The following is a 144,179-nucleotide window of genomic DNA, read 5'->3' on the forward strand; positions in this document are numbered from 1 at the left end:
ATGAATTAATGTTATCAATCAATCTATCTGCTTCCATAACATAATTTTCTAGAGCCTGCATTTTGCTATGTTGTAATGAAAAGGAAGTTGATGCCTTATTTGGCTAAAGGATGGTGGAGATGTTTTTCATTTATGTTTTGGCTACTTTTCCATTTCTTGTGGTTCAAATTGGTTATAAAAGGTCCTACAAATGTTTCTTTAATTTTTTCCCATCAACTTTTCAAGCTACATGCCTCATAGTCTCAATGTTACATAATTAAATCAGATCTTTAATTTATTTAACTTTTAACAGATATGTTTAACATATTAATTTTAGAAAATCTTAAAGATACTATCTCTTACTGAAGAATCAGAATTTTGGGAGGAATTTTGGAGGGTGTTGGTTTTGGTTGTTAGGATGTTCATGGTTTTGTGGGAGGTTTTTGTTCAGTTTGTGGTTTTGTTCGTTTTGTTTTGAGGACAAACACCAACACTTCTTTTGTTTAGTGAACAAACCTTTTTCTGTAGAGAAAAACTGTAAATGTATATAGTTGAACTACACTTAGAAATGCTGGTTGAATTGTATTTAATTTTTTCAACTATCTGGATCCACTCTCAGAAAAAAAAAAAAGAGAATGTTCAAGAGTTCCTTATTCCATTCACATTCAAGAGTAACTATCTAGAAGCCCAGAGAGAAACACATTCCCATGAAACCACGTCTCAATAGCAAGGTTTCAAACGTTTCAAAAGCAAACAAGCAATTATTTAAATAATAAAACCAACACCTGCTTCTTAAAAGCCAAAAGCAAAGAAAAAATACAACGCCCCCCTGCAAAAAAGCCAAAGCCAGACACACACTCTTGGGAAGACATGAGTCACTGCCTCGGGAGTTTGCTGATGTAAGAGACAGTTCCAAGCTCTCCAGCTGAACAATACACAGTCATGCTCACAGAGTTCCCTTTAAATAAACGTGCTTTGGCGAGTGCCTCTTTACTGGACGTGCTTTTTGTTGTTTTCAGTTTTTCTGTAGCATCCTCCTCCTTTCATCTTTTAGATTTTTGAATAGATTTTTGAGAGTGTGATGTATTTAAAAAAAAAAAAAGGAAAGAAAAAAGCTTTATGCATCCTGTGTGACTTTTTTTTTTTTTTAAACCTAAGGAAATTGTAAAGGATCTTGTCAAAGTTGAGTTCTTTGTGTTGATCTAAAGAGCTTCAGTTAAAAGCTTTTTGAAGTGTGTGGCAACTGCAGCAGCAATTTATATGGATGGGAGATCAGCTATACAATAAATAACTAGCTGCATATATATAACTTCTGAAAGCCTGCTATCTTGTCTATTAAATAACTCTCTTTTTTAATTAAAAAAACCCTCTAATTAACCACGTGGTAATGTTGAGGTATGATTAAGGGAAGTTTCATTTGAACTAGAGTTCATTTATTTTCCAATGTGAACACAGTTTGACAACGTACAATTTAACTCCATCTCTGAGTCGAGCTTTCTGCATGGCAGTAATATTATTACAGCGTAATGATAGAGCTGCTGACTTACAATTCACCTACCATGCAATTACAGAGCTTCCTGAGTGGCCTGTTCTCCTCCCTGCTCCACTGGCAGACTCCTGGGGGTGATGCCCCAGATAGGGCTGCCACTCCATAGTCGTGCTTCCCTTCAGCATCCGGGGTAAAACATTTTAGGGAACAGAGGTCTGAGTTCCTAAATGAGCTCTGGAGGGAAGGATTGAGTGCTCTACTTTTACAGTACCAGGTTTTAACAGGGAATGCTGGAGTTGTAAAACTAACAGTGAAATCTCCCTCCACACCCTCCACCATCACCTCCTGTGACCGTGTCCTCAAGCTTTGCTTTGCTTTCTTTCCCCCATAGAAGAAAAGTTGCTGTTTCTAGAGAAGTGTAAGCAGTTGAAATGCATGCAGTTCAGCACTGTGAAATCTTAATACCAGGCAACTCCTATTTTAGATAGAAACCTGTTGATCTTTCAAAGGAAAAGAGCTCTTGGCCTGTCCAGTTTCGTGTACTGGCTGCTCTTCCTGGTGTCACCAAGTGAGGTATGTGACAGAATTCCTCTCCAGCAAGCGGTTCTGCTGTTAAAATCTTTGGATCATGGCATCGAGGAAGAAATTAATTAGAACTGAATGGCTTGTAAGCAGGAATGCTGTGTTGCAGGCTCTGTGTTGATCCAAGTAACTGGAGGGAGGAAGAAAATTAGAGTTTACAAAGTCCTTGTTTAACTTCCAGAGCAGAAAAATGTTAATTTTTCCACTCTCGCTCTCCACAGTTTCCATTAAATGTCCTCTCCTCTCCATGAATTCAAGGAAACTCAAGCTGTTAACTGGCTTGTAGGATGTTTTTGTAGTACACAAAACATTAGTTTGTCTCAAGCTAAATGAAGAGTAAAATTTGGGAAGCAGACTCACCTTAGAAACAAAACAGACAGTAGCATAACCTAAGAAAATCAGGTTGCTATAATGAAAATTCTGCCTGGCTCTTAGCTACATCCATATGAACAGGAGCATTTGATTGATTACTTAATGTGTAACTCCAAAGGTGAAAAAACAAAGCATATCTCTGACTGCACAGGCACTTAATTTTAATTTTTGAGGTTTAAGGCTCTGCTGTGATAGAGATACAAAAGAAATCCTGGTTCTCAAGGTGACTCTATATTAGTCCTGAATAGTTTCTCCTTCTTTTCCTAAATAAGTTAATGTAGTTTGGTTTCATTTCTGTTTCACATCTTTAAAATTCCCTTGTGCTGATATGGTAGTGACACATTTCTAAATTTGTTCATCTTGATCTCATTCAAAATTTGCATGCTTCCTGAATAACAGCTCTCCTCACTTCACTCCTCATCCTTATTCTTCCATGACCTGCTGTCCTTGTGTCATGGCTTAACCCCAGCTGGGGAATGAGCCCCAGGCAGCCTCTTGCTCATCCCCCACCAGCCAGAAGGAGGTAAAGCAGAAGAGTAAAAATGACAAAATTTGTGGGCTGAGATGCAGACAGTTCAACAGGTAAAGCAAAAGCCACACGTGCAAGCAAAGCACAACAAGGAATTCATTCCCCACTTCCCATGGGCAGGCAGGTGTTCAGCCATCCCCAGGACAGCAGGGCTCCTTGGGACAACAACACCATCGCTCTCAATGTTCCCCCCTTCCTTCTTCCCCCCAGCTTTTTTGGGGTCACTGTCCCGGCTGTGTCCCCTCCCAATCCTTGTGCACCCCCAGCCCACTCTCTGGTGGGAGCACAAGCCCTGACTCTGTGTAATTGCTGCTCTGCAGTAACAAAACCATCTCTGCGTTCTCAACACTGTTTCCAGCACAAATCCCAATCATAGCCCCATATCAGCTACTATGAAGAAAATTAACTCTATCCCAGCCAAAACCAGCACAACTTGTTGGAGCAGCTGTTACTACAATACCACCTTTTCCCCCATCTGGCAGACAGATGGGCTAATCCACAAAGAGCCACTATTTGTTCGTGGATCAATTTTCAGAGTCTAAAGTGAACAACTGACAACCTTCCCAAAGATGCTGAACATGTCCATGCCTGGGCAACGTTCCACAAAACAAGAAAAGTCTTTGAAGAGTCTCAAATATTCCTCTCTTTCTCTCAGAATAGGAAGAAAGACAGACCACAGTAATTTTTTTTAAATTAGGAGGTTGTTTTGTGCATCCACTTATGCAAGTGCATCTGCATTTTTTAATTTCATTATATTTTTTAAGAGAGAGAATATTACAAAAGGAAAAAGGAAGGACTTACTCTTCCCTCAGAGACAGCAGCAACTGCAGTAGTTTAAATATTTTACAGTTTCAGCAAGAATTGTGCCATATCAAAAGACTGATAAGCTTCTTTGTATTGACCTATGATCTCTTTGATTTTTCAGTTTTCCTGCTGGCGTTTCTGTTCTTAATTTAAATATCTGGGCTTTGTTGCCTGTTGAGTCACTATATGCTTGCTGTATAAATATGATGTAAAAGATTTTATCCTTTTTTTTTTTTTTTAATTTTAGAAAAGTACAATTTGGGCTAGAAGTACCCTTAGTCTTTCAGAGTTTAGTTAGCAGTGGGATGTATGCTCTAGTATATCTGACATGGTGTAAACTGCATATAAATCACTATAAGAAAAAGCTCTATTGGAGGGCAGCTCATTACTTTATGAACCCTATTTTTAAATCAGTTGTAACAGAGTGAAATATAAGTGAATAATGGTTTTCAGGTGTATATTTTGAGTGAGCTAAATAATGAGATTGCTTTCTTTGTCTCCTCAGACCTTGAGTTTCTCTTCCAAAAGAGAGTCAGTGGGATTGGTTGTCCTTGGCAAACAATAAGCCAGAGCAGTATCTGGGCTGCAGTCCCTGCTGTTTTCCTCCACAGAGATGGTATCTCTCTTGTGAGCCCCGTGCATCGTCCCAGGTAGGGCAGGCAGTGCTTCACAGAGGGCATTAACAGAGGGCCTGCCTAGACTGTAAATTGCTGGAAAATGGTCCTGTAGGGCCACACTTTCACTTCACAGCATAGGATGTCACAAGGGCTGTAAGGGGTTTTGAGGGAGGAGTGGAACTGCTCTCCTGGCCCACGCGCTTTGTGTGCTTTTCACCTTTGTTCACCATCTGTCCTTGCTGGAGCTGACGTCTGCCATCTGAGCGCTGCCTCCCTCATGCTTAATTCTCTGAATAGATGCTTATGGCTCCCTCAAAAAAAAAAAAAAAAAAAAAAGCCCTCAGCAAAGCAAAGACAATCGGGTGTCTTTGTGAGGCACACACTTCCCTGTCCCCATGGTGCTTTTGAGCGCACACCCTTCCGAACAGCCTTTTGTGTGCTCAGACCCCAGATGGCTGCCTGCAGTCACAGCCTTTAGCAGAAGAATCATATTCAAATTGTCTAATGGATAATAAACTGTACTGACTTTGCTTTTGATGTGAATGGATGTTTTCAAGTTGGAGAAACAAAAGATCTCCTGGGGAAAATTGCTGGAGATATGTATCGTTGTAAATCTTGATTGGGGTGTGGGGTGAAACTGAATAAATTACAATTACTTATTGGGTTTGCTGAGGAAACAAGCACTGCAGAAGTTGAAGATTAAACCACAGAAAATATCATAGAATATTTCTTAAATCCTGTTTGCTAGGTTATTGCAGCTAAGCAACTAATACAGACTTGGTTTTGTATGTTCTGAATTCACATGGACCATATTTGACACCTAGAATTCTTAGCAGTTTAATTTTATTGAAACAAAGTGCTTTCAATAAGACTTTGCAGTTGCTAGAATATTCACAGAAGTTTCCAATGGCAATAACTTAAAACCTTTGAGGTTCTCTTCCCTCTCCTCTGCCCTTCAAATCAGGGAACAGAAAAACGTGATTCATCCTGAGAGTTTCAGATGGAGTTTCCTGGAGTTTCAGATGTTGGTACTCAGTCTGAACAAAAAAAAAAGGAGTCCACACTGATATTAGTCAGACTTAAATGTTATCTTTGAGTAAGTTTTCCAGGGTTGGAAAACAAAGTTGTGGGGTTTTTTGTTTGGTTATTTCTTTTGTTTGGTTCGTTTTTAACATGATGAAAAAAGTGCCAATGTAAAATTTTTTTAGCCCTCTGAGGCATGTTGCTAAGACATGTTTTTCTAACATCTAAACAGTTTTGTAATCTTTTTAGAAGTAGTAATTTTTACCAGATTTTTAACACAGAAGGTAAGATTATGAAGTAGTAAAACTCTTAGGTGTATATAATATTCCTAGAATATTTTATACATATATATATTATATGAAAACCTATAAAATAAAGGATAAAACAAAGGTGAATGTCTGGAATGTGCTGAGTAACAGTAGTAACGTATTTTTATTGGGAGGATGTGAATAAATCTGTCTTTGATACAGCTTCCAAAACTTTTGGAAAATGCAGGGTTTCTCTGCCAGTAGCAAAGCAGAATGCAGGACAAATTCTGGCTTTTCAAAGAGATCTTTTTTTGGACCTACCTCCCTTTGTGTGACAGCTACATTTTGAAATCTCATGCAAGTTATCCACTAAGCATTTTAGGAAAGCAGTTTTGAAACAGAAGCAGTCTGTTTCAGTTAAAATTTTTCTGGGTGCTATGTGTGAGAAACAAATTATTATTACTTACATTTCCAGAAATGCATCGTGGGGAAGTCTGGGTGACAGACCTACCCACGTCAGCTCATGACAGGATTTGAAAGGACAGCTGCTGTGCTATGGTTTTGCACACTCAAATTGCCTGTGGTCCAAAGTATGCACCTCTTGGCTTTCCACGAGTAATTACTTTGGGATGTATTTGCATTAAAAGAAAAAGATAGGAGAGAAGATCATTGCAGTCACCTCTTGCTGACTATAGAGTCAAACCTTTTCCTGTGGGAGGCCACAAAGGCCTATTCTCTCACAGTCCCAGTGAACAAGTACCAATATTATCAGAAGCATCAATAACATCTAATCTGAATTTCCTTCACATGTGTTGCAGCTGAGGTGACCAAATGATCCGGGGGGGGGGGTTGGGTCAGTCATGATTTACCCTAAACCAAGCTGAGATGGTATCGATACACTGAAGAGACTTAAGTGAGCTAATGAGGATCCACTTGCACCCCAAACTCATTGTGTCACTGTCCTTCTGCAACACAAACACATCATGTCCAGCATCAGCAGTCCTGGATACTGACTTGGTTTGAGGTGTTCCTGTGACAGCCATCATCCCAGACTCTATATCCATCTCTTTCAACTGGAAAATGTGTGTTTGAAATTACCTTCCTAGAGTTGATTGTGCAATGTACTCCAGGCAGTGCAGCTTAGTAATACCACTTGAAAATTAAAGCCAGTGCTAAAGATGATTACAATCATTACTGGAGTTCAAAGCGGAGACCACAGACTCTCATGATGTCAGCCAGCCACCAGTCAGGTTCTGATGGGGTTTGTGGCATTGTAATGACTTAAAGGCTCTAATGTAGTTTTGAAGCAAGTTCTGAGAAAACTCCTGTATGTCCTAAACTGCAGCAGCCAGTGGAGGTACAGACTGTCTGGGCTTCCCAAACAGGAACTGCCTCCTCAGAGATCAGACTCAGACAGAGGTTTCTGTGTTACAATTTAACCACTGGAATTTGTCCTTTAGGTTTTGCAGAACCCTAAATAAGTAAGTAGAATGAGTTTTGGATTGTTTTGGTACGGTAACAACTATTGCCATTGTTTATGAATTGATTCTGTTGCATCTTCTGAGATGTCCCTACCTTGCTCACTGTTGGCACAGGCCAAGGAGTCATAACAGTGTTTAAGAAAAAACCCTTCCCTAAAAACCTTGGACTGTCTTGTTTCTCTGTTGGTGGAAACTTATGGTTGTCTATGTCCCACTAAACTTTGCATGAGGGAAAGACTCTGCTCCACAGAGCAATCAGCTACTTGAGGTCCTTGAGCATGAGCTCTGGTGAAGATAACACACAAGGAAAGGAACGGGAACTTGAGCTGCTTCTTACCTGAGAGCATTGTGTTTGTGTACTCTGACTTTTTTTCCTTTATCTGATGTGTTTGGGGAAGAGACTTGGCTGTGTTATAGGACATGAAGTATGCACTAAGCTTCAGAAATACATCTGAGACTGTGGGTAGCTCTGGTTTTAGATAGGTGCACTTTTGACATTTTAAAATAGGCTGCTTTTGCATTGTTAAGTATTTCTGAATGTCATCCTTATTTCTCAGATGGGGTATGCAGGATCTTCATCCTCTGTTTAGAATCTTTGAACTGATGAAACATTTATGCAAGTGCTGACTTCCTAATCTCCGTGGGGTTTTGTCGTCGTGGTTGTAAGGGGATGAACTCCACAAAGGTAAATTCTAACTTCTGCCCACCGGCCTAGGGAAGCACATCTCGGTCTCAGTAGCAATTTGTCAGTTCATTAGGAGATGCATGTACCCTAGGTTCCAGGTTAATGGTTTTGGGAGCCTCCAAGGAGTGGTAAAATCCAGATTCATGGCTTCTAGTGTATGGTCAGGTCAGAATAAAAAGACCCATGTAGAGAAGTTCCTGTTCAAACAGTGGTTTGAGTGGCCAGAGCAAGGCATGTGCTTCTGTGTTTCTCTGGATACTTTCATGCAAATGTCCAGCATTCATAGAAGCAGAGTTTTAGGGCTGTAATACTCTTAAGGTTTAAACACCTTGAGTGGGAATTTTGTGGACTTTGGACAACTATAGCCAAAGTCTCATTTTCTCATGTGGATATTTAAAATATCCAAACTATGTAAAATATCCAAAAATATAAACCACAGATTTTCATCATAATTCTCAATGTTGGCTCCTCTGTAGGCCTGATGATTGTAGTATTGCTATACCTGAGAGGGCTGTTAGAAATAATATGGGTCCCTGAGGCATGATAAATGAAAATATGATGCAATGGAGCATAGTTCTTTACAGTATATAAATCTCCATTGTATATTTGTGCTGCCTTATGGACTTCAAGGTGGGCTTTGTCCATACTGTCCATTCAGCTGATAACCTTTTCTTTGTGGCCTTGTTCAATTCTCCCCTCTACCTTTACCTGGAGCTTGCACAAAAAGATTTAGTTGATCTAAACCAACTTTCTTTTTCCTCATCTTTTTTTCTCAACTGCATTTACTGTTTCATGGGCAGCAGTGAACAGCTTTTACTCTCAGTTGTCTGCCCAGCAATTACAAGATGACTGGAGAGGCAGGAGATTTCTCACCTGCCCCTCACCACCTAACCATGGTGTTTCTCAGTCAAGTATAATGTGTATTATTCTTAAGATTTCCTTTTGGACTGTGAATTTTATTTTGTGAGGTTAATTTCAAACCAGTGGAAGACTTTAGAGAATCTGAGTAATGCACAATGCTTATGATACAGCCTGGGTTCTGCCATAGGGGATGTGCAGTTCCAGAAACTGTACCAAATGGTTCATTTTGTTGGTTTTGTGTTACAGAGTTTATCTTGAAAGGTTCACAGTGTTACACAAACATGCACCTCTTCCTCACCTCCCCAGGTCTTGTGTGAGATCAGCTCAAAAGAACTGGCTGTATCTGTACCACACTCAAAGTCTGTTTTAAAATTGTGTTAATATTTTAAAATGTGTTTATTTCCTATTCTTTTACGTTCTCATCTATATACAAATAGCGTGTTGTAGCCCTCATTAATCAAAATGACACTTTCTACACCCTCAAGTGTTTTCACATTTGCACATGAAGTGTGTTCCCAAAACTCTGTGCTCCCTGACTGATCTCTGCATTGTGCACTTTTCAGACCTATGTGTCTAAAGCTGGCTTAAAAGATACAAAGGTTGACTTCCAATGTGATTCCTTTAATCTTCTTTTGTACAATTAGTATTACAAACCACGTAGAAGGTCTTTCCAAGTTTGCTTTTTGCATCAAGCTTGGCTCAGGCACGAAGGACCACATCCCATCTTACCCTGGGAAACACACTGCTTGCTGCCAAAAGAAGTGTTAGGAGACACTGCTGTTTGGGGAAAGTGTGTAAGAGAAACAAGGCTGTTAACAACTGAGGAAAAGAAAGCAAAACATCCTCCAAGGCACAGACTTGGCCCACTGACTCTGTTCAGACATTGCTCTTCTAGGGCTCCTCTCCCCAGGGAGTGCCATGGAACAGATAGTAGCTGATGCTTACATACAAGAGGAGGATTTAAATTCAGTAACTTGTCTGCTAGTAACAGCACAGACGACTACTCATCTCAAGACTTCCATGTATGCATATATAAACCAGACAAAGACTGCCTGAGGGAATGGGAAGCAGTAGAAAGCCTCTTCTAGGCTTAAAGAACTGTTGAGCATATAGAAAACTCCCATTCATCCTTTGTTTTCTATCTACTGTACATCCCAAACGCTGTGGGAATGGCTGTGTATGCAGGGCCTGGAGAGGAATTGGAGTTTAGTGCTCTCTTCTAAAATATTTCATAAGGGTTCAGGAGTGTCTGACCCCCAGGGGCTCCTCTAGGTCTCCACAGAAGGAGTGCTGCGATTATCCGACACTTTGTGCCTACATGGCATGTGTGAAACACACAGCCAGTTTTACTGCAGCTCGTACTGAGGATTTCTTGACTGAAGACTCTCAAAGAATTTGCAGAATTTCCTCTCTATTTTTTTATGATCTAAACATGAGTATTTCTCTTGTCTGGCTCAGTTCTTTGCTAAAAGCCTGTCTGCAAACTTTAGTAAAAGAAATAAAAATAATGTAGAAATAGTATCATCATGAAAGTGCAGGGAACAAAAACTTTGCCCTCTCTACGCCCAGAAGTGTAAAGCATAGGTAGAACAGAATTTGAGGAAAAGTACTTAATAATGTAAGTTCTTCACCTTTGTAAGTTTTTATTGTCTTATCCTGGAAGAGACATTTATTTTATGTCACCTTTATGGACTGGTCTAAGGTCTCTAAGAGTGGATAATCTAGTTCTTGGGGTAGGAATTTCATAACGTGATGAGAACCAGCATCTGACATTTCTTGTCTTGAGTATGGACCCAAGTGCTGTAAGTGTGAGAGGAAAAACAACATCTGTATGAACCTATGCTGGTGTTCCTGGAGGGAGAGGGGGAGGCTGACTTAGGGCCAGAGCTCAATAGGGTTAGAAAACACTGATTTTCATGCTGTTATTTACTGATACTAATGAGCAGTGATGAAGTGTTTGCCTTTTGACTGTTTTGTAACCTGCACCAGTTAGACAGGACTTGCCTTGCCTGCAGCCTTGTCGAAGACTCGAAGCTCACCTACAAGTGTGGGGTGAATTACACCTACAAGTGTAATTAGTGTTTCACCTGCATGTAGGTGGCTTACAAAGCCCAGTAGTGCAAACCTCTCCTCTCCCCCCGCACTCCCCCAAGAACGCACGTGCTTATTTCTCATGTCAGTGCCCGATGCGCGGCACCGAGCCCGTGTGCCATCCCTGCCCGGCTTGCGCTCGGCTCTGCCTCGCAGACCATGAGGCGCCAGCAGGGACTCTCTAGAAGGACTTGGAGCATTTCATCTGCCCGTCGCTTCCCCGTCGGAGCGGCACGCTGGAAGCTGCTGCTGTGCCTTCCTGGAGGTGCGAAGCCGCTGCCCGGTCCGCCCTGGCGATGGTGCTGGGATGCGGGCGGCGCTGGTGCGGGCAGGCGATGGTGCGGGCAGTAGGCGATGAGGCGCTGCTAAGAAAGTTTGCCGGTGCCCGAGGGCGAGTTTCACGCGTGAGCAGCGTCGGGGGCTGTCGGGGTTGCCCGTCCCGGCCGCGCTGCGGGAGCGGGCGGGCGCTGTCGGGCTGCGCTCGGCGGGTGCCGGAGCTGCCGCGTCCGCGGGGGCCGGGCCGGACCGGGCTGGGGCGGAGGGTGGGGGGAAGGGGGAAGGGGCGTCGCCATCTGCTGTTAATTCCGCGGTCATTGGATTAGTAACCCGCGGTGATGAGATCAGCGGGATCGGCTTTCGCGAGGGGGCTCGGCGCTGGCCGCGCTGCCCAGCTGCGCCGGCTCTCGCATGAGGCGGCGGCGGGCGGCCCAGGGGCAGGCAGCGCGCACAAAGCCCGGTAGCCGCCGCAGGCCGCCGCCCCCGGGCTCCGGGCGGGGCTCCCGGGCGGCCCGGCCGAGCCGAGCGCAGCCCAGCCGAGCCCCCCAGCCCCCCGGGCGCGGTCCGGGCCGCGGCGCCTCCCGGCTGCTCCCGCCTCCCTCCCCGGGGCAGCGGCGGCCGCATCAGCCTGTGCCGGGCGCGGGGCACACGCGCTCCGGCGGGCGGGGAGACGGGGGGCTCCCGAGTTTGTTTACTTGCGATCCGCGGCTCTTTTCCCCGGGATTCCTTTTTTTTTTTTTTCTTTTTTTTTTCCTTCTACCGGCGTAGCGGATCGGCGGCGGTGCTGTGCTGGGGATTTATGGTAAGTTTGCGGTGGGTGAATTCTTCGGTTCGTGGGAATTCTGTGTTTTGTTGGACCGTGTGTGGAGACGCGTTTGTGGTTGGTTTATTTATTTATTTATTTTGAAACAGTGCTTGTTTTCAAGCTGATGTTAAGAGAAATACACTTGTGAACCGTTTTCTGGTTTATAACGAAATGGTTTACAGTAGAAATTACTTTCCTGAGCTACATATTAGAATTATTCCTAGATGTTGGATAACTGGCGATTTACGTTTCTTATGAGCTGAATTAATCTGACTTCACGCTGGCGAAAGCAAAACCTTTTGCCTAACGATTGCCACAAGCTAATGTTTTACAGTGGTTACTTGGTGCTTTTTCAGGCAGTAAAAACCAGACCTCAGTTCAACTTAGACGGATCTGAAATACTAAACTGTCCTCTCCGTAAGAGTAAGAGGCAAGCTGAACCTTTGTCAAGACAAGCCTGAATTTGTATGCGAGACTTGTGTTTCAACAAAGGGAGGTATTGACTGAATTTGCCCTCACGTTACTTGTGAGAACTCGGAGCCAGGCAGTGGCGTTTGCTGTCGCTGGTAGGAAGCTGTTCCTGCAGAAGCACCAAGGGCAGGGGAGCTGAGCGCTGCCCTCGCAGCCCCATTCATTGCTGGAGAGGCTTCGGCGCTGATGTGGCAGCGTCCGTGCTGGCAGCGAATCGTTTTTATTTCCTTGTGCCCAGGACTTAAGAGTGTAGGCTGCTACAGGGTGGGAAGTGTCCTATATAGAGAGATGGCCAGCTACCACTTCAGCCGCTGGTTTGATGTAGGCTACAGCCCCTCGGTGTTTAAGTCATACCTGCTATTTTCACAGTGCTCTGTTTGCCTTCCGGTGACAGAAGCAATCCCTGATAAGGTATCTCCACGTTGCAAAAGAACTTATCAGGAGAAAAAATAGCCCCATAGAGTTACTCTTGATGTTTATGTTTGAAACTGGCCTGACTTGTGCAGGGTATCTCAAAGGATGCTACATTTTTAATGTTGTTTCTGTAACTAAAGGAGCCCGTCAGGGACGTGAATATCAAATTGCTGTGAGATTATTTGGTGCTGCTGACAGAGAAATGCCAGATACCGTATGTTCTCTTAACAACCAGAGGAAGTTTTATAACTGACCTTAGTCGTGTAAGTCTGGTTTCCTTGGTAGCTAATGTGCCTCAGTGTCTTGCTGCTGACTCTGGATGTCCTTGGATGACCGTCCTGTGCCTCAGTGTCCCTGCCAGGGCTGAAGGCAGGCTCGGTACTTCTCTGCATCACAAGGATGATAAAACTTCACAGATCTGTGCCTTGCTGAGGCCCTCATGTGGGTGTTGCTCTGGAAGTACATATTGGTGCTGGTAGGCTCGGAGAGCCCTGTGTTCACACCCATACCATCCTGCCAGTGTGTGTTTGTGTTTGCAAATGTCTCCGCAGCCCGATTTCAAACACCGGGCTTCCTGCTCGACAGGCTTTGGGGCTCGGGAATAACAAAGCAGTGCCACCTTTTTGCCAGGAACTTTTCAGAGTTGTGAGACTTTTGTTTGTTTGTTTGTTTGTTTAATAGAAGCATGAAAACTTGCATGAGAATTAATAATCAGATATCTTGTTTCTTGAAACAACCAGAACTTCTGATTTTTGGTTTGACCAAATTACAGTCATCTTTGTGACTCGTGTTTGTGCAGCATAGGAATTCCTGAACGATGGGCCATCTCTCCGGTGACTCCACAAGCAGCAGCTCATTAACTTGTCAGGCTTCATTGTTGCTGTGTAAACTTCTGTAATGGATTTTCCATGTACCAAGAAAAATTCAAGGAAGCTATTCTTGTCTCATTTTTCCTTCACAATCACCGTTTGCTCCTCTTCTGTGTATAGGACACTGACCTCTTCTTGTGGGGAAGGAAGATAATTTTCATAGTGGCACTTGATGTCATATTCCAGGACTCTGTCTGATGGTTACTTTGAGTTGGCTTCTTTTGAGGCAGCTGGAGAGTTTTCCTTCGAGGAGCTGTTTTGCCTACACATTTGAAATACGATGACAGCAATTGAGGAAGAAGGCATTGCATGGTTTTCTAAGATGTTAACTGTTAAAAATACTTGGCTAAACTGAAGAGCAGCATCAAGCTAGATACTCAACTACCCCCATAATTCTGCATGGCCAAGAAGTGGAAGGTGGAAAGAGAGATGCCTTTACCAGACCCAAGTCTGTAAGCTGTGCTGTGTTTTAGCTGTCATCTCTCTTTAGCCTGCTTGGCTGCTCACTGCTGCTGCACTGACAGCCTCTACTCGATTCTTTTTGTGCTGGGGCAGCATCACTTCAGTGCAAATTTGAGGCTCTCAGAGCGGTGAATCTCAGGCTGGTAAATCTCAGGTTGAATAATGGTAATGCAGAGTGTCCTGGATACTCACTTCCGTTTCCACCATCAGTTAGTGAGGATAAATGCACTCTTCTTAATAGAATATCCATGTGAAGGAAACCTAGATGTGTTTTCTTCTTAGCAGGTTTCCCAGGATGGAGGATGGACGTAAATATTACTGGACTTGATAAATCCTGGAGACCAAAGTGAGACTGATGGCAGAGAGGAGTGGAGGCTGGTGCCTGCCTTCCTGATGCCATCCAGGAAGCAAACCTGGACTCCTGGCTCCAGTGATAAAGGACTCCATGCTGGGAAACCTCTGTTTAGATGGACACAGTGGTCTCAGTGTAGTCTCCCTGTGAATGAGTGTGAGATACACACACGTTTTCCTGGGAATTTAAACTATTTATTAAGCCAGTATAGATCCATTTCCTGTGACGAAGGCATTGCTTAAACCTGCCCACTGAACAGTTAACCAGTTTTTGAAATCGAAACTCTACTATGTAAAGTTGCTACGTGTGGCTAAATATTTGCTAATAATTCTAGAAGTTAGTGTTGTTGGACTTACTGTTTGAAAATAAATGTGTGCTGTGGGTTGAAACTTGCCAGACCAGATAGCTACCTCGCCCACACTTATTTTTCATGGGGTTGTGTACGTACGTGGTAGTGAATCTGCGTCACTCCCTGCAGCACACACAGCCTTCAGGCCTGACTTCAAACTGTCTTTGTAATATGTAACTTAGGCAGCAGAGAGCTCTGTTAGCTGACGTGCAGTTGGATAAGATGTTAATGCATCACGCGCTTCCTGCAAGAGCAGTTCATGTCTTCAGACTCCTTTAACTTCAGTCAACTTATGCTCAGGTTGTCTGTGGGGCTTGGTTGTTTGGAGCATTTTACTTACTTTGCTTTGAAAAGGTGCACGTGTATCACTAATACTGGTGCTAGACTGCAAATATCCTAGGGAGCACTCCTCCAGAAGGGCTGAATACAGAGTTTACCGATAAGTTTCTCAAAGAACAACAGTTTGTTTGTTATTTTGTTACAGTGTCCAAGCTTCTGTTGCTTGCAGACAGCGGTGCAGTGTGCTTGACCTGTGCTCTCTCAAGGGTTAAAGTATTTGAAATGGTGGGTACTGTCTGAATCCCATTTTCAGGTGATGTCTGGAATGATGTCAGAAAATGCCTCTCCTGTGCCTCAGCTGCTTGTACAACTCCACAGCCCACAGTCCTTTAGATCGGGTGGTGATAAAATTAAGGTTGGAGGGTTTTTTTTTTGTGTGTTTGGAAAACTGACAGTAGAATCAGTAGCATTCACAACCTATCAAGGAAGAATCCTTGCCTTGAAGAGATTTAATTTTAAAGCAAAGCTTAAAGAAAACAGTGTGCCCCAGTGGCCTTGGTGGCAGTGTGGAAAAATACATCAAAGAGGACAGCAAGAAAATGTGGCTTATGTTTTGGGAGCAGTGCTGGTTAAGAGAGAGCAGTGCCCTCAGAGTGCCACGACTTTGGGTTAAGAACTGCAGTTGCAATTTGACTGTCAATAATTGATTAAAACGTGATGGCTCTATTTTGTCTATTTGGTGGATGTCACCTTTGCCTCAGAGGCCAATGTGGTGCAGCACCTACTTTTCTGTAGCAACTGAAATACAGGAATTTAACACGATTGCTGTGGTTTGGCCATAGCAATGAAGGACGTGAGGAGAGTTCATATCTGTTTCCTTCTTTAGTGAGAGGTGAGGTGCCTGGACTAAAAGACAGGTGTTCTGTGACCTAAATCTGTTCGTACTGAAGCCGTTTGAACTCAGAGCAGTGCTGAGCAGTATTCTCTATAATTTTTTGCTTCTCTATGCTTATTTTACTTATCTTTGGATTGAACATCATGGGCTAATCCTGCTCATGACTGGTGTCAGATGACAGGTTTTATTGTGTTGCACTGCAGAGTGCAGGTGACTTAGCAACTTTATCTTCGAGGATTTGTCAGAGGCTGAAATGACAAGTAAGCTTTGGTGTGCAGCATGAAGCTCAGCAATGTATGAGATCCATCTTAGAGCTGATTGCAAGCTAATTCTTTCAGAGCCATACAGCAGAGACTCCTTAATTGAGTCTGGCTCTCTTGATTTAAACACACATTTCCTAAAACTTGTTCTTATACTGCCTTTCTCGTTCTACCCTTTTTGCCAAAGTCTGGTGTGCATTTGTGCCTCTCTGTGGTAACAACTCCTAAAGAAGATTTTGCAAAGAGATTTTGAGAGAGAAAAAAAGATTTGGTCATATTTCCACTGTCTTGTCAGAAGAGTGAGGGTTTCCTTCCTGCAAAAACAGGTCCATGCTTTGGGACCTAACCATGGTCTGGACTGCAGCAGCTCATCTCCTGAAACCTCCCCTTGCTGGGAAAGGGAGCTGCTGAGTGAACCTCCTGTGGAGTGGCTGGACAGCCTAGGATTCCTTTTGTCTGCAGATAGCATGAGGAACTGGTGGCTGCTGACTTTGCTGTTGTATTTATTTCTTCAGTGTTTTTTTCTGCTTGGTACCTAAATATGGCCCAGGTCTGTGTAAGAAGGGAAACTGAGGCCCGTACCTGGAGACCATTCAAGCTCCTTCTACACTTGGTGGCAGCAGCAGCAACAGCCTCGTGTAACCTTGGCTGGAAAAGGAGGTTCTTGGATGGATGTTTGGTTCTTGGATGGGTGTTTGGTTCTTGGATGGGTGTTTGGTTCTTGGATGGGTGTTTGGTTCTTGGATGGATGTTTGGTTCTTGGATGTCTGTTTGGTTCTTGGATGGATGTTTGGTTCTTGGATGGATGTTTGGTTCTTGGATGGATGTTTGGTTCTTGGATGGATGTTTGGTTCTTGGATGGATGTTTGGTTCTTGGATGTTTAAAAATCAGCCTACTTAGATTTGCTTTTTCATGTGAGAGCACTTGCGTGGCTTTAGGCATGGACAAAGGTGAGATTTTTCAAATCTGCTGAAAGGTTTAGGTGCTCAGTTGTCATTTAATTTTAACTGCTTTTCCTCCATCTCTTCTTCAAATGAATGCAGAAACAAATTGCCTCTAGTAAAAGGAAAGATTTTTTTCATTACATGTTGGAGGTCAAAATTTTAAAAGAAAACCTTGTTGCACAAAGTATTTACATTGCAGCTACATTTTATACTGAGGATGTGCTGTCCACAGAAATCACTAAATGTGGATTGTAGGCATAATCATCATCTATGCACTGGTTTTTTTGTTTTTCTTTAAGAATATTCTAAAAAATAGTTTTGTAAGGGACAGATGAAAATGGTTTGAAAGAAAGTTGGCTGTAGTGTTTGAGAACTAAACTAATTCTCCAAAATTTTGAGCTTATTTTCTAATTGTTTCATGATAGAAGCCACACAAAATTAAACAATAAATGCACTGTTTTGTCAGCAAGGACTGTATTACTTGACAGGAGAGAAAATGCCATGACAGTCAAATTTATGTATAGCCAAGGAAATAGTTGGTTTAAGTGGGGAATAAAAGGAATTTTGAACACTGAGCTTTAAATATTTTCTGAGTTACTAGCGCAATTATAAAAGGTTTCTTGTTTTGAGAATTACTTTAAAGGTAGTTTGGACACAGAAGGGTATTCTGGTACTTTTGAAACTCTTTTTTTCGAATTTAAGTGTTTTAGACTCCATTTCTAAATTAAGCTCTGCTCTTTTCCTCACCAAAGTTTGTCATGTGCTTTTGACTGCAGAACTGTAATGTTATGAAGTGAATAGTTGCTTTAAAATGAAGTTTAATTTATTTGTACTTATGTTCTCTGCTCAGCGATGCCATTACATTTAATTTTGTAGTGTATCCTGTATTTGATTTCATTTCTGTGAATTATTGGCTCAAGTTACAAATGATCCTAAAATTCAGTATAGCTGAAGTGGGGATTTAGGAGTTAAAATTGCAGCCTGGTCTCTATGGTGTTGTTTGTGTTATTTTCAGGCTGAGATACTTCACTGAGGTTAAAAACCCCAAACATTAAAATTAAATTTTAAAGACTCCATTTGTTTGGTTATCTTGAAAGTTTATTTTAATTTAAGTTGTAAAGGTGTACTTGTAGATATTTTTGTCTGATTTGTGTAACGTATTTGCATGGGGAGTTGAATATCTGTTCCTCGTGGGTTATCACTAATCTACTTGGATTTACATTGAGGATCTCAGTGAGTGATACCAGCCCATGCTGAACTCTTTCAAAGACTGAGAATATTTTGAGGTTCCAGCTAATTCACTTGGGCAGGGCCATTATTTCATCCTTTGCCCAGGGAAGAAGGAGCCAGCAGTGAGTGCACCTCTGGGCAGGTGTTAAACCTGAGACTAATGAGAAATTTAATTCTGATCTTTGATGTTTTCATCTCATGCTTGAAGGAAGTCCCTGTCTGTGGATTGCAGGTGGTTATTTTGGGGGTCTGACCCCCTAAGGAGGTTTGGGTGCATTATGTCACCTTTCTTTCAAAAACTGTGATGCAGCAGAAAGAAGTCAAAATGCTGTTTTCCTTGTTGCTGTTGAAAGCTGTTGTCAGGCGTTTCAGAGATGACAGAAGTTGTCTGAAGTAACAAGGATGACACATCAAAGTGTGTAAAAGACAGGAACATTGCCATCCTGACCTTGTTTTGACTGCATTACTGCACATTAGTGTTACATCTGATTTGTGCCAGCACCTGACTGTCCCTGCATTTCAGTACCATCAGTCTCTGATGCTGTGAACATCTGGGTAATACTGTGATATTCTCACTTCTAATTCAGGGTGTACTGATCATTCACTAAATATTTATACAGTCCTTTGGTTTTGATGTTTTCAGATGAAAAGGGTGGGATTTCTATTATCTCATATATTCAAAGGCAAATAATGCATTGAAGCTTTTTGATCATTTAAAATATTATAACATAAAATAAAGAAATGCCTTTGTACTTCAGTCAGTGCTGATGTAACCGTTTCCAGTAGTCTAGAAAACCTTACACACAGTTCATTGATGGCTTGTTTAGACTAAGATGCAGCGTTGTAAGTGCAGTGATTGTCTACCAAAGATGCAAGAATGTGCTCAGGAAGGATTTGTTACAACATGTATGGTATCTTATCCTTTGAGGTTTAAATAGAACGAGATATATTAAACAAGCATGAGCATGAGACCTGGAGTATGTACTCGTTGTTTTTAAGTTTTTTGGTGTTCATTTTAATGGTATTTGAAGCAAAATGTGTAGGTGGAGAGACAGAAGAGAGGCTTGCCTGTGAGATCTCTCTCTTGATAGCCATGTACTGGATGTGGATGAAGCAGGAACAGGGAAAGACAGCAAGCGTTCAGCAGCACGAGTTCTTGAAGGTGCACCTGGAAAAAAGGTGATTAATTTGTCAAAGGGACTAAGCCTAAATATTTTTCAGGATTTAAAAATGAAACAGGGAATGAAAATAGACCTCATAGGCAGGGTGCACCTGTCAGAAACTGTCAAGAGTTTCTGCAAGATCCTTCTGTGATGCTCAAACTCCTGTGAGGAGTCAGCACTGACGTTGTAAAATTCCTTCCCTCAGTAAGCTGCAGTTGGATGGGAGAAAGTGCATGAGGCTGCTGCCTTGAATTCGTGTCTAGGTATATAGTGGTCTTTCAGTTTACAATTATTATTTTTGTTTCAGAGAGCCACCTCCAGCATTGATAATTGGCTTGTATTTCCTGCTCTTAGACCCTGTAACAAGAATTAACAGCCTGTTTTTACTCAAATACACCTCTTTCTAGTAATGCTGAATAACAGTGCAAGGGGAGAAAAAAAATCCATGTGTGCCAGGTCATCACAGTTTGACTGCTGGAAAAAGACACCAAAGGGAAATTCAAGCTGAAATGTATCAACACTCCAGGGACCTGAGAGCGACTGATGAGTTCACTTTTACTGCTGCACTCCACCCACATCCTGCTAATAGAGGACATGGGAGCAGGAAGTCTTCATGAATGCAGAAGCCAACCCTCTCCCTTTACTCCCTTTATTTTTAGATTTTATGTATTCCCTGTGGTAAAATAGTTTGGAACTTGGGGGAGCGATGCCCAGGGTTGGGTAGGAATGTGACTTAGCAGCAACTGCTGCTTGCTGTGCAGTCACTCAGGAGATGAGCAGAGACTGTTTCTCTCACCCTGTAGCTGGAGGTTGGTTTATTGTGTGTGGAGTTCTGACATCATGTTTGCTTCTGCAAATGGATGGAGATAGTGAATTAATGCAGAGATGTTTTTCCTTTTGTTTTGACTGATGGAAAAAGTGGGAAAATCGCTGGCTAAAGCTGGCATCTAAATTTAGACATCTGAATTAACAATGCAGGAAGCAGTAACATGGCAAGCAGCTCAGTTCCTCTGGAGCACTGCTGGCTGGCAGTATGGACACTCTGGGCACTTAAGTTGAACTGTCAGTTTAATATAACTTCCCTCAGAGTTCCCAGTGAAATGGCCTTCACAAGGGATTTTTTGCATGTAATTTTTTTTTTTTGTCTGAATATTTGTATATAGTGGGTTTTGCTTCCACAGCTGTTCCGTGTTTGGTTTCCGGCAGTGGTAAGAAATGTGGTATGCTCAAATCAAAGCTGAGCTTGATAGTCTGTTGTAGAAATAGGATTGTAAGGGAAAATTCAAGCAGTTACTTTATTACAATAAAGATGTGTGGGTTGATGGTCTCGCTGGAATTTAGTTCGTGTGTTTAGGTCTCGTGGTACAAGAAGAAATTTTATTACATGTAATAATTAGCTTTTGAAATAAAGGGCATTATCTTTCATTTTAATCACTCTGCCTTAATAGCAGGGAAGAAAAATCATTGTTTTTAATAAGAGTCCCAGCTCTGTTCTCAGTGATTTCTAGAATGACAATTTAATTTAATTTTATATTTATGGGACTGATACCTAAAACTTGTCATTCTCGTGGGTGCTTGCCTGTTTCCCCACTGTATATTAATCAGTTGTATTTTAAAGAGTGTGAGCTTCTGTCCTGCTTGTCCTGCCAAACAAAAATTCCATAAACAATTCTTTGTGAATAGAATGAGTATTTCTATTGGTAATTTTCAACGTGCAACTCTAATATTCAGGTACATTTCTCTTGTTAACACGAAGCGTTATGTATATGCTTCATATTCAGTATGTGAACAGCTTGTAAATAAATTACAAAAGTAGGTTTAAATTTCATGCCTGTGCTTAGGAAAACTAATGGATGGTAATCAGTGTAATGGCTGATGATAGATTGTGCTGTGCCAGCAGGGGAACTGGTGCCCAGAAAAAGTAACACCAGATCAGGAATGGCTAGAGACTGGTTGGTGAATGTGTTCTCTTCTCCAGATGCTTTTTTAATGCCTTCAATTAACTTGATTAAGCAGCTTAGCTTAAGTAAGCAGAATTTGTGACTTGGAAGTTCTCCCATGTAGTATTTTCCCATTGCCTTAGGAATTAATTCCTTCAGTACTGTGTCCCTGTAAAGCAGGCAGCCTTGGTTGCTCCTGTGTCTTGCACAGACATGAGGTGCTGTATGCTTAGTATGAGAGGCACACACAGGGGTGGTTTTTCTCCTCTCTGCAATTGGTTCTTGGCAGAAGTCATAAATCACAGTGATTTCTGCACGGTGCAATTGAATGGAGCCTGACTACCTTATTTTTTATTGGTATTGAGAGTTCCCCCCTGCTTAGATCGCTCTGAATCCTTTGTCAGCAGAGCAGAACATGCCCTCTCTGCTTCTGAGCCTGGGTTTGTAGTGCAGGGTCAGCTCTGAATGCCATCCTCTGGTACCTGAGCTGGGTAGCTGGAGTATCTATGCAGGGCCTGGCCAAAACAGTGACTGGGGGGATTTTAGGCCTGGGATTCTTTGGTCAAGAGCACCCTGTGCCATGTTCCCATTATAGCTCTTTAAGGTGCATTTTCTCGTTGCTCTGGGGTGTCTGTGTTGGCTGCAGCTGTGGCACAGTTCACCAAAGACTTTCCTTCCAAAGACTCACCAGTCAAGTGGCTGCTCTTGTATTCTTCTGACCACCGTGGTAAGGTAGTGGTTCCCAAGCAAGGGAATTGCTCTCAGGGACCACTTTGGAGTATAATTATATTTCCTAATTGTACCAGCAGTGTCCTTATGAGGTAACCTGGTGCATTCTGTTTCCTACCCAAAGATTTTGTCCTTGCAGCATGTGCCATTAGATAGGGAATAGGAATAGGGATGTTAAATAGGGAATTAGATGGTAACACAGAGTTCTGATGTCCATCTGTTTGCTTTCCTTGTCTCCTCCCTTTCTAGTAAGGATGGTGGTTATGTTATGGTATGCCATATTTTTCAGAGCACAGAAAAGTGGCCTCAGATGGAACCAATTTTTATGTATCCTACAGACTCTGATGGTACTGGGGAACCCATCCATTAGTACTGGCTGCACCACAAAAAGGATTGACTGCTGGGTATTGAGGCAGCCCAGAGCTCTGAGAGGCTCAGCTCTTGTGTTTACAGCTGCTGGCTCAACAAATCATTGACTTCCAAACTGTAGGTCTTTCTGGTTCTGGCTTGCAGTTGTTCATATAAATGTAAATATTTCTGCAGTATCAGAAGTTGCAGTGCCTCGCACAGATTGTCATTAAATCCATTCAGTAGCTTCAGAAATTGGGATCTGTGTTTGTAAGTGTTTTGGTTTTTTATCCTTAAGAGAATTTCAGTGAGGAACCTGACACTACATCTACCTTTTATGCTCTCCCTGATTATACTTTGTTAATCAGAAGTGAGGATGTGCTTTCATACTTACTTTAGTCTAGATTGGGATTAAACCAGGTATCTGCTACCTAATGAGGGGTGAGGATTGATCCTCACCTTCATGATCCTTCTCTTTCTAAAAGTGCTAGGTGGGGACATAAACATCTTAAAAATGTGCTAAAAAATGGGTAAAATTTTAAGCCACGTGTGCCTTCCCAGTGTTAACAAAGCTGACAATGGGATTGTCAGCTGACAGGGAAAAGGGAGGATTGTAACAAAAAGTCCTTTGCTATAAATTTGGGATGAAGATGATATGTAGGGCAATTGAATATATTTTTAATTCCTTTCTTCACTGTGGAGGAAGATCTCTGTTCATGGCAGGGATTATTCAAGTAGTTAGAAGTGTTATTAAACTTCTGGGGTTTAACGCTCCATTAAACTTCCATACTGTGTAAATTACTTCCTTCAAACTTGTCTCTGTTTTTGATCTCTTCACTGTAAACTTGACAGACTTCCTGCTAAATACAGAAATGCACAACTGCTCTTGATCCTGTGATTCTAGTAGCAATTTCTATGTCTCCACAGTGCTTTGGGGAAAAATGTATGTCAGTTTGTCTTTTGAAAGAATGGCTGGAATTTAAACCCCCTCAGATTTCTTTTATCTTTAGATATTCTTTTTCTTTCTTAATCTGTTGGCCAAAAAGCTTGTTTTTCTCCTCTGACACTATTTGTAGTGTTTGTGCAGTACCCCACATGGCTTTACATTCAACAGTGGTGTGGTTTGTATGTGACTTCCAAGTTTCTTCCAGTACTAAATGGTAGTTTGTTTGATAAAGGCAAACTTTCCTTTAGGCTCAGGTGAATGCCTTGGTTAGATGTCAGATGGTTCTGAAATGATCTTTGTATTAGTCCACTTAATTTTAGCCTTCCTGTGATTCGCTTAAGGATGTGATAAGCAAAAACAAGTCTAGCTCTGATGAAGTTGAAAAAGAATAATTTTCCCAGTACTTGTTTGAGTCGTATTGAGTGTATTATGGTTTTTATAACTCAGTGGGAAAATAACTTCCTTTACTGGATGTAGTCCCTAACTTTTAAAGATATTTATAAATGTTACCTTTATTCTTTATTATGCTGGAAATCAAGGTGATCTGTATATCCCAATGCAATCTAGGGTTTTGTTTTTTCCAGAATTAAAAACTCTGAGCATTTTTTAAAATATATATTATACCTACTTGCTGGAGCTTAGCTTGTAATTACTGATATGCTTTCTCTTTGTGTAAAGTACTGCTGATCCAAATTTGGACGGAGCACATTTTTCTCCAGGGCAAAACAGGTCCCTGCCTGAGCTATTGGAGAATCAGAGTATGGGAGATTTAGATGATGTCTCGAAGATTCTTTGCAATAATATCAAATGTGGGAGTTTTGTACAAAGATTAATTGGAACACGCTTATCAGTTGGTGTACTGCCACTGAAATCAGTACTACTATATTTTTATTGCCATCAGACTTGCATGCTGTGCACTTTTCTTCCAAATAACTTTCAACCTTTCTTTTCCCCCCTTTTCACTCAGTACATTAAAGAATGAAGTATAGTTAGTAATTGATTGTTACAAATAAATTAACTGTTACAAATAAAATACCACTTAAAAAAAACCTCCCTGTGGAAGACTGCTTAGCAGGGGGATGGAGTGTGAAGTTATTTTGAGAAGTACAGACCTTGCGTTTGAGCTTATAGATCACAGTCTGTGTTGAGACTCCTGTAGACAGGCACAAAGCCGATTTATTTTTATCCATACCTCTATTAGGAAGTCTAGTGTGGGCTTTTTAAAGTACTTTCCTGTGGGCAAAAATACCTGGAATTGTTGGCACTTGTAACAAGAAATTTTTTGAGGATGTACGTTGTTAGGTCAGCAGTAGGGACTCAGAGTAGCAACTTCTTTCACCGTGGCTTTTCCTGGTTGGAGGCCCTCTCTGACATTGCAATTTGTGATACTTTTCCTCTGTAGAAACAGCAGTTGTTTGAAAAGGCAGCCTTTCCCCTTAATCTGGCTCTAGAACAGTGAAAGATCCAGAAAGAAAATAACATTCCACATAGCTACTGGTGACAGCCAATGTGGCTTCACTAAAGACAGATTGTACCTGAGAAATTTGGTGGCCTTCTGTGACAAGATGGCATTGGTGGATCAGGGAAAAGCAACTGATGTAATCTACCTGGATTTATGTAAACAATCTGACGCTGTCCCACGCAACATCCCTGCCTCTAAACTGGAGAGACATGGATTTGATGGATGGATCATTTGGTGGATAAGGAATTGACTGGATGGCTGACCAGAGAAGTTGGGGATGCCCCATTCCTGGAGGTGTTAAAGGCCAGATTGAATGGGGCTTTGAACAACCTGGTCTAGAGGAAGGTGTCCATGCCTGTGGCAGGGGGGTTGGAACTGGATCACAGAAGCTTAGACCAGGCTGATTTGGAAGAGACCTATTAGGATCATTGAGTTCAACTCCTGGCCCTGCTCAGGACACCCCTAGAGTCACATTATGTGCCTGAAGGTATTGTCCAAATACTTCTTGGACTCAGACAGCCTTGATGCTGTGACCACTGTCCTGGGGAGCCTGTTCCAGTGCCCAACCACCCTCTGGGTGAAAACTTTTTTCTGATGTCCAGTCTAAACCTCCACTGGCTCAGCTTCGTGCTAGTTCCTTGAGTCCTGATGATCTTTCAGGTCCTTTCCAGCCCAAACTACTCAGTGATTCATCACTGCGAGACCCATTCTGGGTTCTCACCAAGGTGTCCTTTGTCTCTTCAGGAAGAGTCAGATTCTTGACATGGGGACATAACTGTAAATCTTTTATTCCTTAAAGCCCCGTGGCCTTTCCCAGCCTCTCCTGGGTTACCAAGTGTCCTATTTCCTAAATTAATAGCAAACAGAAACAAAAATACTACTCTGTAAAATGGGAATGCTTTTATGTGCGTAAGGAAAATCAATTTTGTTGCTTAGAGCTCAGGCAGTTTGTTTCTATGATATTACTTTCTCCATCATCCCCATTTGTCTGTGCAATTGTTCTCTGCTGACAGATGGGCTTTAGCAGAGGCGTGTGTTTAAAACAGATGAAATTCTTTGCTGTTGCTTAAAAAATGTGTTCTGTTTTTTTTTAGAAAACATTTATTTGTTTAACAGGAAGTTGATTTGTCTTTTTGTTATCACTCCAAAGCTGAATGGAACTTCATTTGTCACCTCACCTGGGAAATACAAAGTCATCCATGCAATCTGATTTTGTGATGGTGCTTCCTTAACATATGTGAAGCGTGTTTACTTAATTTCTGTTCTTTAAAAGAAGAAACTGCAGGACTGATGAAGCATTGCTTCCTGGTTTTGTGTCTCGTGGCTGATTTGACATGAAATCTTCAGGACACTTAGCTTCAGTCACAGCTTTGATGTGAGCTCATTCCCTTCAGAGTTTCTTGGCAAGATATGAACTTGCAGCCCAGTCTGGTCTTCCATGTAATCACTTCCAGGATGTCTGTCCTCTCCTGTAGGAACACAGTTGTCTTTGAGTCTGCTGCTGTTCTGTCAGATTTGGCTGATGTGGCTATTGACTGAAGTGGCTGAGGGGGAAGGGTGAGGAGGGATGCAGATGGTGTGATTGTGTAAGCCTATTTTCCTATTGAACAAAAGAATACGCTTTTGTTCAGGATCAAACTTGTTCTCATGTATTCATCTCCTACGTGTTTGTGCAAGTACAATGGCTGGGTTCTCTCCAACCTTGCCCTCCCCCTCTCTCTCTGCAGCCCTGAGTGGGGGAATGGGCCTGACCCCTGCATGCATTTGTGTCTTCCATACAGCAGATCCCCCCCATGGTTTGTCCAAGACAGCCTATTTTGGACATCTCTGCCACATCAGGCTGTTCAGTTCACTTGTAGAGGGAAGCATATCTTCAACTCTTCTCTGCTGTGCTTGGCCAGAGGCACAGTATATTTTTGTCACTGGGCTTTTGCAGCACTGTTGGAAGTATTAAAGCCATCCAGGTTGTATCAGGAACAGCCTCTCATGGGCTGGAACAGCAGGAACATCCAATGTGTTTGCTTCCTGCCCACCAACAGGGAGAGCATCTGACAGGTATTGTCTGTACACTGCTGCTTCAGTCCAAATCAGAATTAAACAAAGTGAGGCTCGGATGCAAAAGAGGACCACAAAAATATCCTGGTCATTCCAGAAGCATTGCAAATTTTCAGCTGTTAGGGAACGTCTTTTTATAAATGATACAGAGGCAAAGCAGTAGAATCACCCACTACAAAACGTACAGAGAGGTGTTGCGAGGGTGGAACCGACTCTTGTAGAATCTGGCAAATCCACAGCAGCCTTGTGATGCTGTAGATACCTGCAGAGCTGTTACTAGTGGGTGTTCCTCCTTATCCCCATCCTTATCAGGATACTCCCCATAGAAAACCAGTTGCAGGCCTTGGCTCCCTCATGATTTACAGAAGACTCACCAGGCTTGGAAAACACTGACACAATCTAAGACTGAAGCTTGAGCCAAGGGGCTGGATTTTCCCTACAACACATTATTACAGTTTCTGCAGTTTCAGTGAAGTTCTAGAGAATGACTGTGTCAAGCTGGAGGAGCTCTCGTCTGTCTGGTCGTCACTTTCTACCATCTGCAGACCTTCCCTCAGTCTGCTCAGGGATCATCTCTGGCATCTTCCCTGGGATTCACGGCTGGCTAGACTGAGGAATGATGCTTTCCAGGAGTATTTTTCTCATCTGTGGCTTTCTAGCTTATTTCATTTTAAAGGCCAACTGGCTCCACTACACACTCCAGCAAAGGGAACTGCAGCAGGAGAGAGGCAGTGGGAAGGTGTTCAGCCACATTTCAAGGCCACTGTTTAATGGATGTTCTGGTTTTGAAATTGAAGCTGTAGGGGTATTGATCCTTTACAAAGCTCTAGAGGTAAAATGTAAAATAAGTTGTCTAAAAAAAAAAAAAAAGAGTGAGGCTGGTGAGAAGTAGTGAGGACTAGAGAGAAATTGCAATATTAAAACTTAATTATTCCTTGGGCTTTAAATCTCACGTGGTCTGACACCTATTGGTATTACTTACTTGGTGAAGCACGGCTGAGTAGAAATGTAAAATGCGAAGTGGAGCTGAAAACATAATTTTCAATTTAGCGCTGAGCCTTTTTTTTTTTGTGTTAATTTGCTCTTTTAATATAACCCTGACACTTAATTATTCAAAATGGCTACATCAGCTGTTTGGGAAAGACAGGAAGGTATTCACTGTTACAGAAGAGTGGCTGAAGGGTGAAAGATGAATGATTTTGTGCCAGAGGAGTGAGGAAGATGTAAGCAGAAGCTCATGTCTGTACTGAATTCAGACATGAAGTTCAGCTGGGCCCTTTAGGGCAGCTGGAAGTGACTGGAAATTTGTTCCATGGTTTGGGCTGCTGCCTAAATAGACGGTTCTGCCTTTGAGCTTTTAATTCTTTTTGTCTCTCTTTCCTTTTACCAGAGCAAGTGTTTACATAATTGTCTGATGTTCCAGATCAGAGGGTTTATCCACCTGAAAATAACCTGGCAAAATGAAATACTAGGTTTTGCCCACTTTGGTTTCCTGAGGCAGACCATCTCAAGGCCATTTGAATGCAGGTGGCTGAAGACAAAAGGGAAGAATGAATAGGAAGGGGTGGTAGAAAGGATATAGCAGCTCAAACATCTGTAACCTTATGGTAATTGTGGGATCACGTGGGTATTCCTGTTAAATACCCTGAAAAGAAATTAATTGTTTCCTTGCAGGAACTTCACAACCGAAGTGTTGCTGTTTTTAAGAGTACTTGCATAGTAAAAAAGGCAATTTTTTTTTTGGTATTATGGTACTGTATTTGTTTTTCAAATTACATTGCTGTATTGTGAGAAGTCATTACGTAAAAAAACTGTTTACAGGCTTCAAATGTTTTTTGTCATCTTTCATGCTTCTTCAGAACATGTGTCTACATCTAAATCCAACTTTCAGTATGAAAGAGGCGAATTCCAGAAACACATGCAGAGAGACAGAAGGCATAAAACCAACCCAAAACCTCAAGTCAGCTCAGTTCCAAAGTACAGTAGATGGAAGTATTTAAAAATATACATTCCACTGTATTCATTGCTACTCAGGATTCTTTCTGCATTCTTCATCATATGACTAAACTGCTTCTAAGTCGGGTGGTACAGATGGTGTGGTATTTCAGATTATTCTAATTCCAAGCAGCTAAATGCACAGTCTTTTTTAATAACAAGCTTATGCTGAATTTTGAAACAATTACATTTTTTGTAACATTACAAAACAAGTTACTCTTTACAAAGGAATGTCCTTGGGATTTTCAGGATTTGCATTCCTTTCTGGAATTGAAGAAGTCATGACTTACTGCTGCATTGTTCATCCCACATGTTAAATGTCATTCACTAAGCGTGCATGCAGCATAAAATCTCATTTCTAGCACAGGATAGCTTAGAATAGCCAAGCATTTTTGTCTGGTTGCATTGTTACTGCATATTCCCAATTTGAAGAAGGAAGCCAAAATCGCTGATTTATTGCCCATTTTGAACAATGCTGGATACGAGGATCTACAGTTGAATCCAAGCTAGCCAGTCTTTATAAGGTGCCAAAAATATGCTTAATTCATTGTCACCCTCGAAACAGTGTTGTCATGGTTCTATAGCTGTTTGCACACTGGGAACAGAGTTGACAGACACTGGCCCTGGTGCCTTTACATCCTCTGGGTGGAGGTAAAAGTTCCTTGTCCTTGAACAAGTGAACTCCTCTGCATTGATTTCCCCAGCACAGCATATCAGGTGTTTTTGTTCTTCCCATTCCTTCTGTAGAGACCTCAGCACAGGGTTGCATTCAGTGCTCCAACACTCAGGGTATCAGTTCTGTTCAGGCATCTGGGGAGTGAACAGTTTTGTTGCCCACAGAGGAGAGAAGCCTTGGTTCAGAGCCTCCTGTTGCCTCTGCTGTGATATTCAGGAGTCCTCGCTGGCTGGTGACAAAGCCCAGGTTGGCAGGGGAGGTGACAGTGAGCTCTGGCTGCAGGAAGGAAAAAAAACGATGAGGGCCAATAGCAAAAAGAGTGAGAACTGCTGTGTAGACATTGGAAATGCTGTTGGAACGGGGCATCACCTTCCCTGCCTTTTCTGATAGACAGGGTCACCAACTGGTGTCATTAATTGGGACTCACCTGGCTGCTTCTCACTTTTGGGTAAGGGTCAATTTAGCAGGATTAACCTAAGCCTGAGCGGGTTCTTGATGTAGTTTTGAATTCTGTTTGTGGTGACACTTCTTATGCATGTTTTTCAAGCTTTCTGCATGTCTAGTTCATAATCCAAAGGGAAATATAACTATGAATGCTGAAAGCTGACTTTGCAGAAAGCATGTTTCTTTTATCAGAGTTATGTTCCGCTGATGCCAACATACCAGACTGTTAAAAACGCACCCTATTTAGTGACAGCAAAGTGATGTCCCAGCAGGCCTTTCTCTGGTAAGTATAATCTGTGTTTTTATTGTGAATAATTTCCCAAAATATTTTGGCAGTCTGCATGAGGACGCTGCTAAGCCACATTGACACACTTTTCCTGTTTGGAGTTGTCTTGTTCCTGTATAGTACATTTAGTCTAATCATCATATCCTGACAAAGCATAGCATGAATGTGAAACTGAGACAGAAATTATTTGGGTTATGAAAACGAACAGTCTTCTCAGCCAGAGATTTCCAGGTGCTGATTATTTTCCACAAAATATCTTTTATCATAGGGATAACTGATGAAATTTTGTGTTCCAGTTGTAGTCACTAAACAGATATAATGGAAAGGTGATACATTAAGCCAGATTGAAATATTTTCTTATTTTTTAACTCCTCTAGTGGTTTGAAATAACTAGAAGAGCAAAGATTTGGGAAAACCTTCGAAGCAAAACTATACAGTGAAAATTTGTGTTCTTTGTTTTTCTGAACTTTCCTGTGTCTAGTGAGAAGATACAGGCAAGGGAGTCTAGGTTTCTCTGAGTGATGTAAGATTACAAAAAGTCACAGCAGTTGAATGACAGTATTCTGGCAAGGTTTTTATTAATTTGAGAGATGGTAAGAAGGTTTTACAACCAAATATTTCTGTAAATCGATTGAATAGTAACTGACCTTCTGTCCTTTTGGGTTGACCCACAACTTTTACCAATCCTGTGTGATGTATCCATCCAGTCCTGCAGACAGGGAGCCAGTTTGGGGGTGCCTTTGGCAGGTGAATTGTTGGTCACTCTGCTTCCCTTTGTGGGCACATGCTTGGCTTTCCCAACAGCTGCTGGTGTGGGGCACTTGCACATCTCTGTGGGGAGGAGCATCCTGGAAATCATCACTGTAGTGGTGCAAGTATGACTTTTCCAAGATATCTACACTGGAAGTATGTTTGTTACCTGTGGAAGTAGGGAGAGGGATGTTTCTGGTGGAGACAGCTGGGCCCTGTTGAGCTGTGCTCCTCCAGCAGCAGCTTCTGATGGAGTGAAGGTCAAGGGGATGCCTCTGCTGCTGCTCTCACCTCAGTGTGGGTCTCTGCCATCTGCTTGTGAATGCACAAGATACAGGCAAGGAAAGGGAATAGATGGTGGCTTTGAGACAGGTTTTGCTCCTACAAGCACCAAAGGGGACTGTTGTGAGCTGCCAGGAGGACTTTGTGCATGAGCTGCTCCCTGTGGAGCTCACATTACTGCTGCATGGGTTGTGAGCTGGGGAATGTGTTACAATCCCTCACTGCCTCCTCCTATAACATTTTCATGTCAGCTACTGCTAAGCTCCAGCAGTCAGAGCTGTTAGGTCACTGCCAGCACGGGGTGACAAATAATTAAATGTTGACTTTTTTTTTCTCATTTACTTGTTCAAGTCCTCAGATATTTGCATGAGGTTAGTATGGCTACAGTTGGCCTTCTAGCAGAAGCTGAGAATTACCAGCTACACAGGACTAGGACACAAGAGAGTATAATATGGGGTGTAGGAGGAGGTATTTGATGAATGGTACCTTTGGAGTTGTACTGGTGCTTAGAACTGCTGTATCTTGAACGTATCACTCACTCACTGTAAGATTTTTTCACTGTTGTTCTGTCCTACGTCCATGAAAAGCTATTTGGCAAAATGATACATCATGTAATTAATTTATGTGGTAATGTCCGTGTGTGTGACCAAAGACCTAACATTGTAAGATACAGTTTCAAACCAAAGTACTCACTGATCAGATCTCAGAGTAAAGACACAGGGGCGTGTGTATCAAGGTACTCATAATGCTGCATTTTACTCCTCTGAATTACTGATCTATCTATTAGCAGTCTATTTATGTTACAGTTTGGGGCACATGAGGAAGAATGTCCGTGGCTTGCCAAGAGAGTCAATTCAGTGTTTATAATTTCTTGGGGATCTGCCAGGTAGACGTCTGTCCAAGTTTAGTTTCTCACGTGATCAGGAAGTGATACAGGAGGATGCACTGAGGACTTCCCTGGCCATCTCCCCTTAGCACCCTGACAGGAATGTGGCAATTGTCTTGTGCTTTAAAGAGGAAATTTTCAAAGGCAAGTAGAACTAAATCTTATGTAGAAATCACTGAGGTTCCCTTTGAACGTCTGATGTTTTCCCTTTTCATTTCCTTTCGAGCTCAAATAATCACCTTTTTAAAAGTAACTCCCCAATCCCTGAGCGTGTGTCCTCCTAGGAAAGCTTGCTTACCTGATAACATTTACTCCCTGTTGCTTCCCTGTGTGTATTTTAGTGTCACTGTGTAATTTCCCTTGGGATTATTAGTGTGGAATAAAGTGTTGAACTTGCTTCAATGGGCTGAATCGGCATCGTAGCTTTGAAACAATCTGTGAGTGCTTCTGCAATACTGGAAATGGCAAACATCAACTGAAACATTAATTACTGCTTAAAGTTTCCGATTCCTTTTACGTGGTTTGGAAAGAAGTAAGGAGGGTCATTCGAGTTGATCTCCTGTGGTGATTCCTGGGAATTGTTGAGCATCTTCCTGCAAATGTGACATGAGGGACTTGGAGGCTTATGTTTTTTAAATTTCAAATATTAAAATTAGGTACAGCCAATTGGTTTTCTCATGCTCAAGTGTGTACATATATCCATGGGGGACCAGCAACCAGAAAATAATATTTTCGTTACAGTAACGTAACTGTCATGTGATTTTGAAAAATCAACTTTTTACCTTTTCTTTACTTTTTTGAAAGAAAACTTTCACATAACATAGATGTGGTTTCATCTGCATTTAATACATGCAGAAAACACTTTACATGTTGTTTACCATTGTAAATAATGTAAGGACTTAATTCACTTCTCAGACTCACTTGGATGGTAAATTTTAAGGGTTTTTTTCCTAGACTTCTCTTTTTATTTCCTTCTATTGTGAATACGTGTTTCTCATCTTCTTTCAGAAATGATGTTTGGAACGAGACTGTGTGTCTGGGGTAGAAGTTCTTTAAAAGGAAGAATGTGGACTTGTGACTTACAAAGTAGATTTTTTTTTTTTTTCCCAAGACATTTATGTCCATCTGCTGTTTGGTACTTTATGACAACCAACTGTCACCTAGGCTCTTCAGCCTCTTGAGAGTCTGGAGATTTTTTTGCTTCTTCAAACACTTCATCACTCTGTCAGTAAATAAACAGAGTGGGTCTACTTGGCTATATTTGAGCATTCCTGGACTTGGCACTTGTTTTGCTAAAAGACAGAAATATGTGTGCTGGTGCAGATACTTTATTTGATCCCATGTCAATCACCTATTTGAGTTTATAGGATTTTGTCTTCATTTTTATTCCATTAGTACTTTTAGAAGTTCTTGGTTTACCTTTGCACTCTATGTGAGCTCTGAAATGTGAATGAATCTAACTTATCCAGGTTGCAAAGAATCTTTCCTGGGTGGTTTTTTACCATGTTTGTCTATGGAAGCAAAGAAACAATACATTTGAAAATCACGTGTTTCCCTTAATGTGTCTTATTGTGTTCCAGCCCTTCTCATTAGATGAATGCTAAAATATAGAAACTGTGGATTAGCCTGCTGTGCATTAGCATGAGGAACATCCCCGGCTGCCCATTAGAAACATCTGCCAAAGAACTGAAACTGCTATTCTTCACCTGTCCTTCCATGGCTCCTCTTCCTCATTCCTTCTTGTTTTAATTTTTTTTTAGCTCCTTTATTAAAAAAAAACCCAGAAGATTAATTTATTCCCCCCCCCCCTTTTATTTAAGGCCAGAGTAAGTTAAAAAGAAACACTTAAATTTTGCAGTCATTTGCTGTTGGCTGCATTTGTTTCAACAAGGGCAGAGAAGCTGAAGCCTCTGTCGCCAGGGCCCGGGGAAGAGAACGCCTGGAAATAAAAGGAGATGGTGACACTGCGTGTTTCTGAGACCGTGAAACAAAAGCTTAAGTGAAAGTGAAGCTACCGCTGAACATAAAGTTTATCGCTGTTGCTGGGGAATAGCGTCTGCCTGCTTCAGGCCCGCTGTGAACTTGGCCAGACAAAATAGGTGGAAGGGCAGAAGGTGGGGAATGTCTGCATCCTATTATGAATTGGAGGAAATGACTGTCTGCGCTCCGTGCGCTGGTGGGCTCCGCATCCTGCTGGCAGGCTGTGGGACACTGAACCAGGAGTGGGGAATTGGCAGCTCCGGGGTTTAAAATAGCTACTAGGGATGAGAAGAAGCTCCTTAAAAACACGCTGGGGTTTTTCTGTTGGCTTTCTTAAACTAACTGGAAACTTTCTGCTTTTTTTTTTTTTTCCAGGGGCATTTTTTTTCTCCGAAAACATTGCTGCTAAAAAGCTCCAAACAGGAGGAGTAAATCCAGTCAGCTTGTCAGACCACTGGCTCAGTATAACGGTGCTTTCATGAGGTAACGTTGGGCCAAAGTCAACTTTTCTTTTCTCCTTTGTAAACCTGCAGCCAAGCAATGGGCCAGAAAATCTCAGGGAGCATAAAGTCTGTGGATGTGAGGGAGCCCCCTTATAGACCTGTCAAACGAGAGCTGAGAGGCCCGGATTTTTGCAAGCCAGCGCGCCTGGACATGCTGTTGGACATGCCCCCTGCCAAGCTGGAGGTCCAGTACAAACACGCCTGGAACAACGAAGATCGCTCCTTGAATATCTTTGTAAAGGAAGACGACAAACTGACTTTTCACAGACACCCGGTTGCCCAGAGCACGGATTGTATCCGGGGCAAGGTCGGCTACACGAGGGGCCTCCACGTCTGGCAGATCCACTGGCCCACGAGGCAGCGGGGGACTCACGCCGTGGTGGGCGTCTCCACGGCCGAAGCCCCGCTGCACTCGGTGGGATACACGTCCTTGGTTGGCAGCAACAGTGAGTCGTGGGGCTGGGATCTGGGGCGCAACAAACTCTACCACAACTGTAAAAACCAGCCTGGGGTCACGTATCCCGTCTTTTTGGAACCAGACGAGTCTTTTGTACTCCCAGACTCCTTACTGGTGGTTTTGGATATGGATGAAGGGACGCTTAGCTTCATGGTGGATGGACAGTATCTTGGAGTGGCCTTCAGGGGACTAAAAGGGAAAAAACTTTACCCCATAGTCAGTGCAGTTTGGGGGCACTGTGAAATTACAATGAGATACATCAACGGACTTGACCGTAAGTGTTACTGAATTTCTTCATTGCGCTGTCTTCCAGTTTTTCTCGTGTGGAGTTTCTTTTCTTTTATCCTTTTTCTGTGGACAGTGTGTTGGGGGGAGTGGACTGTGCACTGTGAGTAGACTGCATCCTGTCCGACTGCTCACAACTAATACATCTCAGTTGTGTCTTGTAATGACGGTGTGGATTGTGTCAAAATATCTTCCTTTTTGGCAGGCAGAGTGGCAAGAAATCTGTGTCCAAGGAAAGTGAACAGGCTGAGAAAAAGATACGGAGAAACTTCCTGGGGTGTATTTAACAGTAAAACTCTTGTTTACTGGAGGATATGTTTTAAATCTGTGGTTTCCAAATAGGATTTGTGGATCCCGTAAAAATTTCCTGTAGTAGTGGAAACTCTTACATGGTGTTCATAAACATACTTGAATGCAGGCCAATAGGCTTGCTTTCTGTAGTTGCCTTCCCAGGACCCTCAGAAGCAGCTGTGGATCCCCAAGAATCTGGGAGCCCGGGTCAAATACTGCTTTCAGCAGTTTTTCTGAAAGAGAGCTCTGTTCCTTAGTTCATTTCAGGAGGTGCTCTCTCAGGGTATTTTCTTCTCCAGCAGTCGGTGTTTTTTGGATAAGCAAGCGTAAGCTATTTCTGATCTAAAGGGGTAATATCAAATTAAATTGTTACGTTACTGCTGTGACCTTGGAGTAGTGGCCTGCCAGGAGATGAGTTGCAGGACTGGGTCTTGTCGAGTGCTTGTCCCTGCTCATGCAGACGAGTTCAGAGTGTGTGCTCGGGCAAGCCCAGTTATTTACCATCAGCATCTTGGCTGCTGGGAGTTGGGGAATGGAAGGCTGGACGAGGTATTAAGTGGAACTTTGTTCTTGTTTAAGACCGTATTATCTAAGCTGTAGGAGGAATTGCAAATATAAATATGCAGATTTACACAAAATGGATGATTGGGCAAAATTTTCATGTTTTTTGGCTTTTTGAACGGGACTTGGTCTTGTAAAAAGAGAACACACCTGCCTTTCAATTAGTAATTTTTAAAAGAATTCACTAGTCTTTTCAGTAAGGATGGAGTGGTCTAATTTTTTTTCCTTTGGTCAAAAATTAATTCTCTGCTCATTAGTCTTACATCTGACATACCAAGTAGAAACATAATTAAATAATTTGACCCTGTTTAAGATTATCTTTTCATAAACATCTGTACCATGCACTGGGGGAAAGACTTTTTATCCACAGAAGCCCTGAAGGTTATTACAGCTAGATGCTAAATGGCAGCTTCCCAAGTGCTTTCATACAGGGGAATATCTGAGCATTGTAAGTATTCTGCAATTACTCAGACATTGCAGAGTGATGTGCTGACAATCTTTTCTTTGGATAGTGGGGGAGAGAGAGACTTTTGCAAGCTGAATATTTGTTTGCAAAAGCAGTTTTTGTAATACTGTGAATATCTGCCAAGCTAAGCAAAGTCCAGCTCAGCTTGGTCCACCACGAATCCACACAGGATTCTGCATTCCTTTTGTAGCCTTCACAGGGCTGCTCAAGGGAGCTTTAGAAAGATGAAAACACAGGAGGAGGATGTGAATGAGTTTGGTAGAAATTATAAAATAAAAGGGGCTAAGTAGAGAAGGGATAGCTGTGGTCTGTGCGATGACAGAGAGAAAGATTCCCATCCGGTTTCTCGTGGGATAATTTTGCTGGAAGAGGCGGGATAGCTTCCTAAACTATCCCTGAGAAAGTCGAAGTCTCTAATTTTTTTAAACATGTGAACCCGTGGATAAAAGTAAACTTGTAAACACAACTTTTATGTGGGCCTGGGTGTTAATCTGATCACGTGAGGAGGAAGTTTAAAGCCACTTTGCCGTGGGGCATTTTTGACATCCTGGAGTCACATCATTTGTTATCACATGTTCACTGATCCATTACTGTCCTGCAACAAAAACAACATTCAAGAAACCAAATTAGCTTGTTTAGCTGGTGCTCCAAAGCAAACACTGTCTCTTCTCTACTGAAGGTGTTTCTATCCAGCCTGCCCTTGTGTAACTGTGAGTTTGGTCATGGTACTCTTCATGTTTGCTCTCACTGCACTTTTAATTACAGGTTTTTATAATTGCTTGATCTTGTGAAAATTGGGGTAGATATTGAAGAACAGTTGTGTTCACAAATTTAAATACATCTGGACATACTTTTGTGTGAGGGAGTTGTTATTGTTTGATTCCTTTTTAAGCTTACCAGTTCTCTTTTTTCAATCTTTCCCTGCCCCCTCTTAGAGTTCTGAGTGCAGCTCTTAGTAGAGCTGGCCATAGGGTCTTAGCTGTTTTTGGAACTGCTGTCAAGCAGTGCCTTGTAACTTGGTATTTAGTGATTGATTGTTGCTGCTCAGAATGCATACCACAGCTTGTGATGGCTGTTTGTGAGGTGTGTCCCACAGAGCAAATGGAGACCTCAACGGCAGGGATTTTTAGTGTTTTCAATACTTGCTGCTTAAATAGAAGACCTCTGAATACTTTAAGGGCCCATGTATTTTGGTTGCCTGGCAAAGAGTGAAAGGCTTGCAGGAATGGAAGAGTGAAAGGCTCAAATGATGGGCTTGTGCAGCTGCAATGAACTCAAACATATGTCATAGTGGTAGAGAGATGATGCAGACTTTGAAGTGTCTTAATTACTGCAGAGATGGCAGATTCACAGAAGGATAAGGCTGCAGGTCAAAGATCAAGGACCTGTGTGCCCTCTGATCTCTGGATATTGCTCCTAGAATAATGCTGTAGTTAAAATAAATTGCAGTTCTTCCAGCTGCATCTGATACCCAGAGTATTCTGCCTCAGAAACGGCTTAAAGCATCACATGATGATGTTCTGTGACTCTCACGAGATGGTTTCTTTGCTCACATTTGAGAGACTTGGAATTGCACATCTGTCAGGGTTTGGGAGGGAAGGCAGGGGGACAGGATGGAGAGTGCTCATCATAAGCACGTTGAGTTCTTGCCAGGACAAACTTCTTTGATCAAATGCTATCAGTATTTACCACACCGCGTGTGAGTTGGACAGGATTTTACATCAGCTTTCAGACTCACTGCCTCTTGCAATAATTAAAACTCCAAATAACGTAAATGCAGTATATATTATTTTTCCTATCATGGTATGTGCATGTTTACAAAAAGCTGGTCAATTTATATCTTGTGTCTGATGAGGAGTCCTGAAGACTGTTTATAAACTGAAGCAGAGAAATAGCAAAACACTTCTTTGTAAATGTACTTTGCAGATCATGACTGAACCATTAGTACTTGTGTGTTTAAACAAAGTGGTGGGAGGACAATCAATAAAATAGGCCTGTGGTGGAAAACTTGGGCATTGAGTAGGTGAGCTGAACTCACTGCAGTTCTTGCACTAAGCCTTGTGTAGCCCTTACACAATTTTGAAAATAATTGTGGAGCTCAGAGAGCTGGAAGCATTTGTCTTGGAAGAGAAGACTTTACTTACAGGTGTAATTTCTGGAAAACATGTCTGGACCTGTTCATATTTTAACCTACAGCTCCTTCTTGCAGTATTTGGCCCTCGCTGTTGAGGGTCCCTGGGCTCTCTGTCAGTGTTTACTGACAACTGCCCTGCAACACATCCCCTGTTTTTAACACCTCTGTTTACATCCCAAATGAAACAGAGGTATTATTCAAAGAATGTGCTTCAAACTTACCTGCCATGAACAAACAGGTGGACTAAAGGGATCACCCGAACAGAAATTTGGGCTCCTGTTTTCCCGTGCCAGCAGCCTGCTCGCTGTGCCTGCAGGTGAGCTGATGCAAGTGTAAAGCTGAGGGTGTCTGGAGGACATTGGCTCGGTTTGGGGAGTTGTATCTGTTCCTTGTAGAGGCCCAGGAATAGTGTGAAGGAGGAGGGAGCTCAAAGCACACCCTCTCTGTTTGCTGATGCAGCTACACAAGTTTTGGCACATGGGGTCTGTTCACACCTTTTGCTCTCAGCCCTGCTGAAGAACACAGTGTAACCACTGAATCTGTCCCAGGCCTTAGGCTGTGTGTGTCTCGAATTCTGAAATAAGGATGATGTTTCTAAGCCAAAATAACAACTTTATAGCTATGGAGTTAAGCACAACTTCTTTCCTCTTTCCTACTGTTCTCAGTTTATTTGAATTTGCATTGATCTGTGTCTAACATACCACAATTGCTAATTATAAATACGCACTCTTCCCCTTGGAGGCCTTTTTGCCATAAAGAAATCTAAGTCAAAATTGTGGAATTGTTAACTGCCAGGAGAAATATATAATCTCTCTTCAGACTCTGTTTTTTCCCCCGAATGGTTTTCAATTAAAACTTTTAAATGGATATGGTTTTTTGTTTATCTAAACCTGTTTTATGCTATTTATATAATACATGACTCTGGAGGTTCCAATGGAAATAATATACTCTGAAAATCCAGTATTGCTAAACCTTAGAAAGGGTTTTCCCTACAGACATGCATTTAGAGGATGTAGCAGCAGTAATTAAGCAGCTAATGTTGTGAAGAAGCAATCTTTTTAGCTTTTGAGGTAATTTAACAGGAACCAGCATTTTCAGTTCCTGCTTCAGGAGTCAGATAGGTATTGTTGGGGGATTTTTGTCTTTTTCCACATGCACCTCCCTTCCCAGGTCTAAATGGATTTTTTGTCCTTTAATCCTAATTTGTTGACACTTTCTAATTAATTCTCAGCCTTTTCTCAGCAGGTTGAAACCACTGTATTGTCCATAGAATATGCCACTCAGTTAATTGGCTTTTTGCCCCAGCCACCCCCTGCCCCTTCTTGGTGGTCTCTGCATTATATCTTTTCTCCCAGATACTCTTCTTTTATTCAGTCCTCCCGTTTCTTTCTTCCCATCTCCAGCTGAGTTTCTCTTCTTTTTGTGTTACTGTGCTCTAATTAATAATAAATTCTTACCAATCTGTTTTTCCTTTTTCTTGTCCCAAACTTCAAGGCAGTTTTTGTTACTGATAACTGTAGAATATCAGGTGCTGTGTCACTTTTCCAGAGGAAGGACATTTCAGATTTAAGGCTGTGACTTTAACTGTAATGATGAATGGGCTTTGCAATAGTCTTTTTATAAGCTCCTATGCTTCTTGTAAGGTTAGCCTTGTTTTATACAACTTTTTTCTTTTTTTTTTCTTACAGTCTTGTCTAGCTTGTGCATTAGCAGGGAATCCAGTTATCACTGGCTTAAAATTTAAGAGGTGCTGGCATACTTTATTTTCAGCTCAGTAGTTCCTAAGGCTAAGAACAAGCATTAGTAGTCCACAGCTGTGGTGTGTGGTTTATTTGAATCTTGACATACCTGTGCTTTTTATTCCTGCTCTGGTTCATAAAGGTGCCATGGCAACCACTAAATCTACAGTTTCAAGGAAAAAATGCCTCTTAGTGTGTTCTGATCATGTTTCCTCTGATTTCCCCATGTATCCTGTTTTTAAGAAATAAGCTTATTACACTAAAATAGCACTTAGAAACTTGATAGCCGTGCTTAATTCTTTTATAAATTTGCTGAGCTACAATGCTGGAATTGCTCAGCAATGTGAAATAATTCACACAGGTTTGTATTAGAAGTGGAAATTTGTAGAGAGCTTTTTATTTTTTTGGGTTTGCTTCATCTGTATTGCTGTTGGGAATTGTAGAGCACAAATCCAAGCTTCAGTGCAAATAATGGTGCTTCTGTCATTCAGTGATATATTTATTTTCTTTCAAAAAATGCATGTGTTTTGTCCCTTTTGACTATGTTTTCATAGAGGTTTCCTCATTATTTATATTCCTCCTTAAGTTCCTACTTCATTTGTCTCTGTAGCCATGGAAATGTCTTTCCTTCTCCAGTCATAAGCTCTTTCTGCAGACGGCCTCTTTCTCTTCCCTTAAATCCAGTGTAGCTTCTCTACTAGGAGAGGCAGATCAGCCACCTGATTTCTAGTTTGAGGTCAGAACAAATTCCATTTCAAAGAAGACCATATTGTGGTGACTGGCAATTCATATGCCAGTCTTCCTATTATGGCAAAATCCATAGGAGCACATCCAGAAATGCTGTGTTCTGCAGGTGGTTCCACTGGCTGGTAGTGATGGTGCTGCCTCCCTGGGTAAATGAGAATAAAGCTGTCCCAGCAGTAGCACTGTGCTACAGTAACGCTGAGGCTGTGAAGTCAAGCACTTGGGTGCTGGCAAATGGCAGAATGGGATTTGCTTTTTTGCAGCTGTAATTCTGAGCTCAGCAGCCTTCATCCTCCTCTTAGCCAGACAGAGTTTCACTCTGCTAAAGGTGCTAAGTCCAACTGCAAGTCGACCTTTTGTATTCATTTTTGCCAGCATTTTTTCCCTTGACTCTTTTCTTCCCAGTCTTCTGTGACTGTGAGCTGGTGTGTTTTGTAGTTTCCTCAGGACAGCCAGTGTGCAAAAACCTGGAGCATGACAAGTCCCTGTGTTCACAGGTTCAGGTTTGTGTTGCCCTTTGAAAACAACAGCAGAAAGGCAGCAGGGACTGTGCTGGATCAAAGCTCTGCCTCATCTTGTTTGATTTGTGAATTAAACTTAAGTCTTTCACTTTAAACTGGTTTGGGGTGGAACTGTTGATCAAATCTGTCTTTAGGCCTATAATCAAACCTGATTTTTGATGAAAAACCTCCAACACTAAAAGTACGAGATGGGACATTGAGCCTTGAGTGCTGGAACTCAGTGTTGAGGCAGAGGAGATGTTACAGTGGAAGTTATTGACACAGTGGAACTTCATGTACAAAACCTGTAAGGATGCTTTCAGTTGATTAAACATTTTTAAATGTCAGTTGGTGGTGAAATACAGAAGATAAAGTGCTGACACTACAGAGAGAATTTCTGTTGTAATTTGCAACAAACTGACTGTTTTGTGTAGCCTTGTGCTTATTGGGCAGGACTGTGACTGGTGTGGAGTTGCACGTCTCCAGTGCTGGGGCCAAGAGAGCCCATTGCAGTGGAAGATTATTGACTAGGAACTTTGGATAAAATATTTTTGGTAATGCTTGTTCAGAGTGGACTTGGCAGGTGGTGATGGAGTGAGGCAGGTCTCCAGTGTAACCCCAGAGCAGTTAGTCAAAGCTATACCTGTATTTTCCATTGTCACGCCTAAGATAGCACAAATTTTGTAGGTGTGTCAAACATGTGTCATGAATAAGGTAAGTATCTTTATATATACTATGTATATCTATAGTATACTATAAGATAAGTATAAGAGTATCTCCCTGCCTTCTGTGAACATTTCTTTCTGAAAGTGATGAACTTCCAGATGTGGCATATCTTTGGGTTGGGTTGGTTGTGGGTTTTTTTGTTTGTTTGTTTGTTTTGATTGGTTGTTTGTTTTGTTTGGTTTTTTGTTTTTTTTAAAGAGAAAATTCTTATTAGCTCCATTTCTGCCAATTTCTTATGACTGGTTGGCCAAACAAATTGTCTTATTTCAGAAGTGATTTGTATGAAGCCAAAATGTATTATTTTCAGCAAGGAAGTAAGTAACATTAAGAAAAGGGTAACTTTTGTTTGAGAGTAATGTTTCTCACAACAAACATTTTTGTTTCTCCAAGATGCTGCATCTCTGTTGCAAATGGGAATTCACGTCTGCGTGTATTGTTTGGAATTGACATTTAAAAATGTGGTGCTTCTGCTTTTCAGTAAAAAGTGACTTTTTTTTCAGTAAAAATGTTGAATAATATTCCTGTGTATGCCACATATCCGCATGCCTATTTACTATGCCACTGAATGGGCCTCAAAGCTTTGATACAGCATCTTGAAGCTAAAAAAAAAAATCTGCTTCCTCCTCCCTGTGTTTTCAGCAAACTTGACAAGCTACACTATATTTGACCAAGACAAAGTGATTAATTTCTTTTAGATCCTGTTTCTTTTCCTCATTTCTTGTAGTGTTTACCTTTTAAGCACAGAGCCTGTAATTGCTCTCAAAAATACATTCCTCTGTCCATCAAAACAAAATGTGGGGTTATATTAGTACCCTGTTCACATGTTCAAAATTGAAATGCTTTATGCTTCTGAAATGCCTCATTTCCAAGTTTACATATTATGTAAAATATGCTGTTTGGGGAGACTTTTAAAAAGACCTTTATAAAGGTTAAAATAATTTTCAAAGGCTTAGGAATTTGGTTTCTTTAAGCACTTAATGATTTTTTTAAACAGCAAATTTTAGTTTCAAATCTAGCATAAGTATTATGAAAACAATGTATTTTCACTGAACAAGGAGCTTCTCCTCAGTAAGTTGGCTCTGGTGAAATGTATCATCCAGCCACAGGCACCATAATGGAACCTGGTGCTCAAATAAGTGCAGCCCAGCATATTTGGGGTTCATGTGCTCAGCAACAGCTTCTCTTCCAACCTCACTTTGTTGGCCTTTATATTCTTTGCAGTATTAACTGCCACCCCACTGAATTAGCTCATGCACTGAAAAATTTGTAAATGTTTTGACACTGGTGATGTCAAAGGCTGCCCCTTTTTCTGAAATTTGCAGTGAGTGAATTGGCTTAGGTTGGAGTGGAACATGTGCCTTGGCTTCTGAAGAAATGCCAGTTAATTCCGTAGTTCATACTGGGTTTCCTTGCACTGGAAGGTCTCCTCATCACGTGGGTGGACTCACTGTATCTTTGTTATTTTAACTAAGGCAATTGCTTTAATGTGCTGTGTTGTAGCCATGACTCCATCCCTGCTCCATGCATGCTCGCCATATGTGTAAACAATTTGCTGATTTTACTGGTATGACCTGTTGGCCTCTGCCTGTATAAACAAATGAAGGGCAAAGTTCAGAGAGATCAGAGGGGAAACTTTAAACATCCTGCAAAATCTGCAGTCCATTAAGTGCACGTTAGTGTTTGGTTACAGCCAATCCTTTTGTACTTCTGAGTAATTTGTTCGTGACACGTTTGGGAAAGCAGGGACAGCTTCACCTGGTGCAGGGAGGCTTCGGGGAACATAACTGTGCTGGGCTCATGCTGAAAAACCAGCTTCGGTGGCATTTTCTTGACTGGGGAAGGGAATGCTAACACAAGCTTTAATTTTCTTTTGGGTTTAGATTTAAAAGTTAAAGTTGTGGGGACATTGGCAAAAGGGCTGTAGTGTGCCAAGGATGAACGATATCATGAGAGACTCATGACCCAGAGGCAACAGAACGAAATGTTTGGCAAGGGAGGAGGGAAAATAAGAGGTGAAGTGAGAAGTGCCAGTGAGATCTAGGAAAATGTATTTGAAAGAGCAAATGTGAAGAAGGCACTAGTGCTTAAAAGCAAGAGAGAAGCAGAGAGTTCTGGTAAGAGGGTTAAAAATTAAAAGATGCTGAGATTTTGCCAGAAGGGAATAAGCCTTGATGTTGTAAGCCGTGTAGAACACGGAAAAGAAAGGTCAGGACTACCCAAGCTCCTGAATGGCCAAACATCCCGACTTTACTTTCATCACCAGTTTTTCTGGCAGGAGCACAGAGGAGCTCTGATACCAACCTCCATCTGTGTGGTAAGGAGTGAAAATTCACCTGGCTCCTCCTGGTGTTAAGCACAGCTATGCTGGGCTTTCCTGACCGCTGCTTGTAACTGCTTATGTTTATAAGTCAAACCAAGAGGCTGCCTAAGTCAGAGCCTGGCAAATGTTACCCCTGTTTTCAGTATGAACTTCTTAGGAATCACTGTGATGCTGTTGCCATCTCCTATGATTTTCTGTCATTTGTGACTTTGCAACTGGAGCATTCCATTTGAGTAGAAATGAGCGAACTGTTAATATATCTGAGTCCAAGAGGCTGACTTAACCCTGAAGATTTTTCCGACTGAAATATTCCTAATTTCTGATAGACTTTTATGTTTCGAAAATTCTTCTTTTTTCTCAGTTTTCTGAAGACTTACTATAAATTTAAATCTGTTACTTCTATGTAACAGATCTCTTGTTCTCTAAAATAATTTTATTAACTTGCAAGTATAACTGATCATCAGTGAGACATTTTCAAGACATTTTATAATTCCATTTCAAGAATAAAGCAGAAACTAAATCATCTGTGACATAAACATTTTCAGAATCCTGCATGTACTTGAAATACTGGAGTTACAGTCCTTTAGCCTCATCCTGAGCAACATCTGTGATATGAAACTCTGATAACATTTCCAAAATGCAACTCTGATAAAGAGGCAGCACGAACAATGTTAGCATCTGTATGCAAACCACAGCTTCCTGAGAATGCAGGGTTTTTTCCCCTAAATCACTTATGCAGAAGAACTTCCCAGACTTCCTCTGGCCCATTTTTTTCCAAACACCTTTAATACATAATGCATATGTGAGTTATAATGTTCAAATGTTGATGAAAACAAGTTTGTCTTTAAAACAGAACAGAGACAGAACAAAACTAGACAGTTTGTACCAAAGGAGTTGTGCCTTCAGCAGCTTCCCTGGCCATGGAGCAGCAGCAGTTCTGTGCTTCTGCTTCTTACTCATGCACTGCTACTCTGGCTCTTGAGATGTCCCAGGTCCTGGCCAGGGGTGCACGTGAGTTATGGGTAGTTAGTGGGTGAAAGCAGAACTTGGCTAGGAATTGATTATTTCCAGAACTGTCTAAAAAATCGTGCTTTGAGGGCTGGGTTTATGTCCACTGAGAAACCCTGCTCTGCAGTGTTTGGCTGTTGTCATTAGAGGTTCTCTGCTGGGGAAGCAGCCCATCATTTCGTGCCACTTGCAGAGCCAGAGAGAAGCTGTCACGCTGCTGTGGTTTCTCAGCAACCCACTTGAACGTCCCGGTCAGCAAATCCCACAGCTCCCAGTAACTTCTCATCAGGCTCCTCGGCTGGAACCACCATCTGCTTTCTGTTCCCCAGATTTCTGTGTTGATAGAAACTTCCTTAAAATGCAAATGTCAGGAAACATTCTGTGTATGAAATGTGAGTAAGTGTAAAATCCAAGGGCCACTTTTACCATGGTGTGCTAAATCACTTACTCCACATTAGTCTGAATTATTGTCATGTTGGTTTAACAGAAATTCACTTTAATTTACCTGTTTACTTTATGAGATGTCTTAACAAACTGCTGCAGTAAGCATCTTGTGTTAAATTGGGGAAAAGATTTGCTTTGCTAGGTAGAAAATAACAAAACACTGTATCTGGTAACAAAGTCAGTTTTTCTCCATATATTCTGAAAGGAACAACTTACTTGCAAATGTAAATATTCAGAACTCAATAGGAGCTCTACATTAAGTGGTACATATGTGTATTTTATATTCACAGACGCTAACTGATGCACAAATAGCATTCTGATTTTAAGGATATTTGGCAATGTCATGAAGATGAAGTCCTTTGCAGGTGAAGGAAGACTACTAACTGAAAGTAAAAAAAAGGGCTAATAGTCATTAGACAAGAAGGAGTTGAGCTAACATTTTGTACAATTATTTGTTTTCCCATTGTTAACAATTACTTGCAATAACAAATGTATTTTTTTCATATTTTCCCCTGTTGTATGTTTAGTCACTCTTATAAACAGGATAAGCTGTAGATCCAAAGCCCCAACAGTTTCAACATCTTCTAGGTATGTTCTCTCCTCAGTGCACGACTGCCTTCCCCGTGATATTTTTTTAAAAAGAGATTAGACTTTTAAACTAGAACTTTTGGCTAACTCCACATAATCAGTTTTTGAAGTAATGCATGAAAGTAGGTGTTTGGTAGGAACTGCTCTTAGAGCAGGTGAAAATGGCAATACAACGTTCTCTCTACTTGGGGAGTTGCTCAGTAATAGGAAGAAAACCACATTTATATAACCAGTACAAGGATACACATCAGGTGTAAAAAAAACTTTGGTTTTCAAGCTTTTGGGATTAAGATTTTGAGCCAAAAAGGCAGATGGTAAAGCCATTTCCCAATGCTAATCTGATCCTCTGTGGAGCTCAGTAATGCTGTGTGCTTCTCTGAAATTTACAGGCTGCTGGTAAATGGTATCTCCTTGAGCAAGAAAGTCTCTTCTGAGTTAGCTGGAGAGGGAGTGTCTGCTTTTAGTGAGCAGGTATGGGCAATACTGTTGCTGTACTTTCTTTGCAGTATTGTAAAACACTGTTTTTTCAGGAGTTGGGGAAGAAGAGTGCTGTGGTGTCCTCTGAGTGGATGGCTGTAAGCCATCTTCTTGTTCTTTTTTTTTTTTTTTTTAATCTGCAAATGATACTGTCTCTGTTCCTCCACATTAGAAAAATGGGTCCTGTTTAGCTGAAGCTGCCAGTTGTTTTTCAGAAACAGTTTTTTTAAAATAGTCTTTTGAAGTAAAATGTGAGAAATTGGGGTAAGCTGAGTGCAATTGTGCCAAGGTATCTAGGTCTGTCTTGAACACAACTAAATTTTAATTCATCCCCTGAATAAACTCTAAAATCCTTGTGTCTTTAGAAAAGAACAATTTTCTTTGACTGTCAAGAAGTTGTTAGCTTAATGTGGAAGATCATGGTAAAACTGATTCAATTGTAGAGCACTCCTTTAACCTTGCAGAATAAGAAGCTGCCCAAGAGGTGGGTTTTCATATGGTAGATGGGGGAGGCACTGACTAAAGGCCCTTCTGGATCTTCTTGCTGCCAGGGCTGAGAAGGACCTGTTTTGCTTCTGTTTCTCTCTCAAAGTTGCTCTTAGTCACAGGGTTTCTTAAAGGCTCTTTGGTTTGTTTTGAGAGCTTGTTACTCTGCTCTTCTTGGAGTGCAGTAAATGGGTAAGCAAATCGAGCCTTTTCACATAAGGGCTTATGTTCTTTATTATACAACACTTCTAAAGAATGAAGGGTTCTGGATTAAGCAGGATTAGACCTGTAATTTTTTAGATCTTTATATGGTTTTTAGGTAATAACATCCACATTTGGCTGCATTATAATTTTACAAATAAGTTTCTGCAGACAGAGCCAAACTGTCCATGTCCCATGTGGGCCATTGAAGATAATTTTATGTATATATTTAATTCTTATTAGTTTTAGGACCTTTCTTGAAATTCTCATAGAACACATTCAGCTATTCCAGAAAAAGTGAAACCAGCTCCTTCATTAAACATATAATTGTGTGGTGCAGACAGCAGTCTCTGAAGATGTTCCTACTCTCTTTGCTAGGTAATTGTAGCAGGGAATTGTAGAAGTGCCCTCTGGGATGCTTCTCCTGCCATCAGTCTCCAGTTGTTTCCTGCCTCACAGGGAAAACAGCGACCGGTAAATGATTTCTGGTTTTAATTAGGCTGACAAAGATGTGTGCCCTGGGGTTCATTAGAAGGTGTAGTCATTAAGTGTAGTGTCCCTATAGGCATTTCCTGCATGTCCCTTAGAGCTGTGTGTGTCCTGTTCAGCAGCTGTGAGGGCCTGTCTGCGTCTCCTTTTGACTGGTGGGAACCCAGGGATTTATTTATTGCCTGTTTGGTGCTGAAGTTTGTACTCAAACAACAGTTTGAACAAAATAACTGGCAGCGAGGGTGGTCTTGATGATTGCTTATTTAGACTCTTCATATAGAGGGATGTGTTTCAGACTTGCAATTTTAAGTTCAGTTCCCTTCTAGTAATGAGTGTATGAAACTAGAACTTCCACCACTGGAATGGTGACTCTGCAGCACTTCAAGTGGTATTTTTGTGTACAGGCTACAGAAATTCTTGTGTGGCTCCTATTGAGGCCTCAGACCTATTTTGGCAGTGCTTTCCAATTTATCTAGATGTTCCAGCTGAGAAAACACAAGTATATTTTCAATTATCTAGTCAACTTTATGTACAATAGATTCCATTACAGAGGGGAATGTTGTCTAGTCTAGTTTTTGCTTCTCATTGATCCAGGCTGGAGATCTAGTGTTCAGATAAAGATTAAATTAAAAATCTAACAAGAATTTGGGCTTCTGCTATTAAAAACTGTATTAAAAAACAGAATGGTTAGACAGGCAAATATATATGATGATCATTTCGTGGAAGGGAGTGTAATGCTTTTCAGTTCTCTCAGTGTGGTAAAATGTGGGAGTAAGGGCAATCCAAGAGGTTTTGGAATTTCAGATATTTCAGAGAACCTGCTGAGTGCATCCCTTCTGGGAAAACTGTATGTTTTTAAAGTTGGGCAATTCTTTAGGGAACCTTTTTAAAAAAACAGGTACCAAAAGATGGAAGCAAATGATCAGGTTCTAAGTTGGGAAGAGATAATTAGTAGGATCTCTGCTGGGATCTACTCTGCTCAGTGCAGTAATGATGATCTGGAAATCAAGGTGAAGTAATTTACATGAAATCTTTCAAGGTAGGTAAATCTAAATTGCACTCCTAGAAGAGTCCTGCAGCACTTAATGATGTGCCCAGTAATATGCAGCCGAGGATTGGGCGAGGGGAGCAAATCTGTCTGAGTGTAGTGTGTGAGGGGTTCTGCACACAATGAACTGTTTCCATCTGGAAAGAGATCCTGGAGACATTACACATAATATTATGAAAATGTCAATAATTAGTGATCCATTACTATTATATTATCAAAGGGTGAATGTGATGATGTGAATTGGAACAGAGGAGGAAACCTGATCATGTTATTGAGGACAGCTTGTGCCTCTAGTACTGTGTGCCCTTGCTGTCCATAGCTGTCCCCTTCTCTCCAGATGTAAAAACATGGAAATAAATACTAAACTAAATAAATACTAAAACTTATTAGGCCAAATAGGAAGAAAAGTATGGCTTCTGCACAAGAAAAGAGTAAATAAACCTGGATCTGACCCATGTCCTAGTTCAGTATTCAGTCTTCAGCAGCAACAATTACTGGCTGGCTGTGGGAGAATATGGGAACTGGGTAAGCTTACAGTGATCCCTGCTCTTACTCTGATTCCTATGAAGCTTATTTCATCTGGGTGATCCCTTAGCCTGTAATCATCTGGATTTCATACTTAGCCAGATGTATATGTGTTTAGTGACCCTTAATAGTTAGTTTCCTAAACTCTCTGGTCTCCCTTTTGTGGAGCAGTGTAAGCTTTTTGCATCCAGAGCACGTTGTGGCAGCTTACATATGTGTTATGTGACAAAACACCTCTCTTGGTTTGCTTTGGCTTAACTCTTCAGCCTGAAAAAGAAATAACTGCAGAAAAAAAAATATATTAAAAAAAAGTCTATACATTCATAAATGGCCCAGAAAAAGCAACTATGGAAGGTCCTGTGTCAAAATCTGATGACTGAGGTGTTCTTGTGAAATATCAGGTGCCTTATTTAAAAAACAAAAAAAATCATACATTGAATTATTGCAGTGAAATTATGTGAAAATCAAAAGTATAAATGGGTTTGAAAGGGAATGAAATATATTCATAAGGGATCTACCAGTGTTGGTTGAATGTGGCTGTCCAGTTACATCCTTCAGCACAGGAAATGGCATAAAATGGAAAAAAAAGTAATGCTAGATAAAATATCATAAAATTACCTGCTTATTAAAAAAAAGTTGAAATTTTGATATGATGCTTCCTTGTATATTAAAATAAATACAATATCTAGCTGTATGCTTATTAAAATGCTAAAAGGTAACAGAAGTGAATCTCTGATATATGCATATGATCTAAGACAGGAGAGACAGGGTAACTTGATATTTAGTAAAATGTCAAGTATTTTTGAAGAGCACTAAAGCTGCTACAGGAGTTGCAGCAGGGATTACAGGTTTGTCTGGTCATGTAAGGTGAATTTCATTTCCACTTCACCTCTATGAATAAGATGAAAATAAAGTATGGAAATACAACTGTTAAAATTATTTGATATTCTGTTTCTCACATGTGTTTTCCATTACCAACTAAATGCTTAAAATAGTTCCAGGAGACTGAAAACAAGCTTTTGTCAGACACAGTTTATAAAATAGTTTCAACCACTTAAAATGGAAACAGCTTAAAATGGATTATTATAGGTAAGCCTAAAAAACTGCCCTCAATAAAGATTAGACCTAGGCAGAATTCCTGCTGTTGCTTGATAGTGGAGTTAATTCCACCTTTTTTCTTGAGCTGAATATGGGCATCTGTTCATATTTAGGTAACCTTTAGACCTGAAAGGAAGCCGTGCATGTTATTTGCAGGTATCCTTATGGCCACTCACCAATTGCTCATTCAGAACTGGTCGTCACAAACACATTGTAAATGTAAAACCTTCCCTGCTGAGGAAAGGCAGCAGATCCTTTGCATTCTCTCTCTCTAGAAAGTAGGTGTAGCCCAACCTGTGAAGAAGCAAAATGTTCTATTTGGAATGAAGTACCTTATTAGGTGTGGACAAAATCCAGCTGTTAACTCAAAGCCATCGTTAGTACTGCAGGATAGCAAGGGAAGCAAAGGCCACCATCCAGCTAATTTTATTTTGACTTCATTAGACACAACTTTAAGTTGTGACTAGCACTGATCAAGTAACTGGTATGGTATCTGAAACAGGAGTGGTATTCAAAAAATAGGTAAAAGCTGATATTGCTGAAATTGCTGCTGTGCATCCTTGAAATGGCTCACTTTGAGTTTTGTCTAACTTATAGCAAATTTGCCCTTTACGGTTTGCTTCCACTTTGTATACGTGGGTTGATTCTTTTTGAAGATCATGCATTTATATCCTTAACATTTGGTGACTGAAGGAGTCTGTTCTGCCTGGTTTCTGATTACAGGTGGAGATTGATGCTTCATAAAACGTCCTTAAGGCATCATGCAGCACGTGACAAAAACTGCCTTTTGCCTCACATTGTTGCATGCTGTTACTACCAAGTGCTGGTGCAAGTTCACTCTCGGTGGATTGGTTGTGGACCATAATTGCTGCTGAATCTGAAGGCAGGGAGTAAAACATCAGGCTGCTTTACTGGCAGTCGGTGAAGTTGTTGTCACTCTTGCAGATTCTCACCTCCACCAAAACATGGCTAACAAATACATCACTGAAACAGTGTCCCAGTGGAGCTGTCTGGTAGCAGCACTTTGTTATCTAAGGAAGATGGATTTTAAGAAAAAAACACTAGTTTTTAACTTCTCTGTCTTTTAACCCTGAGTAGTTTATTGGAAAAGATATCGAGTTTTTAGAAAAATTAGTTACGGGTACATTGAATCACTGAACAAGTGGGGAGTAGTTCATTTGCAGATTGACTTATCTGCCAGCAGGCTTAATCTATTTGACATGCATTGATCCAGTCCATTAAAGAAGGTCACTTTCTCATTATTGCCTGAGTTGGAGCTTAAGATCCCAAACTGCCCAACTTTAGCAGGGTCTTATATTAGGTAACCAAGTCTTCTCCCAGCTCAGAATGACACCACCACCCCCTGCCTTGTTTCTTCCATGGTTTATCCTTCAATAGCACCAGATGTGCAACAAGCTTATGTTTTCAGCAAACCTCCTGGGCCTGTTTATTGTCAGATTGTTGCACTGGAGAGTGTCAGGAAGGTCAGCAGTTGATCTATTTAAAAAAAATGGTAGTTGATTTCAGAGGAAAATTAAATGCCCTAAGTGACGTGTGAAAGCGATGTGCATTTTTAATGTTTAATTCTGTGTAAGAGAGTGAGTGAACCAGGGATGTTTTGTTTGTTAGCACCTAGTGATAAGTTATTGAAATTAAATAAAAATAAAATAAACTGTGGGATTTAATTAATTGAGCAGGAGAACTTGTAATAACTTCAACACAACAGTGTAAAACCATACCAGAAGCTTGTTTGTGTTTTTAGTTGGTTGGTTGGTTGGTTTAAATTCAGTGCTGTGTTCACTTTCACTTAAAAGGATTTTGTGATTTGAGACACAGATATGGTGGGCACCCCTTCAGCTGGTGGTGTGCTGCTTGTGCCAGTGCAGCCAGAGCTCTGGGCCAGCCTCTGAGTTAGGTGAGAGTCTGAGCAGCTCTCCATCCCCCTCACCAGTTTCCCTTTTCACTGAAGTTGGCAGAGCATTATACAGACCAGTATGTCAAGGCAAATTTGTTTCTGATTCACTCTTCTGGCTTCTCCACTCTTTGGTTAAACCCATAATTTCATCATTAATATCTATTTTGGAGCTGAGTGTGTGTTCTTCTAAAAGAGTTACTTGTACTCTGTACCTTTTCTGGTATTTTTTTTTTTTAATATGTCTTAAATGCTCTTTTCTTCCAAGTGTTATTTATTATGCAGTGTAACGTGACAGTATGGCTTGTTGCTGTTTTATTGAGAGAAATGGACCTCTCCAAAACCAAGAACATAACAGTGCTATGATGATGTCAGGGCTTTGAAACACTTCATGTTCTTTCCTGGTATTAAGATCCCATTAAAGTGACAAAAACACCAAGGAAGGGAACTCAGAACTTTTTGTGCGCATCACACAAGGGACTTGGCTGTGAAAACCATTTCTTTCCTTTTAATATTGATGTTTTGGGTTTATTGTCAGTCTTAGTAGTGATCTTTAATAGTCGTGATTGATAACCCTGAGAGGGGTGCATTTGAAAAAAAAATTGTGATCTTCCTCTTTTTTTTCCCCTCCCCCTCTTTCCCTCCCTCAGCCCATCAGCACTATGTGTATTTTGGATCAGTTTTGGTGTTCTGGCCATAGTTTGGTTTTTTATCCTTCGCAAGCATAGAATTTACTTTCCCTCGGGAGAGTGAAAATATTGGATGTAAGCAAACTTTGACTGCAGTCACAAGATAAGAGGAGACTTGCCGGGTCAGTGTTGTCCAATGACATATAATCCTTGGCTGGATTGCTTACAGAGCGTAGGAGCTAAGTTTAGATACTGGTGCTGGGTTGAACGTACTGAGTTAAGCTTGAAGGGGGAAGAAAAGCCTGTAAAATCACACAGCATAATTCTGTGTGTTATTTACAGAGCTCTTGTTCTCAGGTAACATATAATATTTTAGTGCAACTGTAATAAATCCTGGACTGAAAAGAGAGGAAGGTAACTAGATAGTGTGGTCACTTTGGGGTATAGGATGATTTTGAGGATAGACTTATTAAATATGTTTTCATTAAGAAAATTATTTGATCCTCATATTGGGATTGGTTCCCGTTGACATCGGCATATTTAAAAAATAAGAAACATGAAAAATGAACATAAGAGGCTTTTGTGTAAGACCCATTTTTGTCAGATACTTGTTCTTGTTACTTTTTATTTTTTGAAGCATTTGTTTGTTGCATAAGCTCTCAGTGCAAATTTTTATTTGCTATTAAATTCCTTTACAAAGTTCTTTTGACTAGAGTACTACTGTATTAGACACACAGACTCTATTATTTCCACATCCTGCTTGACATTGCTGTATTACAAAGGAACTTTTTGTGGAGAAAATGATTCTGTCTGTCCTGCTTTAGGTAGCTATGATTGCTGTAGCGTTAAGGTGGCCATGTGCTCCTAGAAAGTTCGTAAGGCAAGGAAAAAAAGCTTGGCACTTCTTTAGCTAAAGAGCTTGTGTTGGGATGAGGCCAAACTAAACACCTCCAGGTTTATGATTTGCATCTCTCTTCAGCTGTTGGGGTTCCCTGGGATTGGTGTAGTTGCTCAGGGGCTGCCTGCAGGCACTATGGACCCCATTATCGTGTAGAACAAATATATGGAGTGCATCTGGGGAGAAATAAAATCTCTATTCTTTGACCTTTTTAAGAGAAATTTTACTGCGTCTGCCTTGACTAACGGTTCCTGTAGATGAATGATTCCTGTTTTCCACGAGGGGAAATGTTGAAAAACGTGTGGGTGAATCCACACGTTTTTCCATTGCAGTTTAAACGTGTGCTTCAGTGTTAGATTTTAAAAGTATGTGTAAACCAACTGGCAAAACATAAATCCTCATTAAAACTTACTGAAACTGTTGAAATGTGTATTTTTCCTGAAATCACACTCAGACCTTGTTTGTTTCTTTGGTTTTGTTTAGAAAAGTTCAGAAAAGTTTGCTATTCAGAAAACTCCCCATCAACTCCTATATCAGATTTTTCTCTCCCTCTCCATACACCTACATATTTATACAGATATAAATAAAAAATGTAATGTTCTTGAGCTTGGAATAACTCTCTTCTGTCTTAGTCCGTCAGAGGCGAGGTTGCCCTCTGTACTGCAGCTGTCAGCTGCCTTGCTCCCTTCCCTGCATGGTTCAGTGCTCCTCACTGAATGCTCCTTCAGCCAGAAACCACATCATGGTTTAGGAGTTCGTATTCAGGGAAAAAAATTACGAGAAAGAGCTCTTTCAGTTAGAATGCTCAGAGCCCAGCAGGATCTGCTTGCTGCTTAGAGGGAAAATATGAACTAGAAGTTTCAGGTTTTAGTAGTGAGGGTAATTTATTATCCTTTGGAACACTTTATTGAGGGGTATGCAGTAAATTGTCCCAGTTGTGTGTGGGTATTTTTTAGTTTAAGTTCAGCTACCTTGATACAACTGTATTGTGTTTACTGGATCTGATGGGGGCCTGGCAGGGTGATATTGTGGCTGTAGTTGTGCAGGGTTAAAGTTGGGTGATTTTGGTTCTTCTGGATGAAGAGGAGCTGCTGAGGTTCATTCAGTCACAGCAGAGGCAAATTCTGACTTGGTTTTGTTGTGCCACAGCGGGGCAGCTCCGCTCCTGATTTTTCAGTGGGAGTACAACCAAGCACCTCTGAAAATGCCACCCGTAGTCGCTTGTGTAGTTTGTAGCTATGGCAGCCAAGGTTACATGCCTGTTGCCGTCCTGTTTATAACTGTGACAAGGCACATACTGTGTCCATTGTGTTCTCCATTTTAGAAATGGAAAATCAGCACAGGCTGGTGATCCATCGGCTCCAGGGCACGGCGAGGCAGCCGCTCATCTTTGCCTCCATATCAGGTCTGGAAGTTAAAGGTTCTCAGGAACATATGCTGTAAAGTAACCTTTAATACTGAGTAATTTACATGGCAGGCTGCATAAAGCACAAAAGATGTGACAGGGTTTTGGTGTGCAAAGCTTCTGAATGATGCCTGGCTGGCAGCTGCTTCCATGGAGCCCTGGGCAGGATGAGGGACTGGCTGGTGTGAGCGGGATCACACCACACCACAGGCTTCTTGTCTCTTTGTCATTAAATATCATGTACTTACTAACATTTCTTTCAGACAGCAGCTAATGGAATTAGGAATATTTTATGTCATCTCTACATCAATAATGCAATATGGGCCACATAAAGAATTGATTTTTTTGGTGTGTGTTTGGGGAAGGAAGCGGAAAGATAATTTAGCTCTTGGCAGTGAGAAATTCCTTTCTATAACTCCAGTTTGATGTAGATTCTAGTCATGACCTTGAAGTCACATCTAGAAGGAAGGGGGCTACTTAGTAAAATTTTGTAATTACTTGGATGACTCCCTAAATTATAGCCATGCAATAAAATCAATATGCCCTGGAGCAAAGCAAGTTGTACTGCATAGACAGGTCAGTGCGTAGGAGTGTCTTGGTTGCATTGCTGTGCTTTATAGGTTGTAATAGCAGTGTTTTACTGTGTCTGGCAGGTGAGCTATTGTTTGGTTGGTTTAGTTTGTTTGGGTTTGCTGGGGTTTTTTTTTCTCTGTGGGGCAGGCTGGGAGAAGAATTGCTAATCCTTCCATGTGCGACTGCCGCGCCTGTTCTCCTTCAGTCGGAGAAAATCAGCACTTTTGTTTGATGGTGCCAAGTTTGCTGTGTCCTTTGAGAGGATCGGTGGCATCCTCTAAGCTGCCTCCAGAAAGGAGGAATAACTTTAGCTTGCCTGTGCCTTTGCAGATGGAGAGGAAATGCTGTGACTTGGCAAAAATAATCCAAGTCAGGAGCATATTCAAAAGGAGATGGCAATTCCATGGGGCAGTAGAAAGCACTGGCAATGTTTGCCTCTTGTAGATAAGCAAGGAATGGACTTTTATAAGCTTCAGATGTGTTTGACAAAACTTCCCCTGAAGGCTGACAGGATGCTTTTAATTCAGTATTGAACATTTCAGAAGTCTGGAGTTTGTAACCATGAGTTGAAATACACCTACCTGGTTTTGTTTACCATGGGTATAAAGTATTTAAAAAACAGTATCGATGTGTTTATTTCTACAATTTGATTTTTTTGTTTGTTTTGCACATTGTATATATATATATATATATTCAAACATTCATAGCAATCGTGTATTTGGGGACATGGTGTGCAAGAACTGATGCCTTTAACAAAGAATTGGATGGTTGTTTTTCAAAGAGAAAATTATTCCAGATGAAGCTTTTGTTTATCTCTGCAGTACTGAAAGCTTTGTGTTTGACATGCAGTGTTCCTACGTAGCAAATACTTCAAAAGTGTTACTGCCATGATTGTTATCTCATAGTTCTAGTGCAGATTATTTCTTTATTTTTTGATGAAAGGTATACTTCAGGTAGCATTTCCAGATCAATACTTGAATTTGCTTCTTTCTGTGTTTTATAGGGCAAAGTGATAAAGATAAGTGGGATTTTGCCATCGTGCTGTTTTCAGTGGCTTCTGAGTGATTCCTTGAATTGGCAAATGGGGTACTAAGAAATGAGGAAAGGCATTTTGGTGCTGAAAATCCCTCCACTCATATATAATTCATTTAAAGAGAAAAATCTCGTGTCTTGATAGCTTAGAAAGTCCATTTTGGTTCTAACTTTTAACTGAAGAACCAATCAATATGAATGTGTTGGATGCCTGTTGCAGAGCACAGAATATTGTATTCTATTAAATATTATAGCTTCTTGCTCCATGCTATGCTACAAACCACTCCAGGGCTTCCTTGTATTTCTCAAGAAGTTCATAGAGAACCTGTTTGTCTGTTTGTCCACCCAGTGCTTATGGGCAGTGGTGTAGAACAGAAGTCAAACTTCAGAGTGTCCTCAGGTTTAGTTTAGCAAAGGCACATTTGGCGAATGAGGAAAGTGCTGATGCCATAGGTGTTTACTGAGTGCCAATCCCAGTTCATGGCATCATCTCTGTTTACCAAATCCTTTCAGTGTGTGCCTAAATTCATTTGAAGTCAGTAACCTGTAGGCACGTGTTCAGCTGTACTCGAGGACTTCCTCGTGCGGCCCCAGTTCTGTAGAAAGGGACCAACCTCCCTGTGGCAGGAGCTGGGTACGTGCAGGTCTCGCAGAGCCAGCTGGTCCATTGTTCCTGAGGGAGCTTAGGGAAGACTGGCTCCCCTGTCAGAACACCCTACATTAAGGTAATAGGCTGTGATTATAGACTGACTGATCCGGTTTAAAAAAACAAACAACAAACCCACAAGCTTTTCTCAGCCTTTCATCAAATATTCTTTTGCTGATGCTGACAGAAATGAGAGCAGGCAGGCTGTGAATACACTTACCCTCTTTTAAATTTGTCTGTGATAATGCAAACTCGCATCCTTCCCCACTGACACACGGAGCAGACGTGCTTTCTGCCTGCAGCCCTGCTGAGCTGACAGTCTCTGTCACTCAGTCTGTGCTATCAGCCCATCATCTGGTCTTATATTTGGCTCTGCTGGCAAGTCTGCCCCATCTAGATAGCTGATGGAAAATGTCCAGTTTATTGTTTCTTCTGACACTTCATCTTCCTGTGGTGTATTTAAGTTTATGATAACTGGTTTTTGATTTCTTGTATTCTGTTTAAAGTACACAAGGAGACGTGCACTTATGGCCTTGGGGTATTAGCCTTTGCAAGCACACAGCTATTGGAGCTTTGGCATAAATGCCTGTTTATTAGTGGGTTTATGTGTACTGAAATCTTAAAAATTATATATTTTCTAGGATTATTTTTGTCATTGCACACACACGAGTAAAGACTTAGGTTCTAATGTATTTTAAACACAGAGCAAGGTCTTTGCAACTCACCCCTCCTTGTGCAGGAGTCTCCTGTGGCAGGAGAGGGGAGCAGGGCAGGCAGAAAGGGATCCCTGCTTTGCATGGGCTGTGTCACTCCTCCTCCATCTTCCTCCCTGTGATTTCAGCTGAAGGGGGGAAAAGGATGAGTCATCCATCAGCTTATTGTAAGACAGTGTAGACAGCTGTAAATATATCCTGTCTGGAGATTGGATTCCGGTAATCAGCACAAAATAACCATTGACATCACACAGGGTAACTCTGAGCTCGTCTCACTGAAAAAAAAAAAACAACAGGGGAAAGGGATTAATGGTGCCAAAATAGCAGAGGGTAATATTCCTTCTCATGTAGATCCTGTGTGTCCCTCAGTGATGTTGCCTTCACAGACTGCACTGCAGGATACAATTAACTTGTAGACTGTTGCTCTGGGCTAGTATCTTAATAATGTTTTCATATAAAATATAATAATAAGAAAAATCTAGACACGAGGGTACAGCAGGTTTCTCTGCCCAGGGCTAAACTCATGGTGTGGGGCACAGGTTTCTCCTGGTACATTTCTTAATTATAGACAACTTGGGTAGAAATCTTGAATTTAGCTTGCAGAAATATCTGAGGAGGATATGGCTGAAATAGGATGTGTATTTCATTTTTATGAGTATGGGTTTTGTATACCTGTGGTTCAAGGCTTATGACTTGCAAGTCTCGAAGTCTGAAATAGGTGGCCATGAGTGAAGTGAAACAGTTTCCCCTGCATACCTTGTGTTTGTTTATCTGCAGTGCTCAAATCCACCAAGGTGTTAAGGCAATATAACAGCTTCCAAAGGCAAATCAGAGACATGGCCAAGAGCAAGGAATAGGATGAAGTCCGATGTTATTTTCTGTCTGGCTGAGCAACAGCCATACAGACAACAAATATCCTGCACAGACTGAGTGAGGAAGAGATTGCACTCTCTCAGTGTCCCTACAGCTGTAGTTTCCATTCAGGAATAGCATTTTAGCAGTATGAGTGTTTATTAAAGCCCCTTTTTCTTTCTCAGGTTACTGGTGTGGTGAGGATCACTCCATAATAATCCTGGCCAAATCAGCAGTTACAATTGATATATTTTATTTTATCTGATATTATGAACTTCATAACTGTTAAATATGTGCAAAGTGTAAATTAGGGATTTTGCATTCATTTGAAAAAGGCTAATTTGTAATGCCTCATGCAAATCAACTCTTTATCAAAAAGCTCCAGGGAGCATGTGTGTACTTTGTTTTCATGCCCTTCTCAGATGGATCTGTAGTTTGGAAGCTTCCACTGTGCAGACCAGAAGAAGCAGGTCTCTGCCTGGCATATGGAAATGAGATTTAAGAAATCATTCAAGCAGTCATGTCTAGATTTGCTGCTTTGAAGTGGAAATTGGTTGCAAAACAAAAATGTTTCTTTTATATGGGTCTCTGATAGTCTTGGTAGTGCTGCTACAGGAGGCAGGAATAAAATGAAAGATATTAAAATCACTAAACCACCAAATCCTCTTTTTTTTCCTTTCAGCCTAGCTGTGTGTAGTCCATGTTCAAAGAGCTGTTGCTTCTGTTAGGAACTTCTCACATTAACATAAAGTCTGTAATTCTGTTAAACAAACGTTTGAAATGTTCACATCAAATGTTGTAGGCACAGTAGGATCGACATATATAGGTCTGGAAGTGGGTAGCCTGAAAATCCTGCCTGGCTTGTGGCTCCCAAGACTCCCGTGCTTTCAGGAGCCCCTGAGTTCTGTGTACAAGTGCTGGCAGTCCTGGGCCCCACACACTGTGTGTGGCTCAAGACCAGCAGGAAACAGAAGTCCTAGACTGGGGTTTTGGGATGCTTAATGTCCTGGAAAGAGTGTTTCTATGAGAGCACGTACGAGTTAATCAGCACTATTATGCTGCCTTTTTGTTTTTTTTTTTTCTTCTCCTTGGTTTTCTCCAAGTTTTTAGAACCTAGTATTATTAAATGTAATTTTAGTTATTTTAATGTGTCTGTTCCTCCTTGAAGCAGCAGCAGGTCTGAGGAGGACACGCTCTCCATGCTGTTGCTGGGGACAGAGTACAGGTGACTGCAGCCAACATGGTGCTGCTAATGAAGAACAGGACTCAAAGCAGCCAGAGCAGCACTTCCTCTCTCATGCATAAAGTACAAGTAATGAAAAGTTTCCTCTTCTGACTCATGACCATTTTTCATGCATTAAAAATTTCAAAGGAAGAGGAGGGTGGTGACTGTGTGTGGTCTGAGGAAAGAGATTCACCAGTTTAATATTGAAAGATGTGCCTTAACTGCTGAATCATCCTCTTAGGGATCCTTTGAACTTTGATGGAGCTGGAAAGAAGTGAGCATACTCTTCCTGTGCAGTACAGCATAAATGTGGTATCTTTCTCTGAAGGCTTAATATTTAATATGAAGTTTGTTATGTGCTTTTAAAAATTGATTCAGACGCTTGTAAATAAGCTACTCGGGTTAATTGTTGGAATTAGCACGTGAAAAATGCATGATCTTTCCCAGAGGGAATTCTGGACGAGCACTTTGAAGTTCATTTGCTGTGCAGCTACCTAATTTTTTTCGGCTGACTTGAAAGGCTGCCAGCATCTCTGCTGATTCAGAACAAGCTGATAGTGTGCTCTGCTGCAGAGATATCTGTATCTTTGGTGGCTGCCCTGGATGAATTAACACAATGTTTACGGGGTACAGTTTGTGAAGAATCAGTTTTAGAGAGCAGTGGCCTCTCTTTTCATGTAAAATCAAACAAACAACATAGCAGTATATTTCATATACTTGTAATTAGGAAATTTTGGTGGGGTGTGTGGTGAGCATTACTGCCAAGAGGTCACAACTGGGAGAGAAGACGCTTAGTATTTTGTGTTTTCTAGGAATTCATACATCAGCTGGAGCTGCTGGCACAAATGGTGTGATGGTGTGGTGTGTGCTTCTTAAGGCTGCTGGAATCGGTATTACAGGAATTTGTACTCCTCTATCAATGTCTCATTTTATATTAAGAAAACCCTTGACTTGAATGCTATAAGGTTTATTGAAGATAATGGAAAATATACATAAAGTTATTGTAAACAGTAGCATGGAATTTGGAATATCAAATTCTCTTTTATTCTTCTATTTTTTTTCCTGGACTGAGATGAGTGTCTTACTGTATTGTGGTCTATTTACTGCCTTAAAAGACCTGGGGATGAGTTGCAACCAAGAGCACAGCAAAACTTGTGGCTTTGCTTGCCAGTGGTGTAATGCAGGAGGCCATCCTGTGCTCCCTGGTGCCAGTAGGATTTGCAGTAAGTGCTATGGACTCGTTTAAAGTCACTTCCAGTAGTTATTTCACCACCTCTGGGTCTGGCATCTCCTCTTCCTTGACAGCATGTTGCCCATTTTCTCTTAGTGTTTCCAACCCCTCAACCTTTTTGTAGCTCCATGTATTTGGGGTAGTGTTTATATTCTGGCTCTCCAGGTGTGGTCCTATAATTGAGGGCAACTTTTATCCTTTTAACCAAGGAAACAAGTTCAGAAACGTGGTTGTATTGCCTTGCAATTTAAAAAAAAAAAAAAAATTATCAGATTAGAATTTATGGAATGGTTTTTTGAAATGTGTTTCTTTCTGCTTTATTTCTCCTTTATTGAGAATCAATTTATCAAGATTTTTAATGATAACTTTGCATCTAGGTGTTGTAGGCTTTGAAATTCATAGTTAGACAGCTTGCATTAAAATGTCTGGTGTTTAATTTGGTATCAATGTGCAACTGTGTGCAGGTAGTAAAGATGATATATGTTTGTATTCTGTTTGGATTTTTAGTATTTCAAAACAGAGTTTGCCTCAACAGTAGAGCCTGTTGTATTGCTTTTGTACACTTATGTGATATGTGATACGGTCACTGAGGGATTGCAAAATTTGTCTTCTGCTTTTTCCTAGTAAAATACAGCCCTTTAGTATCATATCACCATAGCCTGATGATGATATTTTTTCAGCTAGTTTGAGCAAAGGAATGAAGTCAGTGAAATGCATGAGCTGATGAAGCCAGAGCAGTCTGTGTAGAGAAGATGTGCTGGTTCCAGGGAGAATAGTGTCCTTGGGGACTGGTTCCTTCCCTGGCTAGTTGTAATCCAAGATGGTGTAAGCTCATTGACATATGGTTGCAGACTGTAAGATTTTTTTTTTTTTTTTCTTAAAATCTTTAGGATAACAGTATGAGGAGAAGGAATCCAATCCAGGCTGCATATGTATCTGTAAAAGACAGTCTTGGGGAATAAGTCTGTTTTTTATGGCCAAGCACCTGTTGCTTTCTACAGAAGTGATAATCCTGGAGCAGCTGCTGGTTGGGACTGGTGGTATCAGCTCTCGACCTGCTGTTAGCACAGTGTGTTTAAGACCTGTGTGTGGACTCACTGATCTGCTTTATGATAAACACAGACAGTCCTTGCACCACAAGGGCTGACAAATGGAAAGCCACAGAAGGCTCCTTGTTACAGCTCCACATAAGTTTCTCTGACCACTTGAAGAGGCAACATTAGTCATTAGCAAGTGTTGGATGCCCTGGGCCGTGCTCCCTGTCCTGTGTCCCCACACTGTCTTAGGCACCGTCTGCTTCTGTCCTTCCCTTCCAGCCTCTCTAGAGCACAGAAAGCCCCACAGTGTTTTAAAGTGAATAAATAGGTCTGTTTCTGTTTCTTGAATCTCATTTTTAGGATGTCACAGCATAGAAAATTGCCGAATTGTGGTTGTGCTGCTTCTCTCATGTGCTGAGCTGGCACTGACAGGGGGACAGAACATCAGGGAGTTCTGATTGAACAGGAGCTTGGAAGCCTGTGGCACTGATGAGCCCTTTAAAAGCTATTTTTAGACTAGGAATAGTGAAGGGAGACTAATAATATACTCTTTTGGGATCAGTCTTTTCCCATCTTTCTCTGTAACCCAACTCAATGGTTGTTTGCATAAAATGAGGGAAAAACCCCAACCCCAAAACATTTAAAGCTCTTGTAAAATGTAATACAAGCACAGTTATTTCTGTGTAATTATGGGGAAACAAGTAATGTTTTTTTTCCTTCATCTTTCTTTCCTCCCCTAAAGTGCCTGAAGATGGCTTTGTGAAGATGTGATTACCCTTACAAAGGCTGTGCAAATTCTTGTTAACCTCGTTTGTGTGAACTCACTGTGGCTGATGTATTTCAGTGATTTCATTTGCAAGAATTGGACTGATAAGCCCCAGGTCAGATCCACCACCCAGAATCAACCCCCAAGAAGGTCAGCTTCTTGTAGTCACTGCTCCTTAGCAAAATGTGATGGGAGAGAGAGGCAGTGGGTCAGGATGTGTCTGCTCCATAGCTGGCCTGGGTTTCCCGCCCATGGGAAGCCATACTTAATGGATGCTGTTCTTATAACCACAGCAACATGATCTGTCTCTCTTCCGTTCCTGTACCTCTGCAGAGGTCTGAAATTGTGTGGCTTATGTAAGCAGACACAGGTATTTATAAGCAGAAAATCAGAGGATGCTACTTCATCACTGACCACAGCTTCTTTTCATTTGCCTTTTGAAGAAAATTCCATATACACACATATGTATGCAAATGCAGTGTATATATAGGTGTGTATGCATATGTACACCCTCTCAATATTGATATCATTAAGCTTTAATTGAGCAACAGGATGAGCAGAAGTATCCCACAGTACCCCCAGGAGAGACTCTTGGTTTTCAGAAAAGTCTTCCCAGCCCTGGTGCAGCTCACATGGAAGCAGTGCTTATTAGTAAGAGAGCTGTGGCTTTCTCAGTCATCTAAAAATCACAAAGTATGTCATAGTCGTGTCAAAGAAGAGATTAAAAATTCCTTTCCTGTTTTCCTTCTCTCCTCACTATTTCACTTCTCTTTCTTACCTCTTTTGGTGTGTGCCTGTGTAACAAAGATATATTTAAAAATTTTGAGGGGCAGGGAGGTTTGGGGTTTTTTAATTAGTCAGGATTAAAAACTCCTTTAGTGCATTAGAAAGAACCATTTTTATCTGTGTTTATCGCAGTGTTTCTTGGAAGCTGGGAGGAGGAAAAGACAAGGGGAACAGGAGTTGCCTGTTAGATGGCTACAGCCTACAGCACACAACTAGCTCTTGAGCTGACCAGACGTTTATTCATGCTTCAACTTCTTTCTGTTTAAAATAGAAGAGACAATTTTTAAAAATTCTTTTAGCTCCAGCTTTTGTTGTTGTTCAAGTATCATTTGTCAAGCTCAAGCAAGCATGATAAATCCAGTGGCAGATGCTTGTAAGGGCCTGCAGTGCAGCACCAGCAGCACACTGAGCCCTGGGCCCAGGCCAGATGCTTGGCCAACCCAGAGAAGTTGATAAGTCTTGGTAACCCAATGGACAGTGGGCCAGCTTTCTGTATTTGTCAAGGTATTAAATACATTTATGGTAATGTAATTACAGTATTTTTAGGCATGCAGTACATGCTACCAGTTGTATTGATTTTCTTTCCTTCTCATCACAGGTTTTCTGTTATTACTCCTTTCAGAAGTTTTGATGAACTTCAGCGTTTCCATAACTTGGGATAGTTATGGAAATATTTATTAGTTTTTCAAGATAAAACATTTATCACAGTTTCATTAGCCCCAGTGATTGAGACAACACACTTCAGAATATGCACAGATGGGTAATTGTAAGCAATGCTCAGATCAGATCAGCAGAAAATAAAATTGGATTCCTAGTTGAGGAAATGGAGTGCCCCTTACACAGAACAGAGCCCTTCAGGAGCCATCTGTGTATCCTGTGCTGCCCAGTGTGGGAACACCTGGCCTTGACAGAGAGGGCATCACTTGTGGGACAGAGCAAGGTAAGTTGGTGGATGCATCTCCTGAGCATGAGAAGTGACAGAAAGATGAGGCCACATTTCAAAGAGGTTTTTTTAAGGTCAGTCTGGCTGTTTGCCTGCAGAGGAGCAGCCTTTGTCAGCCAGCATGCACTGCTGTGACACACGGTGCTGTCCTTCCGCTGGCTTCAATAGCAGCAGATCAAACCCTGTCGTGTCTGTAACAGCTGAAGCTCCGTTTTCCACCTCACTTCCCAGTCTGGCAGCATCTGGTGAGCATCTGCATGCTTTGGGTTGGAGCCACAACAACGAGGCTTTTGTTACATGGAGTATTTTGGGAGAGGAGGAGGCTGTGTGGAAGTTTGTTTGGGGGGTAGTGGCTCATCCCTGTGGCATGCTTCCCTCCCTTTGGTTGGTGCTGCTGATGCAGGGATGTGTTGCCTGGTAAGGAAACTTGAGCAGCTTTTTCACAACAGAAACTAAACCCTGTAGAGGAAATAATTCTGTGGAGCTGTTTGTGGTCTCCTTAATGAGTGGGAACTGGGATTTGGGCAAACTACAGAAATAGAGCTGACGAAGTGGAACTCTCCCTGCCTCTCATCTCTCATAGCTTATGATTCAACCATGGCTTTTGCATTATTTCATTTGGTCTCCTACTGCAGCCAGGTTTGGAGACACATGCTTATTAAATTATTTAGTAGTAATGTGTCTGAAGTGCTCACATGTAAATTTACAGGAATATTAAAAAAGTCAAATGCAATTCCAGGTGGGACGTAACATATTGAGTAGATGATTCATAATAACATGAGCTCTTAAAACTTTCTCAGAATTGTGAGAGGGAAGGCAGTTTGGAAAAACAAACTCTAAATGTCAAGTTTATTGCTTATTGTTGTTCATATTTATATGTTATTGATAATAATGTATCCCATAACTATGCTATGCAACCAAATTAATTTTTTCCAGTTAAGCAAAAGGGGTTAGTATCTGTATCAAAAAATGGGGCCCAAAGGAAACCATTAAAAGTCGGTGTTTGTGTTTACTCTCATCCTGTTTCTTAATTACAGAGGTGGCCCAAAGCTGTTTGGGTAGGCAAGTTGAGTGGGTTTTTATATTGTTGGTTCTTCCCTGATCTTTCAGCAGAAATACCTTATGACTGAGAGTGAGGAGTTGGGTCTCTGGATTGCCAGAGAGCCTTTCTGCTGGTCACACTGCTGTCCCCCTCCTCCATCAGTGTCCCCATACTCAATATGGGAGTGGGCACAGCCCCTGACCACCCAGTCTCTTCCTAGTCCAGTGCTTAAGTTACAGATTTCTTTCTTCATGCACATCAAAACTTACTCTACTTTAAGTCAGCTTTTTAGCAGTCAGTAAGATTTCTACATGTAAATGCTTTTAACAAAGTCAGAACAGACAAATATTGGTTGTACAGTGAGGGCTGAGCAAATTCTACCAAAAGTTAAGAAGGTACAGTGGGTGATAATCCTGCTTAATGCATTTATTTCCTATTTATGGAAAGAGGAAAGAGATGTTGTGCTTTGAAGGAGTGACTGGGCAGCCCGGGTGAGGACTGTTCTGTTTGATCCTGGGATTGCACTCTGCCATCACACGGGAGCTGGGGGAGGAAAGGAGTGACAGCTCCTTCCTAGAAAGCAGCCCCAAGTGCTCGGCCAAGGGAGTGGAAGTGGCTGGAGACACAAGCTCAGAGTGACCTCAAGCTCAGCAGGACTGCGGGAGGAGCAGGAAGCTGATGCACAGCCAAAGTCTGCATCTCTGAGGCAATGGAAGAAACAGCTTCTCTGTGGATGTGCTGGGGGAACTTGTTCCAACCCAGAACACAGCCCACTTGATTAGCAGAAGGCAAGAAAGAAAAGACTTCAACTGCCAGATCTTTCAACTTGAATTGTTTTACCTGTGGGAGTCAAATTTCAGTGTTTAACATTATCTTGTCCTAGTTTGTTCTGATGAAATGAGACGGTTTTCCCTATACATTTACAGACTAATAGAAACATTTTTATTTGAAATCTCCTTATTTTTATAGTCTTAGTTAAATTTTGATTATGGGAGATCTATCTGGAACAGCCAACCACATTGCTCTTCTCTGTTCCCATCTCTGGAGCTGGGGGGTCTCTCTCCTCGTTTGCCCTGCCTGCAGAGGAGCTGTCAACAGTGCAGAAAAGGATTCAGTGGGGCAAAGTACAGCAAAATCTCTTGTAAGCATTGAAACTACAGATACCTCTGCCATGAGATTTTGGAGGTTACAGCTGTGCCAGGGCTGGTTGCTGGATGTGTTGTGCCTGCTATGCAGGACAGAGTGTGGGGCTGGAGCTGAGGGCAACTTGTAAGCACCTGGACAACCTTCATGGCAGAAAGAGAAGAGAGCTGGTACTGATAGAAAGATGAACGAGCAAAGAGGTTTGGACAGGCTCAGTGAGCATTAAATATTTTCCTCACAGCAAGGGCTTGGGCTCACAGTTTTTGCTTTTGAAGGAATTTTTAAAAATCACTTGGAGTTTATTTGCAGAGCTCAGTAAATACTGTCATTGACTTATAAAACAGTCAGTAACTGGCATGACATTTTCCACAGCAGTTTGGCCTTCTCTGGAGCACCTGGGTTGTGCCAATGCCCCTAGAAAACAGAGAGGGTCCTCTTGTGTTGAACTATGTGGAAGGGATGGGGAGGATGGAGGGGACAGAGCTCCCCCATCTCACTTGGCTGGCAGCAACACCCCCAGCACGGTGTGGTGGTTCTCATGGCTGTGGGATCAGGCCCTGTGGAGGGCAGGAGGTGGCAGCTCCAGCATGAGGTAGGAAAGGGACAGTGGAGTGGAGAACCAGCTCCTTTGCAATGCTCTTCATGCAGTCCTGCATTTCTGGCTTGAGAGCGTTGCTGTTGGATACCCACATACAGATAGGCATGGCTGGAATGGAGAAGGATGAGCCTAAGACTGCACAGAAAAGGAGATTTAGACAGTGGAGGAGGGGCATGCATAGCCAAAGCAGAAAATGGGGGAAGGAGGAAAGAATCAATAGTTCATTATATTTGTAGAGTGGAAGAAAGAGAAAAGAGATCGATAGTTCATCTGCTCCTGAGGCTCTGCTTGTGAGATGTGGTTGGTTAACACTATGATATTTTAGTGGAGACATTGTTTGTGTTCCACGTTGTAAGTAGTTGTAATTAGTGCACAGCATGTAACAGCTCATATCAGCATATGTAGAAGAATAAAGGAGACATAGAAATTAAGGGTAGCCCACTTGTAAAACCTGGTTGAAAGGAAGGCACCCCCTTGAAGAGAACTTGCTGACAAATGTGAAATAATTCTTTGGGGTTCTTCAGCCTTCATTTACCACCACTGTCTGTGGCATGAACATTATTGATCAAAATTCTGCAGTTTTCAATTGGAATTTTGATGAATGTGAGTTTTGTCTGCAAGATTTGGCATGGTTTTAATAGTTTACAGCCCAAGTAAAAAGTAAATACTGCATTGTAACAGACAGATTTCAGACATGGGTGTGAAATTTTCTACAAAATGAGCTCACTTATTTAACACATATGGACTAGAAGTAATAGAGTCATGCAGTTTCCATGATTATACTGGAGAGGAATAATAGCTCCTGTACTATAAGGGTGTATTTTTAGAAAGAAGGTGGCAAATGTGCAATATTAGTTTGGACTGGCACTTCACAGTGGATGTAAGTAGTTTAAGTGTAAAGAGCTGTTTTTAGTACAAAGCAGCTATTTTCTGTGGTTTTATTAATGTAAAGGATTGTGTATTGGCCAGCATTAAATGCTGATGGTCTCATTAGAGCCCATGAAAGCAGCTGTATAATAGCCATGTGCTCTGACATCTTCTAGTAACATAAGAATTTTTTCTTGCATTTAGCAATATCAGACAGCTTAAATATTTCTCCGTGTTCCCTTGCTGTGGCTGGGGGAGAACAGCCAAGTTCTCCTGTTAGCTCTGCAACAGAAGTTCTTGCAGTGTCCATGAGAACTGGAAGCAATCCCTTTACCTACATGTGAGAGATGCAGCAGTTAGCTATCTTTTGCTTTCAGATAAAATAAAAATAATGCAGCTCTGCTTTTTAATGGCTACAAATCATGGGAGCTTCAGATTCTGAGTTCCCTATTGCCCTCTTAGCTGAGTGTACTCCTGTCCTCCATGCATGAATAATGCATGACCTCACTGGCTTTAGTAAGATACAGTTAATTCTCTTGGCCTTTAAGGGTTTTTTCTCCCCCTGTTATTACTTAGCTGCCATCCTGTTTGAAGGGGATGAATTAACCGCAAGACTACAAATGCTGGTGAGATTTAGGAGACAACAACCATATATGGATAAAGCAGTTCAAATTCTTCAGCAGAGATCTGTCTGGCTAAACTTACTAAACGTCCCTCTTGTGCCGAGGGCATAGCTGGTCTACCAATGTTCAGGTGACTTTATCTCCAGAGCTTTATTAGATCCATGAAACCCCCTGGGCATTGCTGTGTGGGCGAGGGGAGCGCCCAGCGCAGAGGGCAGGGCAGGGCCCAGGAGCTGCAGAGAGACTACAGGGCTGGAGACACGGCGGGTGGGATCTGCAGCTCGTCCCACCTGTTCTCCCGCTCAGGCCTGACCTTGCCAGTGAGCACTGCACAGAGGTGCCAGCAGAGCGTCCATATTGCAGTCCTCTTTGCATGTTTGATAGCACTTCTGAAGGTCAGAAGAATATTGAAGCACAGATACACCTTTCTAGGATGGTTAGGGAGTAGAAACCTGCCTTTGCGTATTTGTTTACCCAGATGGAATATCCTTTTGAAAGTCTTCCTTAAAGCTTAAAATCTCTTTTTCTCCGGTTTACCCAGCGCAGCTGCGGAGAGATTTCTGGCGTGGTCTGTTCATTTTAGCAACATGTTCTCTCGATGTTGAGTAGGTAAAGCAAAACTTGAGAATGGCAGGGATTGACAGAGCACCTGCTAAAACAGACTGCTCTTTATAATCTGTAATTCAAATGTTTATTTTAAAAGGAAATGCTTTGCTTGGCAGGCTATGAAGTGTGTGATGATAGCTGAGTAAGCCTAAGCCTATCTGGGTAGCAGGAGGTAGAACCAGGTCGTGACATGTTGTGCTTTTTTTCTCAAGGCGCAATTTTTCATCCGGTTAACTTGATGTGCTGACCCCCATAAAGAATAACTGAACCCTAACAAAATGATTTTTGATTCATGATGAGCTGTAGCTGGAGTGGAGAATCAGGAACATTAAAAGGCTTTTGTAGTGTCTAGTGACATTTACAGACAGTCCTAAAATAGTTGAGAATAGGTGAGATTTATTGGCATAACATCTTAACGGCTCGGTGCTGGGTCTTAGTTTTTATTCATTATATGCTGTATCACATCAATTTGTTGTTATTACTGTGGTGGGCTGGATTCCCTGCTGGTGTGCAGCAGCACAGCTTTGGCTTGGTCACAGTGTTACAGCAACAGCTTAGGTGCAAAGAAAGCTAAGGTGTTTGTGCCATGGAATCAGACCCTCTCGGTGGCATCCAAGCAGTCTGAATAGTTTGCAGTAAATTGTTCTACCTGCATCACTGCTGCCTTCCCTTCCACTGCCATTACCTCCAAGAGTACCAGCATGTTTCCATTGCCTCCAAGATCAAACCACTCATTTCCACTGTTCACTCCCAAGGTGAGAAGTGTTTACAGACACTGCTCCGTGCTGGAAGGCCGCAGAACATCAGGAGCACACGCAGGTTTTCATGAAGAGCACTGGATGGGCTGGAGTTGGCACTGAGGGTGCCCAAAATGCCCATACCTGTGTGGTGCCAGGGGTCTGTGCATGCAGAAAGCAGGTGCAGTAACCAGTTGAATTGGGGCTGCTCTATTGGATTCCTTAGTTAATTGCTTTTCAGGTTGGAAATAGTGGTGTTTTTTCCAGGTTTTTTTCATGTTAAGCTTCAAAAAATTTATTATCTGTTTCTCTTTCAGAATCATAGAATCATCCAGGCATTTGTATGTTTTTTTTATATATATACATACATGCATGTATGCATTTCACTTATAGTTATCAAAATAATGCAGTATATAATTCAGTCTCTCTGTTATATTCATCACTGTGCTGCGAAAAGCTTGTAAATGCCAAGCACCAGCAAATTCGACAGTTCATAGCTGGTTTATTTCTTGGATATCTGTTTCACTTGTTAAGCATTGCCACGGATAAAATGAGAAAGGGAGGCCACTTACATTATTTCACAGTACAGGAGAAACATTTTACGAAGACAATAGGTGGTGGTAAAAGCAGTAATTTAGGCTGACGAAACTGTGTGGTATTTGCTATGCTTAACTTAATTGATATTTTCTTATAAAAGAAAAGTGGCATTGCAAGATAAGATTTTAATCCACAGGTGCACGTTTTATGCAGTATTTATCTGGTTTAAATTTTTGCAAGTTCTAACAATTGTTTAATTGTGGTGCATAAATTACTTACGTGTCTTGCTCTTCTCCCTGACTGTGTTTCACTGAATTTTGTAAGGACTAATTACTGTCATCCCCAGTAGAGTTGCTCTTTTACATCAGTAATCATTCACAACTTACTAGATGCCTGCAGCTACAAATCAGTCATTTAAAGCAACCCTGCGAAGTGCTTTGTAATTTATTTTTCACATTATACAGCCCATCTGGTAATGGAAGAAGCTAATAGTTCTAACCATATTATCAACTCAAAATCAAGCCGTTCTGAAGCGTTGTAATTACCAGTTACCTCAGCCAGTGAGATGACTCTGAGTGTGCACAAGTGCCACTGTGTGTTCATAGAGGACAGGGCCTTTTGCCTCTTTGGTTTTTTTTTGATGCCTAAAAGACTTCCAGGAGGACAGAAGAGGTAGTTTCAGCTCTGGTGTGAAGACAGATAATACGTACAAAATTGAAAGCAAAGGCCACAGCTTTGTTTAACCGACCAGGCAATTTCTGAAGGGATTTTAAAGTTCCCAAGAAAAGCAGTTTATATTTGGAGACCCAAACTGTCTTTGAACTATCCATCCCTCTGTCTGAAACAGGGTAGTGACAAGCTTTAATTTGGGAAGCAGTTGCTCATCCATAAGCTTAAGAGTTAGTGGAAGGGGTCATGGAGCTGACTTCCAGGAGCAAGAGTCAGATCTGGCTGGGAAGAGGAGCCACCTCTCCAGTCAGCCCTGTGTCACCTGCCCAGCTCTGCCTGGAGTGTGCCTGGGGCTCTGAACCAACAGAAGCCCCACGTGGAACCTGTTTGAAAGGCATATTTTGCGTTGGTCCATGGTAATAGTGGGGACATTTTACAGCAGGAATCAATTAAAAAATTAAAAATGAACAATTAATGAAAAAGGTGTGGTGTTTTTAGGGTAATCAGCCATCTTTTTGACAACAGTTCAGTTTAAATGGCCTTTGAACAGAAGCCAAACAGAAGTTTACTGCAGAAATGCAGAATAACTTTCCTGTAGGTCAGACAATATTTCTCTTTAGCTTTATATTTGATGTTTCATTTTCCAATGCCTGTTTGAGTAATAAGACCATAGAAAAGAAAATTGTTACCTATCCCTGTTCTGATTTACCCAGTCTATTTCTAGATGTTAGGACTGTTTGCTACTCAAATACTTGTTACAAGGGAAGGAAACTTAGAGTGCCCTAAGATAAGGCTCAGTCAGTTAATGACATAGTTATATTGCATTATTTACAGCAGCAAGATACTAAACTCAACGATCTTTTGTTTTATCGTCAGGCTTTTGTTCATCTACCTGAAGACTTAACTGTTCTGGGCTGAACAGTTTTAGCATCTTTCCCCCCACCACACATCCCCTGTTCCTATTCTACAGGCACCAAATTATGAAAGTCCTGTCCTGTGGCTCAGGAGGTTATTCCACAGCTCATATCTGGTATTCATCTTGGACCACCTTTGTTTCTGCAGTTGTGTGATTTCCTGAGCAGTTGTTCTTTGTGCTGAGAACTGCCACATTTGATTTTTGTCTGTCCCGTCATCTCCCCATTACTGCTTTCATTTTAACAAGTTCTATGGTGTGAGTCCTTTTAATCTCTCCTTGCAAGCTAAATTTAGTCAATCTTAAATCAGGATTAAATTGTTGAATATTGCATAGAAGTGCATACTAGAACTGTACTAATGTAATGCATTTATGTATCATATACTACAATTTAATGGTTCTGCATTAGGAAACTGGATTAGGGATTTCATTTTACACCAAATTTCAGAAACTGAAGGCTGTTTTTTTTTTCTTGTTATGAAGTGGAAGGAACTGGGAATATGGCTGAGCTTTGCCTTGGACTCACGCTCCATAATTCACTGCTGAGAGACACTTTGTGTGTCCATCCCCTTGACATGTTTTGCTGCCTGGTTTCAGAACAAGCCATCTGTTATGCTCTCAGTATATTTCACAGTCATTTTTATTCAAATATGCTGGAAGCTGCTTAAGGAACAGATTTTTTTTTTTTTCCAAACACTTAAGTCTGACTAAGTGCAGTGAGTGATGTCTAGCTTTGCTCCTCAAGACTGAACAGTTTAATAATGGAATTAGGCTGGGCACATCCAAACCCAGAGCGCTTCGATGTCATTCCTGCCTTCATGAACAGCCACTGTGATTCTTTCCAGCTTGTCATGATAAACCAAACTAAGACTACAGTATTCCTCTTATGAAAAATGGATTTGACAGGCGTTTTTGCTGCCGAGTTAACGCTAGGAGTTTTGTCCACCATACCCAGTTTAGCTCTTGGTGCTGCCAAGTGAGTTAACCTCCTTTCTGGGCTTAGTTGCAGGAATGCTGGGTCTTAGGTGAGCCCTTTTCTTTTAATCTGCTTCAGAAGAAAGCTCCAAAGGCATTCCTTTTGTTTGTTTATTTGCTTTTTAAGTTTGGTTTGGTGATTGTGCTTCAAAGGCAGGGATGCTGACAAGAGCAGTGGAGCTGTTGGCAAGTAATTTAGGCTGGGGTTGACACTGGGTTGTGGAATACTGTCTCAATATTTTACCCTTTATGATCAGTGACTGAGTGTAAGTGAAGGGGAAACTTTATTTTAGATCAGAGAATCTTGCAGTGAGTCAGGTGGCTTATGGTTGCTGTTCCCAGCTCTCCTCCACTGCCCTGCGGTAGGTCGGGCAGGCAGGACACATGTGCTGCTGGAGGAGGAGGAGGGGAGCAGAGTGTTACTGGGGTTCACTTCCCAGGGCATTGCTGAAGCCCTTGCTCCCTCCCTCTGTGCAGGACGAGGTGGTTTCCCCGTTTGTTCTCTGCGGGCATGTCCCTTCTGTCCCAGTAACTGTGTTGTGTGTGACCCAAGGGAATGGCCCAGGTGAAGCACAGTAAGTGCTGTAGCCCCTCAAGAGGCAATCACATGTTTCAGTTCATTTCTGCAGCTCAGATATTATAGCATCTCTTCAGGATTCTTGAAAAATACAGAAGTCTTTAAGTCTCTATCACTCACTTTTATTGGTAACAAAAGGAAACAAGCGTGTGATTTAATGCAGTAAGTGCCTCCCTCCCTGTTCTTCCCAAGTGGCACAGCTCGTTTGTTTTCAGAGCTCCTTTCCTTGGTATGGTTTTTAACTGAGCAAACTTCATTTCATGGAGGAGGCACTGCAGGTGCTTGTTCTGTTAATACCTTTCGAGATTTTTCTCTACTGTGTGAAAACTGCTGTAATGGAAGCCAGCCTGGCAGAAAGGTCACCTCCTTTTAATGACTTGCTTTTTACTTTTCCTTTCTCAGTGACAGCAACAGGAGAACCTAAACGTCTTTGGAAATTGGTCTTTAACTTACATGCTCTGGGAAGGAAATGTTGTTATTCCCAGTGAGGAAGGCAGGTCACGGTGATGTGTTGTCAAATGTCACTGACAGGACAGAGGCCCACTCTGTGTGCCTCCTAATGATAAATTATAACAGGGAAGAGATAGTGAGATCACAGCACAAGAAGTGTATTAGTCTTTTCACCTCATATTTTGTTTTTAACACAATTTTTATTTCACAAAACCACATTTTAACGAAATCTCGTACTTTCCATTTCAGGGGTTTTGTGGTTTGGTGTTTTTATTGTGCTGGTGTTGTGGGCTTGTTGGTTGGTTGGTTGGTTTTTTGGTTTTGTTTTGTTTAAGGTTTGTTTTCCAGAAAGTTCACACTGTGGCAAGGCAATGCAGTATATAAAAGATTCTGGCAGGGGACAATCCCAGCTCCTTCTTGACATAGGCAGGGCAGAGTCACCTCAGCACAGGGCTGAGGGCTTGCCTATGCTAAGCAGGAGCCAAGTGAACTAATCTTTGCATAGCGTTTTGATGCGTTCCCCAATGTTTTCTTGAACCTTTGCAATATTCGTTCTGTTTCGGATGTAGCAGTTTTATGTAATAAGGGGTAGTTTAACTTCCCCTTAACATGGCTGTTAATCCCTGCAACATATAATTAATACAGAGAAAGCAATATATAATTTGTTTGTGCAGATAGACCACACTATTTTATTTTAAAGAGTCCAGTAAAACTCGATGGTTTACTGCTTAGGAACATAACTTAAACATTCAGAGTCCATGGTATTTCCCCAGAGTGATTTATAATACAGCAACAAATGGAAAGCTTAAGAAAAGGGAGGAGGGTTTGGATGGGAACACTTAAAGTTTCTTGGCAGATGCTTACTGCTAGGGAAGCTTAGGGGTTTTTTTTCTCTTTCCTTTTGGGAGTGAGAGATTTCAAGGAGGAAATGGCAGATCTGGGTTCCTGAGAGTGTTTTCTGAAGGCAGGCTCAGAGAGCAGCCTCATTTACATCGCAGACCACATCCCTGGGAAAAATGTAAGCATGGGCTCCTCACCTGCCCAGGCTGGCTGGTGCTTTTGGGAATGGAGCCACAGCTGTCTGACACAGGCACTGCTGCCTGGCTGGGGCTCCCTGTGCTGCTTGAGCAGTAATAAATAGGCTTTTCCTTGATGGAGAGAATGGAGTCACATAGGTGCAACTAGAAATGTAAATTCTTGTTTCTGAAACCCGAGGGTAAAGACTTGCAAAAGGTTTAAGCTGTTCTGGCATTGCAGGAGCAGTGCTACTTTGCTCTTATCAGATGAACTTCAGGGTTGTGAAGTGATATTTTAAGTTCACTGAATGGTTGATGCAGAGAGTCATCATATTTATTACATTTAAAAAAATCCCAAACAAATTAATTTCCAGCATCGTGAATTGTTTATGACCCGTAGGGGAATAATTATTATTTGAATTTCAGACAACAGTTCTTAGTTTTACCTTCTCCTGAGCAGAGCTTCTCAAAAGCCTGGCTTACTGCTGTGGTAGGTAGAGCTTTACTGTGGCTCTGCAGGGTTCAGACCATACTCCATGTTATGTCTGCAGAGCACAGCTTGCACAGGGGGATCCTGAAAAGGCTTCAGAGAGCTGCTGGTTTGCTTACTTTTTGTATTCTGTGTTGTTCTTTCAGCTGCCCTGCTTCATGGGCTCTAGATTATTTTCTGCATATGAATATAATTAATTCAGATGTTGACACTAAAGTTTTAGTGATGGATTGGAAATCCATTATGGATGTGTTTCACCTGTGTGGCAATGGGTTTAGCTGTACAGTAGCAATGCTTTGGGACCCTTTTTGTAATACTTGTATGTCTGGTGGACAATATTGCCCAGGAGGTGTGTTTTGGAAAAACAGGAAAGCCAAAGCATGGCAGGTGTTGTCGTGGCTACCTGTCAACCAAAAATAAGTTTGGCATTCCCCTCTCTATGTGGTGAGAGGGGAATTTTCTCTGAATTTCTCTCTTCATTTTCTCTGAAGTTTACCTTTGGCCTGGCTGGGCAATGGAAAAAAAAAATTACAAAAGAGCAGAACTTTGTCTCTGAAATGGGTTTTTAGGAATGAGAGAGGAAGTAGCTATTTGGAAGAAAAGCACTGAAATGCCATTTTATGTAGAGAGCCATCAGCTCCTGAGGATCACCAAGTATTGGGAAGACAGTATTAGGGAAGACAGAAACACAAGTAGGCTTGCTCAGAAGTCCTTTTTCTCTAAATGTTTTGTTACTGCTGATAAATCCTCTCCTGTCCCTCTCCCTTCCCCCTCTGGTGCATTTTTCCTAAGAGGAACCACAAGGCCCAGAATTTTGGTGGGAAGTGTCATGGTTTAGCTCAGGGAAGAACCACATCCCTGCTGCCACGAGCACGGCAACACCTGGAATGAGGCAAAAGACCATGCAGAGCAGTGTCGTAGTGTGAGCAACTGGAAATACCTGGGTATTGTGAAGGAAATAAATATTTTTGCAATTCAGATGAATAGTTTTTAGGTGAGTTATTTGCAGGGACAAAATTCCTGAGCAGGCGTTAAAAAAAGACGTGGGAGTCACCAAAGAGTAGGACACCTTTGGTCTGTTCAGTGTTTTTGTTTTGTGATTAACAGGCAACTCAAACTTTTGAGCTTTCTAGGTTTTTAGGGGCTTTTTAATCCGTGTTCTATTATTTAGGAACATGTACTCATTTCCTTGACTCCTTGAAAATGGTTTTCTGTTAACAACATTCTGCAACCAGGTTGTCTCCATAAGGTGCTTCCCAAAAGCAAGAGACTTTCATTCAGATACTCTGAACAACCTCAAAGGAAATTGTGTTTTGTGACACACTCCATGTTTGAATGGACCAAACTGACCCTACCTTGCATCAAAATTGGGCAAGTCCCATAAGGAAAAATGCATGTAAAATTAATTGAGCTTTGTGTACTTTAAAGCAAGGATTCAGTCCTTGTGTGACTACTGAGCACAACAGAAGAGGAACAGATGATTTCAGAACAGGCAAAATTTTGTGACCTTTTCTGTCAGTGGTAATTGCTAAATCCATATCGATCATCCTGAGCATGAAGTTGATGAAATTACAAGTACTGTGCACAACTGTGTTCTGAAAAAAATGGGATTCTCTTAAGAAACAAGTAGATGAAACTTGTTTTATTGGGAGTGTGTTGACATTGTGCTGGAAGGTTACAAACACGGTGTGCCGACTCCTAGTGCACACTGGAAATCTGAACAGAAGGGCTGCGGTCTCCAGTCACTGTAGGGTGAGTGTTGCTCTTCTGTGAGATCCTTAAGGAGTGATACAAGTTGCTGTCTATGAAGTTTGCTTGTGCTCAGGCATAGAAGTTCTTGTGTTCAAAGCTGAGCGGGAGAGCGGTCTGGGAGTTCTGAAGAATTGTCACCTGGCTTTGTTGTTCTGAAGGGAAGAATGTCCTGGAAGGTCAGTATTAATTGGTGTTACCTACCAAGGGAAAGGCAGTGATGAATAATATACAGTCCTGCTTTTGTCTTTGGAAGGTACAGCAATAAAGCAGAAGAAATGTAAACATTACCCTTTTTTACTAATCTGGAAAGTTACCTTATAGAAAGTGAAGTGCATATTTGAATCAGTAGCACCAGGATCCCAAATACACAAAGCCCAGGATTCTGATTTTGCATCAGTGTGTAAAATTAAAGCATATATTATAAAAATATTCAGAATATGAAAATGCATGACATAGACATTCAGATATGTCATCACGGCAGAGATGATGTTTGTACTGAAAGCAATACACTGAACGGTAACACCAAGAAATGAAAGCCTTTATTTTTCTTTTTTTCTTTGTTCACTGACATTTTTCCACTGATCTTGGTGTAAGTGCTGGCCACTCCCAAGTTGCTTTTGTCTTTGTCAATTAGTAACGCTTTCCTTAATCTCGTGATCTCCCAGCCTCCCTGGGAATGTCTGCAGAGGAAACCAGGAGGAACAGGTAATGGAGAGCTGGGTGGTCACTGCCCTTCTCTCCTCATCATCTGTTCAGCTGGAAGGTGCTTGGAAGGATAAAGTCAGTCTGTTAATCTCTGCTCGGGTGCCCAGGTCTTTGTGTCTCAGTTTGATAGTGTTTGCTTCTGTCTCACAGCAGGAGGAAAGTATCTCCTTGATGTTAGTCCTTCTTAGGAAATTTTTCTGATTTTTGAAAGGACAAGGAGATGCAAAACAAATATCAGCACATTAGGAAATGGGATACATCGGATACTCCTCTTTCTTCCCCCTAGTGCTTGACTACAGACTGCTTTGGGGCTGTGGCTTTGATTCTATATATGGTTGATAAGATTTAGAGCAAGCACAAGGTCTTGATCTCTCCTCCTGGACAGGGGAAAAGGATATCCAAAGTAAACAGCTGACTAATGGGATGGGTTTAGAGGATGGTTTAAATGCAACCCTTCTCAGGAAGTCTGCTCTTCGGGGCTGTTCCTACCCCTATGAAGGATGATTTTGAAAAGCTTTGTGTAGCTTTTTGCTCAGTCATTGTCTGTGGGATTAACTTAATTAGTTAAGAAATAGCCAAGACATCAAAGGGGCATGGGCATGTTCTTATGCCCAAGGGGTCAGTGTTTATCTCAGAACTGTGAGTACGTGAAAAAATAAAATCCAGTTCATCTTGGAGGCAGATTGACATCAGAAATTACTTGGCAACAGGGAAAAAGAGAAATATCTATGGATGGGGGACGTATTTACCCTGGCAAAAATCCCTTTGGCTCTGCTGACAATGCTGGTGGAGTCAAAAAGGCTGAGTCGCCAGGGAGTGGAAGGAATTCGGTGGGAAGCATTCTTTTGTGCTCTGTGTAATTCTGAATGTGCTTTTAATATTTTGGGGGGTTGTACTTTGGATTAAGTACCAGGTTAAAGAATTTGTTTTTATAGTTTAGCTTTTGCACCAATCTGTTGCACCTATGTCACCCAGATTCTTGGATTAAAGCAGGCAAAATATGCTGTGCTGATGTTTCCAGACCCAGAGGTAGAAGGTTTTTTTTTTTTTTTCACCCAAGTTCACTGGGTGACACTGCTGGAGAGTAGGAGCACAGAAGAATGGGAAGGAGCTGACTGATAAGAGAGAAAATAAGACATGCTTAAATATAAATATAAAAATAGGTCAGAAGATTTGATTGAAAAGAGAGTGGATATTTTTATATGTGTATATATATTTATATATAAAAATTGTATATATGTATGTTTATATGTGCCACACAAGCATAAAATGAGATTGATATTTGTCTCTCACCCTTTTGTTTTTGTAATCACATTGAAATACACTAAAAATAACTGTTCAAAATATGAGACTGATAGTAAAGGAGTCTGTCCAGAATCTATTAAAACATAGTGGAGATTTGGCATCAAATGATACTCCACAAACTAAAAAAACAAAACAAAACAAAAAAACCCACACACAAAAAACCCCCAAACAAACCACAAACCCAAAACCAAAAAAACCCCCCACAAACCCAAAACCAAAAAAACCCCCCCACAAACCCAAAACCAAAAAAACCCCCACAAACCCAAAACCAAAAAAACACCCCACAAACCCAAAACAAAAGCCCTCACAATTTTTCCCATGAGTTACTTACAGTTTAAGTTTGAAAAAGGCCAAACTGTAAATAAAATATCAAAGAAAAAGCTGACAGAAAAGCCATCCATTTTTGGAGAGCTGGAAATGGCCTTATTGTCTTCAGTAAGCTCTGCTGCCTGCTCGGCACTGTAATGAATCAAGTCATTTACTGTGGCACCTCAGTATGGGCTTGCATGAACTCACTTATTGTTGAAAACTGTAACCTGCATATTTACCAATGCCCAGGTATGAAAATAGATCCTATTGGAGCTAAACCCATGTTGAAATCAGTTTATATTTTGTATTAAGAAAATACTGTACATCTACCCAAGCTGTAGAATTCTGGAGATGTTTTTATTTTCTGTGATATTAATCATACACACACACACATGTAATAGTGAGCTGAGTGCCTCAAAATCCTACCTGAACTTCTTCAGGAATCTGAAAACACAAACATGTAGAAACTGTGATAAGGATTTTGGTACATATTCAGTTTCTTTCATTGTTTTTATTTGCTGTCTGCTGTGTTAGTGGGTGGATGGGACTCCCTTTCCTACAGAAATAAGGCATGCAATACATTGAAGGGGTGAGAGAATTGCTTGACTTCGCTTTGTTGTTCCCAGATGCATTTTTTTTTTTTTAAATTGCTGACCTCACAAACTGACTTTAAGATCTGAAAATCTAGATAAATCTCTGTTCATAATAGCTTTTCTGCAGACCTAATAATGCTTTCATTTACACCTGTGCAAGTGCATTAGCCAGCTGGCAGCTGGGGCAGAGCGAGTTGGAACAGGCTGTTTATGGACAAAGCGTGGTTGATAATGAATCAGTGAGAAGCAATAAACCCAGACCCTCGATGGTGTTTTATAGTTCCTCACAGAGCACAGCCACACAGCCCAGTGGTTCAGCTGCTCCTGGCTCTCTCCTCATCTTGTTTGACATCAGTGGCATCCTGTGCAGATGGTGGTTGTAAAACTGAGTGAGGACAGAAGGACCAAGCCTGGAGCTGGGAGATGTGTGAGGGGTCAGGGCTGGGGTTAAAGCCCTCCTGGTCACTCCTTGCTGCCCCCTTCTTTGTGTGTCTGAATTTATTGGAACAGCAAGTGAGCACCACTGGGGGCAGGGTCATTGTGTGCAGTTTAAGAAGTCTGAAGGAACTGGATCTGGTGGGCTGGAGAAGGGCGGGGAAGAAGCTGCTGCAGGCCTAGTTCTCAAAATATGTTAAGCAGTGTTGTGAGGAATAGGGTGATGGATGGATGGATGGATGGATAGAGGATGGCAGCAGTTCCATCACAACTGCACCTCCTCTTTCAGCTGTTCTGGCCAGAGAAGACAGCCCAAAGAGGGCTGTCCATGTGTCCCGATAGGACCAAGTACAGGAAAGTTTCGCTCAGTGATGCTGCACTGGAGGTGAAGCAAATCAGTGTGAGCAAAACTCGAGTTTGCTACCAGATTCTGGTAATCCTGTGTGAAATTCCAGGGGGTGTTTTTGTGAGTCTTAATTTTTTTCATCATGTTGCATCCTCCCTACCCCCCATGCCCAGGAACAGGAAAAGTCACTTCAGTGGGCAAACCACTCCCTGGCCCACCTGCCCCCTCACCTCTCCCTTCCTGCCAGTTGTGCTTCAGAGGCTTGGGCTGTGATACCACAGTGGCTGTGGGATGCATAATCTGGAAATCATCTTTCCACACTCTTATTTTCACAAAATGGCCAGGCCCTTTGTAAGATGTCATGCCAGGAGTGTCGACTGTGGCACGGTGGTGTGAAATTTCAGATCGAGCTTTGCCAGGGTTGAAAGATGGTAACAGGAGCTTGTGATTGAAGAGAGCTGAGCAATGGTGAGTGGAGGCAGCCCTGTGTGCTCTGCCTTTGATGTGAGAGTGCATTTGTGTTCAAAATGAATGCTTTAGAAATGCATTCAGAGAACATCAGTTGTGTTTGCATGCCGGGAATGACGATGAATCCTAACTTCAGTATGAAAATAATTCAGATCATCTCCAGTACCCATTTTCTGCTGATGAAGATTATGGTACTTAAGAAAAAAAACACTTTCAAGAAGCTGAAAATATAAATGGTATGAAACTAATGGGATCAAATTCATTACATTGAGCCTAATTGCAACTTCATGGCTCCAGATTTATTCCAGTGTAATTCTGTTAATATGAAAACTAGAGTAACAAAGTGATGAGTCAGGTCTATTGTTTGCAAATCTCCCCTAGAGATCATTAGCTTGTATACAATTTCATTAAAATTTAAATGACATGGCTGCTGTCATTTTTTCGCTTGGTTTGAGAAAATCTGCATATGTTGGAGCCTCTGGGTAACTTAAATTGAAGCAGTTGAGAAAATGTCGTATAACAATGATATGAGGAATGTAGTCAAATATTAATTGTCTTAATAAACAGCTCAGCACAATCTCTGTTAATATAAGTCATCAGTTCTGTTGCCCTGTCAATATGGTGAAGCTTTGAAGAAAGCTGCAGTGGAGTGCAATGTGATGCAGAAGATGATTTGAATCAATTTAATTGCTAACTAGGATAAATAACTTCAGTATAATACTAAACAGCCATAGAGAAAAACATTGTGAGAGGTTCCAGCTGAGAATGAGAGTTGTAAGCAATGGAAATCTTGCATGAGCATGTGTTATTTCAGTATGGCAGGGCAGAAATTCTGGTGAGGCTCCAGCATGCTGGGCACAGTACAAGAAAAGATGACAGGGTGTGTACCACACAGTGAATATGTCACACAAAATGCAACAGGCAGATAAAAGAGCCTGATGGGAGAAGGGCAGATGGGACAGTCAGGCAAACAGATACCCACCCAGTTCAGCACATAGTGCTGAATTTTGAGGTTTTGTATGCTTCTCATTTATTCTCTCCCCTTTTCCCTCTTCCTCTCTCGTCCTTGATTAGCTAACCCAAAATAAAAAATGTGTTTAAGAACAGCTGTGAAAACTTACAGTTTTGAATTTGAGAATGTTTTAATCAGTATGATTAGGTTTCCCACCAAGAAATCTCATCTGCTGTCATATTATTAAGGCAGAAATAATGTGTCAATGAACTGAAGGATAGCAAGAGGCTCACCAAAAATAGCTTTGATTTCCTGCCCCCCTTCCCTGGGCAATAAGGACTTGTTCACAGCCATGAAGACTGTTACAGGTGTGTGCCTAAGCATGGTATATTATATGTCCAATTATGAGGCACGGTTCATGAAGAGATAAAACACAAGGAATTGTTTCAGCGTATTCCAGTCACCACATCGCTCGCAGTGTGCGGTCCCCTCTTGCAATAGTTGTTTGCAGTGGTTTGTCCTTGAATCCTGAACTTTCCTTCAACTTTTTCCGTTATTACTTTGTCTATAAATCTGTCCATAACCCCTGAACAACATGGGCTTTGAACTCCAGTGCATCTACTCAATGAGATTCTCATGCAAGCTTTAATCTTCTCCCACCTTGATATATTTTAACTTCCCTCTTTATGGCCTGGCACACAAGCTGAATTTAATGGTGATGAATGTGTGTCTAAGATTAAAAGCTATAAAGTATGTGTTACAGATTAATCTAAGCCAAATCTTCATTCCCAACGTGGTACACTTGGGCAAGTTGGAGCAGGGAGGAGCTAAGGAGCCATTGGTTGTAGCTGAGGCTCATCTCTGATGTCAAGCACTTCATCTTGTTTGTTGGTTTTAAAGAGTATGTATTTGTGTTGGGTGTCTTTGCTACTGTAGAGCATGTAGATCATCCCTGAAGTAACTGTCCCAATTTACCTTCGCTCTGTGTTCAAGAGCAAAGCGGAGAGTTGTTTTGTGGAAGTATCTGAGGGGAGGAGAACAACAAACAAATCAAGGCCAGGAAAAAAATCTTTCCAGCCCATCCTCCCTATTTGCATCTTCCCGATGCAAACAGGAATGAAATCATACGTGCCCTTCCCCTTTCAGAAGGGAAGTTGCCACCGTTCTTACTCGTGCTCTTTGTCAGCATACAAATCTATCAAAGTACAGCAAAAACCCCTTGTTACACAGCTTTGCTCCTTTTGTTAAAAAGCCATTTGTTTGCTGCTGTTTTGCAGCTTCTGTATTAGGTAGAGCACTACAATTTAATAGTTTGTAGATTGTAGAAACAGTGTGTTAAAATGTTTTAAAATATGAGTCATACCTGTGGTTTGTGGTTTTTTTTTCGTTGTGGGGCTTTTGTCTTGGTTTTTTTTTTTGGTTGGATTTTTTTGGTGGTTTTTTGTTTGTTTGTTTGGTTGGTTTGTTTTTTACTGTTGTTGCTGGAAATTGAATTATGGTGATACATATGTACATTTAAGTAGTTGTTACTCAGAAAATGAAGGTTTTCAGGTGAGTTTCCACAGTGAAGTTTGCTTGTAGATTCAGCCTGGGCCAGACTTTGTATTGTGCCTGTTTTTCATTATTAATATGTGGGTCTAGGGTCCTTTTGGATGGATCATAAACCCACCTAGAGGGTAAGAACTGGAGCCTCTCAGAGGAGGGTTTCTGCAGGTATTTATGTGTCTGGTATATATGTGTATGATTCCATATGGCCTTCCTATAAATGTACACAAATTACTTTTTTAGGAAGAACACTCCTATAACCAATATGATTAATAAAAGAATTTAGGCCCATGCTTAAGCCTACTAAATTGAAATCTTTAGGAATAAATGTTAAGCTTGTGTTGAATTTCTTGAATTTAGACATGTGCTCTGGTGCTCGTGAGTCAGGACCACTTTTCTGAGTCTTGTGAATTCCTCGTAGAAGATTGCAAACACTGAAATGCAAAAAAGAAATTGCGTGGAGCTCTGCATTTGTGCTCAAAGGACAGATTCTTTATCAAACCCCTAACAAGAGGCCACTGGCTTTGGGGATTGGTTTTCGTTTGTTTTCATTCTGTTCTGCTTTTCAAACCTTTCCCTCTCAAGAAAGCACAGCTGGAGAGCATTAACTGAAAACAAATGATGCTGCAGAATATCTGCTTGTTCATTGCTGCTTTTTCAGCTTAATTCTGCTAAATGATGCTTGATTGAAGTTTTAAACTGTGTTTAAAACTGCGTTTAACACTTAAAAGCCAAAGGTATCTGTAAACCAATCCTCCCGGCCCAGGCGCGCAGAGGAGGAGGCGGAGAGGGGCGGGGAGGGGGGGTTTACCCCTGAGTCCTCCTCTGTGTTCAAGCTTGCTTGCCTTCCTTTCTCCCTTTCACATATTTAATTTCAAGCACCGAATTTTTGCGGGATGCGGCTTAGGCTCAAAATACAGGGCGGTGTTTTGTGTTGGTTTTGTATTTTTACTTCCCCCCCCACCACCACCCCGCCTCGCTAAGAGCGAGGTGCCGGTGTGGACAGCACAAAGCTTTATTTGTCCTGGTGGACAACTGCTGGAGACAGCGGCTGCTTGTCAGCCCTGCCTGGTAACACACCATCCATCGCACCATCTGCCGCGCGTTCCGCTTGGGAAGGAGCGGGGGCGATCCCTTCCAGCTGTGGGAGAACCTTCCAGCTGTGTGTCACAGGGGCTCACGGGGGATGGGGTGCGGGGACGCGGCCTCTCTGCAGGGCCAGCCTAGGAGTGGGGATGGTCCGCCACAGCCCACGGCCCTCGGGTGGATAAACCCGGAGTTAGAGAAACGTGGCGATGCTCTTCCGAAAATTCTCAAGAGAGGTGATTGCTCTGGGTCGCCTGAGCCGTAATTAAAATGCGAGATTCTAAGGTGCTTCATTTGTGTTTGCTGGGTTGGGCTGCAGAGGTTCGAGACATCTCTAGGAAAAATAGATAGGTGGTTTCTTTTATCTTGTTAATCCTTTGTCTGAGTTTTCATTGCTGTTAGGAGATTTATTAGCATTTTTTATGACTGGTCATAGCCCGTGTTCTCTAATATATTTTTTGCAATTTCCTTTCTCTTGATTGTGCCACTTAAGGAACACAACTCAAATTTTCCATCAGTTGCATCAGGGAAGCCATAAATATGTCACAGAGGGTGTATTTATGTATGGTATTATGCAGGAGAAAGAATTTGGCCTGTACTGTGTAAAATTAAAACAATAATTAAGCTTTGGCAGAAAGGTTGGAAGGAAAGCTCCTAGCTTACATATATTTGTATGTTTATGGTATGTGATAATTAAATGGCAGTTACAAATCCCTGTATACCCTAAATCACCTTAATGGAAACACTTGGGCCACGTTTACCTCTTAGCAGGTGTCTTAATACTTGGAGGAAGGGTGAAAATTCAAGAAAAAGGGTGGGACTCAGGTGTCCTGGTAGGGGCAGAAGATTGTCCATGAGATAAGATAGATGTCACGTAGCTGAGTGGTGACAAGCTGTGGAGAGAGCTTTCTCTCCCAGCTGGTTATGGGAGGCACAGCGTAGGACTGTTGTCTCATGTCCATATTGGATCTCTTTCCATGACAAAGTCAGTCTTTTGGGAACACCATCCTTCTAAAGATCACGATGATCGTGGATCTTGGCAAAGGATGAGTCAGAAATGGAGTGGTGAAAGTAGGGTAGAGCAGGAACCGGGATGGTGCTGACTTATTGGTGGGAAAGAGGAGAGGGCAGGAAGGGGAACTGGGCAGTGGTCACAGAGTACATAAAACAGAAAACCTTGTGCCCCGTTAGGATATGAGCAGAGGCATCGTGCATTTCCCTCCTTTCCAGGCTTCTCTCTGTACCAGGCAGGCCCTGCTTCTGCAAGAGGTTCCTCCATTTCCAGTTCTTGAGAGGGTGCCCCTTCACCCCAGTAACGAGCTGGCTCTTCCATCCTGGCACTTTTGTGCTCAGCACAGCTAAGTTAGGACTGGAGACACGTCCTCCACTTATCTGATGATGTGTGGTCACATCTCTGTCTTGTAACACTGGTTTTTGGTTGTTTTTTTTTTTTTTAAATCTGACTTTAAAGCTGCCTTTCAGCCATTGGAAACAATAACATGCATCACTGAATGTAAGTGTTTTTTATTAAGTCTGAGGCCAAAAGTATCAAAATGTAAGGTAGCTATAAAATTCCTATAAGGTGTCTATAAAAATCCTAAAAAATTTCTTAATTTTTGGTGATGTCGATTCACAAAAGCTTTGTCTTTCACCCAGCTTTAATTTTGCTCTGTGTTTTTTTTCCCCCCGGACATCTTTGCTTTTATAATATGAGATAAAAATATATTCTTCATAGATTACTGAAAGCCATGAACATGATGTGATGATAGAGCTTTAAAAATTTATTTAAAAAAAAATAGTATTGTCGTTTGGCAAATAACTGTTGTGTGCTAAGAGCTGCTCTTTTGCATGAGCCTTATGTAACATTGCAGTTAATAACATTTAGTGTTATCGGAGGCTAAATGACTTTATCTCAACTACAAAAAGCCTGTTTACAGAGATGAGGCAGCCTTGCTGGAGTGCCAGACTGTTAAATATCTACAGGTTGCCAGAACTAAATGAACTTTTCAGCTGGTAATGATGTGCTAATTGCTTTTGCAGATGTTTGTATGTATTGGAGAAATGCTCGGCAAGCACAGGGTTATGTCTCCTGACAAACATTTCTTTGCCTTTGTCCTTAAACCAGCGGTGACACCATTAGAATGAATATATCTAGATATATAAACACACTATTTTGTGTTATTAAGCTGGATGGTTACTAAATAGCTATTTTAATTAACGTAATTAATGAGGTATTTATTTAAGTTATTTTGACGTTATTAGTTTTTATGTTAAATGGCTATTTAAGCTATATTGTACCCCGCTTGGTGAAATGCAGCTCTAGGTGAGAAGAGCAGCTGTGGTTGTGCCTTAACCAGCTTCCAAATATGACTGTAGTGTAGAGAAAGGAAGATTTGTGATGGAGAACCCAACCTGTGACCTTGGTGGGCCTGTGCAGAGACACTGCTACAAAGGGGGGGGGAAGTAAAGGTCTGTTTGTTTCTTTTGTACGTGGGCCTTCTTGTACCTACTGGTACAAAATTGGGAGACACAGGAATTAAACTCTGACACATCAGTTATGCCAGGGGTTTTTTATTCTTTTTTTTCCTTTTTTAAATTATTATTTTTCTTTTGAAAAAATAATTTTCTGTAATGTGGCAGTTATGAGGAACTACCTGTGGGTGAAGAGGTCGCCTAGTAAACTTTAAATGAGAAGATGATTCCTTAAAGTATGTTCAGAAAGGTGTTGGCCCAGGCTTGGAGCGTGTGTTACCCAGAAGCTGCACTTTTCTCTCGGAGTGCTGCTGGATCCCAAGAGGAAGGACTGGGTTTCCTGTGCAAAGCTCGCTCCCTTGCCCTGGAGTGTCTCACTTTGCATTTCTTAGCCTGGTTGGGAATTTAGTACAAAGAGCCATTCTTGTGAATCATGTTTTCTTTGCAATTTTGCATTCCAGCTCAGCAATTCATTCCTCCTTTTTCTAATGGCAAGAACATTACTGGAGTTCACTTAACTTTGGAAAAGTGGCTAGTTCAGGTTCTTCTGGGGGGCTTGAATGCTCCAGTTCCATTCTATTGGGGGTTATTCTAAACATACAACGCTTAGGATACGCAAGTAGTGAGATGTTCTGACAGTTAATATCCCCGAATTTAAAAGATTTTCAAAGGTAAATATTTAATGTTGTGAAAGAAAGGCTTTTTCAGTAGTGAAGCTTGCAGCTAACGAGGTGTAATCACCTTCCCATGCCTTGCATTATTAAGAGTCTTTTAAACGTTATTTATATATATATATAACCTTATATTTTTATATATATTTATATATATATAACCTTAAATGAAAATTGTATTTTGGAAATACTGTTTTGAATGTTTGAATGTGCTACAGAGTGTTTTGTATACGTCAGGTCTGTGTGTGTGTTTCACACGGGGGGCACAGCAACAAACACTCAGGTCTAACCATTCCTTTCCTCTCTGAAAAGACCGAGTTACTTTTGGTTCCTTCGTTTCTGACCGAATTTTTCTGAAAACCTGAAGCACTGGTGGTGTTCGCACGGTGTGGGAGACACGGTTCAGCCGTCCCAGGAGATGATGAGCAGCCTCTTTGCAGCGGGCCATTTTCGTGCAGGCACGCTGTGCTCTGCTGGCATCGCCCCCATTCCCTCTCCCCGAGCTCCAGGGTAGGGAAAAAACCAAACACTAGAGCTGCGGGGAGGGCACGGCAGGGCCGGGGCTTGGAACCCGGCGGGAATGCCAGGTTATTGGCACCGGAGGGGTGCTGAAAGCATCTCTGAAATCACCACTGGGCTACAGGGCCGTGGGGTCTGGTGTGTCTTTGCTCTGCCAGTTGCTGAGGTGTGGGATGTGCCAGGACACCCTCTGGCCCTGGGCTGGTGTGCTGGAGGAGGTTGCATGGCTGGGGGTGTCTCTCAGCTTCAGGGCAAGGTGGAGCTGAGGGATGCACCCCAGTGCTTGGGATGAGAAGCTGCTCCAGCTGCTGTAGGGCCCAGGATCAAAGGTCTGCACAGTCTTCACCCTTTCCTCTTCCCCATGATAATACAAATCTTCCCCCCTGGAACTAACCCAGTGTTTAGAACCAAACTTCTGCTTCCTGAAACTCAAATCTTTCTCTAAATGATCCGTCTTTTTAAACAATGTAGTAAAAGTGTGAGAAGCGATGGATGGGGAGTGCACACATTGAGGTACAGACCAAATGTTTATGACTGTTGAGTTAGGCTGCCTGAAAATTGTCAGCCTTTCGTTTTAGACTTTTACCTTTGTCCCATAAACCATTTTGAAACTAAGTTTATTTCTTTTCCTGAATTTAATTTTTATTCATTTAGGACTATCCACAGCTACGTACATTTTTAACTTATAATGCTATTATTACATTTTTACCTCAAGTTCTTACAGCCAACAACCCAGAAAACATAAATTCTATTTAGTATTGTGGGACAGACCTGTTCTAATTTTGTTGTAGGTTTGAACTGCTGTTGAATGGAATAAAAAGAATATAGTTCAATTTTCAAGTTGCAAAAACACATTTAGTATATGCAATTTAGCAGCTGTTGCAAACACTTGGGGGCATTTTCTTCAGCATTTGAAAATTCCCTGTAGCAGTGAGACAGGAGACATTCATTTAGCATTTCAAGCTTGAAAAATAATTTAACCTTTCCTTAAATTGTGTTTTGAAGTTTGGGATTAACTCTGTGCCTGGCTGCACAGATGGCTACATTTTACATATTCCTTTGTCTAGGAAAAAAAAAAGAGACCACATGGTCAGTTAATGGCTTTAAACACTCCTACTCCTCATTTTACATCGTCTTAATGGGACCGTAGAGATTCTGGGAAGATACTCAGAAAATTGTTGCTTATGGTGTAAGACTTGTAAGATGTGCTGTATTCTGTGTCCTGGAACTCATGAGCTATTTTTGCTCCTGCTTATTAATCCTGGCTAATGAATTTTACAGCTTTATCCCTTAAGATTTAACATTCATAATTCTGGTATGTAAAAAATGAAAAGTAAGAGCACCAATGTATAGGAAATGTTTCCTTATTACTGGAATGTGAGGGCTCTTATTTTGTAATCTTTTAATAGGCAAAATTATCAATGAGGTGCATTTTTAAGAAGTAGAATGCATATGGAGTCACTGAAGTGGTTATAAGCTAAATAACTTTTTTTAGTCTTTCAGAATACTTTCTAAGCTCTTTTGCCAGACACTTTTGGGAAATACCACAGTGAACTGTGAACTACACAAATCAATTGTGATTGGGAGAAATGATGGAAAATCCACTAAGTCAGTGATGTGTCACCAGAGCAGACAATTACAGCATATAAAACCAGTCCTTAATTGAGTATCTCGTGCTTTATAAAGATTTGGGTTTTTTCAAGTGGGTTTTAAAATAATACCAGCTAAAGGATTGCTAGTTTGACATAGAATCACAGAATGGTTTGGGTTGGAAAGGACCTTAAAGGTTATCTAGTTTCCATCCCCCTGCCATTGGGGGACACTTTCCATTAGGCACACACAGTTTGTGTAGATCTGCATGTGGCACATAGAAGGAATCTTGATAAAACCACTTAGTGCTGTACAGTGTTGAGCACTGGTAAGAAATCTGTCAAGTTTATAAAAGGTTATCGCTACAATATGGGCACACGACTCTTTTTTTCCTCCATTTGAAAGTACTAGTAAGGTTTTTAAGGCTACTACTGCTTTATAATGGAAAGAGGAAAAGTTTCCTATAGTCTTTTAAGCTGTTACCCTTTTAAACCAGCATGTGCAACTAAATCTGTCTGTTTGAAGTTCTTGAAGATAGCTGTAGCTGGTAGAATACTTCACGGCTTTATTGCAGTTTCTGCAACAAAAAGGCTTCCATTGCAAACTCTACAATCACAGAGGTCATTCTTGCTACTATTAGATGGAAATTTTATGATGTTCCCACATTTCTGTGCGAGCTTTGCAGGCCAGGATGGGATATAGGGGTGAGATGGTTTGAGATGCTGCGGCTCGCTGTGTTTGAGTCTCCAGTCTTAAGTGCCATCAGACAGGCCTTTCTGACAGATACTTAATTCACTTCTATTGAATTAAACCTAAGACCATCTGCAGATGTTGTTTATATATTTTGAGGGTGTTTGTATATACCCGTAGGAGAAGATGCACCCTGCCTTCCAGTCAACCCAATCCTCCTCCCCTAATTTATTCAAGGAGGAAAAGGTTACATTTCCTCTAGATTCTTGAGGGTGTTTTGTTTAGTTTTTTGCTTCCAATGAACTTCCTCGAAAGAAAGACTAAGAAAGTGTTGTAGGAAAAGCACTGTTGGCTGAGAAGTCTGGGTACCCTTAAGTAGCATTTGCAGTTCTAAGATGCAGAAGGAGCTGGTATGTGAAGGTCAGAAGTTGCCAGTGCAGTTCATGTTAACACGACGTGACGAATGTTGTGTTATAAACACTAGAAGCTCTTTGTCTTGCTCGAAATCTGGAAATGTAGTAACTTCTTATGCTGCAACTTGGTAAGCCTGAAGAGTGGTTTGGGATTATTATTTTAAACCTCGCAGATAAGGAAGCTCAGTCTGAAACTTCGCAGCCCCTTATTATGGGTGAAGTGGATAGAATTCTGCCTTGGCTTCTATTGATTATCTTAATTGCCTCAGGATTATCAGACTTTTCCCAATCCCATTACTATCTTTATGACTGTTCGATAGAATACAGAATCTGTGTTAATAAATAAAACATTGCCTGTAGATGGAGATGCTGAAAAATTAACTCTTTCTTTTCTTTCTTCTGCTTTTTCAGCGGAACCCCTGCCTTTAATGGACTTGTGCCGAAGATCAATTCGTTTTGCTCTTGGCAGAGACCGCCTGCATGACATAGAAATTCTACCTTTGCCTCTGTCTCTGAAAAATTATTTACAGTACCAGTAAGACGTCTAGAACCCTCTGGCCTCACGTTGGACTACATCAATGCAAATGGCAGAAAATTGTTTACAGCAAAATATAAATCTTTGCGATGGACACTTAAGTGTTATTTAATTTTTAATATATATTTTTTTCTGAACCAGTGAAAGCAGATCACTGTGGGGGACTACTAAAGAATGTGAAAACGTTGATTTGATTGAGATTCATGTGTTATCTGTTGCCTGTTGTGTTTACAGTCCTGAAGGCCATTATTCTCATCTCTCATACATTGGTTTATCTTTGTTGCCTCTGGTAAATGCCAACAGAAACTGTCACCTGCAAGATCCACTGTCTTACAGGACAGAGCATTCTTCAATATTGCGATTTTCTTTTTCTCCTACACCTTACCCCAATAAATAAAAATAAATTAGCAAAGGAAAATTCTTGACCATAACTTCTGAAAAATATTTAAACCCTGTCTTTGGTACACAGAGTTGCTGGGAGTTTTGAGTGTTCAGCACTCAACATTATTAGGCCTATAATATCTAAAAGCTCTAACGTTCAAAAAAGCAGATTATTGTCTAGAAGAAGAGCCTGTGGTTTGAAAACATGAGAGGAAAAAAAAGGGTATATGTGTCAGATCAGTTTTTGGACTTGGTAATAGGAAGGCACAGTTTGTTGTTTTCAAGACCAAATCTAGTCCCTCCAAACTTCTGCAATTTATAACAAAGTGTTCGCTATCCCAAGAATTTAGGATATTCATATTTTAGAAAGCTTGTCACTTTTTTTTTATTTGAACAAATTTATAATTTTTATGTGGTATGAACTCTAAGTACTTTGTTTTCTTTTTAATGTATGTGTGGTTATAATGTTTATTTATCTGTTTAGCGTCTGTGGAGTTCTCATTTAACTGTTTCCCATCATGGGGTGACTGATTTTGGGTTTTTTCCCATCTCCATCTGAAATGTATCAATTTTTCAGGCTCATCCCATTTTTTAAGATGCTGCTTTCTCTTTGCGTTTCTTACATGTTTCAAGTTATCTGCCTGATCAGTTATCTAGTTTTTAAACTGGAAGTTGTTGTTATGGCAGAATGTCAAATGTTTAGACTGAGCTGCCTTCAGCATATTTTAATGTGAATTCACTGATGAATGAGGAGAAAATTTCTAATAAAGTCTACTGTCCAAAGTAAAACTCATATCTCCTTTGATGAAGTGTTAAATAACACAGTGCTGCTCACAGCACAGAGTTGAAGTTCAGTTCCTCCCGCAGCTTTGCAAATGTTTCTGTTCGGCACTTCTTTGGGATCACCGCTTTGGTTTCGTGTGTGAGAGGCATCACAGACACCACCGTGTCCCTGATTGATCCCACTCACTCTGCACAGGGCTGTGCTCTTGCTTTTAACACCATTCTGGTCAGATTCCTCTAAACAAACCCTCAGTTTTGTGCCAAGCTGCACTTTCGGACTCCGCACTTTCGAGGTAGGTTGGAGTTTGAGTGCTGTGCACTGGTGACCCAGGCAAAACCACTGACCCGCAGATGGCTGCCCTGCTCTCAGTTGCCCTTGGGAACAGAATTACAGTCCAGCTGGAAAAGAGAAATGTGAGATAAACAGGATACCAAAACACGAGGAAGAGTGGAAGCGACAAGGGCAAGGTAACACAGGGATGTCAAAAATTAAATAATAATATTTGGGTGTCTGGGCACAGCTGTGTAAGTTGATGCCTCCTTCAGCATCAGATTACTTTGGGGCTGGCTTTTCCTTAAGGTGAGAGGTGCACACTGCGTTCCTTACCTTTATTTTGCAAAGGGGACGAAAATACAGCTGTGATCTGCATTTCTTACTTTTCCCACTGGCTTTATTTAATTTTAACCTTTTGTCTCAATAGGTAAATAGGAAGAAGGAGCTATAAAGGTATAATAGCTTACACAGAAGGTAAAATACAGCTGTCATAAGCCAGGTAAGCAGCTGTTCAGAAGTGGCCTGATAGGCCTTATTTTTCCACCACTGAGGTCCATTTTAGGTAAGCGTTACCTAAAATTAGTATTTTCACGTGTGTAACTGGGCTTCACATTCCTTTGAAGAACTGCAGCAACACAATTGTTAAGTGTTGTCTTTTCTGTTCTTTCACTTGACTCAATCCAACAGCTTTTTATTGTTAAAGTGGGAATTGATGTCATAAGATAAATTAATGGTGCCTCTGTATGTTAATTTTAACGTTTTACAGTGGCATTGCAATTTTAGTTAGTGCCCCTTCTGTGAAGATTCCTGTAAACCAAACATCCTTATTTTAACTTTCAGTTGTTTTTTTCTAACACTTACCTGTCTTCCAGGAGTGCTAGTTTCACAGGAATAATAGTTTTATTCTTTTACTGTTCCCTAATTGCATGTTGTGATTCTGTGGATGATAGATACACTCCTTCATGTGGGATTAGGACCCTGGCTTTGAGGATCAGAGTATTTTTGATACAGTTTTCTTGATCCACAGAACCCTTGTAATGAGAATGCACCGTGGAGAATATTTATGATACTTCAGTGTTCTTCACATGGATTCTCCAGGCTCACTTTACTGGAATGCAAACCTTGTTTACTGTCTGCTTCAGGAGGGAACTGAGCAATAATTTATAAAGTGGTGATGCATTGGCTTTTGCCCAAATCAGAGGTCAAACACCAAGTTGTTATCATCCTTCAACCAATGCAGTTGAAACTGCTCAGTCTCCCTATCCTGGCACCCTAAACGCAGGAAGATACCTTCCCAGAGGTTCACTCTCAGGAATATCTTACAGAGAGGGTGGTCACTTACTACAAAGCTATATGACTTTGAGATTTGCTGTGAGATGTCCCTTGCATTTATATTTTTCATTTCCAGCCACTTTCACCTTTCCTCACCTGAAAAAACATAGACAATAGATGTGATGGTTTTCAGCTTTCGTGTCCCTGTGCCTGAGCAAAAGAATTACAGCTTTTCAAGATGTGATCTGGAAGTGTTCCCATAGCTGGTAAAATAATGGTAATAGAAACTCAGTAAAGCAAAGCACATGAGTCTTTACTGTAGTATTAGAAGGAGAAGGCCACATGCCTGGAGCTGAAACCAAATTGCAACCTTTGTGACAGGTGTGTGCTAACTAGTGGGCTGCAACAGGAAGTATTTCACGTGGTCTTTGGCATTTGGTTCTCTAATGTGGCCCCTTCGTAGGAAGTATTGAAGGTTCAGAACCCCTTCTGTTAAAGCTGTGGTTGAGACTTGTGAAAATATGCATCATAGCTTCTCTTCCTTACTTTCTCAGTATTGCCATTCTTCACCCTTCTGCAGCTTGTGTGAGGGAGGGGGCTTGATTTATCCACCTAGAGGTGCTGCTTTGGTGATCATGATTCATAGGTGCTACAACTTCAGTGACACTCCTAGCTTTTAGACTTACTAAAGCTGTAATTTTGTGACAACTAAATTTGGAGTCAAATTTGAGAAGCCATTGTCCTTCGGTGTCACACACATATCCCTGCTGCTGGGCTGGCAAAGTCTGTGCTATGAAGGCTTTATTTCTGCTTCGGATTGAACCGATGGGGATGTATTGCAATGTCTGCATTCTCATCCAGAGACAGTGTACTACAGTCTGTTGGGAAATTGTGAAGTGTTATTTTAGACTTCACGTGTAGTCTTTCTTGTGTTCCAAGTTTTTATATCAACAGATTAACTCAAACTGTTGCTGTTGAGGTAGGACCTGACTTTGCAGCAGCTTCTCAGTGTTCCCTTTAAGCTGGGAAAAGCTGTTACAGAAGCAGACATGTACAAATCATTTGAGTGTTTTTGATAGCTGTAAAAGAGCAGCAAGCCAGAACTGCTATAAAATTTCCTTCTCATCTCCATTGCAGTTGGTATTGTTAAACTATAACCATATGTTCTCATGTCAGTGAGCAGCAGTCGCGGCACAGCCAGACCTGTATCAGATCCAGCAGTGCTCGTTCAGGTACAGTTCCCACTGACATCAGCGGGAGATGTGCCTGAGTCAGCACTGCTGCTCTTGGTTCCCATGTAAAGATCTCCAAACATTTCCAATACATTGTATCGAGCGATACTTTATTATATGTAAGCAATGTCAAGCAGATGGTTTCTGCAGCAGTTTTTCTAGTTTGGCAAAACGTGCTGGCAAGTGGAGTTAGGTGAACGTTGTGAGAAAGTTGAATGAAAAAAATGCATCTAGTTGAGGCTGAGAGCAATATTCAGAGGGGAAGCCAGACTTCTTGGCTCCTTGATGGCGATTTTCAAAAGCTTTTTCATTTATAAACCTTTCGAATCTCGCAGTGGTTTTTATTCTGTGTACTTAAAGGAATGTAGGACCTTTATGCATTCCTGTTTATCTCACAGAAGAATGTCTGGTGATCATGAAGTGGAAATCCTTTGTTTGTTTGATTCAAAAAGACAGCAAAAGAACTCCTTCCTCCTTGGGAAATGGTCTCTGGAGACGCAGAGCCATGGGAAATGTTCAACATGCATCAGCCTGGATGCCCCCCCCAACCCCATTTTCCTTTTCTTGAGGTAGCAACTGTTCCTTGGTGTTTTCTGCAGGCAGTGTCGAAAATAAAAATGGTTTGAAGCATCTGCTACGAAGGAGAACACCCTGCTCAACATATGTTGAAGCAAATTTGAATGTACTGTGGTGGGGGCAGAGGGCAAAGAAACAGAGCTCAGGAGAATAGTATTTCCTTAAGGGTTTGCCTTCTTTTCTTTTTTTTAGCTCCATTATAGAGTACAAGTCAATTTAGAGGGGAAAGAAAAAAGAAAATGTTTATGCTTCCACCGCCACCAGGTGTTTAGTGTTGATGTTTAAAGTTTAAGCAATAGCATCCTCTTTGCCACTAAACCTCTGTTGCACAGCCTTAACATCCCAAAGCTCTGCCACTGACTCTACTTCAAAAGCCCCTGAAGGTCTCTGGGCTCTGAATTTGTATGAAATAATGCCCTGTTCCATGTGTTGTCCCTTTAGAACTTAATGAGTTAACTTGTAGGCAGGGAGCACCGCTGCTCTGTGATTATTGCTGTGGCTGCAGGAACATGTGGGGGTACCCAGAGGAGCTCACACACTCGCCAAAGAGAAGGGCAGGACTGGCAGAGCCGAGCTCAGTGTGGGGCAGTGCCTGAGCCCAGCAGCAGCACCAGCATCTCTGCAGCCATTGACACATGGCTGAGCTTAAACAGGCCCACCTTGCAATTGGGAGGCATCTTCGCAAATCCTGTTTAAACAGGTGTCAGGATCAGATACTTGCACAGTTTCATTTATGTAGCTGTGAGAATCTGTAAGTTATTCAGCCTCTAATCTCTCCAGGTGACAGTAGATGTAAAAAGTAGAGCTCATGTTTTTCATAAATTTGACATATTTCGGGGTACTTACAGTTGGGACAGCTACGTTCTCAGAGTTTAATGTGCTGTTTCTCTGGCTTTTGAAAGCTGCAGCACAAAAGGCAGGTGTCTTCAGACTTCTAAGGAAAAGCAAACAAAACACACAAATGAGCTGATATTTCTGCCAGTTCTCATGTACAACAATTCCCACTGACAGTTTCGAATGGCAGTCGTAAGCCAGCATCAGAGGCACTTAGTTGAGATCAGTATCTTTTTGGTGCTGCCTGGATCAGTTTCCTCTGTATTTTTCTATTTTTAAGAAGAAAAAAAGTATTAAAAAGGTTATTCAAATTGCAGTCTTCTAATGAATACAACGTTTATATCACACTTGATTGACACAGGCACAAGTAACTGCTGCACACGTACCTGGGAAACAAGTACATGTTTTTAATGGCAAAATGGTTCAGCCTTTTCTCATCTTACTGAGAAAATCAGTTTGGCAAGTTCATTGCTTCTCATGTAGCAAAATGTGAACAGCTCTAAGGCATGGGGCCAGAATTTCAATATAGGCATTTGGAAGTGACTTCTCAAGCACAGTAAAAGTGCCTGTGGTGTTATTTTGGGGTCTAAAGTTTTACCTTATTTGTAGAAAACTTTTAACTGTTTGTCATTCTTGGGAATTAATAGGATCTGGATCCTTCTGAGCTAAGTATTCCATCAGGGGTTGTCTAGAGATGAAACAAACCAAAACCAAACTCCTACCCCCAGTTTAATGTACCCAGGTAAACTTGGCCTGGCATCAGGTGCTGCTATTAAAATGTTTCCCAAGACCTACCATCTAATTGCATAAATAAACCTCCACTGGAAAAAGCCATCTAAAAGAGGAAAAGATGTTTTGAGTATTAAATTGGCCTCCAGAAGTTCTGAGATGATATCAAGGTTGTGCCAGAAATTCTTATGTTCTTTATTATTTGCTGATTCCCTGCCAACCCTGCCTCAATCATTTCCTGTGCACATCCAAGACAGCAATCATTCTTTTTCCATCTTTAACACCCAGTGTGTGTTTGTAGGTTCCAATTCCTTCGTAGGACTGTTTTTTGTTTTTAATTTAATAACTGTCCAGTTATTTAGTCCAGTGCCCCCAGATGGCACGGCCTCATTCTGCACAAATACACGAAGACACAAGAGACCACTGCTACCTTTCAGTTTGCAGCTGATACACCTTTTATCCTGTGTGTTTGCCTTTTTTATATGCAATTTCTCTTGACTTTTCTGCTGGGACCTCACTCAGGGAAAACCAAAGCCTTCAGTGAGACCAGTTTTAATTTGTCTTCTCAGGAGACTCAGCAGTATTCAAGGTAAGTATTTGTTTTAGATCAAAGTTCTTTGACCTGTCACAAGGGCACTGCAGAAGATTGGAATAAATATAAATTTTAATAATAGAGCTGCTTAATGTTGAGGTTTAATATTCCACACTTCAGTTCCTCTCACATCTCTAACTCTCCTGCACTAGGGAATGTTACACACAGCTTTGCTATCAGTGATTACACTGACCTAAACATAAAATAAATAAATCTGTAGTTGTAATTCAGAAACTTCCTCCTCTCTGAGAACCATGACCTCCAGCTTCCTGCTGGATCTGGAAAATGGAGATCAATTATTTGGTATTCTCATCTCCCACAGAAGTGGGACCAAATGTTTTTAGTTGTCAAATAACAGGTGATAAATGGACAGCCGTGATAGAAACCTCTCCTAGGACGTTGTGTCTTCTGCACTGAAAGGTGATTTTTTTTTTTCCCTGTAAACTTTACCTTTCTAGAAAGATCTAACCATTTATCTTTTAAACATGTGCATCCCATTGGGCATAAGGAGATGCTCCTAATCCTTTTGAAATACTAGCTTTTTGGATCAGGGAACTTTGTGACTTGGAATAAGGAAGGGCACTTTAGACCATACCCTCTTTTTATTTCTTTTGTCTTTAATTAAGGTAAGCTTTAAAGTTTTGTTTGATTTCTGGGTTTGGAATTTATTTGTAGAAATACAAAAGTACTCTTTTTTTCCTTTATGAGTTTCCTTACTGAACCTACAAGTTTTTGTGGTCTTGCTGTAATTAAAGAAACTAGAGGGTTAAATGATGTCTTTTATGAGACCAAATGACTGGAATTCAAAAGAAGAGACACTTTCAGAAATTTTTCTCCACTGAAATATGAACACCAGTTTTCAAAATTAAATTCAGATTAAGAACTGCTTAAACTTGATTCTGCTACACAGAAATCTGAGAGTTGATAAATATACTGGGTCTGTGCCCTATTATAATTTTTCACATTCCTGAACCACCAGCAATTCCTCTGTGTTCTGACAAACCCACCTTTCCCCTCTCGAAGAGGAACTAAGGACTAACTGACTGTTCCCTCTCCCTGTTGCAGGTAAAAACTTCTTTGATGATATAATTGATTAACTTGTGCAAGTTAAACTTGTATCACTGGTTTCAAGCTGTATTTTGCCTTGAGGATCAAAGTCTCAGCCTGCATATCCTGAAAGCTGGTCTGGTTTTTAGAGTATAGCATTAGTCACATTAAAGATATTATCTTTGTAAATTTGATCCTATTTATAGCCTGCAGTAATGATCACACCATCACTTCTACGCACAAGGTAACTGAAAAGAGCAGATGTCATAGATTTAATCAAGATCTTTCCCTTTCATGATTTTCCTGTTTAAAGAAAACAAAGATGAATGAGTTCTGAGAATTAAAATTCTCTGCTGTTTGCACAGAGCTTCCTTTTGAATGTTTTTGTAGGCCTACACGTGCTCTGCTGTCATGCAGAAACATGGTAGGAGCTTACTATGAACTTCCCTAATGGAGTAAAAAGAAGAAAAAATACTTCCAAAGCTCTCTTTTAAATACAGTAGAAAGGAGAAAAAAGCAGGCAAAGAAGAATTACTCCTTCTCTGTTTTTACCAGTTAGAAGGTTAATGGTGAATTATTGAAATAGTGAATTTTGAATGCAGTAGTTTTATTCTCTATTCTGCCAGCTGTCCTATCCAAACACATCCAATTCACTTGTCATACAGCTCACTGGTTTGCCAGGGAGCAAATCTACAGATTTTAAATCTACAGATTTAAAACCAGTTGGCTAAAGGCAGTTTTTTCCCTTAGCAGTCAGTCTTGCTCCTGCTAAAGGCACAGGATGACGTCTTGGCTTCCCTTGGCCTCTGTAGGCCAGCCCCACCAACCTGTATCCATGCTCCTTGGCCTAAAGCTCTCTGTGTGTGTTATGGAAATGGAACCCCTGCCTACAGGTCCTGGTGACTGGAGGTAATTTCTAAAAAGGCAATCCTCGCTTTGGGAAGCACAAAAATAGTATAGAAACAAACAAAACAAATGAAAACTTAGCTGTATTTCCATGCTTTACTTTCCTTCCCATCATCAGCTATGAACAGGGCTTTTTAAAATTAGTTTAGGATGGAGTTTAGGATCATCTGACATTTGCCTATCAAAGTTTTTATATAAAATTGCAAATTTTTTTCCCCACTTTTCACCATCTTAGCTTTCAGACAGAAATTGTGTCTCCTGGCACAGAAGTATGCCCTTTGTGTTCCTCTCTTATGCTGTCGGTTCTTGGAATTTATGAGTTATTTCATGATGATTTGTGTTCTTCTGTTCTAGAAAAGCTCCTTTGCTCTAATCCTTTTCTGCAAGAAAGCAGCACAAATCTGTTGCCTCCAGGCTTATCTGGAAAGGCAGCTCTGTTAGCAGAAGTAGTATGAAATGGTAAGAGAGAGGCAAATAAGCCAGAATTTAGAAATTACAGAGATGGGTTCTTCAAGTCACATGTCTTGGCAGGCTAAGTTGGCTCAAAAGTCTAATTTCGCTCTTATTTATTAGAACTTGCTAAGCAATGCATGGGAAACACAGCTCCAGCACATGGCTCCGAGTTCCCCCGTCAAACTTAAAGCAGATTTTCAGCTGTCAGTGGTTCCTAACTCAAGAAATTACAGGCAAGCAAAGCTGCTCTTGGCTACCTGTCACTCTCCCAAGGTCCCTGTGCCAGATGTTCGCTCTCTTTGCAGCTCAAGCAGAGCAATGACATCCCAAAACGTTATCTGCAATACGCATTAAGCAGCACGAAGAAAATCCGTGTTTCTTTGGCAGGCTGTGCTGCTTGCTCTTGCTGGTGAAGGGAGGGACAATGATGCAGATATTCTCAAGAATTTTTTTTTTTACATAGCACCCCTGTGGGAATAGAAGGGAGAAAGAAATCAGATGTTTTCACAGATTTTTAGGTCTAGCAGAAACCGTTAGTTCATTTAATAGTTTTAGAAAGAAGGTCATAACATCTCCCTTTAGCAAGTCAAAGCCCTTCTGTTGGGCTATGATGCTCAACTACGAGACAATAAATGTGTTTTTCATTAGACTTTTCATATTATAGCTTGTTCCAGGTAACAACCACAACTAATGCTAAGAATTAAGTTCTTTCCCCCACCTAAAATCATCTACCTGGAGCTGCTGGAGCTGCCAGCCAGCTGGAGTGGTTCTTGTGTAAAACCCAAGAATGGTGCAGCACTCAGTATTGTCTTGCCAGGTTGATACATACACATTTTAGGTGAGCCCCAACTTGGTCAGCTTTTGATGATCTACCCATACAGTGAAATATGAAATTCTAAGGCAACATCTCTATTTTTTTGATTAAGGGCACATCTCTCTGTGCCAGATTCTGCTGTTTCCTAAAAATGGTTTTATGAGTCAAGGGTCTACAGCCAGGTGAAAAAATTCTGTCTCTGGCCTTGTCCCCCACTTCATTTTTGATGTGAGGAACAGATTATCCTTTCTTTCCTTCACTTTCTTTCCTTCTTTGTTTTATTTGCCATGGAATTTCTTTGAAAACTCATGTTTTTAGCTGCATGTCTATTATGACCCACATGTTTTTTTAGCTTCTACTTTCTGAAGTAGTCTCTCCTCTCATAATTAAAACCTGATGTCTTATTGTTTGATGCATAACTTTGGCTTTTTCATCAGCATTGTGTTTGAATGGGTCTAATTCTTCAAGTGACCCTAATTTTTTTCTGTACAACTGCCCTGTTCTCCCTCATTATCTGTCACCTCATCAGTCCTTTTGTGGTCTTTAAATCTGATAACCTATGATCTGATAGTTGCAACTAAATTGCCAATGAAACTTCAAACAGCAAGGAACTGGACTGGAATTGCTTTTCAGTAACGATCACCTGTGGATAATCTCTTTGGGGGTTACCAGCAGTCCCTGCTTATCCACTCAATGTGCACTTTGCTCAGGGTGCTGTCATTTTCTAAATTAAGGCATCAGGTACCAGGTCAAATTATTCACCACAGTAAAAATAGTGCATTCTTTTTTCGCAGCTTAAAATGAAGTTCAAAAGAAGTATTTGAGGGAGAGGTGGAGAAAACTAGTGAATAAAAGTATGTAATTGAGGAAGAGTGAGAAGGTAATGGGCGAAAAAAAAAAAAAAAAAGAAGAGGAGCTTTATTGACTAAGTAGAAGTATAGTAAAGTCTCCTGTCGACCCAACAACTTAATGCAGTCATTATGACAATCTGAAAAATATTGAGCAGGTTCTTCAAGGCTAACTGGCAAATTCAAACTTGCCTTTTTCTAGCAGTTTGGGGTTTTTAAAATTTTCTATTAATTTCAACTGTGCTTTTGCTATTATTGTACACTCTCCCATTGTCAGATGCATTGTTTTATTTCTATTCCTGTGTGTGATTTCTGACTAAAACATTGAGGCTTTGTTGGTTCACTTCCATTTGATTATATTTCATGAACATGTTTACAAACACTACATTAGAAAGCCAATAATAGTTGTTCCAGTTTTGTCCCATCTTTCTCATGTCTTGTATTTTCCAGTCTGTAGAGGGTGTTGGAGGTTGGAAGGATGAACTGTAAAGAGTTAATGAGCAATGGTTCAGGCAGCATAAACCAGTCCTAAGTTTTGGGTGTAATTTGTCCCTTCAGTCTGGTCACCCTTGTCAGATGTAAGTAAAAATTGAAGGGGATTGAAGGGAAAATGCCCTCATTTCGAAGGGAAATCTGCCCCTCAGCTCAGGCCAGGCACAGTTTTCCTCTGTCCTTTTCCACAACTGTGTTCAACTTCTTATCTTCTTCTGGCCTGCACTCTAGAGGAGTGGGAAATGGGATAATTGTTTTGGTCCATTTCATGTTCTTGCTCTATATTTCCATAGGTACATATATATGAAGTGAGGAATCCAGCTTGGGTTGTGATCAGTAGGATCATCTTCAGACTTTTTTTCTGGAGTGAAATCATGATTTGGTGTTAAATAATTGAAACCTGATTCAAATTGATCCATTTTTACTGTCTAAGAACTGAAGAGATTGTACGATACAGCAAGAGGTCACGAGCTGCTTGGGGTACTATGGAGGCATGTGTCATCAACTGTCAGCAATTCTAACAACCCAGCAGTGTCCACTCAGGCAGACTGACAAATATTTAGGGTTTTCTTTTTTTTCTTTTTTTTTCTTCTTCTTAGGGTGCCCTTTTCCCCTTTCACTTAAGAGGCTATGCTGTGGTAATTGCACGTTACCAAGTTTTGCCTTATTGCATCAATATTCCGAATTTGCCTTCCTGTTTTACAGCACCCTATTCATGAATTCTTGCATCATGATTCATGTCCTGTTATGCTGGTTGCTAAATTAACTCCAGAGAGTGAAGTATAGCATATATTCAGCACTTTTTGCACAGAAAATTTGTGAATGCACCGAACTGCCTGTCTTGGAAGACTGATGCCAAATGGCTTGTGGTGTACTTTATAGCAGCTCTTCTAGCTGGGTGTTTCAGGTTTCTCATAATTTGAAGTAATAGAAGAGACTGGAAAAATGTGGCTATTCTGTGATCTTACTTTCCCAGGTTTGCTGTCATAAAACACCCTAAGAGCCTGTAGCTGCTGATGAAAAGGCCAATGCAATCTTTTCCCCTGATCCACTGCAATGACTGCATTGCCTTCCCTGTGCTAGTAGTTGTGTGGCTGTGCAGGCAGCAGAAGAGAAAGAGAACAAAGTAACTTTGAGCTGTGTCAGCACCTTGGTCTGGCTTGCCACGCACCAGTGGTTGCTGGTGGTGGCACAGAAAAGGGGCAGGAGCACACAGACATGAGTGAGGGTTCTCATGGGTTCGGGTTGAAGATGAAACCACACCTGAAGAAGCAGCACAAAGGGAAGAAAAATTCGTCTTTTGTTCAGATATACTGCGTCTTGAAAGACTTCTGTGTTGCTTTCATTTCTGCAGCCTTGGACTGCTGCACCCAGCCATCTGCTGTCACCTTTCTGCATGCAGTGCAGTGCAGTGCCACAGCTGTTCCTCACTGCCCAATTTCGCATCTTTTTTTATTTTATTTTATTTTCAAAATTAGCTACCTACAAATAAGAAACATTTTCTCAGTTTTCATCTGCAGTTTTTAAAGCTTTCTCTTGTGCTGCTCATCCCGTATTCCTCAAAACAGCGGAGGACTTACTGAACAGAGGGAAGTGCATTAGTTGAGGGGTCATGAGATTGTATGGGAATTCCTTTTGATAACACTAGTATTTCATCCCTGCATGTTTTTGTTTTCTTTCTGACTTTTGCTGATCTGAGAAGGTAGGTAGACAGCTGTTACTGGCAGTGAGTGGTAGCCCACTGTGTGTTTTTCAGTCTTTCAAATCAATCTTGGTGTAAATACTTACCTGTTTCCCTGTTTTCTTTGGACTTTTTTTTTCTTTTCTTGAAGTTTTCTCTGTGTTCAGATATTTAAAGAGTTCCCTGTTTCAGAAAGCTGGGGTTTTGTTTGTTTGTTTGTTTTCCCTCCAGAGTGTTGTTGGAAAACAACTCAAGGTTACTGTTTTAGGCAGTTATTCTTTTGAGACTTGTGTAGGCCTGTAGGTCACAGTACATTTTATAGATTTTCCTCAGTTCCAGACCCTTCCTCAGGAAGGTTTGATTTTCAATATTTGCTGAATATTCACCTGATATTGAGTGCAGTGGGGTTTTTGTTTGTTTGTTTTGTTTTAAGGATATTCATCTTGCTGACACTTTGATTTATAGTCCTTCTGCTTTTAGACCAAAGTCCTATATAATCTAACAGAAAACCACAATCTTTCTCTGAATTTTCTTAAAGAATTGTGAGGGTTTTCTAATCCTCTTAAACATAGTCTGTATTTGACACACAGATGCAGAATCCTTGCTAAGTGCTTTATCTCTGAAATACTGTAAGCAGCCAACATGGCCAGGACATCAGCAAGTGATCTTTGATAAAATGTCTCTCCCTTGATGGGGATATTTCTCTTGATGGGGATATTTTGTTTGAGTGTTGAGGCAGTTTCTGTGATGCTCTGGATTCAGTGAAAGCCCACGTGGATTTTCACTGTATGTTTGGCTTTGTTTTCCTTACACTGCCACTCAGCGGTCAGCAACATCATCAGGACATTCTGGCGTCTGAGAGCTGAAAAATTGCTATCCCAAATGTTCAGCTCTTTGTTTTGGGAATTCTTATTTCACGGTTGGATCACACTAGAACCAAGTTTCAGGGTTCAGAGTAAACCTTGCTGTATCACCAGATGAAACCTCGTTTAACCACAAAGTTTTCAAGCAATGCAATTGAATCCCATGCCAAGAACTTGCTGCTTAGCAGTAGAGAATCAAGATTGCACTTCCATTTAGAGAAGAGAGAATCAAGGAAGAGGAAAAAGAGGTTTGCGTTCATTTTAAAAATTCTTTTCCTGTTCCTGCATCTTGAAATTTTTTTCTTACTTAGATGACTCATCTCTCCAAAGGCAAATAAAGGTGCACCTCATCATAGCCTGAAGTCATTCTGGTGAAATGAAAAAGAAAGGTGTCTAGGAGGAGAAATGAGACACTTTTCATATCCAAAAATATAGGCATGTAATTTAGAATACTTGTAATTTAGAATTTAAAAATGTCCTAATTGCATTTGGAGAATTGAATATATTTAAATGCAAAGTATTGGTTTGCAGGTAATCACGTCAATTGTAATGCCTCTTAATTTTTTAATATTTTGATTAAATGAAATGCAAAATGGTGAATGTTTTTGATCAAGTAACCATCTGGAAAATTTTGCTCCTCTTTGTTTTCCAGAACCATTTCATCTTCCATGTGCATTTGGTATGTAGTAGACTCTCACAGGATACTGCAAAACAGATGTAGAAATTCAGTTTTAAGTGAAAAATCACAAATGAGGCACTTTCATTCTTTTCTAGGAATGAGTGAGGAAATCAGTGGAACCTATCTGTGATCAACTTTTGAGCTGAACGTATCTGTGTGTTCTCTGTACTTTTCTATGATTGTTTTTCTTTAAGTTTACTGGGGCAGCTGCATCCTGTCATTTGAATTCCTGTCCTTTAGTTATCTACATCTCATGAAATAATTTTTCAGCCTCTGATTGCATAATAATGACATCTTCCAGCATATAAGTTATTAGGTAGATAACTTGGATATCAAACTTAAGTAGCTATAAAATGTTCCTGCAATTAAGGCTGCTTGTGAAAATTAGCACTTGTAAGTGCAGGAGATGCATCAGACCAGCACAGGAGTAGGGCATATAACCTCATTAGCCACCAGTGAATTGTGCCAGTATTTTTCAATTAGGACAGTTTATAGATGCCTGGAGATAGGAAAGTTTAATTTATGAGGAAAGGTGTAGGAATATCAGAGCTCAGGGGGCAATTTGAATGCTTATACCTAAAGTGTCCTTTACCAGGAGCATTTCACTATAGACCCCAATATTTGGGGTCAAATCAGAAGGGAACTTTCTTGCCTGTGTCTTGAAAGCTTAGAAACATCTGAGGCAAGTAAAGCAGCCCAAAGGGACAGTAAATTTATCTCCTTTTCTAAAAGGAGAAACATGTTTGAGAAAGTACAGGACAAGTGATGGACATGAAGAACAATGACCACTGACTCTGGCCTGGAAGAGAATACAATTTATTGCAGAAAAATTTGATGTTATTTGTCTTATTTACAGGGTCATCATTAGAGAGGGGATAAAAGGAAGAAGAAAGGATGGTACATTGAATGATACAGAGAAGCAGAGGAGGCAGCACATCGTAGTGGTGTGCACTGGTTGCAACTGCCTTGGGCTGCTGCCACGGAGTTCTGGCTGTTTGACAACAGGAAGGATATTATTAGGGAGAGCCTGGGATGCTCAGCAGTTAGGATGAAACCCAGTCTCAAAAGAGCAAATTAAAAGAATGTTTAAAAGAAATGCTGCTTTTTTTATCCCCCACTAGACAATGCCCTTCAGGGATAAACTGAAAATTTGTGTTTTGAAAGGAGAGGATAAAGCAGGTGGAAGCAGATGGCTTATGGTGGCTACCAATAGAAATGTGAGATGGAATTAAATAGAAAGCTTGGACTACATATTTCTATGCTGAAATAAATGAATAAGGCTGCAATTCAGCAAAAGCTTTTCAAAGCCATCTCCAAATCCAGCCTTTTTCAACAACAGCATAATTATTCAGAAATGCCAACCTGCAAGAGAACAACACTTAGTCTGCTAAATTGCTTGCAAATGTCACTGCATAACATGCAAGTACTGATTCAGGAAGACATCCCTAATAAGCAAAGAGTTTAAACAAGGGTTTGTGTCCATTTGTGAATTAGTATTGTTAATGTTGTTTCCATGACAAATTGATTTTCATAAAGCTTAAGAATGTGTTTAACTTTAAAGACAGTTAAATGGTCCCTTGAATTAGAACCTAGCTTAGCAGAAGGACACAGCTGAAGCAAATAGGATAAATTGATTGAAAACATCTAGGAATTGTTTTTGAAGGAGCATGGCTGAAAATGAGGAAGATGGTTTTAAACTAAGCTGAAAAGGATTGTGATATCAAGAAAATGTGTTCATTCAACCTGTTTTGCTTTACCTTCTCTTGTGTCATGAACAGCTGTAAAAGAAAAGCCCAGTTTTGCACCTAGGAGATAAGAAATTTATGGGTTCTGAGGACAGTGAGCAGTATGCAGCAGTCTTGGGCAGGAATAACTAACAGAAGAGTGAGTAAGAAAGTGGGGGAGTTTGGAGTCTTGTAATGCTGTTGGTGCTCTCCATTTAAAACTTTCTTGCCTATTATTCATCCAAATCAGTACAAGCTATCTTCTCTCAAATTTTAGGCTTTCACAGTTCATTAAAATGTGAAGTTAGTCAAGTAAAATAATTCTGTCACCACTCTAACAAATCTCTTAGGTTTTTTGAACACATTTGAAAATAGTCCAGGAGAACAGCTGCACAGGATTAATCATTCTCAGGGCACAACCTGACTTTTCCAGACCTCTGCATACACTTCACAGTCTCCCTTTCTCAAATGAAAAGCCCATTCCTATTAAAAAGCTGAAACCAACAAATCAACAAATAATTTTGACAAATTTGCCTTCTTGACCAAACAATCAGTTGTGTAAGAACCATACCCTGTCCCTACTCACCTCACATCAACTGCAGGAATTCAGCAGGGGTCTGCTGTCCGTCCCCTGGGCTGTTTCTTAGTGTTTCTTCTTCTGAGTGTTTCTAAGTTCATGCACGTGCCAAAAATAATGGAAGTTGCAATTTATTTTTATTTAATATATTTTTGTTTTCTTTGAGTAAAGGGAAGGGTTTATTTATGACGGAAGGAAATAATCTTTTTGCAAAAATTCCGTGTTCCAAATTACCCTCTGGCTTTGTGACATCCAGTCCAGGATAAGAGTTTTCTGACAACTCTTCCCTTGGCTGTAGCTCTATCAATATTGATATATTTATATATAAATATATATATATGTATTTATATAAATGTAGTCAATAAGAATGTTAAAGTCAATATGTATATATATAAACGTAGTCAATAAGAATGTAGAACAAAATCTGACATATAAAGAAAGGTCTCTTTAAGCAAACAGCCCTTGTTCTGGAGCACTTTATACTTTTGCAAAGAGCTGGTCTCTGAATGCACAAGAGGTCACCTCTGGGCAAACTACTCTGCTGAATTTTACATCATTAAAAATGAGCAGCTTTTTTTTTTTTGCCCAAGAAATTGGCGATGGTTGTGGTGCATCCTTAAGTAGAAATGATGCACATCAAATTTTTTTGACATTTTAACATTCTGCTTACATGCATTCTAATGTTTTTTTTTTTTTCATGGAAACATATTCTGATTGGATTATATTAATAAAAGCTGTCTACTGAAGTACACTGACTTTTCAACAGGTGTGAGCAGGTTGGTGATGGACAGAATGAACAAGCATTCAGTGGGACATATTTTCTTTAGAAAGCTGAATTCTAAGTACCTGATGAACCTGGAAACACAGTGGCTTCAATTAAGAACTGGTTGGCTCTTCAGCTTGACAAACACTTTTTGGTGTTTTCTGTAGATAAATAGCAAGGGAGCTGGAGAATCTAAAAGAAAAAAGGACCAAAATCACCTGGCAGTGGTGTGGTTTGTTTTTCTGTACTATAATTATTTTAGAAGATATTTAAACTATAAACCTATATGCTTATGTCATACAGGGCATAAGCCTGCATTTCCTGGCTATGTTCTTAATTGTTTTAATAATTGGATGCGGTGGATTTTTCCGGCTTATTTCAAGGACCAGGAAAAACAAAGATGTCTAGGTAAGAAAGCAGCATGTGAGCATTGCTCAAACAAGCCTGCTAGACTTTTCCAATGGAATCAAAGAACAGCAAGAATCCCATTAGAATAATTGAACATCCCACATGCCACCCCAGTGATTCTGGGATTCAGTAACCGCAGTGCACCTGGCGCCAGACAGTGCCTGCATTTCCAGAGTGTTTCTCTGGATAAAAATGATCCAGCTGTCAAACACTGAGTCTGGAGAGCTAAAAGATGAGCACGGTACAGTTGGACTCTTGTCAGATTGTGTTTCTGAAAGAGCAAAGTTTAAAAGGATTTGTCAAAAATAGTCACTCTTATTTTTTTTTCGGGACAAAAATAAACATAATCGTTTTGGGAATAGGTCAAATACTAAACAGGAGACAACTGCTTATTTTTAGGAGTAAGGAGCTGAGATAAAACAGGGTTGCATGAAGCCACATGCAAACACATAAATTATTAAAATGTGTTGCAGCCATTACTCAGATGTTCAGAAGGATGAATTTAAACTTGCCTGCAAGGAACTAGGCAGGAATCCTTTAACCCTGCCACTGCTGTTTATAGGCTGTGCTCCCTGCTTATGGCTTGCATGTCTGGAAGAGGGATGGAATGCTTTGTGGGTGCTGTTACACGAAATTTGCCTTGATGGGAAGTTGTTTAAGTTAATGAAAATAAATCATACCACTGCAATCACTAGAGTTTTTAAAAGCATTTACTCCAATGTTTTACAATGTTCTACTTTTCAGCATTGTGCCCTTTGTAGCCTGAATCTTGAGTATTATTATCCCATTATTGCATCCTCTGCAGCCCACCATCAAAAGGGTGCCAGTAAAGAGAAAGGATCTTTCAGACAGGGGTACTAATGTTCATTCATGTAGTAATTTTTAGTTTGGGGAAATGAAAGTACTTTTCAGGATAGTTATATTTATGCTGCGTGGTTGGGGAGATTGAGGCCAGTTGACTTCCTCAGGGTCACAGAAGCAGAGCCAACAAGGGAACAAAAATCTTGTGATAGAAGGCTCTTTCCATGCTGCACTTAGAGCTGCCCAGGGCACAGAACTGTGCCACGAACAACTGGGAACATTCGTGCTCCTTTCAAAAACCGTTTTGTAGCCATAACAGTAAGACAAAAGCAAGAACTCTCACACAGTGTAGTTGATAGGCAGGTTTAAGTTAATTTCCTTTCCTCACTTATTGTTTATTCAAATAAAATCTTTGACATCTAAAATGAGTGAGAGCTGGAGGCACTGCAGTCAAAAGCAAATTGAAGTGAATTTCATATAAAAGAGCATGGAATAAAACATTTTTAAAGGCTGTGCAGATAGGAAAACTTTGAATTAATTTTAAGTTCTGATACATACTACTAAGTTTTAAATGTTCATGACTCAGAAAAAGATTACCATAAATAATTTAGACTAATGTTTGCTAATGTCTGTGGCACTCAGAATATAAATATACACAAAATTTCATGCAGATATAGTAACCTTCTTGTCTTACTATGCTATTTAGACTATTTACAGCCAGATAATTTATGAGTTGTGGTGTTCTTAGTATGCCTGTAGATTAAATATTCAATACACGGAGAGAAATAGCTGTGGCAGTATGAAATAGCAGATTTTTCTCTTAATCTTTCATAGGTGGCATATACATGTCTGTATAATGGAGCCCTTATTCATCTGTTTATTTGTTTTCCGTTCCTTCACAAACCAGCCTTTGGTGTTTTCTTTTTTTTTTTCATGAAAATGTACTGAAGCTCTTTGCCCTGTGAGTTTGAAATTGCTGCCTGTTTGTGAAAAACTGAAAATTTGGCTCTGCAAAATCTAGTCATCTACATTCCACTTTAATCAGTGGAAAAAGAAAGATGGTCTAAATAATGGCCTCTTTCACCAACCTAGATGCTGATATTAAAATGTGAATCTTGGATTGTTTTGCATCATCTGACTGATAATTAGTGTACCATGGAGCAAACTGCTCAGGGTAGTTAAGTCTGTTTAAGTTAAGTTTGCTTAAGTTTGTTTAAGATTAAAAGTAATCAAATTAAAAATATGTTGTAAGATAGTTCCAATGAGCAGTTTTTAGGTCTAGATCCTGTGCTTAGTTGTACCCTCTGTCCTCACCTCAGAGTTATACATGTTGATATTTGAATGCAGTCTAAGATTGAGCCTTTTCAATTTTAAGGATTCCTAAGGAGCTCCTTGCCATGTTTTGTGACACCTGGACCGGATCCTTAATGGCCAAAGTCTGAAAGTATGGTGCTTTTGCACATAGCCTGCCACACATTTCTGATACGTGGGCTATATTTAAATCTGAGACATTATATTTGATGGGTTTAAAAGTAGTTTTGTTAACATTTGTTTGTGTTTAGAGCTAGATATATATTTACTTTACTTGTCACGGTAAAGTCTCTGATGAGACAAAGCAAGTTTCTAACACGGATTTCAGCAGGTGTGTGGTAAATTATATGTGTGTAAGTTGTCCTGTCTAGATTGTTTATGAACTCAGTTTGGTGGAAGAAGTTGAGGTAGAAAGTCTGTGTGATCCCATGTTTCTACATAAATCCGTTGTTTCCACTTCTCTCTCTTTTTTTTCCTTTTGCATCAGAACTATTGCTTTAATTCCTGATTTATGGCAGTTTTTATTTTCAGAGGTGGGTGGCTGCTAGAAGGCAAAGCTGCATTTGTGTTACTCAGCTTCAATTTCTCATTTTACCAAAGGCCTTCAATGTGACCTTGAGTGAAGTAAATCTCAGGTGCCCAAAGTGCTTCTGAGCACATGAGCAAATTAAGATCAGTCATGTTCTGCTTTACTTCCCTGTCTTCCCCATTTATTCTAAAGAGGTTCTGAAGATAAGTAAACAAAATAAAGGCTTTGTGGCATATTACTGTCAGGGGAATTACAAGAGTGCTTGAGACAGTGAAATTATAGTTCCTTTCTAGACAGTCCTCTACAGAGTCCTCAGCAATTTTCCTCCCAATGTCACTGTGTGTAGTTAATGAGGCTCCTGGAACGGAGAGCAATGAGCTTCATTACTTAAAATTCATGGACTCTCTTCAGCTGTAACAGCATCACAAGCCATGAGAGCTGTTATCAACATTAGCAAAACGCCACTTTCCTCACATCCAAAAAAAGCACATTGGCTATTAGCAGCAATCTGTTCACCTGCCTGTGGCTTTAGTGCACGATCTACACAAGTCACTCTCACTACATTTCAGCATGATGAAACACTACTGCAGACATGACATCCAAGAAAAGGGTATCCTTGGCCCAAGCTGTCAAGTGGAGGCTCAGTATTTGTTATTGAATAAGGTGGGACGTGCTTTTTTTTTTTTTTTACCACACTCCTGAGTAAATTTTATGACTGAATTTGAGCAATGGTTCAAATGTTACCTTGAGCAAGCTCTCTTTTCTATGTCAAAGAATGTAAATCAAACCAAGTATAAAAACTCAAGAGCTCTTGAGAGCACTATACAACTGGTGCAAAATAAAGGAGCAATAAGTAGGCACTCTTTTCTACTGATGTTTTCTTGTAGCAGAAAATGAAGGTTGTTTGCTTTGAAGTGAATGCTGAAGTGAATTAAGCAAAACTCTCTCTATTAAAGTCACAGTTAACAACGTGGTTCTTGGGGTCCATTTTTATCCATTTACTACCATAAGTGAAACAGTTACCAGCCCATCCTTTATCAGGCAGAGCATGGAAACACTAAAGTAAATAGCAATTTACCTACAGACCTGATAATTATAGTCCAAAAGAACAGAATATTGTAAGAAAAAAGGAGCAAATCAACAAGTGTTGAAGGAGGTAGAAAATAACGATAATTAAAAAAAAATTATCTTTCTTTCATTGCTTCCATATACCTATTGTTAATATTTTCCTCTAATGTGGTATCAATTCTTTGAGTGTCATACTCATGAGGTTTTAGTAATGTGTTCATTTCCATAGTAATGTGCTTCATTTTTCTTTCTGTATTACAGAATGAGGCTTCTGGTGGTCTCTGGAGGAAGCTCAGGAGTGTAAGCTGGAAATGAATGAAAACTGCACTGGTCCCATTTTACAACCTGGCCATGAGATCAGGCAGTTGTGGACTGGGCTCCAGCTACCAGTGCTGTAGGTACTTGACTTCACACATGGACATAAATCATGGTTGCATGGGAACATAAAGTCAGGCATCTTAATCTAAGTGCCTGAGATCTCTGATTTGTTTGCAGGAAGTGTCAGAAACATCAGCTGCACTACAGTTTTGTTTATAAAGGTGACAGGTTATCTAAAAGGTGATTTCTGTACCTTGCTACATTATATTTTTTCTATCAAATAGGAACAAGTGACTCTGTGTTGACTGCAAGGAGAATAACAGTAAGTATTGTGATGCCATTATACAAATAAGTGCTATGTGCTTTCCTGAAATATTGTTTTTACTCTTGGTTTGTAAAATTTTTTTTCTTTCTGTAACTTCAGGGTTGTGGTTAGGAATCTTTTTTATATGAGACTCAGTTACGTGATGGTCCTGGTGAATAGCTAAAAATAAGACAAAGGCTCATGGTAATAGTAGTAGTCACTTTTATATGTCTTTCTACACACTTGTAAGTTCCTGGTTACATTTTTCCTCTGATACATTTATGCAGCAAGTTGCTGCTGTTCTTACAAACCTGGGTTTTTTTTCTCTTACCTCATTAGCCTGTCATAACTTATTAAAAACCGAAGCAACAGCTTAGACACATTGAGGTGTTGCCACCTTGTCAGAAACAAAATCGATATACTAGAAAATGATTTCATTGAGAAATTTTGTGTTCAGAATAATCAGTTTGTCCAGCTACGGAGTCTGATAGCACAAAATGTGTCTGTGAAAAGGAGGAAGTGCTAATGAAGAGGTCTATTTTCTCATGTCAGTGAGCAAATGCAGTAGAACTGTTGCCTCATTAGAGCAGTAAAGAAAAAAAGAATTACTAATTATTTTTTTATGATTTTGGACATCTTAATGTATAATATTTTAACTACTGTATAATATCTGAACTATCTTAATGTATAATACAGTTGGTATTAAGTTGGTATTAAGTTTGAGAAAGTGGGAAATTGTGAGTACTGGAAAGTATGGCTCAAAGCCATAGGAAGCAAATTCTGTGAATCTCCTCTGTAAACATTCCCAAATTTCCAGCCTAAAGTCGGTGTGTGCTTTCAGATGTGATACCTTTTACAGTTGCAAATTCTTGGCATAAAACCCAAACTGACATAGTTAGTAGTGGGAATATTGTTAAATAGGCATTAGTTTGTATTCTTGCACACCTTACTCAACTCAAGATAGAGCTGTTAAGTTGTGAAGACCCCTGTCCATCTCAGCTGGGAGGGAAAGATGTACTTTAGCAGGTGTTGTTCCCTTGGCCATTCCCCATCACTTCTGTGGTTGGTGTTGTCTTTTATGATTTGCTGGCAGTGGCAGCCTGGTTGTAGTTGGAATTTGTCGTGCCAGGAAGAAATCCTCACAGCCAACTGAGCCTCTACTACACTGGCAAAAACTTGTTAGCTGCCACATTTAAGAAAATGAACATGGGAAAGGAGATTAAATAACAATCAGTTGGGTCAGGCCTTCCTTGCTGTTTTTTCAGAAATCCTGCCCGTGTGTGCTTTATTGAATACACGTGCAGTCTATGTCTGTTGTAACCAACTAGTTTAGGATTAGGGGATTTGTTTGGTTTGGTTGGTTTGTTTGTTTGTTTGTTTTTAAAAACGTGTTTAAAGGAAGAGAATGCAGACATCCCAGTGCTTTGGATGGGAAAAGCAAAACCTGCAGTTGTAGGGATGTTCAGACTTTAAATTTCAGGGAGCAATGTGAGTATAGGTGAAAACTGGGAAGGCATTTATCCCTTTCTAAAAGTTCACTCATTTTTTTTGATTGCTAATGTGGGATTAGAGGGAAGCCTGAGATTGCACTGGAGGGATTTTTAATGGGTTCTAGAAAGCCCAATTTTTTTTTTTTTTTTAAAGTACTGTTCCTTAATTTGAGCTGGTTTTATGATTGCATTTATAATCTGCTAATTATCCCTGCCAAAGAGAACTTGTTCTTTGTAAAAGTCCCCAGATATGTCTCATTGCCTTCAGAACAAGCAAGCTGCTCACTTAAAACAACCCATTTGCCTGATCTAGTACAGGTCTTGTATGCTGCAGAGAAATGATTTCAGTCTCATACCACTGATGGGAAAGGAGTGGAAGTGTCAGCACAGGCTGGCCCTGGTGATCCCACCTCAGCACCCCATCAGACAGGGCAGTGACTCCTTTCCCAGTCATACTTGGCCATTAAGGAGACCAGTTTTGACAGAAGTGACACTTGCTCTGAGTGGTCCTTCTCAGACATTTACGCTCTGTGGGCTCATCATCCAACCCTGCGTTTTGCCGTTCTTTCCGTGTACGCTGGAGGTTGTTTTGTTGCTGTTTTAGTAACTACAGAATGTATATTTTGCAAAGGTTTCCAGCTGCTGCTGCCATCTGTCCTCTGGCACACCGCTTAAACCATTATTTTAATCGGCATTTGGTCTCTGTGGCCACAGGAGCTGGTGTGACACAGACTCAGCACTGCTGGGGACAGACAGCCCAGCAATGAATGGGCAGAACGAGTGCTTTGGAATGATTTTTGTGGGGTTGGATTCAGAACACGGACTCTGCCAATCTTTTGTCACGTGCCTCTGTGCCAGGGATTTGGAATGGGCTGCTGGTAATACAGGAGCACACGTGGGTGAGCCTGGGAACTCGACATTAGCTGTTAGAAGCTGCTGAAGCTGTAACTTCCCCTTGTTCTAAAGGGCCCCCTCTGTACACATCATTGCCTTTTACAGTGTTAAACTTAATTCACACCTCCTAAATGTGCCCCTGAAAACAGTTGTCCCTGATGACTCCTTGCCCTGAGTGACCTCTACATCTGTCATTAAATTTGGTTTTCTCTTCAGTACTTTTAATCTTTAGTGTAATGAGTGAAGCAGAAATGAATGCTTCAGAGGACGTAAGGGGAGAAAAATCTGTTATATGAAGTGGGATAGTCCCTCATGTCCCATTACCCAATAGATAAATATGATGTGGATTCATCAGATCTTTCTTAGCTTCATTTTGAGTCATAGCTTCTTTGTTTTGAACTTTGATGAGAACAGCACTGTCCTCTTCTTACCTCAGGTGCAGACCATGAGCTATCTGATACAGCAGTTTCCAAACAGATGGTTGATCTCTTTCTGCACTTTAATGCAATTTCTTTCCATTTTTCATCAATATTGTAGCATAAATGAGATCTCTACTGAAAGCGGATAAAATTCTCCTTGACTTTTATTGCTGCAGTGACCTGTGGGGTCACTCTGATTTCCAGCATTATTCCTTTGGGCTTTCTGCTGTATTAGCCAAATTCTCCTCTGTGGAGTTCTCTTGCCACTTTGCTCTGAATTAGCTTGTTTTAATAATAATATTCAGTTATTACAGTGGCCCAGTGGCCACTGTGGCTCATTTATCTCAGTTAAGGAGTTTTGCATGTTGCCACTGATTCCAGCATCTTTCAGAATCACAAAATCCTGATTCCAGAATAAAAATATTCTTTCAAGGAGATAAAAGTTAGATCAAGCTGTACAAAAGAGATTTGAGAAGTGAGTAAAATGTTCACTTCCTATTGAATGTTACCTTGATTTAACTAAATCCAAGAATAATAGGACTCTGTCTGGTTTAAAATCCCCTTAATTACTAGAACAAAGACTATAAAGAATAAAAGAATAAATCTCACATCAATCCTGGACTCAGCTGCTCCATAGCAAAAGCCTGCACTGAGCCATTGAGAAGGAAGAGATGGAAGTGTGAACTGCAGATGATCATTGTTAAAAATTAATGATGTTTGGAGATAAAAACAATTAAATAAGGAGGGATGGAGAAGTTGACAACTCCTTTTACTTTATAATATAAAGATTTCCTAGAGGTTTCCACTACAGTCCACCTGTACTAATGTAACTGGGAAGCAAAAGGGATGGAGGGAGAATGTCCTGGAATCTCATGGGAATTGCACAAAATCTGTCAATTCTGTAGGTTGTTGAAAAGGGGCTTATCAAAATCAATCCATGTTTTTGTCTCCCTGCCAACCAACAGAGCTTCCATTCAGGATGCTTCCAAAACAGCCATTCAGGTTTATAGAAAGGTAGAAGTGATCATGTTGTAAAGCCACTGATTTCCCTTTCTTTGCCCAGTGGTAATTCCACCTCTGCTAGAGGAGTGCTCAGACTTAGAGACTATTTCTTTAATGTTTTTACTTCCACCCAGATTTTTAACAGATGTCTAAAGTTGGAGCCACTATGAAGGATGAATGAGACCATGTCTCTTTCGACTGGTTGGACTCTTTGTTTATTCCATATGGAAGCAGGAAAAAAACATAAAACAACAGTATTGTAGTGCTGACAACTGTATCAAGAAGAGGTTATCTAGCAAGAGGAGCAGGAATGGTCTGTATGAAGTCCTTGGTGGGCTGTTGTTCTGTCTCATGAAAAACAGTGCAAACAAAAACTTTCTGAAGAAAAATAACTACTTTGTTCTTTTTTGCTTTCTTAGTTCTGCTGTGCACGTGCTGAAATGTGTGTGGAAATCATAGAATTGTCAAGGTTGGAAAAGACCTCCAAGGTCATCAAGTCCAGCCTTTGACCAAACACCACCACATCAACTAAGCCATAGCATGAAGTGCCACGTCCAGAAAGACGAATTATTTCTATGCAATGTTATTTTCTTCTGTCTTTGTATTGGCCAACTATAGGGCTGCACTGTTTTGTTCAGAAGTTGCTGTAAATTACATATTTCACACTTTGTTCTCAAATCTCTGCATAATTTACTTGAAATTTTGCCACTTCTCACTTTTTGGCAATGTAAAAGAAATCAGAATCAGGTGTCTGTCCAAATCTTTCCATTTTTCTTTTCAGAGGTGCTGCTGGGAAAGCCTCACTTTTTCACAGGTTGTCAAGTATTCTGTATCCAATTAGTTTACCTTCATAGATAGATAAAATTCTCTTGACTTTTCCACATTCAATTTGAATGCTACCAGTTAAAATAGAATGCCAGAAAATGCCAAAAACTTCTTTCTAAAATAGTTTTCTACAGTTACAGAATATAACTAAACAAATGTGATAAAATTAATTACTGAAATGCCCTTTTGAGTTTTGAGAATGAGATTTCTTTCCCACCATTTCCCAGTTCCATTCTACCATCCTCTTTGTGCCTTGCTGTGCAGGCATTCCTGGGAAGGTGGAGGTCTGTGTGGATCAAAGAGGATACTCTGCCTCAGCAAGTATGAGAGAATCAGGCTCTCTGTCAGTTCACTCCAGTCACAGCCAGCTAATCCCTGTTAAACAAGTGTGTAGCTATGGAGGAATGAGGAATTCTGTAGGAATCAACACTTTGAGCTGTGTCTTATCTCCTGCAGAGGGTTTGGAGCAGGGTTTGGTGCTTTCAGTGGGAAGGTCACTGAGTGTGTGTCCCTGGGTGTGCTCATCAGCTGGTGGTGAAGAAAGCCCATCTCTGGAGTTTAGTGACTGCCTTGCTTGCAGGATTAGCTCTTATATAGAGCTCATCTCCCACTTCAGTTTGCTGTAATTGGTTCATGTTCATTCTGTGTCCAACTCATCAGTCTGGTAACTTACAGCACTGATTCATTAAAGTCATAGTTGGTCATCATATTTATTTAACTACGAAGTATTTTACATAATGAATGAATACACAGCCCCTATCGGGAGAGAATTTGTTAATCTAATTAAAAATGACACACATATGAGGTTTATGGACTTACTAAGAATGTATAACAGGGTAAGAATGAGCTCATTTAAAGCATCATTTTGTTAACTACAGTGTTTTTTCTACAGTGTGATCTCCTTTTGATCAAATAACAGTGTCAAAAAAGAACACATCCACAGATCAGGAGCCACTGGTCCAGCCAAACTACAGCTTGGTTTTAACACAGAGGAGAACGTAAGTTTGAATTATTTTATCTCTGCATTTCCAGTAGGATATTTATTCCTGCTTTCAATTTATAAGAACATCCTTTCTCCTTCTTATTTCCCTTGTAGAATTTGCCATCACTTACCATGAAGAAGATTATTTTTATGTATTAACATTGAGTACATTATAAACAAGTTGAGTACATTATAAAACAAGTTTTATACAATGAAAAAATAAGCATTTGGAAACTTAGTTTTATTCTGTGGTTTACACTTTAAAGATTCTGTAATGAGTTTGCTTTCTTCAGAAAGAAGGCAAGTGTTGGGAACCTGACAGCATGGCTCTTCAAAGCCCCCCACAATCGTGATCCTGATTATACTATTGCAGTGCTGCAGCACTCCAGAAGTGCAGCAGCTTTAAAAGGGGCCAAAGTTTTTCTCATCAGAAAGCACCACCTAGTGTTGGCTTGTAAAACGTTGGCCGAAAGTATAAAGAACAGTGGGAAGAAAAAAAGAAAAAGTATCTCAGGACTTCACTGTAAAATAAATGAAAAGTCTGGAAAGGCGAAATGATTCTGGTTGCACAGGTGTTGGTTCATGGGACACAGTGAAAGGATTTCTTTGGCACTTGGAGTAATAGGCTCGCTCCAGAGTCCTTCCAAAATGTTTCCACTAATCTCTCACTGTCATGTGTTCTTGATCTCTTGCCTTCCAATCTGAGATACAGGGCAGAAACATTTCCCTGTGACCTGGATGCTCGTAAGAAGGTAATATTTCCTACAGAACCTAAGAAAGAAATTACTTCATTCAGCAGGTAGGATGCTGTAGGAAAATAGGGTGTTTTTCCCTCTAAGTATGCTTATTCCTGTTACAATGTTAAAGCCTTTTTCTTTTCTTCTAGTCTGTGTGTTTTATTGTTTAGGCTTGAATGGAAATCCATTCCCCTGTCATGCAGCACTCACAGAGAGACACTGTTTGCAGCAAGCCCCGGGGGCAGCCTGCTGTCTTCAGCAATAGCAAAGCTCAGATGATCAGTCCTCCAGAGTTGTGTAATACAGGACAAAGCTGAAATTTTGATGGGATGAAAATGAGCAAGGTTAGTTGTAGAAAGAGGATGCTTCTTTGCTTGCAGCTCATGTGCTGCAGTTGGGACTGCACAAAGAGATACTTGGGCTCTTTCCACTCCCCAAAGAGCATTTTAATACAAGTTCCAACAAAGCATTTCATACAGAGTGTGAGAGTTTCAGCAGAGACTGCTGAGAAAGATTTCCCATTGTATTCCCTCCAGCCCAGGGATTGGAGCAGCCTCACTGGTGTGAGTGACAGCTGTTTATCATGTTAGCATGTTTTTTTACCTAGCAAGGAAAGCAGCTCTCTGCTGACAGGACCACCAGTAGATTGTGTGAATGATTCTTGAAGTGGCAGAGTACTAAAAGTCTTCTTATCGCAGTAGAAGCTCCAGATGCAAAATCTCTCAATGAATTGCTGATATATAAACTGTGTGTTGGTGACAGCTGTGAGGAAAATATCTCAGACATGGCACAGTGAATCTGCCTTGGGAAAATGGCAATTGAGCTTTAGCTGGAAGAAGGGTGGAGCAGTATTTAGCTTGCCTTATCTCTCCTGAATCTGTAATGTTTAATACGTAGGAGAATTTTTAATTTCTGTCCCTGGACATCAAATATGTAAGTAATTATGAAGAATTTGACCTAAAACCCACTGGAGTCTAGAAGATATTTTCAGTAACTCTGCTGAGAATTTTGGAACTGTCCCAAAGTAACCTGTTTGATCAATAAAGTAAAGCATGTTCTGAAGAATATAAAGGCTCATAAAGAAATGGCTAATAGCTAGGGAAGCCTTAATAGAGTTCCTCAGTGAACTGATATCTTTGAAGTTGAAGTAATCTATAAAGTTCTAAAGAACCATTTTTCATATGTGACAAGATTATGCCTCTGGAAAATGAGGAAGAACAAAAATGTTTAATGTGTTGGGAAGAAAATAAACAAGCAGTAGAAAGACATGAAATACAATGGTTTCAGAACTGGGGGCAGGAAAGGTGCTATAGAAACCATCTGAATAGTGGCAAAAAGTCTGTACAGTGAGTGAAGTTTAGAATTTAATCAGAATATTACATTTACTGTGGCCGCTATTACTTAGAATAATGTAGTTTTTACTTTAGAGCAAACCTGGGGGAAAAGTTCAAATGCATTAAGCATGTAGACAAAGGTTGAAAAAAACACGTGAAAGCAACATGTATTGTTTTAGCCAAAGCTGAACCAAAACATTAAAATACAATGTTTCGGAATATTTGGGGGTTTTAAAGTGAAATGTTATCTTTTGAAAAGATGTAAAAGCAGAGCAATGTGCTTTTTCAGGAAAGTCTCGTTATTTATCCAAATAAGGACACAGCAAGTAAGTGCAGAGGGTACTGGAACACCAAAAGGAGCTGCTTCCCACAGACAGGCGACATTGGTGGAGGGGAAGGGAGAAGCAGATTAGATATTGTCAAATCAGGGTGGATTTGCAACCAAACAAATACAGAGGGAGAGTTCCCAGACAGAGCTGGGTTTCTGCAGGGGCAGAATCTCGTTGTGTGGCAGCTGACTGAGAGGAGACTCACTACCTCTGTAGTCCCTTCTGCTGATGTAGTGACAGGGAAAAAGCTTAAAGGAAATTATAATGCAAAAAAATCTTCACTCATCCTTATTCTAGCATGCTGATTAAGAACAGGTGAAGTAGGGATTGAATACCAGAGAAAAAAAATTGTTGAAATTTGGGATGCAACCTCATTATAAGATCATGCAATTTGCTGAATATAATCTGCACCAATCCTTAGGGTTTTTAAGTTGATAAATTCATTCAATAGTTCAGGTTTTGGAGCCGTTTCTTAAACATTAAACTTGAGAAATACAACATGACTGTTTACAAAACCCCAGCTCTCCCAATACAAACCAACTTTCTTACTGTTCCAGCTTCATAAATCACAGGTAATATCAGAATGGTAGATGTCTGAATGTAAAATTCAAGAAGTTTTCAAAGTAGTAGAAAGACCTTAAAAAATATGGACTTCATATATAGGGATTTCAGCAAATATCTGAAAAATATACCAAAATATCTCATTGTATTTAAGACAATTTAATGATTTTTGCAGCTGGATTTTTGTTATCAGAATACTGTTAGGGGGATGTTTACAAAGGAAAGTAGACTGAGTAGTCTGTGTTACACCTTGTTTTCTGCTTTCATGAAAGCTGCATGCTTGGCTTTTATCTTGAGACTGCAGGTGAATTTTAATTATATGGTGACTTACCACACAGAGACATAAACACTAGGTATGGATATACATACAGTGGTTATCGGTGGTTTTGGATGGTTTGATCTGTAAAATTTTCCCAGAGGAAGGGACCACTGAGTTGAAAATATGAGTCTGCTGAGACTAAATGTAGTTTAGAGTGAGATTTTGTAGTCCTAGATTTATTCCATGGACCTGCATGCACTTGGGAGATGGATTGAGGTTTTAAGCATACATGTGGTTACATAATCCGAGCACCAGATGGCAATAGAATGACACTGGAAACATTTCTGTGCCCTGCTTCGAGTTCGGTGTAATGAGAAAACGAAAGCTAATAAAACTGCTTTGACCGTGTGTTTGAAAACATTGATTATTAGGAATTGATATTCTACCCAACGAAGCATGATTTTATATTGAGGAGGGCCCCGGATTTCACGGACAGGAGGTTTGGAGAGGAGAGCCGTGAGAAATTACCTCACTTCCATTCTGAAGATGCAAAAATAAACTCTGAATTGCATTAGGAGCTGTATGAATATTAGTGGGAGCCCACAGCCCTTTCTTGTCATCCACAGCCTCAGGAAGACATGGAACAATAACAAACACTCCAGCTCTGGTCAGGGGAGCACAGTGAAGAGCCACCTCAGCTGGCACTGCCCAGGCTGGGCAAGGAAAGCAGGACATGATGTGCAAGGGACCAGCTCAGCTGTGGGAGCAGCAGGTATTGGGAGCATCACTGGTGCAGCTCTGGATGCACAGTGTACCCAGTGGTGAGGAAATTTAGGTGCCTTATCTATGCTTTGCAGAGTTGCTTATGCAAACTGCTGTGCAAAGGTTCTTGCACTACAAGAAGCATGGGCATACCTGTACCAGGCACTGGTCAGGTTGTGATCCAAACCTAGAAAAGCTTGTTTTCTGAAAAGGGTGTTAAATGTCAGCCAGCTAGTGACCACAAAAATTATTAAATGGAAAAAAAAATAGATATTATTATTATATTATAGATATATGTTTGTAACCAAGATTTGGTTTAAATCTGCAGTTCTGAGTGAATGTGACTTGCCATCTGGAGCCTTATTTAAATTTATATTCAATGTGGCATAGAGTTCATAAAGATGACAGGCTGTGGATCCAGCAATGAGCAGAGTTCTGAATGGGGGACTCCAAATACAACGGGTTTTATCTCATGTTGAGCCTTCTCCCCAGGATAGCCTCCAACTTAGTTTTCACAAGAACATCTATTTATAGCCATTTTATCCCATAAAGTGGCAATTGTTTTGTTCTGAACCAGCAGAAAGGAGATTAACTCTGCTGTGTTGGCTTTTATATGAGATTTTTGGTGTGTGCTCATGGTAGGGGAGTCTGATGACTCTAGCAGACTTCTCAAAGAATTAGGTATATCTTCAGTCAACAAGATGCTTTCTGACTGTTGAAGTCTGAAAAAGCCGAAGTGACACTTGCTAAATTATTCTCACTATCTAGCTGAAAATGCTTTTCACACTGAATAATTGTTTTTTTCATTTTTTGTCTTGCAAGAGGTACTTCCTTGTGTTGCTTAAAGAAGCCCAAAAGAGGTTGTTCAGTTTTGATCTCAGCTAAAATGATTTTTCCCCTGCGGAGATCTGTGAAGGATCTCAGACTGGGTGAAGAAATGGGACATTTTCTGTTTATCTAAATGTGGTGGAACTGCAAGTTTTAATCACAGTCAGGGTAAAGATTAACCTGTGATTGTATTTATTAGTGAAGAAGTAACCAGGCAGCTCCCAGGCCCATGAGCTAAGAGTGTAATAAAGGTTTCAATCATGCTGAATTTTGCCCATGAATCAGTACAGTATTTACATTAGACATAGTCACGCTCTGATGTGTGTGTTTGTATGCATGGAAATGCTCCCATGCACATCTTGGTGTGGACAGTAATGATATATCAGTAAGTGATGTGCAAAAGTCTGCAGTCTGCAACGTGTTAGAACTGGTAGCAACTTAATTGGTAACATCTTTTCGAAGGAGACACCTGGGTGCAGTAGAAAGTTACCTTGAATCTATAGCACCATTTAAGATTTCAGGGTTTAGTTAACAGATGGCAGATAGGAAGCTGTAAAAGAGTAAGACTGAATTAAATGCCTATAACCCATTTTGTTTCCTCTAATAATCTGGAAGACCTTGGTAGAGGTCTGAAAGCTCATTTGATTGCAATAGACTGGGTGATGTATTCTCTAAGGTACAATAGGGAAGAGATTTTTCAGTAAGCCACAACAGTAATATTAAGCAGCAAATAACAAGGCAAACTTGGAATTTAGCTACTGGTTTGCAGTTTCTGTGTGACACTCTCCACTTTTCACAAAGGACTTTTTCTGGTTTGAACATCAAACTGTAGGGAGTTGAATTTCTCATTTATTACCTGTACTACCACTTAACTGTGTTGAGATAGTGAGAAAGTGAAAACCTTTGTTTACCCAGAGGATGGAAGCTCCTGACCTCTGATCTCCACTCCTGTTTGTTGATTTAGTTTTCTTGTTAAACAGTCAGTACTTAAGGAATAAGACAAAGAGGAAGAATCCCTTGGTTTTTTTGAGTGCTCCTTGTTAGTTTTGCGTGGAAACTGATCCACATTCATGGTTCTTAATTTTGTTCCTGACATATAATTTTTCTGGATTGTTCTGGTGAGTAAACTATATCAGGCTGCACAGTAATGGATTTTCTTTCCTTAAAGTCATAAGAAAACTGTACCAAAAAGTGGAGTGGGGATCAGCAGTGTTTCTAACTGAAAAGTATGTGTGTGATCAGCTCTTGTCTATTTAAATATCTATAGAAAATCTGTTTGGTCAAAATGGATTTGGCCTTAAGACACATCGACTGAGGGGGGAGAGAAGGAGAAGGGTCAAATTTGCTGCTCAATTCTCTATTCCCATTTTGATTTATCACATTACTGTCACTCTTTCTTGTACAGGCAAAGCTGGACCTATAGAATGATTATGGTCAAAGGCTGGTTATTTTCTGACCCCACTGTTACTAGAAACATCTATCAACTTTGTGACGTTCTGTAAAATGTATGATATGGATATTTGGCAGCCTTTACTAAATGAGATAAATTAACTTCAATTAGAAGAGCTGAAAGGGTGTCCTATAAAATCAGAATCTTCCCATGGCCAGGGCTATTGCTTGAACAGTGCAAGACCTTGTGCTGCTGTTTAGGAAATATCATTTGACTTTTATAACAAAGCGAGAACTCTTCTTTTTGCCAAAGAAAAGGGTTATTCCCTCAGTGTTCTACTTAAAGCTTCCCAGATTCATGGCTCTCATCACTGCCTCTTGTCATCTTTCTTCATCTTCATTGTATATGTATATAATCTAGAACAATAAGGGTTATTTTGCTACCTTGTCTATAATTTTATTTTCTGTTTCATATTCTGAGTTCTGCATTAACATGCCTACAGTTCTGAGCAATTTCATGAACCTGCTTGATGCTAAGAAAGAATATTAACACAGAAGAGTCACAATAAGTAAGACAATTCAATAATAAGGCCCAGTGAGAAGAGAAGAAACAGAAGTGCACATCCAGTCATTTCCTGGGACAGGATTACATACACTGGTTCTTCAGATCAACCTTCTCTGCAGTCTGCTTTGGGGTTTGTTTAACTCCAGGCTGTACCTACACAGGATGATGAAGCCAAGCTAACTTGCTTACAAAAGCAAGCTAACCAAAGCACTCCTTGCAATCTGAATTTGCAGGGTCCTTTTTTCCATTTAGAAGATTACCTTGGCATTATTCTGTCAATATACCGTATGAAAAGCTTCTGTAGACGTTTTTTGATCAGTTCACGATCATCTCCAGTAATAGATACTGCTTTTATTTTACAGATGGATGATTGAAATGTGGTTAAACAGCTTTCCAGAGATTGCATTACTCATTGCAAAGCTGGGTCGAGATGTTACACACCAAGAACAAATAGCTCTTCAGGTATGTAGTAGTTGTTCATTTTTCACAGTATGTATTTGTCATTTTAAGCACTTTCAATGATATTGGGAGCTTGACATTATAATTTAGAAGTTATTTAAGTACCCAAAAGATCACATTGATTTGTGTTTACAGAAGCCTTTTAGATTCAAGGATAAAGCAGTATCTTTGTTGGGAAAAAATGGGATTAACAGCTCTTTCAAAGGGCCACCTTGTTAAAGCTCTTTAAGCCACTGATGTAAGGCAGGAGTATTGACCTGTGAGGGTGTATTATAGGAACAGAAAGACTACACAGGAGTATTGGCCTCAGGTCAGGATAAAGGTGATGTTGTTAATGAGGGAGGTGAATTGTGGTGAAACTTCTGAATTTAAGCAACACTGCTTTACTAAACAGCAAATCAAAATAGAGCAAGGTAGACCAGCATCTTTCAGTGGGACTTGAGGCCTTTGTAGCCCCCTGCCAAGTTGGGTATGGGGAATCCTGGATCAGACCTCTATAGGGGAATTCCTCCTCATGAGCATGGGCCAGTGTCTCTCATGCAAGGAGAGAATGACTGAGCCATCCCCTTTGATCCTCAGCAATGCCTGAAATCATCTCTCCACTTGAGAGATACACTTTGAATCTTCTGCTAGAGAGGCAAGTCATTACAGGTCTTCCTTCTGGAACTGTGGATTACTCTTTTTAACCTGCTTTCGTACCTTATTATGGCGAGGGACTCTGATTGTGTGGTGCTTTAAAAATCAGCTCTCCCCTTACATATTATTATTTATTCTTTTAGGTGAGGATGGGGACATTTGTTAATCATAAACACATTGGTTTCCTGATGCTAAGTTACTTGACACATTTCAACCAAACTCAGTTAAAAATAGAGTATATTAAGGGCCTTGGACAGGGACCCAGGTATTGTTGCCAAGTGGAATGGATCAAAAATGGTTTGAACGGATGTTTTTCCATCTGTTTTCAATAAATTCTGGATACAATTATGCATCACTTGCATCATAAGAAATCCATGGAATACACGTATAAGTTCACATTGTTGAGAGTAACATAATCAAGCACTTTTGAATGACTGATGGTGAAAAGGCTGCTTAGCTACTGTCACTTGTATTTTTGACATTTCGGCCTTTACAATTGGGAAAACTGATCCTGGGGTTTCCAAGTGTCTCTGGTATTCTCCAGTGTTTGTTGATAAATGAAGAAAACATGACAGGTTGTTTCAAAGGCTTGATTTTTAACTTTTGTCAGATGTTTACCATCCCAGAGGCTTGCTGGTCTATTATCTACCTTTTCTTTGGAACTCTGAGGTGCTTAGAAAGAAAATAACAATGGTGCAATTTCTGTGTAACACATTTTTATAGAGAATGTTAAATGTCTGATAAAGTGAGAAACATTTTCAGTTTTCAAGGGTCAATGTGATAATCATTCTCATCATATTACAAAATCAATGACATGACAATGAAATTAATTAGTAGTTTTCATTGATGAAGTATTTCATAATCTATCTTTGCATTTGACTAGAACTGCTGTGGAAAAGAAAAATATCCTGTAATAAATATTTTGTAGCCACTACCTTTTTTGTGTAGCACAGGATTAATTGTACAGTTAGATGAAATACAAATTGAAAAATAAGTGAGAGGAATATATTAAGAAGTAGATAGTCAGGACGTGTATCCTGGAGCTAAATTTACAATGTAAAACCAATACTGCACATTGATAGCACCTGAGAGTAATGCATGTGCTAGAGAAAATTATATTGCAATATGCCTTGATTACCATCTGCTTGATTTTAATTAATTTCCTTAATTGGAGAACAATGCATTTTCTAATTACACATGAAAACACCGCTAGCTATTGCAGTCTTTATCTTCTGCCCAAACTCTCCTGGTAGACCCACTGCCTGTCTAATTTATAAAGCCTCATCTCAGTGAACACGGGCTGTTTGGCAGACCCATGGCAATTACTCAAATTAATCACATGTGAAGCAACATTCCAAACTTGTAATTTAGGTGCAATAAAATTCTAACTGTGAATAACTCAGCTCACACAGACAGAAGGGTGAAACCTGCACCAGAAATGTAATTAGAAAGCAGTACAGTTGAAGCTGGAATCAAATTTAAAGTGAAATGTACCATCTGAATAAATGCTCTGGAGATAATGGCTTTGACCACAGGAATGGAAATTAGTCTTCTTACTTCAGACCAAAAAGGTAGTGTGATATAAAAATAACTTACCGGGTAAATAATAAAATATTTAAACCACAAAATCAAAACATCAATCCCAGAAGACAAATTTATTCTACTTGTAGCTCCATTGAGATCTAACTCAGTCACAGCCAAAATAAAATTGGCTCAGCGATTTAAACTGGGATTTCTTCACATTAAATGTCCCTCTTTTCTTCAGGTTAATGGAATAAATCCATCAAGGTATTTCTATCTTGTGTCTTAATCTTCTTTTGGATATAGTCCATCACAGTTCAGCAAGGTACCTTTCACAGATTTCCATTTCTCTGGCTGAAGCTCGAGAGTGTCCTGAAGAAGAGTGAGGAGTGGCTTTTGTCTGAATTATCACCTGCCTCATTTTTGCAAGATTAATTCTTGTGCTGCATGTTTGAGGTTTTATGAAATGGGGTCACATTTAGCTGTGTTACTTGATCCTGTCTTCGAGGGCAAACTGCGAAAACTGGACAGTGCCCAGGTTGGAAAGAGGAAGCAGCAGTTCAGAGACAAAGAACTCCAGGGTTTTCCTCTTCACCTTGGAAGAAAGTAGTTTCCAGGACTTCAGCAAAACGCTGCCCTTATGAACATATGCTGTGTAGTTTTTCATTTGGACATATCTTCTACGTGTACTTTGAGATCACATCTGCTAAGTGACACATTTTTGAAAGTTTGAAATGTGCAAAATGTCCATAGATTGCAGAGTAGAATATCTGTTGCCATGTCATTGAAAGCATCAGCCTGGTGCAGAATTCAGCACAACCTTTTCAGGGCATTTGACCAGCACTTTACTGGACATGAGATCAAGTTTCCATGCGTGGTTTTGATAATTCATTCTTAACAACATGATTAGCTTAACAAATTTTGCACTGTATAGGATTAACTCAGGATAAGAAATAGAGGAAAGTTGTTCAAGTTGCAGCGTGTGCAAGGGCTGAAAGAAGTATCAGGCAAGCAAATTCAGGAAAATAATCAGCCAGAGGGCAACTTAAAAGAGCTTTCCAAGGAGAGACCGAACAAGGACTTTGGGAGGAACTGCAACACTGGTGAATGCCTGCCCACACTAGAGGGAAGAGAGGAACAGCCCAATTACTCTGCTCTGCAGTTGTGTGCCTGGCTGAGGTGGGAACTGTTGGAAAGGCTGACATATTCCATGGTTGCAATATTTATATAGGAAAGCATGTACTGGGTATTTTTTCTATATTTGTTATTACAAGAAAAAGAAAAAAGAAACCAACAGAAAAAAGATCTTCAGGTCCTTCTTAGGACCATGGTTTGTTGTCGCTGGGGTGCAATGTGTTTGGAGGCTTTCCCATGCAGGTTTGAATTCCTCCACAGGTATTCTGTTTTCTTCATTATAAGAAACCTTTGTTTTAAATTGTCATCACAGAAAAGTGATATGTGCTTTGACTCATAATGAACTCTTTATGTTACTCTCATACTCAAACATTTCGTTCATCTGTTGTTCATCTGTTTGCCAGTGGTGCTAATGACTAAGTGTCACTCCCTTTAGGAACTTGAATGGAGCTCTTTGAATGTGTCAAAAAGCTTTCAATAATTCAGAATCAGGAAAATTACAAGGATATGGGAAATTGATCTTTGGAAACAAATTATCTGAATCAGGGAGAAGAACTGATTTGGCTCAGGACTAACCAGCCAGGTTGGGGTCTTGTGATGTTCTCTGATAATCCAGTCACACAGTTTGACAGTCCTGATTTCATGAATTTTTTTAACTTCTGTTACCATGCTTTAATGTGAAGGCTGAGCCTGGACCCCCCACCTTTGAGGAGTGTCGTCACCTGAGGCAAAAAAAGCAAGGTCTCCCAGGGAATAGAAAGATGATAGGGTTGGCATGAATTATTCCTCTCTTTATCCAAGTAGATGAGCTCCTCTTGCTGAAGTTAGGTCTGGGTAATCCTTTTGCTGTACCTCATGCATGAAAACCGTGTAACCTGCAGATCACATGTCCAGGAGCACTGGGAACAGCACAAAGATAGAGCATGGAAGAAGGTGATGTAAATTCCATGAACTATATGGTCCTGTATAAAAGCAGATACTGATGTGAGAATGAGTTTGCTGAGAAGACCATTATGTAGACATAATGGTGGAATAAAATTTTTCACTTAGCTTTTAAAATGGAAAAAAAAATCAGCAATCTAGTTTCTCATGTACCTTCATTTCTTCGGGGTAATTCTGACACCCTCCAAAGTAGCATTTAGTTTGATTGAAAGTCAAACCCACTTTTGGAGACACCAGCCTGGGCTTACTCCACATTTCTGCTGGTTTCATTACTGAACCCAATGAAGTTGTCCAGTATCAGCTGGGGTGTTTTATTGCAGCTCTGCTGTATTGTCCAGGTTTTCCCTTTCTGGCTCTTCACAAAGGCTGTACTTGAAAGCTCACTGGCAAATATTCACTTCTTTTTGTATGAACTTTTTTATTTTTAGTTAGTGTTTAGAAATTAATTACATATTCCAGGATTCTCTGGCAGTTAATACCAACCCTCCTTATTCTTTTTCCATCTCATACATGTTCTATTTTGACACTATTATTCACATAAATAATGGTCACATAGGTTTTCAAAGTGGGAGACCTAAATCCCAGTTAGCAATATTTATAATGGTCAAACAATAGTAATAAAACCCCTTATATGTAGTTCTTCTGTATCTGTAGTACAGAAAACAACTCAGGAGAATTTTTTTTTCTCCTAGTTTTAATTATTTGCCTCATACACCACCAAGAATGAGGAAGAAACTCAATCTATCTTTTCCAATATACTCGGTAAGGATTTTGGTCCACATGTGTTACTTATAGATTTCAGGAGGGATTTTCTGGGACTCAGCTGATTTAAATGTTTCAGTCACAGTAAATACTACATTTCATTTGACTCACACTGGTAATGTAACTTCCAATTATTTTATAATATTTAAAGAAAAATTTAATTATTTGAGAAAGGTATCGTTCCTCAAGCTTAGCCTCAAACAGTCCATCTCCTCTGTGTGGAGCAAACATTCCTGGCTTGTTTCCTGCCGTTCTTGGAGCATTGACTCTTGTAGGTGCACCTCTTCTAAAGCAGCGTGTCACAGCTGCTGGCTGTGGGTGGGAGTCCTGCCTCCCACGCCGTCTGGGCTTTGCCACTCTCTTGGCAGGCACAGGAACGCCGGTGTTCCCCAGCTCTGTCAGCAGGAGGGGGGTGAGGGGGGGGGTTCTGGATCACCTTGTGTTTTCAAGGTGTTGCAAAGAGTTATTTCGTGTAATTTTCAAATCCAAGCATCCTATACCAAAATATAAATAAAATGGGCAGAAAGTTATGCTCTTTCTATGGGATTACACTTTTTATAGCAGTAGCAGCACTGTCAGAAAAGTAGGAATAAGCAAATTTAAGAGAGCAGGCTTTTGTTGAAGGTGGTTAAAGTTAGCTTGCTGGGTCTAAGTTGATATTGTCTCTGCTCCAGTCTACTAGTTTTTAAATTTAAAAATGTAGTTAATGAGCATGCTGTATCTGACAAACTAGTAAAGTCCATACAATGTTATGAATAAATATTCAGATTGAGACAGGATGGCTTTCTCTAGCTGAAGAAGCAGGTGGACAGCAAAATCCAACAATGGTCATGTGTTTTGTGCAGAAATTATTTTCTTCTCAGGAAAGTTCCATGGAGGTACTTGGCATACCAGTGAAAAGCAGTATTAGGGACTTCATTTAACATCTGTACCTAAGATTAAATACTCTGCAAGAGTATTTGAGGACTGCCTTTCCCCATGGGACATTTTTGAAAGTGTTCAGTGGAATATATAAATCTTTTACCTTCAGGTGACAATTGCCTTTGATCCATTTTTGACAGAATCCTGCTACTCTTTTGTTAACGACTGGTGGGGAGCCAGATGGGCACATTACAGCAGAAGGGGAGTGCTGACCTATTTGCTGGTGGTCCTGAAGCAAAACTCTGCTCTTTCAGTGATCTGTGAACTGTGGTGGGTGAATTTCTTCTCAGATGGCTTTGTACAATTACCAAAACCATGCTAACTTCAACAGCAAAATTATAAAATAAAAACCTCTATAGCCTTTTTCTGACATGTGCATGTAAAGCCTCCCAGCAGTAAGGATGCAGTAATGCAGACTTCACAATCCATCTTCAGGAGAACTGATCTCTTGAGATTTAAACTGAAGGGGATGATTCCAGAGTGGCTGTGTTTTAAATGGCACACAATTCCAAATTATCTTCCAGCAGCTTTTCAAGAGCGGTTGTGCAACAATAAGAATGTTGTCTATTCACCTTTTCTCTCTGAGAGTGCCTTTGGTTTTGTTTCTAAGGTCATGTCTTTCAAAGATTTTCTGCTTTACTATTAAACTTTCTGACCGATTTCTCTCTGAAGGAACAAAAGATAAAATTCAAGGGTAAGCTGTAGAAGGGCTGAATTTCCAGGGAAAAAAAGAGTAATGATGAATTGTGTGCAAAATGGCACTGGTACTCCTGCACCCTTCCCTCAGCAAAAATGAGGAAACCTTTCCAGCCTGGAGGTGTATGATATTTCATGTCAACAACAGAGGAAAATGGATTGACATGATTAGCTACATTTTGTATCCAGCAAGAGTTTGCCAGGAAGATAAAGAATGTTATTGATGACCAATTAATCTTTTCTTTTTGAAAGCCTAGGATGGGAAAATCTCCTTAGGGTTGATTTGCAGAAACATATAGGCACTAAATCTTCTTTCAGATGCCAGTATTTAGATGTCACTAGCATTCACAAAAATCTTTGCTCAGCTCTTGACTGACCATGGGAGCAGTTGTTTCTCAGCAGTGAAGTTTTTACTGGTGAAGCACCTATAAATTTTCTTCTGCTGTACATTTGTGTAATTAGTTGATGACACTGTCCTAGCCCATAGCTGAGATGTGACAGGATTCCCCAGCAGCCTCATATCCATACTCAAAAGCTCTTCATAACAGTGGTGCACCACCTCATACACTGGTGCCTCTGGAAAACGTGAAAACTGTCCTGCCTTTGACTAATTTGGAGTGGAGATTTGAGTGTGGATCTTCCACTACTGCTGACACTTTCTAATGTCTGATACAGAGAATGTTCTGGAAATAATCCCAGGTCTCAGTCCTTCCCCTTCTTTCAGTTTATTTATGAAATTAAACATTTCTTAGAGTGTGCTTCCAGCCAAATAATCAAACTGTAGAGTCACTCTCAATTTGCCATTGGCCAAAACCTTCCTTAGAAAGGGGAGATAAAAGCTACAACTTTTCACAGTACAGGCTGAGTCCTATCAACCATTCACATTGCTGCTTTTGACAGTGGAATTCAGAGAGAAAAATAATAACTTGGTGTCCACCTTCTATGGAGCCAACTTAGTTGGGCTGGGATTTAGGGATCTATTTGGTTTTGTAAGAAGGGTATAGATTTTTCCCAAAAGAAAAGCTGAGTGAAAAGCAGAAACACAATGCAATTTAAAGTGGCCAAACATTGAAATTGTTTCCAAGTTACCAAACAAGCTCATTTTTAAGAACAATTTCCATAGTGTTTTGATGTAGTTTTACAGTCTTATGAAAATAGTTTATTAACTTTCTAGATAATATAAAAAACCTGTATAATGAGGTGTAAAGCATAGTAAAACCATGTGAAAAATGTTCCAACTTCTGAGAAAAATTCTGTATGATACAAACAAGGTTATGTCTGTGGGCTATGATGGACCATACTTCTGCTTCCAGCTGATATCTGGAATTCATAATCTGTTCAAGATAAAATTGAGACTAGGATACAAACCTCCTGTCTTGAGCTATGATGCAAGGAAAGGGTGCCAAGACTTGTCTGTGGTATGGTGCTGTCATGGAGAAAGCCATATATATACTGTTATTTTTCTGGTGAGGGTCCTCTGGCCTATAAAGGGAAATAGATTTAGCTGTCATTTTCTTTTTACATCATTTGGAAGTCAGATACTCAAACAGATGGTGTTTTGGTGATTTTGGTTGGTGGTTTATTTGGCATAACAGAAAATATGCTTTCCAGCAGCTACCTTCAGTACTGATTTGTTACAACTGTAAATGAATATATTTCACGTAGACAGTCTATTCAGCACACAGCTCTTCCTCTTTGTGAAAAGTCAACACTTGCATTAACAGGTTGTGGTTGAGTCACAGGCACAGTGGAAGTTTTAACTTGATTGTAGAAACTTTATTTTTTCTATGTATTTCTGAACAAGAATTTTAGGAAACAAATCATTTCCATAAATAGAAAGAGATGGCAAAGTGCACAGGAGGTTTTGTACGTAAGGCTTACATAATTCAACTGGAGGTCCTTTCAATCTATTCAGATACTCTTAGAGGCTTCTCCAAGAGTGCTGAGTGGTTTTATGTTCTGGGAGTGATTTTGAAACAAATAGTTTGATTTAGTCATTGCTTTTAATGGCAACCCTTCCAGAAAGAGAGAAATGTGCAGAAGTTGCAGTACTGCAAAGGAGAAGGTAAGAATCTGAAGGTTAATGCTGTTGGTAAAATATTATGCTTTAGTACTCCCTGATGCAAATTCAAGAAAAAGATTAAGCTGTACTTATCCCTCACTAGTATTTCATGTTTTATTGTGGAAAAAAAATGTATTTCCTTTGTGAGAAGTACAGATGGCAGTGTTGAATAAATTACTGGAGCTGCATCTTCACAGAAAAAGTGAAAATTTAGCTTGCTTGAAGGTAATCTAAAGCTTAGTGACTGTCTCTCATCATTCTACCAGGTCAGTGACCACCTCATTGTATTATCTTAAATAATTAAGAGGGTAAAGCTTCTGCTAATACTGGAGAACAGCAAAGATTTTTTACCCTGTATAAATTGAGCATGAATGAAGTGCTTGCCAGGCAGTTAATCAAAGGGCTGCATTTTGAATCTAGCTTTTTAGTTGATCTAAAATGGTGCAGTTCTGTTGAATGCACTGGAATTATGCAGATTACATCATCTGTGAATTCATGTTATAATTTTTTTCCTAGAATGAAAATGTCTTCTCTTTTCAGCTGAATTATTTCATAATTAGATATTACTGGAGTTTAAAACCATTAAAGGCATTTGCCAGCTTCCCAGATAGTCACAGGCTGGCACTGCAGCCCTGGGTGCTGTGAGCATGAGCAGTGCCCTTGGTTCTTTGGGGTTTTGTGGGTTTTCTCTCTGCACTGGAGAGAAACAATCCATCCACCTGATGGTCACAGCTCCAGTTTCAGTGGCCACCAAGTGAAAGCCCTGCAAATTTACAGCAAGATCCTACTGAGGGCTCTGCTCCAGGGTCAAGAGCTGCAGAGGACTCAGGTGATGTTTTTGAGCTGGGACTGAGGGCTCTTGGTTTCTTCTGGATCTGTGCATTGTAGCTGATGCCTGGCACGTTAAAGAAGCCTCAAACTGAAGTCTGTGCCAGAGTAAAGATACACAAAGTGCTTTATTTCGTGTGGTTTCTCTGGCGTCTGGCACGGAATATTTTCAAGTCCTCTGTCTTGTGGTTGAGTTTTCAGGGAAACTGGCCAATGAATTTATAAGCTCCAGGCTGGCAATTCTTCATGCATAGGGGGGAAAAACCCAGTTCCCAAAGAAGGAAACCAAATGTGTGTGAGTGGAGGGGAATGCTCAGAGGATGAGAGGGGTCAGAGCTGTACCAGCTGGGTGCCTTCTGCTTTGGGGGGACAGGCAGAGGTTCAAGGGGTCTAGAGGAGAGACAACCTTCAATACAAACTTCTGCACAGAACCTTCAGGTGGTTGAGGGTTACCATCTCTACGTTTTCTGCTTTGTAGCATCGTTCTGTGGAAATTCCTCCTTGTGTATTTTGTCTCTCTCCCTGTCACATAAACAGAGACACATAGACAAGAGGCCATGTAAACTAGTCAACAGGGCACATACATATTACCACTACCTCTCTTATTTCTCTGAATTTTGTTCAGTATGACTGAGACATCTACACTTCATTTAATTTTTGCAGCTCCAGATACTCTCCTTTCTTCACGCCTTTCTCTTACAAATAAACAAAATAATATATTTTTCTCTAGTTTTGCCTTCGAAGTTGACTGAAACTGCTGAGGTATTGCCAAAATATTAATTTTTAAATGGGACCAGAATTTATTTGACAAGATATTGCAGGAAAGCACTGGTTTAATTTTGACATAAACAACAACATTTGCATGTATGTGAAATGAGTCTGGTCATTCAAACAAAGAAAAAATGTGTGAGTTAGAGAAAAATAGATGCATATTCCAGAAATGTCAAATCTTGAACTGCTGTGGATCAAGGCTTTTACCATGTGAAATCCACAGTCAGATTAGAAGTGTGTTAATGCTGGCAGAAAAGTAATACTATCACTTCTGTTCTTCATTTCATTTATCTCCTCCCACTTCTCATCCTACTCTTATCTGAAGTGTCTGGGGAATTGTGCTAGAGTGTCTCATCCACAGATGAAGCCAAGGAAAAGCACATAATCCCATCTCTTTGTCAGGTTGTATTGAGTTCAGTGCACTTGCTGCACTTCCAAGGAAAAGAGCAGGAAAATGAGCAAAGGCAGCAGAGTTATGAAAAGTGTTTGGCATTTATTTCTGCTGTTTTGTGAAATGCGAGCAGACAGGACAAAGAAAGGGTGAATATTTTCTGTTTACATGACGCCCTGCTGGTAAGACATCAACCTTTAGATTACTTAACTGTGTCCTGTGGAGTACCTGATGTCTGGGGAGACATGTATAGATCAAACTGTTGTGATTTTTGCATGCAGTATTTTCCTAGCAAAGTTCTTGTTTTTCTTTAGAATTGCATTTGTTGGATAACAGTCCTGCGTGGGCTGGCTCACCTGCAAACACAATCATTATCACTGCCACAGTTATATAAAAATTAAAGGGCTTTATTCATATCTACATCAAAGCTTCCTTAGTCTTCTCTGATGTTTTAAAGTTGCAATAAATATTCTCCAAGTCTTTCTGCACTGGCAGAGCGGGATAAAAAAACCTTACTGGACATGAGACTCTGGCTGATAGTGTCCCCTCAGGTGCTCACACCTGGGAGAAGTCACAGAATCATAGAATGACCTGGGTTGGAAGGGACATTAAAGACCATCTCATTCCAACCCCTGCCATGGGCAGGGACACCTTCCACTAGACCAGGTTGCTCAGAGCCTCATCCAACCAGGCCTTGAACACTTCCAGGGATGGAGCAGACCCAGCTTCTCTGGGCAACCTGTGCCAGGGCCTCACCACCCTCACAGTAAAAAAAATTCTTTTTAATATGTAATCTGAACCTGCTTTCAGACTGAAGCCATTCCTGCTTGTCCTGTCACTACTTGCTCTTTTAAATAGTCTTTCTCCATCTTTCTTGTAGGTTCTCTTCAGGTACTAGAAGGCTGCAATTAGTTCAACCCAAAGCCTTCTCTTTTCCAGGCTGAACAATCCCAGTTCTCTTAGCCCTTCCTTGTGGCAGAAGTGCTTCATCCTTCTAATCATCTTGGTGGCCCTCAGGTCACATTATGCAGAGCAAGAAAATAAAATCTAATCAGGACTGTTTGTTTGTCTGTATGCTGATGATTTTCACATTCAGTTTTATATCTAAATGACAGCTTTTTCTCCAAACTCCTTAAAAATTAAATTTTTGGTGATTTTCTTTTCCTAAGTTACTGTAACAGAAAGAAATCTGTAGAGTAGTTTGTGAAAAATCATTCAGTTCAGAGGCCATTCTCTAAGTGACAGTTTGGCTGAAGGGAAGGTGCACATTAGAAGTGGATCAACAGGCAGATGAAGCTAGAAGCTGTTCCCTTAAAAGCATGCTGGGAATGATTTACATGTACAAGGAGCTGCTCTGGGAACTGTGAGGCTGCACTGCTTCATTTATCCTTGGAAATTAAAATGGAGAAGAAGATACTGCGAGCAGCTCAATACGATTATCATTTGTGACGTGCTGTAGGACCTAAAATTGCTTGTGGCTGTGGCCTTAACTGCTAATGAGTAGATGCTTCCCTTGGATACACCTGTGCTGCTCCACTGGCTCCATGGATCTGTTATGGCAAACTGGGTATGAAACTGCAATAAAGCACTTAAAATTCACTGCTGTAACTGAAATGCTGATCACAGCAATAAATGTTTTTGGAGAAAAAATTGTAAGAAACAGGCACCTCTGGGTTTTTTTTTGTTTATTTGTTTGGTGATTTACAGTCTACTTCTTCTCCTCTGAATAAACTATAAAATGATCACAGAATTTTACAGAATATTCTGAGTTGGAAGGAAACTACAAGGATCATTGGCTGGAACTTAAAAAATTAATTTGTGAACTAAACTTAATGAGTTTTGTTTCTTTCTCAAAAGATTCAAAGGAGGAGGTGCAAGTCCTGCTCTGCAATATGCTCACATTTGTGTACACACAGGAATTCTGTTCTCTGGCCCACACTGATATCCTGCTTTGGCTCAGAAGCTGACATTATGGGATTTGGAATATTTGAAGCTGAGGTTGAGACAGTTTCTTCCATTAATGTGGCTTCATGAGTTACAGCTGTACAATGTACTGTTTAATTTTCATTTCTTTTAAGAAGTCCTTATTAAAATTCTTTCCGTCTCCGACAAGAGGAAAGAATCCCTCTAGTGAACGGAATCTTTAAATAAAGCAGTTCTGCTTACACCACTTAATTGCAGCTTTATCTGACACCCACCAGTTTTTCCATCCTTTATACATCTTCTGTGTATTTTGTTCAGCTTAAGAGCCAGTCTCCTTACCTGAGGTCAGAGACATTTGCAAACCTTCTGCCTGAAACTGTTCCAGTGATTTCTCTAAGAATGACCATTGCACTTATCTGTGTGACAGATGAGCTATCAGCTCTTTCAGAGGAATAATACTTAGTCACTGGGACTGCTACATTAAGGCAGACAGGTAAGAAGAATCTGTTTTAATTGGGATGTCATAAGAATTCACAACATTCCCTACATGCAATGGTTATTACACACAGGATACCTTGAGATATGGATAATATTTGACATAGATTACACAGCTGAGTTTACCCCAGTTTAGAAATAGCTGAAGCTCTTTGATGTCCACCCCTTGGTCTCTGCAGCAAGAATAAGAAGGTTTCCAGTGCTAAATATCCAAAAATCTTGATCATTAGTCATAACTGGTGTGGTAGCAGTAACACTGTTGTAACAAGTTAATAAGAAGGTGGTAATGAAGCTATCCTATTTAATTAGATATGAATTTGTATGGAAGATGAAAAGCTATTCCTGGCCCTGGAAGCAGCCATTCCAGAGCTGGACTGAAGCACAGCAGTACACAGGAACTGCTGTTGTTCTTTCCTGCTCTGCTGATAAAAGAGAAACTTGGATTCCAACACCTCCAGTCTGGCACTTTTCACAAGAATGCACAAAACAAATTTAGCCCAAAGGACGTGGCATATTGAGGGAGTTGGGTGTAGAACTCATTTGTGCAGTTGACGTTGTGGTTGGTACATGCTGAGTCAATGCACTGTGAACCTCTCCTGAGTTACTGCCAAGTCCATTTAATCTGCTATAGCTCCTTATCAGATAATTCCCCACTGAATCAAGTATATTTCCTGTTAATTCTTATCTTTAAAATAATGAAATAATTTAAAATAATGAATCAAAGTTGATTACAGTTGATTTCAGTTAGAGGAAATGATTTGATAGGCAGTGCAATTTTTTAATAGAAGTATTATTTATAAAGTAAAACGCTCCTGTTTGTGACGCCCTGGCTGTTTCCATCAGAGATAGATGCTGAGGGGACTCATTTTCCCCAGGCAGCACAAAGCTCAACTGCCTGAGGTTGTGGAATCTCATCTACCCAAGGCATTGAAACCACACTGACATTTTCTGTGCTACTCTTAATGCTGTAGGAGCTGAACCCATTTCTGAGAAAAAGCTTGTGGAAACAGGAGTTATTGTGGAAGTACATTGCTGGAACTTGTGTGATAAAGAAGCAATGCTGTATTTCCTGACCTTAGGAGCTTCCCCGTGTTTGCAGCTCTATCCCAAACAACTCAGTATAGAAAAGTTTGAAACAGTTGTCTCTGTGACAGGTAGATTGTTGCAAGCAAAATGCCTTAAGGTTTACTTCAATATGAAGAGCTGCAGAGGAAGGAGTAAGAATGCTGGTTTACTGTTGATCATGGAATGAGTTTATCAAAGAGGAATTACAGGATTGATGTTGCCTTGAAAATGCTCTGGTGTTTTCTTTACAAAGTTCTTATTGGGTAGAAGTTTATTACTTCTGAATTGAATTTCATTTTATAGCTAGAACATCTTGAATGCATGTTAATTGGGCTACATCAAATGAGCCGTGGATTTCTGTAAATGTGTTAAAATAAAAATGTATTCAAGAAAGAAAATGCTGTATTTCCCTCTGCCTCTGTCATGATGTCTGCAACTCCCTAATATTTTATCATTGCTTCAGCACAATTTTCCAAAGTTACTATAGATAACACCAGGGATAAAAGGCAGCTTTTTTCAATGCCTTTTTCCAAGTACCAGGCCTGGTAGTTTTAGCATGTGAAAGAGAACTAAGAACTATTACCATCACTTTTACAGTTCCCTGGTTAAATATTAAGTTCATCTGAAGATTAGTGCCTTGTTTAATTTGATTGCTTCTGGTATTTGGACTAAAATATAAAATTGATCTCACCTGGGAATCCACAGCAGACATGCAGTTGAAATTAGCACCAGCTCACAAAAGAGACAGGAACAGGTGAGCTTCTCATGAAGAGGGATTGTGAAGGAGAACAGCTAGGACCTAAAAGCAGTAAAAGTTTCCCTGTGTGCCTCATCTTACTCACATGAAATATTTCATTTCCCTTCTTAGAGTGTTTGTTGTAACTGGAACAAGGAGAAAAGCGTGATCAGCTCCTACCTCATGGCTCGAGGAAGTTGAAGGCAAGGATGGAACAACTGGTGGAATCAGGAATCTGGTCAGGGATAATTTTATGATGTTTTTAAACCTCTATCTTTCTGTTTGTTGGAAGTCCCCAAGGGTGTATCTACACACAACAAAAAGCTACCTGAGCTCTCTTTAAACAAGGTGATTTCAGGAAAGGGAATGGTATAACTTTTATTATTGTGTCATTATATGAGTTTTAGAATGGATTGTGAAATGTAAGCAATTTCAAAGAGGTTGTTGGCAGAAAAGTCATGGTATTGTACAGTTCTTTCATAGAAGTATTTTTTATTTACTTTAATAATGCCAGAGTTCTCAACA

At 40.5% G+C, this 144,179-nt stretch overlaps 1 protein-coding gene across 1 annotated transcript; it reads left to right on the forward strand.

Annotated features, from left to right (window-relative positions):
* Window positions 1–11,621: 11,621 nt before the first annotated feature.
* On the forward strand, window positions 11,622–94,850 carry SPSB4 (splA/ryanodine receptor domain and SOCS box containing 4). Its single transcript, XM_050308326.1, has 3 exons — window positions 11,622–11,839; window positions 34,686–35,544; window positions 93,554–94,850. Exons 2-3 carry the CDS (start codon window positions 34,851–34,853, stop codon window positions 93,679–93,681), a joined length of 822 nt encoding a protein of 273 aa, XP_050164283.1. The 5' UTR covers window positions 11,622–11,839; window positions 34,686–34,850; the 3' UTR covers window positions 93,682–94,850.
* Window positions 94,851–144,179: the final 49,329 nt, after the last annotated feature.

The sequence above is a fragment of the Myiozetetes cayanensis genome, unplaced genomic scaffold, assembly GCF_022539395.1.
Source record: "Myiozetetes cayanensis isolate MyiCay16 unplaced genomic scaffold, myiCay2020 scf13, whole genome shotgun sequence".
Lineage (NCBI taxonomy): Eukaryota > Metazoa > Chordata > Aves > Passeriformes > Tyrannidae > Myiozetetes > Myiozetetes cayanensis.

Coding starts and splice junctions, on each gene's coding strand:
- SPSB4 (XM_050308326.1), top strand. CDS start 34,851: ATGGGCCAGAAAATCTCAGGGAGCATAAAGTCTGTGGATGTGAGGGAG. Junction 35,545..93,553: donor ATACATCAACGGACTTGACC/GTAAGTGTTACT, acceptor CTGCTTTTTCAG/CGGAACCCCTGCCTTTAATG.